Source organism: Malus domestica, chromosome 17 (genome assembly GCF_042453785.1).
Source record: "Malus domestica chromosome 17, GDT2T_hap1".
NCBI lineage: Eukaryota > Viridiplantae > Streptophyta > Magnoliopsida > Rosales > Rosaceae > Malus > Malus domestica.
In genome coordinates, this window is record NC_091677.1 from 23,112,712 (window position 1) to 23,249,876 (window position 137,165).

The following is a 137,165-nucleotide window of genomic DNA, read 5'->3' on the forward strand; positions in this document are numbered from 1 at the left end:
AGATGTTTATACAAGAAACAAACACCCAAAGTTGAAGGAAACAGTGATTTGGAAGAGGTAGACTCAAAACTTGATACGGGACATTCAAATATTTCTGTTCATTTGCATATCTTTCCAGGTTGTTAACTTTTCTCTTAGCAAGTTTAATATTCCAAACTTTGAAATCTTTTTCTTTAATCCTTCTTTCTTTTGAGTCCTTTTGTAGATTACATCATTTCAGGTTTTCCCCACCTCAAATTTACCAAACCTTCAATTCTTTGCCTTTTTTTTTTCTTTCTTTCCAAATTGGAATATTTTCAATTAATGTTGTCACACCAAAACTTGTTCCACAAGAAAGCTGAAACTACTTGAAAACAAAGGTGGAAATAAAGCAAACCAAAGCAAAGATGCCACTTTCTTGTGGGTTTTTCTGGTTTCTCTTTTTATTTGCTTTCCTTAATGGATGTCAAAAAGGACAATGCAGAGATAAAGCAGATAGAGAGATGGAGAGAGAGGAGATAGAGAGATCCCAAATGGGGATTTAAATATTTAGGATCATCACATCCTATCCGTTTATCATACATTGTGTGGTTAAAAATCATTATGAATTTTTTTATTTAAAATTAACACAAACAGTACCTAACAAAAGTTGGCCGCATAATGTACGATAAACAAATAGAATGTGAGGATCCGGAAGGATCCTCATCCTCCAAAAGGGATAAGGATCCTCTTTGTGGGGATCCGGGAATCAATCAATCGTGTCCGTTCATCGTACATTATGCGGCCAGTTTTCGTTAGGTACTATTTATATTCAATTTTTAATTAAAAAATTTAAATAATTTCTAACCGCACAATATACGATGAACGGACATGATTGATTGATCCTCCGGATTTCCACAAAGAGGATCTCAAGAGGATCCTATTTAGCCCAAAAGGAACCTCAGGACAATAAATTTGAATATTTTAATTGGTTTTTTAAGAATTATGTGATTGTTACAAACTATCTACCGTTCCAAACTACCAGATGTTGGAGGAGGAGCACAAAGAAGGACATGATGAAACAACATTATAATTTGATGATTTGAATTGCAGATGAAATTAATCATAACCCATATGCTACCAAAACTATAATTAAGGATGGTGATGGCTATGATGATGCTGGTCACTTTATTTTATTTTTATTTACAAATGAAAAAAAATATTGCATGGAGTTTTTTTTTTTTTTTTTTTTTTTTTTGAACAAGTGAAATTATCTATACTGAAGGGGTGTGTTAAGTCTCATAATGGGCGGGCTATAATAATGTGGTTTAAATTTATTTTTTGTAAAAATCAAATCTAAGACCTTTCACTTATAAATAAAGAAAAATATCATTGACTGTAATACTAAATGGCATGGAGCTTTGAATCTTATGTACAACCAAAGGTCAAAGGTATAGGTGTGTTGATGGAAGATTTGATGAGAAAGTAACAAAAAATTACAAGCTTGCATTGTGAATTGGATCAATGTTGTTGGATCGATGTTGTGCCGTCTGACAACAAGAAGGATCAAGGTTTCCCAGAAAAAGTAGGGAATCAGTGGACCACTAGACCAGCTACTTCAACCTGCATGTCACCTAATATTTTAAAATGCCTGACAAGATTTTAATTTTCACATATTATATTATTGGGTTTTTGAGATCAATTAGGTATTCGAATATATTTGACTGTATAGTCATTCATCAAATTAATAACGCGACAAGCATGTGTAACTCATTTATAAATTGATTTGGAAATCACATTTGCATCACATAAACTTGAACTAGTGATTATGGACTTTCGGCTTCTCTTTGATCAATATTGCGTATTCCAATATGACAAGCAATCATACTGTTTGGTGGGAATATAGCAAGTGAGGTTTCCGCATTGCATAAAAACAGGTTTCACATCAATATGATGAAGGATAATACGTTCAAATAGAGGGAAACATACATTTCAAATCTCAGGATGCAATGTGATAAAATTGAAACTTCATGAACCATTTAGAAAATCACCTCAAATGTGGAGAGAGGTAAAATGTAGTTAACTCAATCATAAACTCAAAATACTACTCGTAAAATTGATACATAAACAAAATAGTACTTTACCTTTAAAATTGTAGGTGTGGCCTAATTAACCACTCATTCTTCAAGAGAAGCCTATATGCAACTAGAACGCAAAGGTAGTAGTAATCTAAACCTTTTACATATTGTCATGTATTTTAGTTTGCTCACATAATATCGCGTGATCAGTTTGAAATGCTTCCATTTTAACGTGCCATTCTTTCCAAACAAAAAATTTCTTTGTAACCCTAATCCTTTTCTAACAGTACAATCCAATATTAAACTAGAGGGTGCAGGTCCCCAAGGTCCAGGTTACGTTGTTGCTTAGTAATTTGGGTTTTCCCTTAACTTCACTTTCCTTTTGTCCTCCAAAATTTATAGGGATAGAGGGAGGAGAAGCCTCTTCATTTTTTTTTATTTTTTTTTCTTCCTTTGTTTATTTCAATTTAAAAAAAAAACTAAAAGCAATTATCAGCTTCAAATAAACCCTTCTTTTATTTTCATATTAATATCAATAATTATTAGGTGTCCTATCAGAAAAGAAGGAGAAAATTAAAGCAAATGTTCCTCAACTTTAACTCAATTTAAGTAATAGTTCCTCAATTAAAAATTTGTAACCATTGATTCCTTACCTCATCAAACGTGCAGTTATGGTTCTTTTCGTCAACTCTGTAAGAAGCTACGTCAAAATGAGTCATGTTGGAAGGACAATTGCTACAATTGAGTTTATTTTATTTTATTTTGAGGGAATGCTAAAAGAGTTAAAGTTGATGGACCACTGCTCTAGTTGAGTTAAAGTTTATGGACCATTGCTACAATTTTTCTCATTTGATTTTCCATATTTGCTCATTCATTTAGCCTTGGGTGCGTGGCACGTGACTCATTTTGACGGAAGTTCTAATGGAGTTGACGAAAATGATCATAACTGCACGTTTTGATGAATTAAGGGACCAGTAGTCACATATTTTTAATTAGGAACCATTGTTCCAATTGAATTAAAGGACCATTTCTACAATTTTCTCAAAAAGAAAAGAGGTATTCATCAATTCCCACCCTGAACTTGTGATCATTGGCCAATTTCCCCCCTCAACTTTAATTTTGGCTAATTTCCCTCATCAACTCTCATAATTAGTCAATTTCCCCCCTCAACTTTAATTTGGCCAATTTCCCCCTCAACTCTCATAATTAGTCAATTTGCACCCTACTATTAATTTTTTTTAAATTTTCCATCTATTCTTTTTTTTTTTCTTTCAATCTTTCTAATAACTTCCAACAAAGTACTAAAATTAACATAAACTCACCTGCATAATATAGGGTAAAATGTACAAAAACATAATACAATTAGTATGTGATATGGGTTGATTGTAAGAAAAAGCTATGAATCGGGTTTAAAGCATGTAGAAGAAGAAATAATAATCCTAAATTCATGGATCAGACCTATTTTAATAAAATGGATTATTCTTAATAAGGAGTCGAAAATTATGAATTGACTAGCCATTTTTGCACTAAAGCTCGATTCTCCGCAATTTACTTGAACTTAGCTTTCACTTTTATAAAGAAAATTGTATTCACATACAAAAATGTACACATCAATCCTTTTCGTTATCAATTTTGTATAGTAAAAAATCAAATAAAATTACTCTATACTGATTTATTATGACTAATAATACTATTTATGATAAATTGTAAAATTCTAAATTTTAATCTATTTGTAATAGGATAAAGACATAGGAAAATGATTAACATACAACTTATTTAGTTTCTTACACACACTTGTTTAATTATGATCAAATTAAAAAATTAATAGTAGAGTGCAAATTGACTAATTATGAGAGTTGAGGGGGAAAATTGGCCAAATTAAAGTTGAGGGGGGAAATTGACTAATTATGAGAGTTAAGGGGGGAAATTGGCCAAAATTAAAGTTGAGGGGGGAAATTGGCCAATAGTCACAAGTTCAGGGGGGAAATTGATGAATACCTCAAAAGAAAATAATAATTGAGGTGCAAATGTTTATTAGAAAAATTAGTTTTAAGGACAAAGAATTGCGTGCCTCAACATGTGAGGCTCTTGTCTATTTCCTACAACATAGTAAGAGGATTAGGTATTTGACCCAGAGAAAGAAAATATATGGACAAATATCCATGCAGTGCAGATGCATATGAAGATGCAGATGCAGATGCAGCCGATGCAGCCGAGCTTAGTTTGAGTGGGCTTTTTTGGTAAATTACTAATAAATAATTCGAAAAGCTTGGAGCCAAATTCATTAATTGCATTCACTCCTTTCAACCTTTTAAATGACAAAAGGACACAAACAAAGAAAAATACTAGTAAATCCACAAAAGAAGTCACTCACACTCACACCAGGTACTTCCATCAGCATGTGCTGGTTGTTCGTGACCTATGACTGTATGTTTTGACCTTCCTTTCTTCCTTCCCGTTAAACTTTTTGTTAGCTCCCTCCTCCCCAGCTTCCTCTTGTCTTCTTACTATATGGCTTGGATAACCCTAAGCCAAAGCTCATTAGTCTTAGCTCTCATCTAACTAACTGATTAATCACATAGTTCGAGAGTCTCACAACATAATATATAAAGTAAAAAGCATTTATATAGTGATATTCTATATATTAATAATTTATATCTAGTTATAGAATAAATCGTAATAGCTTCAATTGGACCTAACTATTTATCACTTATTGAGTTTAATGCGTGACTCAATTATCCCATTTATTTTGATATCGTCACTAATACCAACACCACCATCAAAACTACCAATACCCACAATCACACCTTATTAGTGGGATATCAAAATAAACGGGCTAAATAGGTCACTAATTAAACTCGTTGTGTAATCATTTGTCATGTCTAACTTCTACATTGTAATAATTTATTAGCTTTTAAAGTTTCAGATTAAGAAACTTGTCTCCACATAGTACTAATTATCATTACGACCTTCAAGATGACTCTTTTACATAACTTCTTAACCACTATATGCAAGCCTTAGCTAGACTAGGTCTCTTATCTTTTTTCACTGTTTACATCTTGAAAATTGACATGCTAATGATGCTATTAGTGCAGTACTTTGTATTCATACAACTTTAATTATTATGAATAACAAGTATTTTTATAATAATAAAAATAGTTTGGTCCAAGTGTTTGTCTATCGAAAAATTCTTGTTGTAGTTTAAAAGATACAATAGTTGGGTGAAAGAAAATTATACATTGAAAGTTTCGCAAATCCGAAATAGGAAAAAGGTTTCATATGTACATCATACACTGCATAAGTAGAAATGTGAGAATGCCATGTCGGATGAGGAAAAGATCGTTGAGATATATATTAACATCGTCCTAAAGTTGTGTTAAAGGTTTCTTAATTAGCACAACTATCTAATTTATTAATTTCCATCAAATACGAATTTAACTAATTAATTATAAGGTAGAGAAGAAAGAGGGTTTTCATTAGTATATATATGATATTAAGAAAGGAATAGTCGTGCTGGTTGATGTTAATTGAATTGAATCCAAAACAACTTGCTGAGTAGTGAAGATTATGACCATTAGGTGCTAGTTACCGTAATAAATAAGACGATCATCTTTATAATATTTGAGAATCTTATAGGACAACCATTCAAGTTGAACCTTACAAAATAAAGACCCCACAAGGAAAGGTAAAATACCCTCTTCGAAATAAATAATAAGATCCCACAAGGACATGGGATCCCATTCTTTCAAGTTAAACCTTTTAAAAGCGTTGTTCCATATGTGAGTTAGGCTAGTTGCCTAAAGATAATGTGTCGATTCTTTACATGATTGCGTCCAAATTTGACTCATTCTTCTGGTTTATAGTAATTTAGAGTATCGCCCTTTAAAGTTTAAGGCTTCTCAATTTTTTATTATAACAAACTCTTCAGAATCTATAAAGTTTTATAGAAGATTGAATTGCACTTTTTCTTATTTTTAGTAAATAAAAATTGAATCTGCATTCTATTGTTAATCTCGTTCTACTGGATTGTTCTTGAGCTAAGCTTTTAAAACCCTAATGTTTTCAAAGTATTAACATGGAATTCTGATGCTAAAATGACATGGGTTTACTTATTAAAGGAAAGAGAGATTTAACATTTTGACACTTAAAATGAGAGAATCTTGTGTACGACGAACAGGCACATAAGCAACAAGTATACAGGAACCCTAAGATTGTATTTGGGAAAATTCTGAATAATTTCATTATTAATCAATTCAAGGTGTGCGGGTGTACATATATATATATATATATATACATATATATATATATACATATATGTATATATACATATATGTATGTATGTGGGAAGTGGGAGCTGCAAGCTTCACGTGTCTCAACTTTGTCATAGAACTTTGGCAAAGTTATCTGTGGTACCCATGAGCTACTGTTGCGTGTGGGAAGTGGGTGATTGAACAGTACGATTCATGTGCTTTCTACTTCGCCAGAAATCTTCGACAGAATGCCCATAATTTTCGCAAAGCTGAGTGTGCGTGTGACAGGTGCTGACAAGGCTGGAAAAGTAGGTGCCTCTTCGATTTCTGAAATCGGCCCTCGTGGTCTCTGAGCAGCCCAGCTTTTGAAAAAGCAAGCCTCTTCGATTTCTGAGATCGGCCTTTGTGGTCTTTGAGCAGCCCAGCTTTTGAGAAAGCAAACACCTCTTCGATTTCTGAGATCGACCCTCGTGGTCTCTGAGCAGCCCAGCTTTTGAGAAAGCAAACGCCTCTTCGATTTCTGAGCAGGCGCCTCTTCGATTTCTGAAGCTTCGTCGAGTGCAGATTTTTATAGGGGCTGACATTAAGTTCCAAAGCACACTTGATTATCCACCAGTAGAAGCTCCATTCTTGCACTTCTAAGATCTTGATTTGTCCGACCTCTTCTCTCTTCAACATCTTTGAAAATGTCTGGCCCCTCCGACCGTCGTTTTGACTTGAACCTTGTTGAAGAGGCAGCCCCGCCTTCTCCAGACAACATATGGCGCCCATCCTTCGTCTCCCCTACTGGTCCTCTTACCGTTGGGGATTCCGTGATGAAGAATGATATGACCGCTGCGGTAGTGGCCAGGAACCTTCTCACTCCCAAAGATAACAGACTACTTTCCAAACGGTCTGATGAGTTGTCTGTTAAGGATTCTCTGGCTCTCAGTGTTCAGTGTGCAGGTTCTGTGTCTAATATGGCCCAACGCCTATTTGCTCGAACCCGCCAAGTTGAATCATTGGCGGCTGAAGTGATGAGTCTCAAACAGGAGATTAGAGGGCTCAAGCATGAGAATAAACAGTTGCACCGGCTCGCACATGACTATGCTACAAACATGAAGAGGAAGCTTGACCAGATGAAGGAATCTGATGGTCAGGTTTTACTTGATCATCAGAGATTTGTGGGTTTGTTCCAAAGGCATTTATTGCCTTCGTCTTCTGGGGCTGTACCGCGTAATGAAGCTCCAAATGATCAATCTTTGATGCCTCCTCCTTCTAGGGTTTTGTCCAGTACTGAGGCTCCGAATGATCCCCCTCCGGTGCCTTCTCTTTCTGGGGCTCTACCGACTGCTGAGACTTCTCCTAAGCAACCTTTGTGAAGGCTCCCTCTTGTTTGTTTATTTTGACTCAAGTATATGTACATATTTGTAACTTATCGGGGATATCAATAAATAAGCTTTCCTTCATTTCAACGTATTGTGTTAAATACACCAAAGCCTTCTTCGCTAAGTTCTTTGAATTTTCTTTTGTTGAAGCTTGTATGTTGAAGCTTTGTGAGTGGAGCATATAGGTTGAGGTAGTGTTCCCTTAATTTCCCGAGTGAGGAAAACTTCTCGATTGGAGACTTGGAAAATCCAAGTCACTGAGTGGGATCGGCTATATGAATCTTAGAACGCCATTGTGTTCTGTCCTGTGTCATGTCCTCCGTTAGATCCAAGTACTCTAAGTCTTTTCTTAGGGTCTCTTCCAAAGTTTTCCTAGGTCTTCCTCTGCCCCTTCGGCCCTGAACCTCTGTCCCATAGTCGCATCTTCTAATCGGAGCGTCAGTAGGCCTTCTTTGCACATGTCCAAACCACCGTAACCGATTTTCTCTCATCTTTCCTTCAATTTCGGCTACTCCTACTTTACCCCGGATATCCTCATTCCTAATCTTATCCTTTCTCGTGCGCCCACACATCCAACGAAGCATCCTCATCTCCGCTACACCCATTTTGTGTACGTGTTGATGCTTCACCGCCCAACATTATGTGCCATACAGCATCGCCGGCCTTATTGCCGTCCTATAAAATTTTTCCTTGAGCTTCAGTGGCATACGGCGGTCACACAACACGCCGGATGCACTCTTCCACTTCATCCATCCAGCTTGTATTCTATGGTTGAGATCTCCATCTAATTCTCCGTTCTTTTGCAAGATAGATCCTAGGTAACGAAAACGGTCGCTCTTTGGTATTTCTTGATCTCCGATCCTCACCCCTAACTCGTTTTGGCCTCCATTTGCACTGAACTTGCACTCCATATATTCTGTCTTTGATCGGCTTAGGCGAAGACCTTTAGATTCCAACACTTCTCTCCAAAGGTTAAGCTTTGCATTCACCCCTTCCTGAGTTTCATCTATCAACACTATATCGTCTGCGAAAAGCATACACCAAGGAATATCACCTTGAATATGTCCTGTTAACTCATCCATTACCAACGCAAAAAGGTAAGGACTTAAGGATGAGCCTTGATGTAATCCTACAGTTATGGGAAAGCTTTCGGTTTGTCCTTCATGAGTTCTTACGGCAATCTTTGCTCCTTCATACATATCCTGTATAGCTTGGATATATGCTACTCGTACTCCTTTCTTCTCTAAAATCCTCCAAAGAATGTCTCTTGGGACCCTATCATACGCTTTTTCCAAATCTATAAAGACCATGTGTAAATCCTTTTTCCCATCTCTATATCTTTCCATCAATCTTCGTAAGAGATAGATTGCCTCCATGGTTGAGCGCCCTGGCATGAACCCGAATTGGTTGTCCGAAACCCGTGTCTCTTGCCTCAATCTATGCTCAATGACTCTCTCCCAGAGCTTCATTGTATGACTCATGAGCTTAATTCCCCTATAGTTCATGCAATTTTGTACATCGCCCTTATTCTTGTAGATAGGCACCAAAGTGCTCATTCGGCATCTTCTTCGTTTTCAAAATCCTATTGAAAAGGTCAGTGAGCCATGTTATACCTGTCTCTCCCAAAACTTTCCACACTTCGATTGGTATATCGTCTGGGCCTACTGCTTTTCTATGCTTCATCTTCTTCAAAGCTACACCCACTTCTTCCTTCCGGATTCTACGATAAAAAGAGTAGTTTCTACACTCTTCTGAGTTACTCAACTCCCCTAAAGAAGCACTCCTTTCATGTCCTTCATTGAAAAGATTATGAAAATAACCTTTCCATCTGTCTTTAACCGCGTTCTCTGTAGCAAGAACCTTTCCATCCTCATCCTTGATGCACCTCACTTGGTTTAGGTCCTTTGTCTTCTTTTCCCTTGCTCTAGCTAGTTTATAGATATCCAACTCTCCTTCTTTGGTATCTAGTCGCTTATACATATCGTCATAAGCCGCTAACTTAGTTTCTCTCACAACTTTCTTCGCCTCTTGCTTCGCTTTTCTATACCTTTCACCATTTTCATCGGTCCTATCCTTGTATAAGGCTTTACAACATTCCTTCTTAGCCTTCACCTTTGCTTGTACCTCCTCATTCCACCACCAAGATTCCTTTTGGTGTGGGGCAAAGCCCTTGGACTCTCCTAATACCTCTTTTGCTACTTTTCGGATACAACTAGCCATGGAATCCCACATTTGGCTAGCTTCCCCCTCTCTATCCCACACACACTGGGTGATTACTTTCTCTTTGAAAATGGCTTGTTTTTCTTCTTTTAGATTCCACCATCTAGTCCTTGGGCACTTCCAAGTCTTGTTCTTTTTTCTCACTCTTTTGATATGTACATCCATCACCAACAAGCGATGTTGATTAGTCACGCTCTCTCCTGGTATAACTTTGCAATCCTTACAAGTTATACGATCCCCTTTCCTCATTAGAAGAAAATCTATTTGTGTTTTTGACGACCCACTCTTGTAGGTGATCACATGTTCTTCTCTCTTCTTAAAGAAGGTGTTGGCTAAGAAGAGATCATATGCCATTGCAAAATCCAAGATAGCTTCCCCATCCTCGTTTCTCTCCCCAAAACCATGGCCACCATGAAAACCTCCATAGTTGCCTGTCTCCCTGCCCACGTGTCCATTTAAATCTCCTCCTATAAATAACTTCTCCGTCTGAGCAATTCCTTGCACCAAGTCTCCAAGGTCTTCCCAAAATTTCTCCTTCGAACTCGTATCCAACCCTACTTGAGGTGCGTACGCACTAATCACATTGATAAGTTCTTGTCCTATTACAATCTTGATTGCCATGATTCTATCTCCTACCCTCTTGACATCTACAACATCTTGTGTCAAGGTCTTGTCCACGATGATGCCAACACCGTTTCTCGTTCTATTTGTGCCCGAATACCATAGTTTAAACCCTGAGTTTTCTAGATCCTTTGCCTTACGACCAACCCACTTAGTTTCTTGTAGGCACATAATATTTATCCTTCTCCTCACCATAACTTCTACTACTTCCATAGATTTTCCCGTCAAGGTTCCTATATTCCACGTTCCTAAACGCATTTTGCTCTCTTGAACTCTACCCTTCTGTCCTAGCTTCTTCACCCTTCCCCGTCTAATAGGATCAAAGTACTTCTTTTGTGTGTCCCGTGTAAAGTTGATAGGAACATATGCTCCCAAACAACTTTGAGTGGAGTCGTTCGAAAAGAAGTTTCTATAGCCCCCTTGCTCATTTAACACTGTATCCGGGTGCCGATGGAGATACAGCGACCCTTGCTCACTTATCACTGTGCTCAGGCCACACAGCGCGCCACTTACGGGTGACGCCCTAGCTTTAGCGCGATTTCGTTCTGGATTCATTTTCATAAGGATTCGACGTGATCATGGAGTGCCGGCTGTCGACTACCTGACGCCCTCCCCCTCCTCCTTTATCCGGGCTTGGGACCGGCAATGTAAGATAAACTTACACGGCGGAGTTCAAGTTAAACTATATTTAGGGAAAATATGAATAATTTTATTATTCTCCAATTAGAGAGAGATATATATAGGAATTAAATGAGTTACTTTACAAGTATTTCATTGATGTGGGACAAAAAAACTATTTACAACTTAACTAATATATACATCTCGCAACATCATATTTGTGTGAATGGGTGGAATCACCTTACTGATGATACAGACGAACACTAAAATTTCTCCTAAAAAACAAGAAATGAGAATAACAAACTCCACATAGCATCTATCACTTCCATACTTCCTTTTTGGGTATTATTATGCTTAAAAGGACAAAAGATGAGTAGTTATTCAAGGAAAAATGTTTGAGCAAAGAGACCTAAAAGGAGGAGAAATATGAATCCCAAAACCACAATCATTCAACATATTTACATTACTTCTTTTATCAATATTATTTAGAGCTAGTGGGATCCAATCTAAAACCCTGTGATGATTCATTCCTAATTGCTTTGTTGTGCCATCAAAGAGGAAGGGGGTTGTTTTGTCATTTTTGCGTCATGGAGGGAAAATATAAACACATCTATCTATATACATTACATACATGTGTAAACCCTAATCCTAAGTAACAAATTAATTTAATTAGTAGTGTATGAGCCAGCCACCAAAGCCTAGCCAATAAGCTGGCTAGCCATTAGGCTGTAAAATTTGGAATAAGGAGGAAAACAGAAAATTCCGTTGAGGCGTTAGATATATATTCAACTGCTTCCTTGTCAAGTTAGTTGAGGTCAATTCTCTCACATTCCATTTACAGAAGAATATCTAACAGTCAACCCCTACCAGCCCTCTCTCTCTCTCTCTCATCAAATCGAACCCTCCATTCCAACAGCAAAAAATAGAAAGGAGCAACTCTTTCAGTTCATTTTGTTTTATATCCTTAATCAACTACATCCGCCCACCTCTTTGTGCAGAGCTAGCTAGGTAGAGCCACCATTGTCATCCCATAAAACAATCCCATTGGCCACTCTCTCCTTAATAATACCAAGAACATGCACTAAGCTTGCCATGGGCGTCGACATGTCTAACAATCCACCAACTTCTCGGACCAAGGACTTCTTTGCTTCCCCAGCCCTCTCCCTCTCCCTCGTATGTACTTCTTCACCAACCCTCATCCATTTCATTTCAACTAGTTAACCTTTTTAATCTTAGCTTTATCACTAGTAAAGATAAATCCTCTTTTGGGTTGTGCTTAATAATGTTTTTTGTATTTGGGTTTTGAAGGCTGGGATTTTTCGTGATGCTGGGGCGGCCGCAAGCAGGGAGGTGGAGGAAGGAGATGAGGGCAGCGGTGGAGGCGGAAGTGCAGCTGTAGGGAGTGTCCGCCGGAGAGAAGACACGACGGAGATTAGCAGCGAGAACTCGGGCCCTGGGAGGTCGAGATCAGAAGATGAATTTGACGGAGAAGGAGAGCATGACGAAGATGATGTTGATGGAGACAACAAGAACAAGAAGAAGAAGAGGAAAAAGTACCATAGGCACACCACCGAGCAAATCCGAGAAATGGAAGCGTAACTACACATTCCCTCTCTTAATTTTTTAACCCCTAGTTCAAGCGAAATTTAAGACGGTTTAATGTGTTATGACTAGGAACAGATATGGCCTAGTCACATCTTCATTGGAACACTTGAACCAATGAGTCGTTCCTGCAAAATGAAAATAATTTTCGCACATCTCCTCTTCTTGTGCACATTTCTGTTTGTTGATTCGTTTAATTCTGTGACAAAAGAAATACCAATTTTTCTGTGTGAAATACCATGTTTTAATGGAAGTTGGATTATCAATTCAGAAAAAAAATAAAAAGGGAAGTTGGATTAGTTAGGATTTTGGAATTTGAACAAAGCACATGCTTTTGTAATTGGTCGGTTTAATCTCTTTTAACTTGCATGCAGCTTTTTTGAAAAAAAGATTACTTTACCATGTACGATGTAAAGGTTCAAAGAGAGTTGGTGATATAAATTTGCTCATCACAAAAGAAAACATACAAACATTGAAAAGTCTTTTGGCTCTTTGTTTTACATACAATTTAAAAATATTGATTAGTTTCCCAATTGCAGTGATTTAATTTTAAAAATACTAATCTAATTTTGAATGTTTTAATGTTTTCGTTCTTTAACCAGATTGTGTTAATCAATTGAGAATGTTACTAATCTGCAGGTTGTTCAAAGAATCACCACATCCTGATGAGAAGCAGAGGCAGCAACTGAGCAAGCAATTAGGCCTTGCTCCAAGGCAGGTCAAGTTTTGGTTTCAGAATCGTCGAACCCAAATCAAGGTACTCGATTTAATTAATCTTCTGATAATTGTGATCGCTTTCACACCAGCTGTTGGATTATTGGTAATGAAAAATTGGATACTTATGGGTTTATTTTACACAGGCTATACAGGAACGCCACGAAAACTCTCTGTTGAAAGGTGAAATGGAGAAACTCCGCGATGAAAGTAAGGCAATGAGGGAGCAGATAAACAAAGCATGCTGCCCCAACTGTGGCACTGCAACCACTAGCCGGGATGCCACCCTCACGACCGAGGAGCAACAACTGCGAATCGAAAATGCCAGACTCAAATCCGAGGTCAGAAGTTAGAACTATTTCTTCAACGACATGAAGCCCCAAAAAAATGATCGATCAAATATTATTTGTCACATACTTTGGACTAATGAACTATGTTTCAATACATGTCTGTAGGTCGAAAAACTCAGAGCAGCTCTTGTAAAATACCCTCCCGGGACATCCTCTCCTTCCTGCTCCGCTGGTCAAGACCAGGAGAATAGAAGCTCTTTGGACTTCTACACTGGAATCTTCGGTCTTGAGGAGTCGAGGATTATGGAGATAGTGAATCAAGCAATGGAGGAGCTTCAGAAGATGGCTACTGCAGGCGAACCACTCTGGGTTCGGAGTGTGGAGACTGGCCGTGAAATACTTAATTACGATGAGTACATCAAAGAGTTCAACATTGAAGTTCCTGGGAATGGGCGGCCAAAGAGATCCATCGAGGCCTCCAGAGAGACTGGGTTGGTGTTTGTTGACCTTCCGCGACTAGTTCAAAGTTTCATGGATGTGGTACGCACTAGCACCTTTCAAGAAGCTGCAATATACAAGTCTTATTGCTTTTTTCTTGCAAGAATTGTAAGCTAACCGCCTCTGGTATTATGTTGTCTGCAGAATCAATGGAAGGAAATGTTTCCATGCATGATCTCGAAGGCGGCAACTGTTGATGTTATTAACAATGGTGAAGGAGACGACAGAAATGGTGCAGTACAATTGGTAAGCTGCAAAATTTCCTTTTCAACGTGAATACGCAGATCAACATGTCTGCAGCATGGATCAGAATATTCTGCAGATGTTTGATTTCATTTAAGAAAACTCAAAGTCGAGTTTGGTTGCAGATGTTTGCAGAGCTGCAAATGCTTACGCCCTTGGTTCCCACTAGAGAAGTGTACTTCGTTCGATGTTGCAAGCAATTGAGTCCTGAACAATGGGCTATTGTTGATGTTTCGATTGACAAAGTCGAAGATAACATAGATGCATCCTTGGTGAAATGCAGGAAGCGTCCCTCTGGATGCATCATCGAGGACAAAACAAATGGCCACTGCAAGGTACGCAAACGTGTTTCCAAATTTGATCGCATACTTAATTATAATCTTATGAATAGAACACAACATCAAATCCCTCTCCTTTCATGAGATTTCAAACACCTAGACACCCCGAGTGTGAAAATTTGGATATCAAAATTTTACATGAGCGGTGAGAACTGATCTGAGTATTGCTTTTGACAATTGACTTTGGCCATGGAATGGAAAACAACACGAAAATGAAAACCAAAACACAGGTGAAAACAGTAGAATCATGCATAGATTTGTAACGGTGCAAACCAGGTTATAATGATCTAATGACGGTCTGCAGGTGATCTGGGTGGAACACCTAGAATGCCAGAGGAGCACAATACAGACCATGTACCGAACCATTGTCAACAGCGGTCTAGCATTTGGAGCAAGACATTGGGTAGCAACACTGCAACTGCAATGCGAACGGCTTGTTTTCTTCATGGCAACCAATGTTCCCATGAAGGATTCAGCTGGTATGTCCAAGTTAAACAGACTTAAAAATGCATCTAGTTACAATGACTAAATGAGGGTAATAGTCGAAATTAAATGCTTGGAATTGATTACTGGAAATTAGGTGTGGCCACCCTTGCTGGGAGAAAAAGCATTCTAAAATTGGCACAAAGAATGACAGCCAGCTTTTGTCGTGCAATCGGAGCATCAAGCTACCATACCTGGACCAAGATCTCAAGCAAAACAGGGGACGACATAAGGATTGCCTCCAGAAAGAACTCGAACGACCCAGGAGAGCCTCTCGGTGTGATTTTGTGTGCTGTTTCTTCAGTATGGCTGCCTGTCTCTCCTTATCTGCTCTTCGATTTCTTAAGAGACGAGACTCGCAGGAATGAGGTTAGTAAATGTGAAACAACTCTACTAATCTGTAATTAATCATGTTAATAGCCCAACAAAAATGTTAATTAAATTTCTTGTTCCCTAATTGCTAGTGGGACATTATGCTAAACGGAGGACCAGCTCAAACAATTGCAAACCTATCCAAGGGACAAGATCGTGGCAATGCTGTTACAATCCAAGTGGGTTCTCCTTCTTGATACACAAGTTAACGACCCTCGTATTGTTAACCCGAAATCTTTATAATTTATGCTAACATATATTTGGCATTCCAATCTTTTAGAGCATGAAATCAAAAGAGAACAGCATGTGGATACTGCAAGATACCTGCATAAACTCTTACGAGTCGATGGTGGTCTATGCTCCAGTGGATATCCCAGGAATGCAGTCGGTGATGACTGGATGCGATGCAAGCAATATAGCCATATTGCCTTCAGGGTTCTCGATTCTTCCTGATGGACTGGAGTCGAGGCCGATGGTCCTCACATCCAGCCAAGAAGACAGGAGCAGTGAAGGAGGAACTCTGCTGACAGCAGCATTTCAAGTCTTGACAAATTCCTCCCCCACAGCCAACAAGCTAACAATGGAGTCTGTGGAGTCTGTCAACACTCTAATATCATGTACTTTGAGAAATATTAAAACAAGCTTGCAGTGTGAGGATGGCTGATCAGAGTAACTTAATTAATTAGGTTTAGGCATAGTTAAGTTAAAAAATTAAGGTTTTAATATATTTTTATTTCTTCGTTTTTTTTTTTTTTTTAGTTACCAGTGGTTTTAGAAGATGAGTCATTTGTGAGTTTGTTTATTCGTTTTGGTTGGAATGGAGGACTTGGGACTTAAGGAAAAAGTCTCTAAACAAGTATATTGGCAAGATTTGATTTATAATCTTTATAATTTTACAAGTTTCCTTGTAAATAACAATTTATCAATGCCAAAATTTGGTTAATTTAATTGCTATTTGCATTCTTGCCATCTGAAACGGCTCAGTTTCTTAGTATTTGAGCGATATTCTACTCTAGCCTAAGCTATGGAGAGGCGGATTCAAACTTGAGTACAAATGGGAAGGTGCATTGCCATGGCCTGAAAAGTGAAACAAAATTGGTCATCCAAATTTAACTAGAAGGCCTTTTCACCTCAAGAAAAACACTGCCGGCACAGAATGATTACCAACAAACTGGCCACCTACAACATGACACTGTCACGGAAGATGTAACAGTCCTCACAAAGATGAGAGACTGGAGATACTTTTCTTACTGCTATGAATTTAGCACAAATCTGCACTTGTTCAGCTTAACAAAATCAATATTCGGCTCTATAGCATGTACATTATCCTTGGTTTTTATGGTTATCATATCTTTAGCAGTAGTGGCGACTGGAAGAGTAACTCATTCAAAACTCAAATGTAACAGAAGCAGAACAACTGCAGGCAAAAGCACTTGCTCCCATGAGCATTCTAACTTTACAACTTTCCCCAAAAGCATATATCACTAAAAATCCATCTTGTTAAACACAAGAGTTCTAAACCTACAAAAGTACCAATTTTTCACATTAACCAGCAAGCACGCAATATTCTTTCATATTTTCCAGTGAATTGTAAACCCAGAAATCGTCACATTTTGTCATTCTTTTATTTACATTCATCCCATTTGTTATTCAACTGTACTCTAGTATCTATTAATCCAAATTCATTCAAGAAGCACTCGTCGAATCATCGACAAAATATGGAAATTCAAAAAAAATCCACACAATGCAGTCATCAAAATCCCCATAACCACAATCCCCAACACCAACATTTGAAAATCCAATGAAATTAAATGATAAGGCACATCATCAAAAACCCAGTGAGATTGAGGTTTCATTAATTTCAGCCAAAGAAAGCTCAAGATTTCATTAATTTTCAACCAATAACACTAAATTCAAAACATTCTCATTAAAACAGCCCAACTCACTAATGCACAATCAAAACAACAACATAGACTAAACCTGCAGAGACTCCAAGGGAATCCCGAGCTCATTCGGCGCATCGCCTTCACCGGACTTGCTCTTCGATTTCTTGGCAGGAACCGGCACAGCAAGAAAAGTCTTGGTCTTGCTAATGGGTCTGCATTTTTCAAGCTGGACAACGTCCCCAACCTGGAACTGGTTATCCGGGTCGTGGGCCTGGTACTTCTTCTTCTTCCTGACCCGCCTCTTGTACTTGGGGTGCGGGGCGAGGCGGGTGACTTCGACGGCGACGGTCTTGTCGCTGGTGGCGCAGACGACGCGGCCTTGGAGGTACTTCAGGGCTCTGATGGGCGGGAGGAAAGTGAGGCGTTGTGGGGTGGGGAAGGCGAGGGAGGAAGTGGGTTTGGAAAGGGGGGAGAAGGGGGTGGAGGAGCCATGGAGGAAAGGGGTGGAGAGCTTGGGAGAGGGGTGGAGGAGTGAAGCTGTGAGTGACATTTTTGCTTTGGTTTGACGTTTGAGTTTGGAGATTTGGGTATAAAGGGAATGATGGAGGATAAGGGATATGAGATGAGGTTTCTCTGTACCCTATCCTTTGGGTTGGGATTTTTGGAGTTTTGGCTCTCTATTGAAAATTTTCTTTGGAAAAAACTCCAAAATGGTGTTTGGACACATAATTTACCATATGACATTATATGTTTTTTTTTTTAACAAACGATATTATTTACACTAAAGATAATAAAGTTGGGCTAACCTTCACAATGAACTAGCAATAATATAGTTCAAATTTGTTTTTGGCGAGAATCGAATCTAAAACCTCTCACTTACAAGTGAAGATGAATATCACTAGACTGTAATACTAAGTGACATCATATTCATATTTTGGATAAACAAATTATTGGTCAACGAAGAGTTCGTATTTAATTGAGATTTTTTTTTAATAGAGTTATAAATTATGAAGTTTGATGGAATTTTAATGCAAATTTCATAGATTTTATGTGAACTTTGAGTGAATTCTCTTAACATCTCATGAAAAAGGATTAGAATTGTTAAAGTCATGATTGAATACTCGTAAAACTTTTATAGACTCATTCATAAGCATGGATCAATCAATATATATTGGGATAATGCTTGATGTTACATGTTATCTATCTTAGCTTTCTGGTCACTTGACTTTAGATTCCTTATTATGGTAATTGAAATTGTGTTGTGAATTCACCTTCTAGTATTAATTCTCGATTATACAACATTTTTTACTCTTAAAACCTAACTACCAATTACATATTATTTACTTTACATGCTAATCTTGTGAATTGTTATTAGCACCCCAAAAAATCATTATAATATTTCTCTCTCCCTTATGACCTTTATGGAGTGGCAATAACACCTTCCTCATATTAACTGGATAATAATTACTAATTTTAGTAAAATTCTAAGTTGGTTTGATAACCATCTAGTATTTTCATTTTTGTGTTAGAGATAAAGGAGAAACACATGAGAAGGGAGTTACATAGAAGAGTAAAGGAACGATAGTAGGAGAGATGTAAAAGAAATGTATAAGAAAAGTTCCACAAAACGAAAAGTAAAACTAGATATCACTAACGAAATGATGGCATGAGACTTTAGTAATCAAGAGACATTTTATAGTGAGGATGTCCTTTGAAACAAAAAGGAAAGTAAAACATAACTTTGTGTCAAAATCGTTTAGTTTTTTAGGTTCGAGAAATTTCAATATTGAGCCATTTTATGAAACAAAAGGGACAGTAAGACATGCCACCAGTTGGCTAAACAAGTAATTGTCAAGCCCTTGGCTCATACATATTTTCGTTTCAAACTTTTTTTTTTTTTGTCAAACAAGATTACTTCCATTAAAAATTAGTATAAGACCAAAGAAAACTAAAAAAGTCAGCTAAACAACATTAGAAAAAAATAAAAGGCCCAAGATACAACAGGAGGCCAACACAAACTTAGACCCAAAGGTAGAAAAAACAAACAACAAAAAAACTAATCTCAAACAGCATAAACCAAATCAACACCGTCATCACATCCTCATAGGATGCCAAACTCCGAACCGAAAAAGTAGACACCATATCCAAATCTCCTTCACGACCCCCTGCAAATATATACAAACAAAGTACCTTATAGATAGAAAGTAAGGCTAAGGATGTATATAAAATACCTATACTGTGGCCGAGGCTGCAAAACACTTGGCCTTGATGAGGATCAGACTCGGTTAGGGGAGGGAAAGTGAGGGAGGGAATTAGATCTGATATCCAATTTCGGATTGAAGCCCACATATCCAAGCACAGGATGGGGTGGGGACAAAATATCACGGCTAAGGAGGGAGGAAGGAAAAGTAAATAATAGAAAGCAGTAAATACAGGCGAAATGCCATGCCCCGATCCCAACATACGTCTAAGATCGACAAGTGACGTCACCACATCCCTGTTTATCTATCATGTCTCGCCTCCGAGACAAGACCAAATCACAATCAATGATTCAACCACGCAATCATTTTCTTTTATTTCATGAATGCATTTAACCTTTGCTTTAGACTGTCTATGTACCTTAAATAAGGATCAAGCCATTCGTAGTTCACCCTTTGTTAAACTTTGAACTTTTCGCAATACACTTCCTAGTAGAAAACATAGAGTATCACACTACATAACAACCATATACCTACTAAGATTTGTTATTTTGTTAATCACATACAACACATGGTTTCCAACACTATTCCACAGTCATGTCAATTAATCAATTCCATGAATCAAAGATGCACAACATTAACTTTTAACTACGCTAATCAATCATCAAGATCACATATCATTTCACAAAATTTGATAAAAGAATTCTACATAATTCCCTACCTAGATTCCAAGTAATAACATAGTAAATTTAATTTACAATCACAATTTCTATTGTGAGCAATTTCTATTCACTCGAATTTAGGATTCCGAACTAAACTTTATGGCAATAATCAAGGGCGAGATTCCAAACCACTCAACGAAATCCAACTAAAATATGGTTGCCTATCGAAATGTACCTAGTACACCTAATCATCATAACCCTAAGTAGACAGTGATAACCCATTGCAGATATACCAAGCATGATCACCCCTACAATGCATATGGTGCCCCATTGCGGATAAACCAAGCAGAACCATAGGCATAATCTAATCATGCAGGCAGTGATCACCCATCGCAAATATACCAAACATGATCACCCCTGAAATACGTATGGTCCCCTATCACTGATATATCAAGCATGATCACTCCTAGAATGCGTATGGTCCTCATTGCAGATAAACCAAGTAAAACCATAGACATAGTCTAATAACGTAAACAGTGATCACCTATCGTAGATATACCAAGCATGATCACCCTTAACATATGTATAATCCCCCATCGCAGATATACCAAGCAGGACTGTACCCTATAGCTCTAGGTAGTGATCACTCATCGCAGATATACCAAGCATGATCACTCTTAGAATGTGTATGGTCCCCCATTACAGATATACCAAACAGAACCATAAACATAGTCTAATCGTGTAGGCAGTGACCACCCATCGCGGATATACCAATCATGATCACCCCTGAAATATGTATGGTCCTTATCGTGGATATACTGAGCAGGACCATCCATATACCACTGCTACATGGTGCAGTTAGATCAACATACAACCTACTTACCCCTATCTCAACCTCTATGATCACAACGTAAGCACCTGCACTATCAACTTCTCACGACCACTAATTATCTTTTCATACTAGCATATAACTTCTAATAAGATTCTAGGCTCGCATTTCTATATTAGCAATTTGTACACTTCATTTATATTATCTAGAAATTCAATAAACAAGTATAACACAATAAGGTGCCACTTGTACGTAAATCGAGATACACGTCTACCGAGAAAGACACGTCATTGTGATGAACCCTTTAAGCTTCATGAAATCTCAACAACACTCTAAGATAAATAACACGCTGAAATAACTCGGGGCTCGTTGACTAAAGAGTCAACCGTCGATCAAGGTCAATGGTAGGGTCCACAACCCTGGTAATCCAATATAGAAGATCCACCTATCAAATTTCTAATCCGTAAGTTCCTAAAGTTCTTAAATATTATGTACCATAACATACTAGAGTTTGGTGACGATTTAACGGTAGGATCTTTATTCGTTAAAATGGTCAAGTGGTCTTCCTTAATGGAACTAGGTTCAAATGACAGAATTTCACTAACCGGGTGTCAAATATGGAACCGGGGTATCAAATGTAGCCTAGAAGGATCAAGTGGTTCTTCAGGTCATGCACCGCTGCGAGTTTCTAGAAAATTCACCTAACTCTAAAAATTACCAAATTTTAATGAATTGTAGAGCATAACAAGGGGAAGAACTTTCATACCTGGGCCGAAGTCCCATTTGACGGGGAAATACCTGAAATTGCCTTCAATCCGTTGGAAACCCTAGAAATGGTGAGCTTCGATTCGTCAAATCCACAACTCAACCACACCCATGCTTGTTTGGGGTTTGCTCCTGGATTCAAGGGAAGATTTTGGTGGTGGTAAGCGTTGGAATACCTTTCAGAAATGACGGATCGCCGTTGTGTACCCCACAAAGCCCTCGGCTTCAATTATCATGAAATGAGACCAATTTGTATCAGATTTTTTACGAAAATGGAAGATGGAAGGTTAAGGAGTTGTCCCCAGGTGTTTTTTCACTATGAAACGCTAGAGTTGGCGTTGGAATCCATGGTTGCAGTTAGGTCGGGTCAAGTAGGAAACGGGTCAAGGAGGTGGATCCGGTTTCCCTCATCTTCCTCTTCTCTGATTTCCCTCATTTCTCCTCCCCCTGATTGGTCACCTTCTCCCCTTTTTCTCTCCCATGTCTCTCATTTTCCTCCTCTCTCCCGCCGCCATCTAGCAGCTTCCAATCTTTCCTCTTTTTTTTAAACGCTGCTAATTTCTTCGTTTCAACTCCAATTCACGAACGGTTTTCACCTACGCGCTCGTAAGATCGAGCTTTGTCTAAGGTCTATGAATTTTTAACGATTACTAACCAAAATTCAAAAATCGTAATTAGTTTAATTAAAATCTAAATTTAATAAAACTCATATAAATTCCCGAAAATAGTTTAAAAATCTCGCTAATATGAGATAAACTCAGGGATAATTGAGATCAAACTCAGAGAAAACTAAGATCAAACTCAGAGGAGAACCAAAATAAAAGAAGAAGAAAGAAGATTTGAAAGAGGGAAGGAAGAGAGGGTGGGATACTGTGAGGGTGAAGGGGTAGAGGAGATGAGAGGGGATGAAAAGAGAGAAGGACAACGGAGGCAAGGAGAAGGAAAAGAGGGAGGGAGTAGTGGAGCTGTTGTCGACCACGAGCAAGAACAAGGGGCGATGGCTAAAACTCATGTCTAGGGTTGAGTTTCTGCAGCAGCACAGAGAGAATTTAGGGAGTCTTTTAGACTAATTTTAAATTTTATCTATAACATAATTTTTCGTTTCAGTCAATGATTTGAATTTAAAGATAAAATTGTACAAACACCATATGAACGAATAGCTAAAAAATCCCCGATTTGATTTTTTAAATTTTTTAATTTTTTAAGTAAACATACGATTTGATCATCATTAAACTGTTATGAAATAGCCTTGCAAATATAACCACAATTTTATCATTCTTATTTACTTCACAAAAAGAAAGTCATAGATCATAACTAATAAAATATGCAGTTGAGTTGTGAATATGATCCAACAAGGATAGGCTTATCCAGCTTCAACTCCAGGTGGCAGCCTGTAAGTGTAGTTCATATCCTCTAAACAAAACCCATCTCGCCACGTGTCATGCTAAGATCCATGCAAAATATCAAAAACCCAATCACGCTGAGTTCCTCACGCCCCTTAACGAACCGAGAAACAGAAGAACAGAAAAAGAAAAGTTAGCAAGTCCAGATACTGAAAGAGTAGCAGCAGAACAGTATTATTGTAAGGCCATGGCATCTCTGGCAACCCTAGCAGCCGTTCAACCGGCCACCATTAACGGCCTCGGCGGAAGCTCCCTCACCGGAACAAAGCTCGTTGTGAAGCCCACTCGCCAGAGCATCAGAACGAAAAACATCAGGTACTACAACATAAATATTTAAAAATAGCAAATGCTTGTTGTTTCTTGTTCTTTATGCATTGTGATGGGTGTGTTGAGTAATATTACTGGTGTGGTCTGCGGTGGTTTAGGAGTGGTGCTGTGGTGGCCAAGTACGGAGACAAGAGCGTCTACTTTGACCTTGAGGATCTGGGCAACACCACCGGGAAGTGGGACTTGTACGGTTCAGATGCGCCCTCACCTTACAACCCTCTTCAGGTTCTGTGACTAACTTAGAATTTGTTTCATGTGTTCATCAATTAAAAAAAATGCAAAAAAAAACACAAAATGCTTTCATTGAGAGTTGAACTCAAGACCTCCCGCTTACTAAACGGGTGCTCTAACCAACTGAGCTATGAAAGCTGTTGTTGAAAAATCACAGATATTACATTACTTATGACACTGTAGACAAATGTTGTTCTACAAGTTCCCTCCATGGTTAATAAATTAGTCATTAATTAATATCTAGTTTGCTCATCTGATTTAATCTTGCTAATGATGGCTTTGTAATAATAATCTCGCATTAGCTTTTCACGGAGAATTTTGTATCGATGTTACTTGAACTTAAGATCTTTTTTCGTTTTTAATCAGTTATTTAAAACGTGTCAGTTTGCATTCACCGTCAAATTTTCACATTTAATGTTCATTTACTCTATTTGAATAGATGAAAATAACCCTCAATTTAACAAATGTGATGATAGCGGACAAATTGACACTTTTTAAACGATTAGGTGTTTGATACCGAATTAAAAATTCAAAAGCCAAGTCCAGAGGCACTCAAGTTCATGAGGCATTGCTAAAACTTTTCCTACATTCTATACTGATTAAGGGATATTTTACTTCTTGAACTTTATCCAAGCATTGTTTGAGTTAATTAAGTTGTTGAATCTGACTGCAGAGCAAGTTCTTTGAGACATTTGCTGCTCCATTCACCAAGAGAGGCTTACTCCTCAAGTTCTTGATATTGGGAGGAGCTTCCACCATTGCCTACCTTAGTGCCACTGCCTCCGACGACATTCTACCAATCAAGAAGGGCCCACAACTTCCACCCAAGTTGGGCCCACGTGGCAAGATCTAAATTTTATTTGGGATTTAATCCTCATTTTCTCAAGCTTTTCATCATGTGTGTGTAATTGTTTCTCTATTTTGTACTTGTAAAGCACCTGTAATGCAGAATTAAAGCCCCTAAGTTTGGCAATATGTCAAAGGTATTTTTTCTGGTGCAATTTGGGAACTGCCATTCATGTTTTAATATATTATTGTTTGGCCGTAAGATTTCAACTGAGTACCTCTTTCAACAAAGTGGATACGGATGGACGTTTGTCCTCGTGCTTTTGGTTAAGTTTGAAATCTTCATATCATGACGAAAATCGGTGAAAAAATATTGCAGACGGTATGAAGAATCTGGAGTACAAATAGGGGAGGAATAAAATTAAGATATGTCTAAGAGAAGTCATCAAAATTATAGTTTTCAGTCGGTCTACAAACCCTCATTTGTTTTCCTCCTCCTTCTTCCCTATGTACACGAAGGGAAGGAATAGAATGAGCATCACACAACTCCAAGGATGCCAATGAGTGCTGTGAAATTTACATTTGAAGTCTCAGGCTTTCTTGCTCCTTTACATTTCTGTATCTGTCTCGTTTAGTTCCTCATTTTTTCGCTCTTTCTTCTCCGATTTTCCCCTGTTGACACTGCTAGTGGCGTGCCGTTGGACTTCTCAATCCACCTAAGTTCTCTAGATAGGAAATCTTCTTGTTGGTCACTATGTTTGCAATCTTCTGTATATGTGGATGCTTAACCTCACAATAGTCTTCATCCGCAGCATCCAGGTCCTTTTTTGGCTCGGTCTCAGATTGATCTGCGCCCCAACCCATGAAATCCGACAATGTCATTGAACAGGGTGTCTCCCCACCGGCATTTTCTTCTTTAGAAGACCTATCCGGAGAAGTTGCAATTGTAGTGTCTTCTAAATAGGGCCGTTTACAGGCTACATGTGATGGATTCTGAGTAGCAAAATCAGCATAAAGTACATCTTCGATCCGCGACAAAACTGTGAAGGCCAAGCTTTCTAGTATTCTTGAATAGCTCTCCAGAATAGCCTGTCCAACATCCTGTAAAACCAAAGAACAAGCATATGCATAAGTTCATAAACACGATCAAATACTTTATAAGTGATTTACTTTTTTCTGCAGTATTTTTTGTGTGAAAATGTGCACTAGCACTCAAAATCAAGGGATAAATTATGTTCTTACCGCGTTGTATTCGATTTTACTAACGTCGAGTGACGATTGAGGGATTCCAGGGAACCTCTGCTTGAGGAGAAGTAAGATTGTCTCTGCTCTCTCTTCAAAAAGTTCTCTTTTCTCCAAGCTCACTGCAGAGCCCCAACCCGATTTCCCATCTTTTTGGTTCATCTTTCGCTTCCATATCACCATGGAAGCCTCCATTTTGTTCTTGAGGTCTAGAATTTTGTGCTCTGATGATAAGTCCATGCTGCAAAGAAATTGGTCAGGATCAAAGAATTCAACTGTAATGCTTCGGTAGATTGTGTCACCAAGACTTGCCCTCCCATTCTGCAAAAAATCGACAAACCAAACCCAACATCAGAACGCGGTTATAGAACTCATCAGGCCACATGTAATGTAAGGAGGCAAAGAGGATAGTTCCCTCTTTCTTTACCTTGGGGAGGGATTCAATGTAGTTTTCGGGGATCTCCATTTCTGTTAAAACTTGAGCATTGATGGCCATAGCTGCTTTAAGCACTTGGTTGACGCAATCCTTTTGATATTGTATGAACTTTCGTGCGGCGTCTGATAAACCATTTGGTGGAACTTTAGGAGTAGGTAGCCACCATTTGTCATCTTTTCTCTTTGCAGATCCTTTCTCTTTCTCATCAGCATCTTTGGATACATAATAGAACTCTTGTTTTTCTTGGAAGTTATCTAGACAATCCTGCATAATCCATTAGGAGTTTTGTTAGAGAAAAATAATCCATTAAATCCGAGTTTTCTTAAAAAAAATGTTAACAAGACTTACGATAAGCATTGCGTCGAGCTTACGCAAGGCAGGGATGTTCATGTGAAGATCTGTTCGTTGCCGGGTCACCATTATCTGTTAGATCAAAACATACAAATTCTTAACAGAAGGTGAAATGCGAGTGCAAATGCGTACGTGACAAGGAACAAAAGAGGAGATTGTACCTCCATGTTAGTTCCATCCTTGCCCTTCTGTTGTGAAGCAACAAATTCAACTATGTAATCACTGACACACAAGAACCAATCTATTTCTTTTCTCCACCTCTTTTTCCTCTCGGTGGACATGGGTTCTAGGCGAGTTTGTTCCCCAAAAACAGAAGCTGCATTGCGTTCGGAAAGGAATGGTGAACGAAATGCAATCCAGAAATAATAAAAAAATAAAAAAAATCTGCTAGCCTTTGCACTAATACAAACCATATTGATTGTATACATACCGGCAAGATTTGTAATAGCATTCGACAATGCCAACGCTGACGAAACACCCTTACCTCCACCGGACATATCTTCACCCAGAAGCAATTTCGCGAACCTCTCCTTCATCTGTTCCATATCTGAATCAAACCCAACAAGAGATAAATAATTCATAACTCAAAAAAAAAAAAAAAAAAAAATGTATACATTACAAGTTATATATGGCAGACAAATCATCACCTGTTTGCTGTTGCTTTTCCCTCGCTTCTCTAGCGGCAGCTTCCTCTTTGCTCAACTGCGATTTAGAGCCTTGAGCTCCATTACTACTTCTCGATGAAGCCTTCTTATCATCGTCCTGAAATTCTAACACGGTAGCACTCTCGATGCTCAAGCTCTTTGTATGCCTTCCGGTATTCTCATGCATTCCCTTGAAATGATACAATCTAGACTTGTAATCCTCTTCTTCTTCTTCGAGCGCCCGGACCATTCTCAGCTTTTTGAGGAAGATTTTTATAGAATGAACGACGGAGAACAAGGCATGACTGCTGTTCAACCTATTGGGAGGAGGGAGAGGAGGGCGAGAGGGATCTATTTTGTCGGTTACGCGATTTCGTGCGGGAGAGGGAAGAGAGCTTCCAAATCCAAAAGACTTAAGAAACAAGACTTGTTCTTGTTGTTTTTTTGTTGCTGTTCTTGTTGTTTCTTCTTCTTCTTCCTTTTTCTGATGAAATGGTAAGTTTTGACAAAAATGTGGAGGGGAATGATTGGGAAGATTTGATGGGTTGGTTAATTTTGTTTTCTTTTTTTGATATTTTTCAGTTGGGTTGGAGGAACGTGGGGTGCATGTTTTGAGAAATTAGCATGCAAACACAAATGTTTTTTGATAATTTTTTTAACTTCTAGTTTTTGTTTTGTTAATGTTGTTGTTTTGGGGAGGTTTTGGTTTTTGGCTTTTTTGAGGAATGAATGAACTGGATGGTTGAGGTTTTGATGGTGGGGGTCACAGAGCAGCTAAAATCCCGGGAAAGACACAGGTGCTTTTCTAATTTACCACCTCTCTCTCTCCTGGGCCGGATGAGATTGGACCTTAAGAATAAGATTGAATTAGCAGAAACTTATAACTCATGTATAAGGATAGAAACTTATAACTCATGTATAAGGATACGTTAAATAACCCGGTCTATTAAGGATTCATAACCCATCATGTCAAGTCATGTCCATCTCACATTTTGACACAACAAACAACGAACTGGACTCAAATTTATTTTAATTGATCACAATCTATCTCAACCAGCGCACCAAAACAGGCCTATTGGATGGTTTCGGTGGGTCAATAGCAGCCCCAGCTCCTCTCCTAGAATATTCAATTTCATTATACGTAGATGAGAGAGAGAGAGAGTGTAGTTCCAACAACTTCTTCTCTACTCCAACAACTTCTTTATAAGAACTTGATTATCGGTTTTTATGCTAATCATGACGGTTGTCCAACAGTATTTCTCTCTACTTTGTAACTTACAAAAAGTATTATCTGTTCGTGAATCGTGATTAGTATTTGACGGTGTTGTTTGCTCACGATGCAACACATTCAGACCTTGGAGCATTACAATAGAAGTGGATTGCAAATTTTGATTCCCATCAAAATTGATCAACAATTTCCTAATTTTTCATAGTGAGTCCCAAAATATCGAACAAAATTCATATAAAAATTAAAAAGAATAATGTAATTTGTTTTTCGATGAAACAGTGGAAAAATTCCAATTCCAATTCCAATTCCAAACTTTGTGTTTATTTGTGCATGTTGATTTTCCTTGAAATTATTTAATACAAACACCAAAAATAAACAGTGGTGTGCAGAAATTACTTCCGATTCATAACAAGTCTTGAGCCACTTGATCATGCTTAACATACCATTCAATACTTAATCAAACTTAATATCCAATTATCTATACAAAAACCTGTAATTATCTCAATGGAGCACAAATAATAAAATGGAAGTCAAGAACAACATAGAAGCACAAACAATAATCCAACATAGTAATCCAACATAGAAGGGAAACAGTCCTTTACATGGAAGGAGGCATATTAAACACCAAAAGCACCTTTTAACAACATACAGTAATACAGATAAAGGGTCTCAAACCCATACTCACCACTAGCAATTTGCTTATTTCAATTGACAGCTCCAGATTCTGATCCCAGCGAAAGAAAGCTAGCAATATCGTGAACACCGTAACCCTAGTAGTCGAACGGCCATCCTGAATACCCCATCTCGTTATTATGTTCCCGCATAGTTGATGGGCTACTTTCAGTTGTTGGGTTATGACTAGTGCTTGAGCTAGAGCTGGAACTAGATGAGCGAAACGGCCACAGAGATGAGAAAAGGTTTCGCCTCCCTTGGTTTTCTCTACCACTCTCCCTTGCACTGGTATTACTACCAAAACTACTGCTTCTACTTCGACTATTTGAGCTACGACTGCTTCCCACTCCTTGCGGACCTTGTGGAGGCAGTTCTTGGCGGCAAACAGGGCATGAGTTGTGTTGGACTAGCCATGGTACGATACAATCAGTGTGGTACAGATGGTCACAAGGCATTTGCTTTGCTTCAGATCCCAGCTCGAATTTGTCCTTGCAAACAGGACAGTGCGCATCAGAACGGAGATGCCTATTTGTGATCTTAACAGTAGGCATTGCATCAATTGAACCTCTGGAGGCTGGGGCAGGGCCTCGCCGGTCATTAGCTGAAAGCTGCTCAAATAGTTCTTCTAAGCCAGGACCTACAAAATAATCCCCAACATTACCCCGTGTCACACCTATTCCAGGCGACCCATTGAAAAAAGCTTCAAAAGTACCGTTTCCAGAAAGTCGAAAAGGAATTTGGCCACCAAAAATCAATAGAGGAGCAAACGCCGGGTTACGCTCTGGAACTAAATCTGGTCTTCCCCTAATGCTATCATTACGCCTTCTGTCTGTCAATTGGTGCAGCGCTGAGAAAGCTTCCATGATCCCAAACCTCCTGTCAGGATCATCATCATTGTCCAGTCCAAAGAAATCCATTGGGCTGATATGAACCATATCATCAAGTTCTTGAACAAATCCTCCATCGCAGCCTGGGCAAACTGCATCTCGCCCTCTCAGCCGAACTGGCTGCCTGCAATTGTAACACCAGTGGGTGTTTCGGCCACTTGACATCTCTCCTCTTCCAAAAACTTATGAGTACATACAACAAGTCTTGCCCCCGAATGCCTCAATATTTAATCATCATCTGAGCACAGTGACACACAGAGATCGCAAATTAAGGTCAAGCCACCTATTTCAAATTCAAAATCATTAAGATACAGTCTGGACCCAAACAAGTTCGAATTTGGCAGTTCGCATAAAGAAATTGAAACTGCGATCCATACTACATACACAGGAATTTATAAAAAAAAAAAAAAAAAAAAAAAAAAAAAAATCAGATTGCAAAGATATTTATTAGAATCTTTATGTAAAGTGCTTTCGTAAATCCAATGTATTTCTGAAACCAATAAATAAAATCCAATTTATTTCCTAAACAATTACAATTACCCAATTCAGATACTCCAAAATCCAATTCGATTCGAATTGCATCCATCTATTTCAGGTTGATCATTGGTTGAGTAATTCACTAATTAAAATACCAAAAAGATAAACAAATTAATAACCAAGATCAGAAATAATCAGCTCAACAAATATTCTCACTCAGATAATAATCCTTTTGTAAAACAAAATAAATATATTTGGATAATTCATTTTTTCAATCCAATTTATTCCCTAAATGCTCCAAATCAACCAATTCAAATACTCAAAAAACGAATTCCAGTCGAATCCAATCCATCCATTTCAGGATGATCATTGGTTAAATCTAAATAATCAGTAATTCCATATTAAAAATACTAAAATAGTTAACGAAATTATATCCAAGATCAGGCTTTAATAAGCTAAAAAAATTAAAATTAAAATTAAAAAAAAAAAATAAATAACTAGCCTCATTTGCAGCAGGAAATTCAGCACTTAAACAACAAAAACAACACTGCGACTTCAGATTCATACAAATAAATAAATATATATATATATATATATATATTTGTATAATTATATAGTGTAAAGGCAAACCCTAACCTTGAGAAGGCGAAGGCGAAGGCGAAGGCGAAGCTATACTGAAATTTCTGAGATGTATCCACATCGATGATGCGACAAAATAAATGAGTGTGAGAGACCCCGCTTCCTTATCTCTCCTCCCCCTCTCGTTGTCTAGTATCCTCCTTTAGATGGGCCTTTTGTTAAATCAGATCCGTTATTTTGATCCAACGGCTGGAAATGAGCGCCTGTAGTTACTCAACTTTATTAGAGCTTTTCGTGCTTTTCTAACCTTATGTCAAATTACTTTGACAAAACTGAAAAAATCATATGTCAGGTATTACAGTATAATAATATTACTCTTCACTTGTAATAAAAGATCTTAGGATAGATTATCGTCAAAGACGAATTTGAACCATAATATTACCAATTCATTGTGAGGCTAAACTCATCTGCTCACTCTTAATGTAGATAATATCGATTATTAAAAAAAAAAAACAATGGTTGAACCAAATTGCTTGCATATATTTACAAGAAAATAAAACACTGCTCAAATATTGCTTGGTTTAGTCGGATGGAATGGTTGAGCTCATTTTACCCCAGCCATATATTTTGCAGGATGATTTTGATAATCCTTTCAACTTTCAAATCAGTCTTAATTTTAAGCGTATTTCAAACTATGTACGAGAATCGGAAGCATTAAATACTCCTCACATGAAGTACAAATTGTTGAATAGAGTTGTCTTTGTATAACACGTCTCATGTAGGGGTGTGTTGTTAGGATATCGGACCACATGATTTGTGAGATAACTCTCCTACTAAAGAATCTCTCGTAAAATTAGTTGAAATAGTGAATTCTACGGCTTGGATCAATAGCACTATGTGCATACAATTGCCTTAGCTACAAAGAAATATTCTGAAAACTTTATGCTAGATGGAGGAAAGTAAAAATCTCAAAAATGGTGGGTGCGATAATGTAATTTAAATTTTATTATGTTCGACTTTGTAAATTGACTTTTATCATGTCTCATTTTGCAATTTGCCTCCATCCAACCAAACATCATCATCTTACGTGTCCTCCTGCTGACCACCAAGGAGTCAGAGGTGCCATCCACTTACCACTATCGCTCAGACTAGTCACTATACAACCAGTTCAACAAATCCCAACCTCTCCAACCATTTTGATATGTGGGGTACCCACAAAATGTTAGCCTTATAAGGTTATATAATTAAAACACAAACGAATGAGTGATTGACCTGATGTTGGAGAGTTGACTTTTTGTAATTAGTTTAGTTACCTATTTGAGTCATTGTAATCAGATTGTAATTAGGTTATTTGATGTTTCTTTCCTTGTAAATCACTCTTGTACATTATATATTTTACTCTTGGTGAGAAGAATGATATTAGGAAATTAACCCCAAAATAAGTCATAATTAGCATGGTATCAGAGCAGAGATACTAGGATTTCTGCTTTGCCCGTTCCCTCAAGCAAACTCGTCCCTCCCATGGAGAACCTACCACCACTCCACGGTGGAAACAACCTAATTCTAACTGATTCTACTCCTACACTAAACACTACAACCCTAAACACTACCACCCTAACCTTCCCTACCATGAATCCTACCCTACCTATATCGCAAGTTGTTGCACAGAATGTCCATCATGATTCGTCTACTGCTTCGATTGGCATCAAACTCAATGGTGCCAACTATGGAGTTTGGTCTTAGATTGTTGAGATGTTTGTTGCTGGAAAAGACAAGTTGGGCTACTTGTTTGGGAGTAATCCCCAACCACCTATCGACGATTCGGCCTTCACCAAATGGCATACAGAGAATGCTATTGTGAAGGGTTGGCTCATCAACTCTATGGAACCCAATTTGATTGGGTACTTTCTTCGACTACTGACGGCAAAAGGAAGTGTGGGACGCGGTTGCTCGCACGTATTATGATGGCTCTGATATATCTCAAGTCTATGATCTTACCTGTAAGGCTTTTCACATGAGGCAAGATGGACGACTGGTGGAGACATACTATAGTGATCTTCAATCTTTGTGGCAAGAGATTGATTATCGTCGACCTAATCCGATGAAGTGCGGTACCGATATTGAAATTTGAATAAAATTGTTCAAATGGATCGTGTGTACACTTTGCTTGCAGGATTGGATGAGATGTTTGATAAAATTCGTAGTGATATTCTACGAATTGAGCCCCTTCGTTCCGTTGAACAAACTTTTGCCTATGTTCGCTGGGAGGGAATGCGACAAGCTGTGATGAATACCGGAGGACAACTGCCAAGTGGGGCAGCCATGATGGCTCGGCCTGCCACACGAGCCGTAACTCCACCTCGTCCCCGCGCCCCTGATAAGTCACATGCACCGAGCCCAAGACTGCAACCCCAAGTTACTGCCTCGAGCCCAGCACATGGCAGGCTCTTTGCTGCTGAGACGACCTCACGGCCCACCACGGGTCCCCGTCTTCCTCATCTTAAACCACCCATCTTGGCTGGTGGTTGTACTTACTGCGGTAGTAAGAAGCATAGTCGTGATAATTGCTTCCAATTGCATGGCTATCCTGACTGGTAAGAACCATTGAAGCTTCAGAAACAACGGGAACGAGACGAGCAAGCCAATCTCGCCACCTCCATGTCCCAATTATCTTTGATATCTCAAGATGATCCTCCTCTAGTTTTGAGTTCTTCCGACATGTCTTCGAAGTCATGGGGTAACTATGGTTATGTTTTTAATATGAATAGTGATGCTACTCCATTCGGATGGATCATTGACTCCGGTGCCATATACCATATGACTTATGATCCCACTGATTTAGCTTGTGATACTGTTCCATTTCGACGTAATATTACTAATGCTAATGGAGTTACCTCACTGGTAACTGGCGCTGGCACCACGCACCTCATACCCACTCTCTCTTTGCCTCATACATTACTTGTACCTTCACTAGAGCATAAATTGATGTCTCCTGGCGAAGCTACTGAACAATTGAACTGTCGTGTGCTAATGTATCCAAAGTTTTGTCTTATACAGGATATTCTCACAAATGAGATAATTGGTTGTAGTACTAAGAGGGGGGATCTTTATTTTGTGGATGATGTCAGTACATGACAGGTCAATCTTGGCCAATGAGCCGTTGATCACAAGAGGCATCAGTTATGGTTATGGCATCACCGTTTGGGTCATCCATCTTTCAGTTATTTGCAGCATATGTTTCCGAATTTATTTGTTGGTTGTTCAATTTCAAACTTTAAATGCGACACTTACATACTCGCCAAGAGTCACTATGTTTCTTATCCGCTGAATTCTAATAAAAGTGTTATTCCTTTTGGTCTTGTTCATTCGGATGTTTGGGGACCATCTTCGATTACTACTTCATTTGGTATTCCATGGTTTGTAACGTTCATAAATGATTGCACACGGATGACATGGTTATATATTCTTAAGCATAAAAGTGATCAACGACTCCTTGTACGGGGTGGCTAAGCGCAAAAATCGTTATCTCTTAGAAACGGCTTGCTCACTCTTGATTGGGGCGTCTGTTCCCTGCTTTTCTTGGGATGTTGCTCTTCAGACCGCCACTTATCTTATCAACCGTCTGCCATCCAAAGTACTGGATTTTCTTACTCTCTTACAAGTCCTTACTACCTTCATGCATCTACAGTTGGTTTTGGTACTTCCACCTCGGGTTTTTGGATGTGTTGCATTTGTTCATCTTCATAAAAATCAACGGACGAAACTTGAACTGTGTGCTCTCTGTTGTATTTTTTTGGGATACGGACTCCATCAGAAAGGGTACCGTTGTTACCACCCTCATTCGCGTTGAATGTATGTTACAATGGATGTCAATTTTTCCAAGTCTGAGATGTATTACCCTTCGGATTCTTCCAATCCTCATCCTCAGGGGGAGACACGACATAACGAGAAGGATTGGACCATGGGTGATACTGTTGATCTTCTGCTGCCATTAGCCGAGCCTATAACGGTTACACTGCCAGCCCAACCAACAACAGCTATAGTGCTGCCCATAGAATCAATGGCAGGCACGGCAATGCCGTCTTCACCCACGGCACCAGTGCTGCCACTTGTCAACTTTGAGACTTCTACTGATACTACTCCCCCATCGTCTCCAACTATAGTACCACCAAATGACCATACTCCTGAGAATATTCTTGAGGTAAGCTTTACTATCCTTGTTGATGATACTGTTGTTCCGAATTATCAATTACCTTTCAGGCACAACTGGGGAAAGCCACCCAATCGATATTCACTAGACACAACAAAAGGCTCTAAATACCCCATTGCCAACTATGTGTCATCACATAGGTTATCAGAACCTGGCAAAATTTTTGTACAACAAATATCCAATGATAGCACACCAAGTTCATTAAATGAGGCACTATCTGAGGATCGATGGACCAAGGCAATGGAGGAAGAAATGGCTGCACTCCAGAAAAATCAAACGTGGGATTTAGTTCCACTTCCCCGAGGAAAGAAGAGAGTTGGGTGTCGGTGGGTGTACACCATCAAGTACAAAGCTGATGGGTCTGTTGAATGATACAAAGCACGATTGGTGGCCAAGGGATACACTCAGACATATGGTGTTGATTATATAGAGACATTTTCCTCGGTAGCAAAGATTAATAAGGTAAGAGTATTGCTTTCATTGGCAGCCAACTTAGATTGGCCATTACAGCAATTTAATGTGAAAAAATGCTTTCTTACATGGTAATCTTAAAGAAGAAGTGTATATGGATATTCCACCTGGTTATGCATCGATTTTACAACCTGAAGTAGTGTGCAAGTTGAATAAAGCATTGTATGGGTTGAAAAAATCACCTCGAGCATGGTTTGGTAAGTTTCGGAAGGCTATGAGGAAATATGGGTTCAGGCAGAGCAATTATGATCATACATTTTTCTTGAAACGTCGCATGGGGAAATTGACGGCACTTATCATCTATGTGGACGATATGATTGTTACGGTGACGACAAAGAGGAAATCTTAAGGCTCAAAGATTACCTAGCAACTGAGTTCGAGATGAATGATCTTGGTGGTTTGAAATATTTCTTGGGGATAAAAGTAGCTCGATCTAAACAGGGTATATTTCTGTCTCAAAGAAAATATGTTCTAAACTTATTAGCTGAAACCGAAATGCTTGATTGTAAATCGGCTGACAGCCCTATAGTCCAAAATCACCATCTTGCCATGCACCTTAATCAAGTTCCCACTAACAAAGATCGTTATCAAAGGTTAGTTGGGAGGTTAATTTATTTATCTCACACCAGGCCTGATACATACGCAGTAAGTGTTGTTAGTCAATTTATGCATTCTCCGAGTGAGGCACATATGGGTATGGTTGAACGCATCCTACGATACCTGAAGTCCTCACCGGGTAGAGGCATCATGTTTTCCAAGAATGATCATTGCCGAATAGAGGGTTACATTGATGCAGATTGGGCAGGTAACATTACTGATTGTCAGTCCATATCTGGTTACTTTACATTTGTGGGAGGCAACTTAGTGAATTGGCAGAGTAAGAAACAGAAAGTGGTTGCTTTATCAAGTGCAGAGGCGGAATACAGGGGTATGGCAAAATGAGTATGTGAACTATTATGGCTTCAGAGGTTACTTGGTGAACTCGGATATCCTTCAAATTCAGCCTTGAATATATTTTGTGATAATAAAACAACTATCGATATCTCACAAAACCCAATTCAACATGATAGCACAAAAGACGTGGAAGTTGACAGACACTTCATTATGGAAACGTTGGATGAGAATATTATTCAATTCCCGTTCGTACAGTCAGAGGATCAATTGGCGGATATCTTAACTAAAGCTGTTGCAAGTCAAACGTTTGACAACTCTCTTATCAAGTTGGGCATGAACGACATTTATGCACCAACTTGAGGGGGAGTATTGGAAAGTTGACTTTTTGTAATTAGTTTAGTTACCTATTTGAGTCCTTGTAATCAGATTGTAATTAGGTTATTTGATGTTTCTTTCCTTGTAAATCACTCTTGTACATTATATATTTTCCTCCTTGATGAGAAGAATGATATCAGGAAATTAAACCCCAAAATAAGTCCTAATTAGCACCTGATTCCAACGGCGGCCATGGAAGTCGAACATGAAAAGAAGGGCACGGCAACACCAATATCTTTTATAAACACCTAGCCGGATACAACTACTCTATGTGAAGCATTATGTTGTGTGTTCTAAGGCTTATAGGGACCGGTGCTTTTATATAGGTTAAAAGCTAGGGTTTCCATCCATAAAGGAAACCTAAACTTACTTTCTTAGCCTCCAAGTCAAGTATCATAGTCATCTTCAATTAAGGATTTCATCAATTATATTTCCAATATAAGACACCTTATATAGGATTGATATCTTTAAGAAATCAAATCACAATCAACATTATTCTATAATATTACATTCCTATTACATGTAGTAGACCACTTAAAGGTTGATTTATATTGGATAAATCCAACACAAAACCCACAACCAATCCGACCCCATTTCTCCAAATCCATCAATGGAGTCCATTGGCGTGCTGATACCAGTCCCAATGTCCCCGTACTTAGAGAAAGAGCTTGAGTGGCACTTCAACCTCCTTAAGCTATGGACCGCCCTGAAAAATCAGAGTTCCTGAAAGACCTCTCCAGTGCCATCTGAGCCGTTATCGGCAATGCAGGGGAACGGAAAAGACACCGGGCTCGTCGAGTCGTTGCTGAAGTTGGAGATCGTCGCCACCTTTAGTGTCGAAATGGAAAAGGTTGATTTAAAAACGTGTAAGGAAAAGGGTATTCGAGTCACCAACACGCCTGACATTTTAACCGGTGACATGGTGGACTTTACGATCTGTGAGCTTGATCGGTATGTGATGAGTAGGGGTGGAAGAAGAACTAGTAGTAGTTGCTGCATCTAGGTGCGACGAGGCATCACTTCGGGTGTTGTGTAATGTTTGTTTCTTGTTATTCTTTGTGTATGCATATTTTGGGGGGGGGGGGTTTGAGCCTTAGTTCTTGCAAAAGATCAGAATTTATAAAAAAATCTGGTGCTAAATTACATATTCAATTTAATCTCTTAAAGCGTACTTTTATTAAAATTTATATTTTGTTTTTGTTTTTTTAATGTGTATTTTTATTTAATTTCTCCACATTAAAATTTTAATTTTATTAATATGCACATATTAGTTTCTTTCAATTATAAATGAACCTATATGAGAAAATATTAAAAGAAATTAATGACACATAAATACTTACATACATAAGTGTACAAAAATGACTATACTGAATGTTTGTACCAACATATATTATAATGAACCTAAATGTACATACTAAAATATATTATATTGAATTAATGTACTTAAATGTCAGTATCGAAATATACATACTGAAATGTATTATATTGAATTAATGTACCAAAATATACGTAACGAAATGTATGTACTGAAATGTATTATATTGAATTAATATATCTATGTATTTGTATCAATGGATACACCGAAATATATCAAATGAATTAATGTACCTAAAAGAAGATTATACAAATTGAACATTTCCTATATTAAATAAAAAAAAATTAGCTTACCTAAATGTAGACATCAAAATATATTATGATGAATGAAATGTAATTAATACATTAAAAATAAATAAATAAAACATCAAAATATAATTAATAAATGAGATGATTAAATGTATCAGGGACTAAAATAAAATTTTAATCTTACACAATGTTACAGTCTAAAACTCATCTTTTTAAGGATTATAATGAAATTTTCTATATCTTTTTCCTTTTTGTTCATAGGTTGTGCTTGCATTTAGTTCATTGGTTGGAAAATGCCGACTTATTTGCTACTTTGTTTTGTGGTATGTGGATACATTTGAAAAATTGGTTTGGAAAGGCATAGTCTAATGTTTTTTTCATTTTATGCGTTCCAACCTCAAACTCTGTTTAATATGCTGATAATTTGTCGTCTTAAATTTCGCATATTGAACTAATATAATTTGTTTTGAATTTCCAATCCAACACTACTGCATTGTAAAATTGGTTTGCAAAGAAATGATGTGTTTATTCATGTGCATTCAACATTATTTGCGCTTTCAATTAAAAAGAATGCAATATATTTTCAATGGTAACCAACGTTGTCTTTTCAAATAATCATGGCAGGATATTAGTTTGAAACATTGATATTTTTATGTTCTTTGATTGCCTTTACATATCTCTTCTATTTAAATACTTGATACCTGAACATTTTAAAGTTGGAGATAAAAAAGTTTAAAGAGTTGGCCAAGGTGGTCGAGGAATTAAGGAGGGAAGTGAAGGCAAAATCTTTGGAGGACAAGACTAAGGAGAGAAGAAGAAGAAAAAGATGAGGGAAAAGAAGAAGAAGGGTGATGAACAAGGTGGTGTGGAAGAAAGGGAGGAACAAGTGGATGGTGAGGATGGGAATGAGAATAATAAAAAGGAAGTCAAAGGGGAAGAACCTAAGGGATCGAGAGGGAAGGAGATTATAAGAGCTATGTGGGGAAGAGGGTTTGAAGGTGGTTCAAGAAATTGTTGATTGAAATAGCCCTTTAGATGTTGATGATAAGGTGGTTATATTCAACCTGAGGGCAAGCATTTGGGAAGCAAAATTAAGGTTACACAAGGGCGACGACTAAGTTTGTGGGAACCAAAGAGGGGCAAAAGAAGAAGAGGAAATTTGTAGATAATACAGTTGTGCTCTTTGACATGACTAGGTGCCTACATGTTGGTGAGCCCTAAATGGATGTTGTGCAGATAGATGACATAATTAAATGCGTAGACAGAAAGTGCATGCTGGATTTTATGGAATATTTCTATCAATTCAAGATGTTGAAGGAGAATGACAAGGAGTAAGTTACTCTTTAAAGTTTGGTTTTTATTTATGCATGAAAGTTTTTTAGTAATTGAATACAATGATGAGCGTTAATGTTTTTTTACTATATTGTTAGTCTAGTTGTCCAGTTGAACATTAAGACAGAATGAGACACTAGTTTTTGGAGACGGTTCATTCAGCTGGAAGACTGGCTATCAACAAATATAAGTGACTAAACTGTATTGTCATGGAGTGTTGGATTGTGTTGACATTGCAATGTTGTGAATGTCTAAATTAAATTTCTTTATGGCAGCACATCCATTTGCAAATGTTTCTCCTGGGGAAGCATCAACACGAGCTTTGCATCGTACGGCCAATGTCGACCACCAACTGTAGAAAGTATGCTCAGAAAGCCACTTATTTGATGTAATAGCTTTTGGAATACTTATATGGTAAACTCTTATTTGTTTAATGAAAGGGCAAAACTTATTGTTAATCATTATTTATTGTATCATGTGTTTAAGTAATAGTGGAATCCATTAAATGCTTTCGATCTAAGAGAGAACTGATCTAACTAAGTTATATTAACGAGACCTTTCTCTTATGTTCATTCCTAAAACGTTCATAGTCATAGGATTGCCAATGTGGCATTGACCATTAGCTAAGATTAGTATGTGTTTTGTTGACTCAAGTTATCTAGTGTTGGACACTAAGATATACACATAGGTGCTCGAAAGGGTAATCGAGTACACTAAACAAGAATCAAAAGAGAGTTCTAATATACAAGTCATGTAAGAAATCACAAGTTGCAATATGAAAAGTAGTCATTTGACCTAAGGCATCAGAGTTGTCTAATGGTTAGGTTCTTAATCTTTGACTATGTCAAATGCATTACATTGAGAGTGTCCACGTCATTGTCTAGTCATGTAGACATGTGCATGCACAACAAGGGATCTTTAACCTTCTTTGGTGGAAGGAGAATAATTTGAGATTTGATTCAGGAATCTTTGGCCAAAGCATATGGATATGACTTAGGAAGACTGTTTAAATCATATTCAATAGAATAATATAGAGCAGTATAATATTGGATGGATATGAGACATGAAACACACTATTAGTTAAACAATGTGATTAAGAGTATTATATTAGAGAAGGATTGTATTGCACTGCAGTTGTAACTGGATAGGTTCTCCAACCACTTCTACTTATCTTGGGTAGCCATGACATACTCCTAGGTGTCACTTATGGTTTGTGGAAGTCCTGAAGATTAGCAAACATTAATCTTCATCAAAGGGAGAATTGGAATGTGGTTTCACTTCATAATCAATAGTTAAGAGTAACAATCGCTCACTGCCTCTTCAATTGGAAGCTAATGGATCGTATACTGAGTATGATGAACATGAAGAAATATAAATGAGATAGATAAGCAATTAAATAGTTTAATTGAGAATGGTCAAGATTAATTAATTAGTTAATTAATTATATGAAAGGTTTGTATTGGGCTTTTAAGTTAGTTTCGAGTTTTGGCCCAAAGAGTTTTGACACGCCCGACCCTGATATCCTCCAAACACCACAGTAGACATGTGCTAGTTGACACCCGAGGGTGACAAAGCCATTTTAACATGCATGAAAGTTATGAAGAAAGAACGAACATAAATAACACATGTAAATTTAACTATAATGAATATGCAAATGTGGGAACGTGTTCAAATCATACAACTAATCAAGAATAATGTAGAAGGAATATTATAAAAAGGTACGAACAAAGGAATGGGTCCTACACCGAAAGGACCCGAAGATACCAATGCGGGAGTGCCTTGACGCCAGGGTTGCACACCTCGATTCTAAGTCCTGAAGGGGGCGCAAAACAAAGCATGAGTGGACCAAGTTTATATATAAGTAATACTAAAACAATTACTCTTCAAACATACTAACCCCCAGGTATATATTATAATTAGTAGGTTTTCCGAAAACCTTAGCATGCCATAAAACCTTCATAAAACATATATCGTATATAGTGTGCTTAATAGTGGTATCACAATCACCCGAAGGCCCTACATCGCCTGCCCGAAGGCATATATAAATCTTCTGCCTGAAGGCTCTACATCGTTCGCCCGAAGGCATATATAAATCTTCCGCTCGAAGGCATATATAAATGAATATCCACTAAGTAAGCATAGAAACTTATAAACATAATCTTCCCAAAATATATCTCATCAGAGCTCAATAGCTCAAACATCATATCATAAATCATAAATATCTCAGTAACGTAAATTCGATAAAGCATGATATTTCATAAAGCGTAAATCCGATAACTCATTAAATGTTTCATAAAATGTAGTCATAAAATCATGCTTTTCATGTATGCATTTATAGTAATTAAATCATGTGGAAGGGGTCCACTCACAGATACTCCGTCGTCGAAGAGCCGTTCGAACAAGGGAGGACGAAATCGCCACTAATAAACGCACCTAAGCACATAAACGGACCAATTAGTAAAAACCCTACTAAAATGATTGAATTTAGAAAAAACGGAGCGCTAATTTGGAATCAGGGTGTCGAAATACCCTAAGAGGAGTCCCGGGCAAATTTTGTAAAAGTCAACACAAGGAATATTCCCAAACAGAATATTCCCTAACAGAATATTCCCTGATGGAATATTCCCTAACAGAATATTCTCTAAATGAATATTCACTAACGGAATATTCCATCCGGATTCGGGTCGGGTCAACCCGATTTCAGGCCATGGATTGGTTGGTTTCTGGGCAAGGGTTCTAGAGCTCTGTTCGAGCTCATTTCTTCACCATTTTCGATGTTCTAGCTATGGAAATGGAGCTTGGAATAAGGATAAAAGGTTGATACCAATTTGGAGCTGTTGTTGTTTGTTTGAGTGGGTCCAGAGAGAGTTGTAGAGAAGGGGGACTCGGGAAAGCTAAGGGAAAAGAGAGAAAAGTAAATGGGAAAGATGGGAGAGATGAGAGAGAGCTAAGGGAAGAGTCACGAGGAGAGGGAAGAAAGAGAGAGGGCCGGGAGACCAAAACAAAGCGAACATGTGGGCCCCTAGTTGCTCACAAACAAGGTCTACTAAAGACAAAAAAAAAATATAAATATCTCCCAAACGTGAAATTACAAAATTGTCGTTAACGTTGCATGTTTCGTAAAATTTGGGATGGGTTGTTACAATCTATCCCTGTTAAGAAAATTTTATCCCCGAAATTTGAAATAACTTGCTATAGGTAAATACTCCAAGATAGGAAGAAGAATATATATAAAGAAGATATCAAATCAGAGCGATTGCATAAAAGAGAATGCCACTTCATCGCGATTGGGTTGCAATGATTCATCTTTCATGCCTCCATGCTCATACTTTTTTCCCCAACATATAATAGTAGTATCATAACTATATTAAAAATATAAAGTCAAAAATATATAATAACGTAAGATCAAAACATATGTATGCATAGTAAGATAATGTTAAGATAGATATTTATTAACATAGAAGCCAAAATTTTGTACTAAAAATTAAAACCGAAAATGAAAATGGGTCTCGCCCAAGCATTCGTAACGTCACGTACTTCGAAAATAGGCGTGTATGTCTTTAGGTCGAGCCCAAATAATAATTAAATTTGAAATAACTTGCTATACGTAAATACTCGAAGATAGGAAGAAGAATATATATAAAGAAGAAATCAAGTCAGAGCGATTGCATAAAAGAGAATGCCACTCCGTCGTGATTGGGTTGCAGCGATTCATCTTTCATGCCTCCATCTTCATACTTTTTTCCCCAACAATATAATAGTAGTATCATAACTATATTAAAAATATAAAGTCAAAAATATATAATAACATAAGTTCAAAACATATGTATGCATAGTAAGATAATGTCATGATAGATATGTATTAACATAGAAGCCGAAAGCTTGTACTAAAAATTAAAACCGAAAATCAAAATGGTCTCGCCCAAGCATTCGTAACGTCACGTACTCCAAAAATAGGTGTGTATGTCTTTAGGTCGAGCCCAAACAATAATTAATTAGTAACTACTACCGTAGAAGGGCCTACTTCCCCACTTGCTTAACGAACTCAACAAATAACCCATCGATATTACAGTATGCAACCCACAATATTGACAACTCAATGTTGTCTCGATAAACAAGTAGTAACTTCCCAAGGGTGCAAAATTACCATTTAGTCAAACTCTAAGGCGACATCATCTGAAGCACACAGTTTCCCTCATCGTAATTTCAATCCTCCAAATACCAGTTCACCATACTCTTCTATCTAACAAGTGTTGCCTGTAGGATCTCTCATACTATGTTGCAAATAGTGCCATACCCAAACCAAAATCGCATCGGTGGGTGTGGGACTACTTTGTGTCGATTCTCACATCTATGAAGTAAATTCTTCCAATTACCACCACCTTTAGTACCCCTTTGAGGTCTGGAATAAAGCCCAATCAGTGGTTGGGGCGTCGGAGTTGATTTGAAGACGAATTAAGAACCACCCACATTTAGGGTTTCGACGAAGTTTTACAAAATTGGGGCTTTTCCCGGACAAATTAGACTTGGCCACAGGTATAAAACTTACTCTACTCATTGAGATCTTCAATTCTGTAATTTTTGAGAATTTTTAGAAATAGTTGAATTTTTCGGCGAGAAAGGGCGGCCGACCGCCACCCGCGGCGGTTGGTGCGGCAGCACGTGGCTTGAGGGTCACCAATGCTATTTTTAAGCTATATGTGATGTCTTGAATTCAGTTTTGAGAAGTGAATGATGTAGATTGATCGTTAGAGCCAAAATTCTCTAAGATACATTAATAGGCCATTATATGAATCGACGATCCGACCGTTGGATCGTCATCAAACTTTGATAGATTATTATTCATAATATTTGAGGAATATAGGAACTTATGTATTGGGAATCCGACGTATGGATCTCCTCGAATTAGATTTGTAAGTTCGTAAAATAAAATGTGAACCGCCACTTGGTTTTGACAATTGGCGGAGATCCGACAGTTGGATCGTTCTGAAACTTTAGTATGTTGTTCTAGAAGCATAATTTGTATCCTTGGAAGTTACGGATCAGAGATCTGATTTGTAGATCTTTTGGACCGAATTGCGTAGACTTATGTGCGATGTAAGTCATGTATTATATCAACGAGAATTCTAAGATATGGTTTGATAATTGGCCACAGGCACCGATCGTTTGTGATGCCTCGATGTTCATGCTAGGAAGTTGTAGCGCGAACTCTAGGTGAGTGGATCTTTCCTTGCTCATCATATATTTCATGATTGATAACTCTATAAATGCTTTTAAATAAACTAAGAGATTTATGCCATGACATATATATAATTATATGTTATAAAATACTATTAGATGGTTGAGTTAGATTTCATCGTGATCTATCCATATGCGTATCACTATAAATGATTAATGTGAACTACGAATGACTTGATCCCTGTTTAGGATACGAAGGCAGTCTAACGAGACGTTAGATGCAGCCATATAAGAAATGAAATTAAATAATCAAGACCATAGCCTTGTTTAAGGAACTGAGCAATGTGTGTGGGCTTTTAGTTTTCAATATATATTTATATAGTTGATATTTTTCTCAAAAATATGTTTAAATGAGATTATGCCTTGAATGCCATGCCTATAAGTTTATAATTCGTATATGAATTGGTATATGATGCACTATATATAATTGTGTTACTGTGAGCGTAGGACGTTCAGGTAAGTTCAGGTAAGTTTAAGTAAATTCAAGTAAGTATATGGTATTAGCCATGATTGATGAGATATGAATATGTCGTATAGGTCACTAGAGGTGACTCCGACTATTATATGCTAGCCATAACTGATGAGATATGTGTTGAGATATGAATATGTCGTATAGGTCACTAGAGGTGACTCCGACTATTATATGCTAGCCATAACTGATGAGATATGTGATGAGATATCAATATGTCATTTAGGTCACTAGGGGTGACTTTGACTATTATATGCTAGCCATAACTGATGAGATATGAATATGTCGTATAGGTCACTAGAGATGACTCCGACTATTATATGCTAGCCATAACTGATGAGATATGTGATGAGATATCAATATGTCGTAGGTCACTAGAGGTGACTCTGACTATTATATTCTTGCCATAATCGATGAGATATGTGAGGAGATATCAATATGTTGTTTAGGTCACTAGAAGTGACTCCGACTTACATGCTAGTATATATAATGAATATATGTGATGAGCTAACATATGTGGTGAATACATGATGAGCTAGTAGACGTGATGAATATACGATAAGTTAACATATGATTAAATATGTGAAGCATGACTTGAATCAATGTATGTATATAAAGGTGTATATTTTTATATTCTAAGTATGGAAATTATACAGGTGTCGTAGCGAGGGGTTATAGCAATTTATATGATTTCTATTAAAATTTTAATTACTGGGCCACTCACCTTTGTCTTGCCTTCACCCCCCAGGTCTTCTTAGCTGAGCTTTCTTATTGTTAAGGAATCAAGGTGATTCTTAGTATTGAACATTATTCGAGGGTACGATTCTTAATTCATTCTTCTGTACTTGCTTATGTTCTAACATCATGTGTGAAGTGGGTTCATTCCCGCTCACCAGTGCACTCTGGTATTTAGGCACTCTTAGATTTAAATTTATTCACAATATTTCCACATCATCACACTTTATGGCTTCGTCACCTTACAGGTGTCGGCCAGCACAGCTCAATTTGGAATCCTAGTGGACAATCCGGGTTGGGGTGTGTCAGTTTAGTATCAGAGCATAAGTTGGGCAGTATTGTATTCATCACACGCGTGATGCGAGCATTTATGGTTTTGTGTCTAATGTCTGAATCTTGCCATCTCGTCGAATACGAAAAAATATGTTAACTTTTCCTCAATTTTGGGCAGTTTTGTGGTCTGTACGACATTTTAGAAAATCATTTTGGCGTTTGTTCTTAGAATTAAAACTAAGTTATTCCTTGTGGAAGAAATGTGTAGATTTGAGGCAAGTTGATGGCTTAAGTTAATGTATTGATAACCGTGTATCACCGGAGATTTTACCAACCAATTCCATCATCGTTCTTCCGTTATTAGAATTGATCCTTTTGAGATTGGAAAGTTTAGCTAGTTGTAATTTCTTGGTAGTATTGTTAGGATATCGCCTAATAGAATTCTCGTGAAGTCTACCTTGTTAAAACTCTGGAAATGTCTCATGTGGCGATGTAGTGTTAAAGTGGTAATACTCGGCGGAAGAACATTTTGGGAAATTACTTTCGGTCCCTGGTAGTGTAATACTTTTGTGATGTTGTCATTCGATCATCAAGAACCTTGTTAGCTCATTCTTAAATTTAACCTCGTTACTTTTGGCCTAAGATAACAACGGAGTTGTTTAGTCTTTCGGATAGGGACAAATTTTCCAAGAGGACCACTTAGACATGGAAATTGTACATTTAGTTCAGATATCTAGTACTCTAGATTTCATGAACTTGTTTTGACCCTCAAATTCTTGAGTATTCTTTTAACCTCCTCAACATGGTTTCTTACTCGGTTAATGAGGAATTCATGATAGATTGACTTGGCGGATGCTTAAGCCGCTTTCATATCGATACTAGCATGAACCATTGAAATATAATCTTATTATGAGTTTACCAGACTTACCGAAAAGAATCCTAAACAAATTTGAGTTGTGGGAATGCGAACCCCGAAACACTTTTAGTAGCCGAATTGGTGCACCTTGGGATAGTATGGTATCGTGGTCGAGTTATGAGTCAGACAATTTATGCATATTCGTACAGGAGGAACAAAATGATATTTTGGTATCCTCAGGAACCTCTCACTAGTTGTTGAGATGACGATAAGTTATCGGTGTTACGGGCTGCAGGTTTAAATGTCAATGGTCAAATTGTTAGATTCACTAAACAAGTGGGCAAGACCGCTCATTTTTTTTTTTGACAACATTTGCGAGTTAGCTATGGTTTGAACTCATTAGTGGAATTCGTGACATGACGAATGTTTGGCGAGGTCCATTTTCGTTTTGAGCTTTGAATTGTGTCGTGCAAATATTTCTTACTACATTGTTTTATTTATACGAGTAACGCTCTGGAGTAATTTTTAACCTATTATGAATGGTGATGTAATCATGGTGTTGACAATGATAAGTGTAGTTAGAAAAATAAAATGTTTGGCAAATGATAATTGTGGTTAGAAATTGGTATTCATTAAAGTCATTACAACTTATTGAACGAAATTATGGAATGAGATCTTGAGTTCATTGTGTATAAACGCTTTCTCGTGAGTTTTGCACTTGATGAGGATAATTGACGAGAAAAGTTTACGATTATAAGATTGATTGATTTGGTTGGCCATCAATGAGTTATGGCGTGAAATTCTAGTATTTTGTTAGCCACAATAATCACGGCTTGAAATTTGATATTTGATTGCGCCAATATCATTATGGCCATAATTTCTAATACTCGTGTTGCTAAAAGTGATGGGAAGCGGCATTACCAATAATTATGATGTAAATTTTCCAAATACCATGAATGGGATTTTATCGAGTAAGAATGGAATTATAAACTAAGGTTATGATTTGGTTATTATAATTTAAAATCGTGGGAAGACCACAACGTTTTCTCCATTTATTATTGGTGGATATGAATAAAGATTATGAAATGAAATTTTTAGTTCGTTTAAACATAAACAAACTTTCAGTTGTGTGAGACGTGAAATTCTATGATTATGAAAAGAATTTATGTAGAAATGGTATAATTATTAATATGTTGTTTTAGTTGCCATGGGTCATGAGTAGTCATTGTTGGAAATTGATATTGCGAACAACTGGTGACGAGCATATATTCTTTTGGTTATGGGATTGGTAAGAATTAATTCCATTGACAATTAAGGTTAAAAAATGTGAATTCCTCTTCCTTGGTTGGCGAAATGTCAATAATACTCTAGAAGTGTGGCTCACTAATTTATTTGAACCATGGTTGCATCTTGAAACAATTTAAAGAGGAAGGAAGATAGTATGAGCTTGGAAACATGAAAGAGGAATAATTACATTCCGACCGTGACATAATATTTTTCTCCGTGGCACAAACGTTCTAACTTGATTTCTGCTTTATGTATATATGTCTTGTACTCCTATCTTCGAGTGTGGTAAAACCATGATTCTAAATTTCAAGGACGAAATTCTTTAAGGTGGGTAGATTATGACAACCCGTCCCAGATTTTATTAATTTATAAATTTTAAAATATGAAATTACGAAAACGCCCTAGAGGCGAAGGTTTTGACTTTCATTGACCAACATGTTATGAGGCGTATTAGATATTCTTTTAGCGTATTCCTGAAGTACTTGAGAATACTGACGCGTAGGCGCAAACAGAAGCGAATTTGGAGTAATGGTATTACCATTTATTATTTTATATTTTCTTAAGTACTACTATATTATGGAAGAGTTTGTATTGGGGAGGAAATGAGAGGAAGAATCGGGGGAAAAGAAGAGGAAAAGAACGAAGAAAATGAATGGATGCTGCCAATCGGGAAGAGGACAGAAGTGAAGGGCCAACCAAAGAAGAGAGCAAGGAGGGGAAATGAGGGAGAGGAGATGCGCCGGATCTCCTTGACCCGTTTCACCCCATCGGACCCGTGCGACCCGGCGGTTTTCCACCAAATTTTCCGTCAATTTCCCTGCAAGTTATGTTGGAATATCACCTGGAAAATGTTTCACAACCTTCCCTCAACCCATTACAACCCAAAATTTATAGAATGTAGCTAGGAAATTATCAAAATCGCACCGGTGGGTGCGGGACTACTTTGTGTTGATTCTCCCATCTGTGAAGTAAATTCTTCCAATTACCACCACCTTTAGTACCCCCTTGAGGTCTGGAATAAAGCCCAATCAGTGGTTGGGGTGTCAGAGTTGATTTGAAGGCGAATCAAGAACCACCCACATTTAGGGTTCCGACGAAATGTTACAAAATTGGGGCTTTTCCTGGCCAAATTGGATTTGGCCACAGGTATAAAACTTACTCTTCTCATTGAGATCTTCAATTATGTAATTGTTGAGAATTTTTAGAAATAGTTGAATTTTCCAGTGAGCCGGGGCGACCGACCGCTACCCGCGGCGGTTGGTGCAGCGGCAAGTGGCCTGAGGGTCGCCAATGCTATTTTTAGGCTATATGTGATGTCTTGAATTCAGTTTTGAGAAGTGAATGACATAGATTGATCGTTAGAGCCAAAATTCTTTAAGATACATTAATAGGCCATCATATGAATCGACGATCCGACCGTTGGATCATCATCAAACTTTGATAGATTATTATTCATAATATTTTAGGAATATAGGAACTTACGGCTTGAGAATCCGACGTATGGATCTCCTCGAATTAGATTTGTAAGTTCGTAAAATAAAATGTGAACCGCCACTTGGTTTTGACAATTGGCGGAGATCCGACCGTTGGATAGTTCTGAAACTTTAGTATGTTGTTCTAGAAGCATAATGTGGATCCTTGGAAGTTACAGATCAAAAGTCTAATTTGTAGATATTTTAGACCAAATTGCATAGACTTATGTGCGATGTAAGTCATGTATTATATCAACGAGAATTCTGAGATATGGTCTGATAATTGGCCATAGGCGCTGATCGTTTGTGATGCCTCGATGTTCATGCTAGGAAGTTGTAGCGCAGACTCCAGGTTAGTGAATCTTTCCTTGCTCATCATATATTTCATGATTGATAACTCTATAAATGCTTTTAAATAAACTAAGAGATTTATGCCATGACATATATATAATTATATGTTATAAAATACTATTAGATGGTTGAGTTAGATTTCATCGTGATCTATCCATATGCGTATCACTATAAATGATTAATGTGAACTACGAATGGTTTGATCCCTGTTTAAGGTACGTAGGCAGTTTAACGAGACGTTAGATGCAGCCATATAAGAAATGAAATTAAATAATCAAGACCATAGCCTTATTTAAGGAACTGAGCAATGTGTGTGGGCTTTTAGTTTTCAGTATATATTTATATACTTGATATTTTTCCCAGAAATATGTTTAAATGAGATTATGCCTTGAATGCCATGCATATAAGTTTATAATTCGTATATGAATTGGTATATGATGCACTATATATAATTGTGTTACTGTGAGTGCTCTGAAGTGCAAAAGTGAGCATAGGACATTCAGGTAAGTTCTGGTAAGTTTAAGTAAATTCAAGTAAGTATATGGTATTAGCCATGATTGATGAGATATGAATATGACGTATAGGTCACTAGAGGTGACTCCGACTATTATATGCTAGCCATAACTGATGAGATATATGATGAGATATGAATATGTCGTATAGGTCACTAGAGGTGACTCCAACTATTATATGCTAGCCATAACTGATGAGATATGAATATGTCGTATAGGTCACTAGGGGTGACTCCGACTATTATATGCTAGCCATAATTGATGAGATATGTGATGAGATATGAATATGTCGTATAGGTCACTAGAGATGACTTTGACTATTATATGCTAGCCATAACCGATGAGATATGTGAGGAGATATCAATAAGTCGTATAGGTCACTAGAAGTGACTCCGACTTACATGCTAGTATATATAATGAATATATGTGATGAGCTAACATATGTGGTGAATACATGATGAGCTAGTAGACGTGATGAATATGCGATAAGTTATCATATGATTAAATATGTGAAGCATGGCTTGAATCAATGTATGTATATAAAGATGTATATTTTTATATTATAAGTATGGAAATTATACAGGTGTCGTATCAATGGGTTATAGCAATTTATATGATTTCTATTAAAATTTTAATTACTGGGCAACTCACCTTTGTCTTGCCTTCACCCCCCAGTTCTTCTTAGTTGAGCTTTCTTATCGTTGAGGAATCGTGGCTATTCTTAGTATTGAACGTTATTCGAGGGTACAATTCTTAATTCCTTCTTCTGTAATTGCTTATTCTCTAACATCACGTATGAAGTGGGTTCATTCCCGCTCACCAGTGCACTCTGGTAGTTAGGCACTCTTAGGTTTAAATTTATTCACAATATTTCCACCTCATCACACTTTATGGCTTCGTCACCTTCCAGGTGTCGGCCAGCACAACTCAATTTGTAGTCCTAGTGGACATTCCGGGTCAGGTGTGTCAAGAAATTTTTGGTGATTTTTTTGGGCAGCAATCTTCCCACTCAATCCCTCTTTAATATTGGATGCTATTTTAAACGCACCTAATACTACTAATAGGGGCAATTAATATTTCTACCTCTAAAAACTCATTAATAAATGCGATTCTTTAAATTTGCCCCTAATAATTCATTTTCTTGTAATGAGTTGATGAGTCTATGTATAAATGACGACATATTAAGCAAGTAAAGAGTGCATGAATAATGGCATGAAGACACACCACACTGCTAAATGGCAGAATTCAAAAATGCTTTTAAAAGAATATTTTGAAATCAATCATTAATAAAATAAAAATAAAAATACAAGTTAATCATATAAAAACATTTATAGTGCATGCAACTATTGGCATGCAATTCTAGATGCAATTAATTCTTGTTTTTAATGTTGATATGTAATTTTAGGTTCAAATTGAATAACCGACTCATTAAATTGAGAATTTTGAAATGCAATTGAAATAAGTTGACTTAACTAGTGGAAGCCAGCTTGATTTCTCACCCCAGTTCACCAACCAAATAAACAAATATTAATGAGGATAACATTTAATTTTCTCATATGTTATAGTTAGCTTTTTAGTTGGGCTTAAATTGTACATACTTTTTTAGTTTAAGTACTGAGTTGAGTTTATGTGTCTTTATGTAGAAATGACAACACATCAAGCTAGTACAAGGTGCATGAGTAATGGCATGAAGACACACCACACTACTAAATGATAGAATCCTAAATACCAAAAATGCTTTTGAAACAAATTTTGAAATCAATCATTAGTAAAAAAAATAAAAATACAATTAAATCTTTCTTTTCATGTTGATATGCAATTTTAGGTTTAAATTCAAGAACTTACTCATTAAATTGAGAATTTTGAAATGCAATTGAAGTAAGTTGACTTTAACGAGTGGAATCCAGTTTGTTTTCTCACCCCAATTCACCAACCAAACAAGAAATCTTTATGTTGTTCCTCGGATACAATTTGATCATTCCACGGCCAAATCTCAATTTGTAGAAAGCCTTTGATGGCTTTATCATATGTCATAACTATCTTTTTATTTAGGCTTAAGTTGTAAATACTTTTCTAATTTAAGATAACACATGAAGCAAGCAGAGATTGCATGAATACTAGCATGAAGACATACCATACACTACAAAATGGTAGAAATACTGGCATGTATATGCTTTTCTAGTGTAAGACTTTAGTTAAGTTGATATGTCTCTATTTAGAAATGACTACTCATGAAGTAAATAGAAATTGCATGAATGATGACATGAAGACATACTACACAACATAATGGTAGAATTGTAAATACCAAAATACTTTTAAAAATATATTTTAGAATCAATCATTAGTAAAAAAATAATACAAGTTAATCTTGAAAAAAAAAACAATTAAAGCGCATGCAACTGTTAAGATTCAATTTTAAATAGAATTAAAATTTTCTTTTTATGTTCATTGAATTTTTAGTTTAAATTCAAGAACTTACGCATTAAATTGAAAATTTGGAGATGAAATTGATAAAAGAGTTGACTTTAGCGAATTGGAGTCAGCTTGGTTTCACACTCTAATTCACTAGCCAAACAAGAAATATTTATAGGGATGACTGTTAATTTTCTCATATGTCATATTTTTAGTTAGGCTTAAGTTGTAAATACATTTCTAATTAAGAATTGAGTGAGTTGATGTCTCTATATATAAATGATGACACATGAAGTATATATCGCATAAATAATGGCAAAACGACACACTACACTACAAAATGACATAAATCGTAAATTAAAAAAAAATATTTTGAAAAGATAGCTTGAAATCAATCATTAGTAAAAAAATAAAAATAAATGTTAATCATGAAAAAGTATTTGTAATGCACGCAACTATTGAGATACAATTTTAGCTACAATTAAATCTTGATTTTCATGTTGATATGTAATTTTAGACTCAAATTCAATAATTTAGTCATCAAATTGAGAATTTGAAAACGAAATTGAAAGAAGCTGATGAGTTGAAACCAGCTTGGTTTCCTACCTCAATTTACCAAACAAACAAAAAATATTTATAAAGATAGTTGTTAATTTCCTCATATGTCATAGCTATATTTTTAGTTGGGCTTAAGTTGAACATGCTTTTCTAGTGTAAGGATTGAGTAAAGTTCATGAGTTTCTATATAGAAATGATCACATATGAAACAAATAAAGATTGCATGAATGATGGTATGAAGACACACTACACTACAAAAAATGGTAGAAGCGTAAATATATAAATGTTTTTAAAAAGATATTTTGAAATCAATTATTAGTAAAAAATAAAAACTAGTTTTGAAAAAATATTTATAGTGCACGCAACTATTGAGATGCAATTTACAATGCAATTAAATCTTGATTTTCATGTTGAAGTGCAATTTTAGGTTTAAATTAAGTAACATACTCATTAAATTGAGAATTTGGAGATGCAATTGAAAGAAGTTGACTTTAACGAGTTGAAGCCAGCTTAATTTCTCATCCAATTCACCAACCAAATAGAAAATAATTATATGGATAGTTGTTAATTTCTTCATATGTCATAACTTTCTTTTTAGTTGGGCTTAAATTGTGCATACATTTCTAGTGTAAGGATTGAGATGAGTTCATGGGTCTCTGTATAGAAATAACTACACATGAAGCATGTAGAGATTTCATGAATGATGGTATGAAGACACACACACACACACACACACACACACTATAATTGTAGAGAGTAATGCTAGAGATACCACATTTAAAAACCAAATTTATAAATCAAGTGATGTGTTACCTATAAAAAAACAAGTACGTTAATCGACACTTAGTTAATAATCCAATCACCTACAACCACATCATTTGGTATTTACGATTCTATTATTGGGTAATGCTAAAATAAAAATGGGTGGTATTTATGTTAACCGACACTTAGTTTCTCCACATGACGTCTTCGCAAATGTGGGATTTGGATAAAGTAATGCCACAAAATTGAACTTTAGAATTTAGGTTTCTTGTGAGGTTGTGGACTACCACCTTGTCAACTCCAGGCCAAACTTGAGTCTCAATCCACCTAAAATCGAGCACTCACACCCTTCACTAGTTCCCTCTCGCTGCCTCTTGTTCCCTGCAAGTATAACCCTCAACTCACAACACTCTCTCTGTGTGTCAGAAACACACTCAGTGAACAAAAAAAATGTATGAATAACACTAGGTTATAAAGACCAGGTTCTACGCGTGAGCTCATTAGCTCGCAACCATTTGATAACCGTCTGCATGCAAGCTGCAAACCTGAGAAACGCCTAAATGTATAAACTTACATCTCTATCTAACATAATACACATACATGTATTTTGGCACTTATACTTTATCTCCTTTTTTATTATGTTGCTTATCTTTTATTTACATCTACGACTTTCCTTTTCTTTTGAGAAAAGATATTTTAACCTAATCTAAGCCAACTTGGCTAGATCTAGAGTTACTTTAAACAATGTCATTTTAAGTTTGAGAGTTTAAAATGTATTGGTGTTAGGATACCATTCTAGGTGGCACAATAGGATGGTGACTGGTGTACAAGAGATTGTATTAGTTAGCTGGATTAGATATAATTGGCTATATAGCGGTGAGTTGTAAGAGAATAGGCAGTTATGAAATGATATGAATTCTGTTAGTGTTCTCTCTGTGTAATCAAGGAAGACGTAGAGCTAGATCTTAACATTGCTATTGAGCCAATAGTTCCGATCTCTTAATCCTTCATTGTTGCATGTCGTGAAGCTTCGCGTAAATCCATGGAGTCAAGAGTATCCAGCCTGGAAGAAAAGTTTGAGGCATTCCAAAAGTCTCAAGAAGAATTCTGATCAAATCAGCCAGAATTTCGATCACTTCAGATGAATTTCAAAGCGACCCATGAATTGATATTGCTACAGTTGCAATCATTCTCGGCACGATTGAATGAAGGATCCTTGGGAGAGTCGTCCGAGGCCACACGCACCGATCCCCAGTGTTAGGAAAGGTTGAATCTTGACCCAAATCATCAAGAAATTAGGCAAAACTTCAGTCACCTTCCTCGTCCTCCATTCTTGAAGATGGATTTTCCAAGATTCAACGGAACATATGATCTAATGGAGTGGGTTTACAAGGCGGATCACTACTTCGATTTCTTTAATATCGAAGAGTCCAAGAAAGTGAAAATGGCATCCTTTCATTTAGAAGGAGATGCACTTCAATGGTTTCAATGGGCAAGATGCTTGGAAAACTATCCACACTAGAATGATTTCGTAAGGGTTTTCTGCCAAGAATTTAGTCCTTCCGAGTTGGATAATTCCGCAGAGTTTGGTCAATTTGAAACAGACAGGAACTCTGCATGATTATGTGATGGAATTCCAAAGATTATCCAATCAAACAAGGGATATCAATCCCGCACTTCTCAAATCGTGCTTTGTAGGAGGTCTCAAACGGAAGCTACGACATGATGTCAAGATTTTGAGACCCGGAGATGTGCTTGAAGCTTCTGCCTTTGCTCAACAATTGGATTCGGGTGGTTCCCATAATTTTGTGGATTTTGGGTTAGTGAAGAGAGTGAAGGGAAGATTAGATACAAAGCATACTTTCAATGTTAAAATAACGGATGGGGGCAAGGTGTCTACTCAGGGAACATTATCTCAAGTTCTTATTAAGACTCAAGATTTTGAGTGCATAATAGATTTATATGCCATTCCTTTAGGAAGGTGTGATGTAATGTTGGGAGTTCAGTGGCTTTGGACCTTGGAGCCAATCTTGTGGGATTTTGAGAAACTATATATGAAGTTCACAAAAGGGTCATCAACTTACTGCATTACTAGTCCAAAATCACTTTTGGAACAATTAGAGAAGGTCTTAGCCTTACAAATGTCCAAAATGGTGCGGCAAGAAACGACAATGGGGGCTATTTTGTGTCATATTGAGTTGATAGATATGTCTATCCACCATATGGAACCTGCACCACAAGAGCAACACGGAGACCACCTTTCTACAGTTCAACAACAACAACTACATCAGTTATTAGAAGAAAATAAAATAATTTTCGGCACTCCGACTACATTGCCTCCTCATAGATTTCAAGATCATCGAATTCCATTGTTGGAGGGTAGTAAGCCTCCTAACAGTTGGCCATATAGGTATGGTCCAGTACAAAAATCAGAAATTGAGAAATGTGTGAAGGAATTATTGCAATCTGGTTTCATTAGAACCAGTAATAGTCCTTATTCTTCTCCAGTGATCTTGGTAAGGAAAAAAGAGGGAACTTAGCGCATGTGCATGGATTACAGAGGCCTCAAAGACATTACCATTAAAGATAAGTTTCCCATTCCTCTCATTGATGAGTTACTTAATGAACTGCTTGGTGCACAATTTTTTTCAAAGTTGGACTTGAGAGCTGGTTATTAGCATATTCGTATGCATTATCACGGTGTAGATAAGACAACATTTAGGACTCATGATGGCCATTATGAGTTTTTAGTTATGCCATTTGGTTTGACTAATGCACCAGCTACATTTCAGTGTCTTATGAATGAGATATTTCGGCCATACTTACGGAAATTCACCCTGGTTTTGTTCGATGATATCTTAGTCTATAGCTCTTCCTGGAGTTCTCATTTACAACATTTGAAGATGGTATTTGATATATTAAGGGAGTGTAGCTTATATGTGAAGAAATCAAAGTGTGCTTTTGGGAAATCTCAAGTGGAATATCTCGAACATTTCGTGTCAAAACATGGGGTTGCTACAAATCCAAGTAAGCTGGAAACAATTGCCAATTGGCCAATTCCAACATCCATATTGAGAGGATTCTTAAGCTTAACAGGTTACTATAGGAAATTCATTCCACAGTTTGGCAAAATCATTAGTCCATTAACAGCCTTGACAAAGAAAGATAGTTTTAATTGGACCACAGAAGCAACTCAAGCATTTGAGACTTTGAAAGAGGCAATGTTGTCCCTTCAAGTGCTTGCTCTACCTGATTTCAGCAAGCCTTTTATTATAGAAACTGATGCTTCGGGCACAGGCATTGGTGCAGTGCTTCAACAAACCAATAGGCTTATTGCTTTTACTAGTAAGGCCTTGTGTCCTCATAATCAGGTTTTGTCAACCTATGAGAGAGAAATGCTAGCTATATTACATGCAGTACATAAGTGGCAATCTTATTTGGTGGGAAACCATTTTATCATACAAACAGATCATCACAGCTTAAAATACTTCCTTCAAGGCCAAGCTAACACTCCGTTTCAGCAAAAATAGGTCACTAAGTTGCTGGGATTTGACTATGAGATCCAATTTAAGCAAGGCAAAGATAATCAGGCTGCTGATGCCTTGTCTCGATCTCCTCTCAACACTACTTCATCATCACTGCAGACATTTGAAAAAGTTCAATTAGCTGCCATCTCTTATCCCTACTCTAGTTGGATGGATGACCTTAGGAGACACCTTGAGAATGATCATTGGATTAATTCAAAAAGACAGTCGGTGCTTGATACGGAGGATAGTTCACCATCAATTGCCAATCTCAAGTTTCGATATGATAATGAGTTTCTTAAATATAAAGGCCGGATTGTGGTTAGCCCTACTAGTGAATGGAGGGAGAAAATCTTCAATGAGCACCATTCGACTCCTATTGCAGGCCATGAGGGATTCTTGAAGACTTACATACGAGTGTCTAGATCATTTTATTGGGAAGGGATGAAAAATAACATTAAAGAACGAGTGGCAGCTTGTGTAGTTTGTCAAAGGAACAAATATGAGACATTAGCTCCTCCAGGCCTATTACAACCCTTACCAATACCAACCATGGTGTGGGTCGATATTTCTATGGATTTCATTGTGGGATTACCTCTTTGTAAAGGTAAGTCTGTGATTTGGGTAGTGGTAGACAGATTGTCCTAATATGCACACTTTGTGGCATTATCACACCTATATTATGTTGCAGGAGTAGCTCAGTTATTCATTGATCATGTTTTTAAGTTGCATGGTATGTCGTAATCAATAGTGAGTGACAGGGATCCAATTTTCATGAGTAAATTTTGGAAAGTTTCTTCACTCTTCAAGGGTTTGCATTATGTTTCAATTCAAGGTACCATCCACAGACTGATGGCCAAACAGAAGTCCTTAATAGGTGTTTGGAAACCTATCTGCTACACTTTTGCAGCTTGCAACCTAAGAAATGGGCAAATTGGCATCCTTGGGCTAAATATAGCTATAACACTAGCTATCACAGTTCTACTAAAATGACTCTATATGAAGTGTTATATGGCCAGCCTCCTCTAATTGTTCCTGCATAAAAAGCGGTACAACAAGAGTTGATTCCTTAGACTAAGCTTTACAAGAAATGAATAGAATGTTAGCCCTTCTTAAAACAAATTTGGAAGCAGCTCAGTACAGGTTGCGAGTTCAAGCAAATAAACATAGGACTAAGAGAGTGTTAGAAGAAGGGGATTGGGTATATTTGCGACTGATACCATATTAGCTTAAGTCCTTGGCTTCACACTCATTCCACAAACTGCAACCCAGGTTTTATGGTCCCTTTCAAATTCTGTCTAAAGTTGGTGCAATAGCTTACAAGTTGAAATTACCTGAAACCTCGAAATTGCACATTGTGTTCCATGTATCTTGTTTGAAGAAGCATTTGGGGTCACAAGTGCAAACCACAGCTCCTTTACCTGTGATTACAGAAAGTGGAATATTGCAAGATGTCCCTGTTGCAATTTTGGAAAGAAGAATGATTAAAACAGGCAATGTTGCTGCCACAGAAGTTTTAGTTCAATGGCATCTACAGAAGTTTTAGTTCAATGGCAAAACCATTGTTGTGAAGATGCTACATAGGAACTGTACCATGAATTGAAGCTTAAGTTTCTAGAACTTGTCAATCTTTGAAGATCAAGTTCTTGTTTTGTTTGCCGTTGTAATGCTCAATTGTTTTTCTGTGTTTTCCATGTGTATGTTGGGTTTTAAGGGGGGTATTGTTAGGATACCATTCTAGGTGGCACAATAGGGTGGTGACAGGTGTACAAGAGATTGTATTAGTTAGCTGGATTAGATAGAATTGGCTATATAGTGGTGAGTTGTAAGAGAAGAGGCGGTTATGAAATGATATGAATTATGTTAGTGTTCTCTCTGTGTAATCAAGGAAGACGTAGAGCTAGATCTTAACAATTGAATTTAGGATTTAGGATTTAGTATTTAGAATGCATGTTGAAGTTGAACAAGTAACTAAATGAAAGCTCAAAGTGATATAATTTGAACACAAGCACATAAAATATAGTAGAGAAAATTATATGTATGTATATTATATTTTTTTAATACAAACGATATTATAATTTTAAATTTGTTGTGACATATGTTCTTATCAATATGTGATTGTGTAAATCCTAAGTAGAGATAAAGTAGGAATCCTTTGGGATCTAGAAGATCTTCCCTAATATACTTTGTATTACTTGGAAAGCAAGTTTCTCTCCTCCTAATTACTATAAATAAAGGCACAAGGACTGGGGAATTAACACACAATTCCTCAAGTCTATTCTCCAATCTCTCTTCTTCTCTTTTCCGCACATCTCTGTAAAATATAGGCCACAACACGTTATCAGCACGCTCTTCACGTTGTGCTTTGAAGAATTTAAAGAGAATTTATTCGTCTAGAATCAGGGGAGTATTACGTTTCAATTAGTTTTAATTGATTAAATCTTGATTTTATTGAATTCATATATTGTTATTGATTCAATTTATTTTTCTTCTTATGTTGAACGTGATACAAGCTTGAAGATGAAAGCCGAAATTGAAGTAATAATTTTTCTGCATCAAACCAGTTCATTCATATAATCACGCAATCAGGTTCTTCCAAAACAACGGCTTTTAACTCGATATTTTTGAAGCCCTGATAGCATGAACATTCACCATGATGCATGACCCAACTTTACGTTTAACGTATTTTAGATTCTACATAAATTGTGTATGCCTCATAACCAAAATTGCTGCAATTATGTGAATTTGATATTTTCCATGAATTGAATCTTACATATGTACATGCATTGAAACTATTATTTGCATATGCATCAACGTAAATATGTGATTCATTGAAATATATATTGAATTTCATATGCATATAATTGAATTAAATTATATTAGAATTTTTCAAGAAACCTAGGGTTTCTTCCCCGTGACCCCGACATCACTGGGCTCACGCGAGCCCACAATAGGATGCGAAGCACCGGAGCAAAACCCTTGCTCCAATCTGAAAGATGCCTTTGGCATCAAACCATAACCCACGGTGCCACCCGAAGTCGGCCACGGCTTCACCACCGTTATTACTAGGTACTCACACCTGCAGTTGTGATTGGGACATAGCCATCGTCGAAGACGATGGGTTTTTTTTCAGAAAGCTCGATGAACACCGCCGGGTTCTTTGAACCCCGATGGTTCTCGGATCCCCCGACGTCGAAACCAAAGGTCGCCGTCTACAACTACGATTCCCAGTTGAACCCACATGCTTCGCCATGCCTTAAACCCCCGAGGATAGTCGCTCGAAGCGACGCCGGCATCCCCCCGGTTCGATTCTGACACCCAGCGCCGCTGGGGTGTCTTGGATCCCAAAACCCGAGCCCTAGTGGGCTCCTGTCCCTCGGCCTGCATCAGCGCCTTTAGGCCTGCTGCTGTTTTGAGATGTCATGGCCCAACCCGTGCAAAAAAAAAAAAAACAAATTTTGTTTGTTTCTGGGCTCGCTTGCAGCGGCCCAGCCCGAAAAAAGGGATTTTTTTTTTCTTTTGGGCGTGCTTGATGCAGCCCTTTGTGTGAAAAAAAAAATTTTTAGGGGGTCTGCCTGTAGCAGCCCAACCCCATGCTGTCCCCGTGGGCCTGCAGTCCCACCCGAGACACCCTAGCCCCATTTTGGGCCTAGGTCACACGACACCCATTCGTTTACGCCACCCCGTGGACTTCATTTTTTTGTTGGGCCCCACATTTTATCTACCTAATTATTTTTAGGCCCAATGGGTTTTATATTTTTTTCACCCACATTTTAATTTGGCCCGAAGTCCAAATAAATTAATTCAATTATAATTATAAACCTGAAGTTATATCTTTGTATATCCTTGTTGTATATTTGCTTGCATATATATTTGTGTTTGTCTGCAGGTATTATGAACTTAAAAGTTCATACTTCCGAACCCGAAGTTTCGGAAAAGTGCCATACGAACCTGAAGTTTCTTAATGCGCAACACTCATGTTGAGACCCGAAGTTCTCCATGCTTAAATCCGTTTAAACCAAACCATGTCTTAGAACCTGAATGTTCTAAATTTGTTGTTTATGGCAATTTTATTTCCTAAAACACCACTCACATTCTTGTTTCCTCCATTCAGCGTATTGTTGAACCGTAACAAGTTCGATTTCACTGACTTGGAAGTTTCGAATAGTAAACTACTTTATGTGGATACATGACGTGAATAAGCATCCGCCATGATCCTTATTCGAAGAATTATGCCTGAAGCATATCCAATGGAAGTACCTCCCTGCTGAGGACTCCATGACTCTTCAAATCCGTTATGGACTGTTTCAAATCATGCAAAGATGAATTTTTGCCTGAAGCAAAACATGATTGAAACTGTTACGTCCATAAATAGGTACAATTCTCGTAGTCCATTTGTGAAGACTCATTTTGCTCCACCTAATACATTTGGCAGAGCGAAATTTGGCATGGACGGCCTATTGGCCGAACCCCATTGTTTTTTTTTTGTTTCTTTTGTGAATAATTTATTTTGTTCTCGGATTTAAGATTAGTGTTTGGATGTCACCATTATTCTCGAATAAAAGAGTTAATTAACGAAGATTACCAAATGTGACTACAATTAACTCATGCTTAGGTATGTTTTGTGGGGAAGTTAACTGTCTGGTTCTATGCTAACTTCATACCTAATCATCCCCTGACAACCTTTCAGGCTTATCCAACCTGATTGTGGGGCATGGCACTGCCCTATATTGTCCAATGGTATTAACTTTACCATAAAGGGAAGCCTTATACTCACTTCGTTGGAAGAACGCCCTTTTGAGCTTTAAGGATATTCGAGAGTATTATTACCATATCGAAACCAATGTAGAAAATGGAGTAAAAATTCCTTGGCATATCACCATTTTTGCACTTCCTACGAATATAGTTAAATGCATATTCTAGAGAAGATGGAACGTTTAACGAATGGATTACATCCATTCAGCCCCATTATATGGCCGGCCAGAAGCCCGCGATTCCTAAGGAATTTTCGCTATGGATGTACGTTTGGGATATCTAGGATGATTCGTGATGCGCCGTTTTGGGCATCCTTTTACCAGAAGTAAAGAAATCATACCTGGACACGTATTATACCTTAGCACTCTCCATCTTTTTACAAAGGATTCAAATGGGACATTTGTGGATAGATTCAACCACCCTACGGACCATTTAAATATTCTATAGTATTGGTTTATGCTTCTACACGTTTGTCACACGTGTGGTTGTTGTCCAAAAGTTGCATTCTCCACATTGGTAGCTCAGATTAACAAGCTCAGGGCTTACCACCCTGATTATCTGATCAACTTTATTTGATTGGATAAGTTGGAGAATTTACATCGACATTTACATTGAACACTTTAAATCTCGATGGATATTGCATGTCGGTTGGGTTTTTTGAAGTTGAACATCCAGTCCCATGTTCATACCCAGAATGACCTAGCAGAAGTATTCATTAAACGCCTTCAAATGATTGCGTGGTCGACTGGTCATACGTACCACAGTTCCCGACCTCTGCTTGGGGCCATGCAATATTGCAAGCAACCATGTTGGTCCGTCTGAGGCCCGTCACGACCCAACCTTATAAAGCGCGTGTCAGTTGGTTACCAGATACGAACCCGACATATTGCATCTGCGCGTCTTTGGTTGTGCGGTCTATGTGCCATTTGCGCCGCCCTTACGTACACGAGAACAAAAGGGTCCTCAGGGAAGGATGGAAATCTATGTCGATTATGATTCTTCTTCTAATAATTGTTACTAAATAACCTTTGACAGGCGATCTCTTTACCGCTCATTTTGCGGATTGTCACTTTTATGAGCCAGTCTTCCCGTCGTTAAGGGGAGATAAGAACGTCACCATTCCTAAAGAACGACGTGAATTATCGTGGACGTCCCCACTATGTCTCATATCGATCCCAATCTAGATCGTCAGAGTTTAACCAGACACTTCCTCTGATCTAGAAAAAGTGACGAGATCACATATACCAGCTGCAAATGTGCCTGCAAAGATATGTACCAAATGTACTTCGGACCTTTGTCCTGAAAGTAGGAAAACCACAATTGTGGCCGACCCTCGTACATTGGCGGCTAGCCAATCAATCTATCTTATGCCAGAAGCATGGTAGATAACTCGGTTCAAGGATTCACCTCCCCAAAAGAGGAGGAACGTGGCACGAATGAATCCGCCCCTTGATCTCTGTCTCAGACCTTTTCATCTCATTAGATTAAATCCGGATTACTCCCGAGACCTGAAGTTCTTGGTCCAGTATACTAGTTTGGATGAGATATGAAATTGGAATGAGATTATCATAAATGATGTTTCATTTATATGGTACTGACATAAATGAAAAGCGACGATAACGAACCGCGTTCCATTGATTAATATCAACGTAGAACTAATTGGTCAACTAAAAGAATGAATCTATGACGAATGAGATGAATGAAATAGTGCAATATGGCACCTTGTGGCGCAAGGTTTCTCTCATACGCCATTTGATTGATTGTAGCATTACAAACGTGGTTGTAGTATCTATGGGATCGTGATATGAACCTACATGGAGTTTCCAAAGGACTTACATGTACTGATTCAAATAGTTCTAGACCACTAGAACATCCTCTTGATTCCCAAGAAGCCTTCACTTTACGGATGCAGAACTATCTGGGCGGATGTGGTATACCCGTCTAAGTGAATATTTGATCAGTTAGGGATATATGCCCCTGCGTGTATAAAATCCAAAATTGCTAGAGTTGAGCAAATTAACTCGCATGTCGGACTATAAGGTGAATGATCTTGGGAGAACTTGACATTACCTCGACCTGAAGTTTCGAGCTAGTTTTGATGGTATTCTGGTCCACCACTCAAACTAGACCCAGAAGGTGTTACGTATGAGTATATCCCGATCATCTGTATGCTAGATGCAAATGAGACCTTTAACGGAGGGTATGGAGCATAAGGTTCCATATTGGAACGTGAGGCAGCCATATCTAAGTACCATTGGCGTTTGTTGTACTTAACTCAAATGCACTAGATCAGACATCTTATGTGCTGATAATCTTTTGGCATAAAGCAGCACTGCGCCTAAACACGCAGCCACCAAATTTGGTGTTAAAGACGTTTTTTTCCGTTACTACGGATTTAGGCTTATTCCCTATACATCTCAGAATAGATCACACCCCTTGATCTTCTGAATGATGCCTACCTTGTGGGATTCGCTAAATCAGACCGTCTATCTGATCACACAAGGTACGTTCCCGCATGGTTATGTCTTTACCATTAAGGAACACCATAATATCTTGGAGGTTAACTAGATAGACCTTTTGTTGCGAAACCTTTGAATCGTTCCAAGACTTACTATGTCTCATCACATGAGAGATATGGTCGAGAATTCTTGTTGAGCATATTCAAAATCCCTGCGTTTTTCATCCATCGTTGAGTCCCAACAACGATCCATGAATACAACGTTGTATGTATCGGCCAGATCATGATACATCCAACAAGTCAACACCAAGCATATTATGTCTACATCCGCATGAGCATCAGAAGATTGAAGTCAAGCAATCCAATCCCAGATAACCTTGCTAACATCTACACGGAGTCACTACCGAAGTCTACATTTTAGAAGCTTGTCCAAGGAATTGGTATGCGTAACTTTCTCATTTGCGATGCTTGTAGTTTCATTTGGAAGTTTTGTCAAACTCAGGGGGAGTATCTAGAAGTATACTCACTTGATCTTAATGTACTCTTTTTCCCTACGATTAGGAGCATTTTTCCCACTGGGTTTTTGCTACCTAACTAGGTTTTAACGAGGCACCCATCCTGGGCTGATCATACCCTTGTGAGCTCTTCTACTTGCGTCCAGAAGACGTATAGTTTTGACTTAATGCAACTTCTCACTTTTCTCCTTAGCCTATGAGTTTTTCTCCCACCTTGGATTTTGCCATAGCAAAGTTTTGTGAGTTTTACCACTCCTGCATTCTTCCGTTTGTTTTGAGACTCGCATTCGCTACTTGTGCCGACTAAACGAGACAATTTCATCCACTACTTCTACATTTGCCTGAAGATCTGATGCGCCATCTACTTGAGTATTTGCACACTCAAATGGGAGTGTTGTGACATATGTTCTTATCAATATGTGATTGTGTAAATCCTAAGTAGAGATAAAGTAGGAATCCTTTGGGATCTAGAAGATCTTCCCTAATATACTTTATATTACTTGGAAAGCAAGTTTATCTCATCCTAATTACTATAAATAAAGGCACAATGACTGGTGAATTAACACACAATTCCTCAAGTCTATTATCCAATCTCTCTTCTTCTCTTTGCCGCACATCTCTGTAAAATATAGGCCACAACAAAATTCTATTATCCAATCTCTCTTCTTCTCTTTGCCGCACATCTCTGTAAAATATAGGCCACAACAAAATTGTATTATTAAAGAGAGGAGCAATAATGTCAAGGCAGAATATATTAGGGGGGAGAGGAATCTAATTTTAAATGCATAATAATTTAATAAATTATGCTAATTCCAAACTACCAAAAACAAAACAACATATTTTAAGTTTCTTTTATTTTTGACTTCTAGCACCGTCCGTTTGGTCACAAACTTGCACGGTTCGTTTTCTTTTATTTTTATCCCTATTTGCCATTTTGTCATTGAATTAACCAATCGTCGTCGTTTCGCCTGACCTTCATTTCTCTTGCCATTGGCAGTCATGCTTGTTCACCACAGAAATAACATGCCACCCATGGCTACAACCAATGTCTAAAATATCAATATTATCCTGATATTTCTATCGAAATTTTCGTGTTTTTGAATTACCTATATTTTCGATATCATCGATATTTTAGACCTTGATAGGAACTCTATGTGGTACTAAGTCACTCATGTATCTTACCATGCAATGTATAAAGTGTAAAATATTGTACTAATTCATTATATATAAATGATTATGGTGTATTTAAACTTGTTTCATTAATTACTACATATTTTCTACACTCACAATGTTTGCTAGCTCGCTATATAATTAACTTAAATCATTTAAATCCATCATGCAATGCATTTACTTCTAATTTTTTGTGATAAACTAATAGATAATTGACTAAATAAACATCCTGCAAAGTTTCAATAAAAATTTCAAAGTTTTTCTTACAATTTCCGTAATTTTTATTTAATTTTTATCAATATCGATAATATTTCTATATTTTCATCAAAATTTTTGTGTTTTTTTACGCTCGATATTTCCGATATATATTTTAGACCTTGGCTACCGCCCATCGCCTGACCTTCACATATCCCAACGTCTCCAATCCTTTTGGAGACGACACAAACCCCGGAACCAAACAAACCCCATTTCTCCGAATCCCACAACAATGGAGTCCATCGCCGTCCTCATGCCGATCCCAATGTCCTCCTACTTGGAGCAGGAGCTCGAAAAGCGCTTCAACCTCCTCAAGCTCTGGACCGTCCCCAATAAAACCCAGTTCATCAAGGACCACTCCGCGTCCATCCGTGCCATCGTCGGCAACGCCTCCGCGGGAGCCGACGCCGAGCTCATCGCCGCTCTGCCTAAGCTGGAGATTGTTTCCAGTTTCAGCGTTGGGATCGATAAGGTCGATTTGAAGACGTGTAAGGAAAAGGGTATTCGGGTCACCAACACCCCCGACGTTTTGACCGACGACGTGGCGGACCTTGCTATTGGGCTGACGTTGGCGGTGCTGAGACGGCTGTGTGAGAGTGATCGGTATGTGAGGAGTGGGCAGTGGAAGGAGGGCGACTACAAGTTGACCACCAAGGTTTGGTTTTTTTTTTTGCTTAATTTGCATTGGATATTATTATTTTCACCTAATTGCTATTGGGTTTTGTTTGAATTTCTTATTTATATTGGTATGAATGGATATTGATTATGCTGCTTGTGATTTGAGTATGAGTTGATGCGTAATTTTTGAAGTGCGTTTATGGTAAAATTTTCTTAACTGTTACTGTGTTGTTATTTACCATGTTGGAGGAAAAGAATGAGCAAAATGATACTTATATTGAATGGTTGAATTGGTGATTCGTGGTAAAGGTTGTTGTTAAAGGCCTGGATCGATGTTCTTTGTTCAATTTCGTCTACAAAGGCATGGACTAGTTCTTAAGAAATTTTGGAGTCAGTCAAAGGACATTTCTCAATGATAAGTGTCTTCAATCGTGGTTGTGTTCATCGAAAGCAACAACTCGGTTGCTGTGATGTATTTATGATGGCATCAACCCAGAAAATCGAAAGGGGGTGAGATGGCAGTCGGTGTTGGTCGTTTGTCCCTCTTGTTTGATTAAGTAGGTTCTTCTGTAAATGCACCGAGGCGTCCTTCTGGTGTTTTTAATTGTTTTTTTCTTAATATTGTCTGTACTGCTCGCATATGCGCCTGAAATTCGAATTTATCAATACTGTGCCAGAAAATTGGTTTGTGAAGAAATAGCATGTTCATTCTGCATTGTTTGTCTATCTAATAAAAGAGAATGCATAATATTTTCACCGGTTGCAAAATTCTTTAACCAACATAAGATACTTTTCAAGGAGTTTAGGCACTTTACAGTAGCTGCTTATGTGCTATGTATGAAACGAAGATTCACAAGTCAACATGTGTGTTATAGGGCAGTTTGAGTGTAATAATTTTGCAACATGTTCGTGTGATACATTGATATTTTTCGGTTCTTTACCTCCTTTGATTATTTGATATTAGAACTTTTAAAAGTTGATGAAGTTTGTATGAAATGTGAGGTTCCTGAATTCATAGGAGAACTAGCTTTTTTTCTCTTTTTCTTTCCCTGTTTTTCGTCCTGAAGTAGAGTTAAATGTCTGTCTAAAACCTTTATTTATGGATTTAATTTTTATCCATATAGCACCTCTGTTCCCCCTCTTTTGTAATAGTTTCCCTTTCATTTTCAGTTCACTGGGAAAACTGTTGGCATCATTGGTCTCGGAAGAATTGGCAAGGCAGTTGCAAAGAGAGCCGAGGCTTTTAGCTGCCCAATTGCTTACTTTTCCAGGACAGAAAAGCCAGATTTGAAGTTCAAATACTACCCAAGTGTTGTGGAGTTGGCCGCCAACTGTGATGTTCTAGTTGTTGCGTGCCCCTTAACTGAAGAGACCCGCCACATTATCAATCGCGAAGTCATTAATGCTTTGGGGCCAAAGGGTGTTCTCATCAACGTTGGGAGAGGCCCTCATGTTGACGAACCTGAGCTGGTATCTGCTCTGGTAGAAGGCCGGTTAGGTGGGGCAGGGCTTGACGTTTATGAGAAGGAACCAGAAGTACCTGAAGAGCTGTTTGCGCTCGAGAATGTGGTCCTCTTGCCTCATGTCGGAAGTGGCACGGTAGAAACTCGCAGTACCATGGCAGACCTTGTGATTGGGAATCTTGAGGCTCACTTCTTGAAGAAACCATTGTTGACACCAGTGGTCTAATAGCTTTTAGCATCTGGACATGGTGACCATTGGATGTATAGCTTGATGATCTACTGCCACAAATGCCTACAATAATTGTTTGTCAATCTGAAACAAGATCGTTGATTCTAGAATTGAGGAAATGAGACTACTTGTTGAAACAGTTGATTGATGCTATTCCTCGTTAATTGTTGAAGTGGAAATCACTACATTTTTATTGGAAATCCTTGGCTTCTTGTTATTTTTAATTTCATTTTTATGCTGAATGTACTCATAAACTTCTTCTGTTTTAAGCTTTTAAAGGATCTTATAATTTTACTATAACGATATATTTGTACCCTTTTTGGCCGGTTGTGGGCGAGGAGGGATTCAAATCCCCAACACCGTGGTTCGTAGCCACATGCTGTAATCCTCTGAGGAACCGGCCCCACCCCGCCTCCATGGATGAGAAATTTTGGTTAAACTATACGAAGGGCAATAAAAACTAATCTGGTTTTTAACTCATTACCAATTGAAGTCAAACCTTTGACATCACACTTGTAAGCGGAAGAATACCATTATACTGTAATTTATGAAATCACAAGAGTCACATGTGTCTTTCATTCTATTAGGCTATGTAAGTGGTCAGTCATATTTAGGTACTGAGTGGTGAGTGCCCAAGTATTATCCATAAATAAAGAGTTTTCATCACAACTAGTCCTCGGGTTACAAAACTCATAAAATTTGGGTCGATCAATGTCATCCTTCATATAATGCTTAGGAAAAAGCTAGAAACCTTTAGCCAAAGATGATCTATATACCAACTCCTCGGGCCTATCGTTTTCCTCAGTATTCTAGTTATAAATCACTCAGTATTCAGTATCATATCCTATCTCGAACTCGAAACTATACCATTCAGTATATATTTCTATAATTCATCTTTAGCGGCGTTATCCTTGGCTTTCAAATGTTTGTTGATAGTTGTAGCCACGTCCTTCAAGCTCGATTTTGTAGAAAGTTTGATCTGCACAGTGAAAACAATTTCTTGCGTAAGATGGTTACAGAGCACAGATGAATCATAACAGAAGATTATTTGTTGTAATGACTAATTACCGGATTGCCTTTATCGTTGGCTGTGTACAGCAAGAGTGTTGGATAGTCGCTTACCTGCAGTAACAAGCAACCAAACAAATAAATAAATGAATAACAAACAATAATAACTGAGATAGCATCTCATCAACTGAAATTTTCAAGGGCAGAGATGGTTTTCGTTGATAATGTTTCTGGGTTGTTAAATTGGTTGCGATTCACAACCTCTTCTTTCATTTATGATGTATCGGGCCATTTTCAGAGGATCGCATCAAGGATTGAAGTGTGTGATTCGTCAAGCTATTTGAAACAAAAAACACAACCAGCAGATCTTCAAAGTGTTCCTGCAGAGCTTTAACGTAAATGCTCTAGCTTATCCCATGTCCAAGGTCATGGATTACATGAAAGCTAGGTTTTCATCCCAATATCATGAAACAAAATTATGATGCCGAAAATAACACTCACTTGCAGTTTTGGATGTTCATTTGCAGACGCATCTATTCTTGCGAAGAGTAGATTATCCACACTTTTAAAGTGCTTAGCCAACTTCTCTACATGCTTGGCAGTGGTCTCACAGGTGATGCACCATGGTGTGTATACCTGTTCCATAGCAAGGATGGTATTTTTTATACGCATGATCAAAATAATCACTCCATATAAAAATTCTAAAACCACGATAACTTGCTATACAACTAGAAACTTAAATAGTAGTTTTACCTTGAATATCGAACGCAACACAACAACTTATAGGCCGGTTTTAGTACTAATAATGTAATTATTTTATATATTTACATGTAGATACATGTCATTTCTTCTTCATTTATTGATTTCATATGTTTTGGAAAATTGATGAACTGAATAAACGACTTTCAACTTAAATTTTCACTACGTTTTTTCATGCAGTTGCTATTACTATTGATTTAATAGTGTGATTTTCATATGAAGTGCAATGTGGGTTTGCAATTGAGGTTTCTAGATTCATGACTAGTTCAATATTTAGTTTGAGTTATCTTTTCTAGATTCTTTAATTTTGAATGTTCCATTCTTTTGTTTGAGTTGTTGAAAAACAGAAGTGAAAAATTACAGCAAAGAGTCTGTTATGGATTCAATTGGAACTAAATGTGCTAATTTGTGGTTAACAGACTGTCACCCTTTTGTTAGTTTGTTCTTTCTTGTTAGTTAGTTCATTTTGTGTGCATGTCTATATAAATTGACGTCCTATTCCTGCATAAGATAGGCTTGAACCTCAAAGTTGGTTCATAAACAAAGAAAATCCTTCACTTAATTAAATTTTATTTTGAGAGAGAGAGAGAGAGAGAGAGAGAGAGAGAGAGAACTTTAGACGAAGAGAGGTGATGGAGTGTTCCGAGTTTTTAATTGCTTGTTTAATATTTACGTCACAGATTGTTGTGAATGCCGCTGACTTGGAGAAATTGCATCACAATGCATCAAATCCAAACCCAGAAGAATTGGCAGTCAAGAGGGTTGACTTCCCTACTGATTTTGTGTTTGGGGTCTCTACTGCTGCTGCTCAAATAGAAGGATCTGCGAAAAATTCTGGGAAAGGATCAAGTGTTTGGGACAACTTTGTTGAGAAATTCCCAGAGAGAATTTCTGACCACTCAAACATGTTCACTGCCATCGACTCGTATAATCGATACAAGGAAGATGTGAAGCTTATAAAGAACCTTGGTGTCGATTCTTACAGATTTTCCATCCCCTGGACGAGGATTCTTCCTAATGGAACATTAAGTGGTGGAATAAACCAAGAAGCTATTGACCATTACAACAACCTAATTGACGAGTTAATCAAGAATGGCATCAACCCCTATGTGACCATTTTGCATTTTGACTCGCCCCAAACCTTGCAAGACAAGTATGGCGGCCCTTTGAACCGTTCCTTTGTGAACGATTTTAAGGATTATAGCGCAATATGTTTCAAAACATTTGGAGATAGGGTCAAAAACTGGATTACAATCAACGAGCCATTTATCGTTTCCAAGATAGGGTATGAACTTGGATTTGCTGCACCAGGAAGATGTTCTTTGAGTACAAAATTCGTATGTACATCTGGTAATTCGTCTACTGAGCCTTACTTTGTGAGCCACAACCTTCTCCTTGCCCATGCTACTGTTGTTAAGCTATACAAAGAGAAGTTCCAAGCAAACCAAGGAGGACAAATTGGAATCAGTCTTGTAGGACAATATGTTGAGCCTTATTCAGATTCGGAAGAAGACAGAGCTGCAGCAAAGAGAGTTCTGGACTTCAATCTGGGATGGTATGTGGAGCCATTAGTCTATGGAGATTATCCAAAGAGTATGCGAGATTTGGTCAGGGATAGACTACCTAGTTTTACCAAGGAAGAGAAGAATTTGGTCAAGGGATCCTTTGACTTTATTGGCATCAATTATTATACCTCAATATATGCTAAAAACTCCCCACCAAGTCCACAGAAACCAATCTGCTATTCTACTGATTCTTTAGCTGAATTACCCAAAAAAAATAAACATCGAGAGCCTATTGGCCCTAAGGCTGAAGGAAGTAGTTTCATTTCCATTTATCCAAAAGGTCTGCAGAAACTGATGGACTTCATGAAGGAAAACTATCAAAGTCCTAAAATCTACATTACTGAAAATGGAATTGACGAGGCAAAGGATGATAGTCGCAGACTTGATGAGGCACTCAAGGATCCACATCGAGTTAAAAATACTCTTCGGCATTTGTACTGGCTCAACAAGGCAATCAAGAATGGTGTGAATGTGAAAGGATATTTCTATTGGGCGCTGTTTGATGACTTTGAATGGGTTGATGGCTATACCACAAGGTTTGGGCTTTATTACATTGATTACAAAGACAATCTCAAGCGCATTCCCAAGGATTCTGCTAAGTGGCTCCCTAAATTCCTCAAGGGTGAAGTTTAAAAATACAACGCTCAAGCTAAGGCATAAGCTGTACATGGTATATCAACCCCAAGTTCTTGAGGGCAAGATTTCTACAAACATGACGTATAAAAGAAAGAGTAGTACGCACACTTATATATGTAAATATTTATATACAATGTACTATTTTGAGGGGTAGAGGAAGACCTAGGAAGACTTGGAAAGAGACACTAAAAAAAGACTTGAACTACTTGGATCTAATGGAAGACATGGCACAAAACCGAGCGCAGTGGCGTTCTAGGATTCATATAGCCGACCCCACTTATTGGGATAAGGTTTTCTTCTTGTTGTTGTTGTACTATTTTGAAAGGCTTGGTTTATGGAGCATGTCTTAGAACTCTTAGTACCTACTTGATGACTTTTACAGCTCTTTGAGTAGTAGTTTCTTATCAGTTTCCTGCCATGCCAAATTTTTTCATTAACATACACACATGCGATGCCATTTTATTTCTTATATGTATTATGAACATTGTACATGCTCATATAGAAGGCACATCAAAGAATACAAGCATGGTACAGCTCATTTGCTTTTTTGTATAAGCAAGACAACATAAACTTTATTTTGTTTTCAAACTTCAGGAACTTCAACTTGGATGTGATCATGCGAGCAGAATTAAAATAGATGTAGGAGAGAAAGACACACATACCTCTAGTACCACATTCTTGTGACTATTTAAAACCAAGTCATCAAATGTCTTTCCTACAATGCTCTGGACGGTTACATTCTTCTGCAATTTTAATGTGAGCTGATTTAGAACTACATTTAATGTGATAGAACTATAACATTACAGGAAGTGCTTTCATATTTACTACTTAAAAGCTATGTTGAAATTAGCACACCGCAGTACAGTTTTGGTTGGTTCACCAGCTAACAAAAAAATTAGGCTTAAGGATTTTGTAACACAGGGAATCAAAACAAGCAACTATTGTCTTAAGTTATAGAAGAAAAAAAACTAAGATATGATTCCATGATTAATTGATCCAAAAATCTTTTTAAGGGGGGAAATGACTCACGTTATCAGGTATTGGTTGCGATTTGAAGTGCGGAGATACAGTACCATGTAATAGGCCTGAGCAGAACTCCTACAAAATCCAATTCAGAAATTTTAGTAGTCTAGGTAGATATTCTTGATAAGGAAATTTCAAAACATGAGAAATTATTACTTCAAGATTGCTTGGCGTTGGATCTGATTCTAATAGATATTTAGAGTTCCCTCTAATATCAAAAGCAGTGACCTGTGCAGAACAAAGATAAAACCTGATTAGTTATAGCCTTAGCAAAAGATTCCTTGATAGAAAGAATTCACGGTCAACGTGTAGTTCACGAGTGGGAAACTGACCACAGCACTGTTTGATTCTTCAAGCCCATATACTGTTAAGTAAGGCTTAGCAAGATTTTCATCTGTAATGTCTATATATATGAACAGTATCTGGATCAAGAGAATGAAAAAGGGAAAACATTAGTAGATTTAACCAATTCACCCAATAGCTTCAACATATAGTCCATTTGAGTACCTTTGACTTGAACTGTCTAGCAACATCTTGAAGGGGCTCAAGAAGTTTCTTGAAGTCATCCGCGTCTGCAAAAACATGAACCTGCGCAAGAATAAAAGCGAGTCATTAAATGGTAGAACTTATTACCATGCAAATTCCAATTCTTTATATATGACTCAAGCTTAAGAAATTCTTAAGGGGTAATGTAATTCCGGAAATATTATCTGATATCTGAGTTGCATTAAATGGCAGCAGAATCAGAAACCTGAAGTTGAATAGGACTGGAGTACACTTTTGCAGAATTTGCTTCAGTAAGTCTGTTAACTAATGGAAACTTGTTATAGTCCAGAAACTGCAATATTTCATCCACTCTAAAGGTCCCTTCTGCAAACCCAAACATTTATGAATAACTATGTTAGTAATTCTTACTGAGTGGAAATTTTTTTGTGGAATGTAACCAATGACAGTCACATTCAAATATGCAAGTTGGCACTCAAACATAAGTCTCCTTATTGGTTTGCAGATCTTAACTTTGATTTAACTGAGAGAGATCAATGAAATTTATACACTCACCAAGTTGCACAAGCAAGCAAGAAAACAACAAATTTCATCACCTTCAGTAAAAAATTAAGCAACTCACCATATGCAGTGTATCTTTCTGGCTCACTTTTCACAATTCCAAGGAAACCATTAGTTGGTTTTACATTTTGAAAGAGAACATTAGCAACCTCAATGTTGCTTACTTCTACGAACTGGATGGCACTGTCAGCTGCCGCTGCTTTTACAAATTCTTTGTGCTCGGGCCCCTGAATAGTTTTATAACAAACAGAATAAGCCCAAAATACCCATAATGTACAAACAAATATATAATCAAAGCACGGTCTAATTCTAACTCCAGATTTTCAGTATTTCCCAGGTCTAGCATTTTAAGAAAAATTTGAAAACAACAAATACGCACGTACCTCAAAATTTTCAAACACGCCAAGAACAAATATGTCGGACTTCTTGAGAAATTCTGCTGCCTCTGTCACCGAGCTTATCCTAATAACAGGTTCACCGGTTTTCTTCCTCGCCCATGTCACTATTTCTTCCCTGAATCAAAATTGGCCCCCATAAACACATTAATGGAAATGCACAACTCAAATTTTCCCCCAGAATCACTGGTATTCCACATTCTATAAAAATTTACTTAAATTAAGTGGAATAAAACAACTTGATTATACAAATTATGGCAATGACAAAAGACGGAACAATAACAAGCATATAAGCATACAGATAACATAAATGACAAAACACAATCTGAATTATAACTTATAAGTAACTGACCAAATATATGATGCACATAGCTAATCCAAATGAAATTAACATAAAATATTTCCAATTAAACAGGTTGACAAAGTTTAAGAGCCACTCACGCAGAAAATCCACCAGTGTACGCTTGGGAGGTGCCATTGACAAACAGAAGCAGAGTAGGGAACCCTTTGATCTCGAGAGACGACGCGGTTTTCGCGTGCCGCTCGGCATCAAGCTTGGCCATCAAAAGAGGGCTCCCCAATTCCTTCAGCGCAGTGGCAGCCTCAGCAAACTGAGGCATCAGCTCAGCACTCCTTGAACACCAGGGAGCGTACCCGAGAACCAGAACATACTCATTGTTCTCAATCACCCTCTTTGTATTGTCATGATTAAGCTCCAGAACAATCCTCTGTGCTTTGGATAAAAGCTCGGCCTCCGAGGACCTTGTGGTGGGCCCACCGTCTTGGTCTTCTTCTTGTTCTACTTGTTCGTCCAATGCCAGGAGCTCTTCCAGTTCGCCGTCTTCGGTTTCGTCGGCGGCGGGGTTTTGGGGTTCGGAGGATTTGATGGGGGTTGGGAAATGGAATAGGAGGAGGAGGGTGAGGGTGAAGAGGATGAATCTGGAGGTGGGTTTTGGTCTGGACATGTTTTTGGGGGATTTTGCAGAGGGAAGTGGGGTTCTTGTGGATCTTGAGTGAGTGAGATCTATGGAGTGAAAAGACAGGGTCTTCCGTGAGAACTGGGAAGGTTTTACAGAGGACTGAAAGAAGGGAGTGAGAGAATTTGGGCTTTATTGATACTATTTGCCTTTCACTGCCTGGATTGGCGGCAATAACTCATAAAAATGACAGAAACGTGGGCTTTCTATTACCGAGTAATAGTTGAACTTTATGTAAACTACGGAGTTATGTCTTGTGTCTAAAATTGTTATTTACTAATGTTGTTCCTTCATTTTTAGAATCATGTATGAATATGATCATTGTCTGTGGCACTCTAGCATACATTGAATTATAGCAGTCCATCTTTTCGAGGGTCAAGAAGACTCACAATGGTATTTCAACCTCCCTAACTACTACTGTGCGATTCACTAACCCCAAAAATCTAATCCAGAGCATCCCGCGTAAAATACGGAATTTTGTTTGGAATTTTGTTCACTTTGCATTTTTAGGATCATCCATAAATATATGCGTTCTCGTGGTAAACTAAGAACGAAGAGGTATAAAATTGAAATTAGTGGTGTAAGTAAAGGTTGGAAAAATTTCCCGAAAATCTCGAGCCCAACCAAAAAAATCCTAATCCCAAACCGAAATTCTCAAAATTTTCAAGATGCTATCAGAACTAATCCTGAAATTTTTGTACGGGATTCGAGATTGTCTCCTCAATATTTCGGGAATCCCATACTAAACTGAAAATATATATTATTAATTTATTTTATATATATATAGGAAAAGGATCCTTGCCTAATCCTTTTCTTAGGGATCCTAGGGATCTCGCGATCGTGATCGTTCATCGTACATCGTGCGGTCAAAAATCATTTTAAAATTTAATATTAAATATAAATAGTACCTAATGAAAACTGACTGCACAATGTACGATAAACAGTTACGATCGCGGGATCCCCATGATCCCTAATAATATATATATATATATATATATATATATATATATATATATATATATATATTTATACATATATATTATATATGTTATTTTTTTAATTATAGTTAGAGTTAATTTCAACCATTGGATTGTTTCAAATTGATATGTGTCATCAATTCATTGTTAAGGTTCTCCAGCTTTCTCTCTCCTTCATTCGTTCATAACTTTTATTTCAATTGAAGCCAACCTCCCTCCCTCAGCCACTGAGCCCTCTCCTTTCTGTCTCGAATTTGGAGCTTAACTCCAGCCAATCACCAACCCACCACCGCACCATACTATTACTACCATGTCCGACTGTGGAGCTTTCCTTCACCACACAGAGCCACCGCTCTCTCTCTGTCTGTCTTTGTCTCTTTCTATCTTTCTCTTTCTTTCTCTATCTCGCGATTCTTTCACAAGATTCTCTCGCACGCAATTCTCTTTATCAGACACTCAAACTCTGATAGTCTTCTTCATCCAGTGCATTGTGCATCGATTCTCCCCCAAACAAGGTAAATTTTGGAATTAATTTAGGGTTTGAAATTTAATTTATGGTTTGAATTCTAGATTAGGGTTTGTGAAATTTATGTTTTGGATTGGATGTTCATGATTCCAGCCCTAATTTAATTTCTATATTTATGTTTACCATTAGGTTAGGGTTTATGAATTTTTTTTTTTCGTTTTAGGAGTTTGACTATGATTTGTTATGTTTTGTTTTTGTTAGGCAGCTTAAAGTCTTTTAAAAATTTCAGTTGGTGACTATACTTTCTGGTTGTTCTAGAATTTTCCAATGTTAAATTGAAGTAAATGTAGAGATGTGAATAATTTTCTTGCCCATAGGTTCTTGATAGGTATATATGTTGTACAGACAAACCTGCATTTGGTAATGCACTGCTCCTCTCAAATGTGTTGTGTTTCTCCATTGTTGTTTACTTCCATTCCACATAGAAGTCACAATTAACTTGTGTTGTCCTCTCTTTAGGAGCACCGTGGTTGAAGTATGTGCTTTAATTTACACATATTTGTAGGTTACTCTTTTTGCCAAAACTCAGAAACTTCATCACACAATGGAATGCAGCAGCAACAATAGGAATTATAAAAGTGTATATTTTAAGTCTTGTTTTCTCCATAATTTTTTGCTTCTTTATATATACTTTTCAACTTTCTAATTTGTCTCTAATGCTTTAATACTTCATACATACCAATCAACAACAATAAGCATGGTAAGAGAGCAACCACAACCATCAACAAGATCAAGGGGCGAAAGGTGAACAATCTTCATGAACTTTAAGCTTTTGGTTTGTAACTTGATTTATTTTGAAACTTTGGCTTGTAACGAATTTTTTTGCTTTTGGGTTTGTTACTTAACTTAATTTATTTTTGTTGCATGCATGTGGAATGTTGAATTTAAATAGTTTGATAGTAGAATATATTTGAAGAACAATTCATAATTTCATATTTCAATTAGGGCTATAAATCTATGATTGCACAGATTCATATGTATGAAGTAAATGCTCAAAATAGATTGCATTGGTGGCTCAAAATAGATTGCACAAATCCACATATGAAATATTTGTATGTGACACACCCCAATCCCGATATTCCCCGAATACCAGGATAGGCACGTGTTGGGCGACACCCGAGGGTGACAAAAGCCATTTATTGAGTGCAAAAGCTGAAAATAAGGGATAGATAAGACTTATAAATATAAAAGAATATTGAATATGCATTTAAGAAACATGTTTAGAGTATACAACTAACTAGAACACTAAAAGAAACAATATAAAATTGAATGAAATAAAGGATGGATCCTACACCAAGAGGACTCGAAGATGTCGATGCAGAAGTGCCTTGACATCGGGATTGTATGCCTTGATTCTAAGTCCTGAAGGGGGTATAAAACAAACATGAGTAGGCCAAGTTGATATATATATAATAAAACAGTTATCAACATACTAACCCCAGGTTTTATGAAAACACATATCATGATAAAAATAGATTTTTCGAAACCTAGCATGTCATGCAATATCTCAAATCATAACTCATATATATCATAATCACTAGTGAATGTCCAATATCCCTCTAGGCCCCATGCCAGCTCCCTGTCTCTGTGCCAATTGCCAGAGGAAAATCACCCCCAGACCCAGTGCCAGCTCCCCGTCCCTATGCTAATAGCTAGAGGAAAACCATCTTCAAGCCTTATGCCAACACTGTAACCATTGCCCAGGACAGAATCTATCCCTCGTTCTGTAGCGGAATTGGGACCACTAGGTAAGTACAAAACCATTAAACATACATTCATTTGAAAAAAAAACTTCATGGTATAAAGTCATCCATCATCTATACTATAAAGAGGTGTTCTAAACATGTTCTAAATAGTATATCGTCATCCATCATATATTCTATAAAGAACAAGGGTTATAGGAAAAATAGTAATAATTCAAGCTAGCCTCAGTAAGCATGTTATCTCATAAAACGTTTCACAAAACGTAATCATTAAATCATGCTTTTTATGTATACATTCCTACTATTAAAACATGCATTTTTAGAAGGGATCCACTCACAGATACTTAGCCGCCGAAGAGCCAGCCAAAAGCCTTTGTCCAAAGGGTTTAGGGTTTAAAGTGCACGGGCCTAAGGCCCTAAAGGGAAATGGCCAAAAGACCTTTAAATTAACGAAATAATTAGAAACAAAAATAAATAAAAATGGTTAGGTTAGGCTGCCCAAGGTTTTAGGCTTGGCAGGAATGACCCGAATGGCTTGGGTTTGGTGGGTCGCTGGACCTCAAGAAGAAGAAAGTCGAAATTCGGCCGGAAATTAGACAAACTTTAAATATTCATAACTTTGTCAATACTCAACGAAATCGAGTGATTCAAAAATAAAAATCATAGTTCTTAATGAGACAAAGAGAATGGCATAACATCTAACTCGCAGTGGTTTGGTCGGAAAACGTCTCGAAAGCCACTGAGGTCGCCGGAAACTAGGTAAGATTCCAATAGATATAACTTCTTCAATACTCCATGAAATTGGGTGAAACAAAAAGGAAAGTTGTAGTACTCAACGAGACTAAGAGATTGGTACCTTGCAAGACAAATAAATTGCCTCGAAAGGGGCCGTGTTTGGGGGAAAACTTGGGAAGTTTTTCCCCCGTGAGGTTCTTATGTCCAAACATTGATAAAACTTCTTAAAACCACTTCCAAACATACACTAAGACAAGATCTACAACTTTTGGCCTAGGTTCAAGGCTTACCTTCGCCGGTGGAGGAGGAAACTTGTCGGAGAACTTTGGTGAACAATGTAGGCCAAGAGAAAGGGAGGGATTCAGGGTGTTCTCTTTCGATTCTAAGCTCACTAGAGTGATAATAGAGATATTGATGTTGTTGTGGTGTTGGGTGCATGGGTGTGGTGCTCGGGGAGAAGGAGAGAGTGTAGAGAGATAGAGCACGGGTAGAGAGAAGAGAGTGAGGGAGAACAGAGAACTGCGAGCGAAGAGAAAGGTGGGAGATCGGGGACAGATATCAGGGGGTGGGCCCCTTGGCTCACCAATTAAGACCCAAAAACTATTTTTTTAAATAAAACGGGGGTGGGGTGTAACAATATGTATGACATATTGGTATTTATGAAATTGGGCTGACAATTTCAATCTAAAAGGCTAAATTTTAGCCCAAAAGCCCAATATGTTAAGTTTTAGCCCAATAGCCCAAAATCAAAATTTAATCCCTATTTATCATGAAATACCGAATATATTTCGGGATTTCTGAAATTTTGGTTTGGGATTGGTCTTCAAATTTCTATCCCGAAAAATTTTGGTTTGGAATTCAGGATACTAGTTTCAATTCGGTATCCCTTACTAAATCAACCATAAGTCTGACCATGTCAAAGTCGGTTTGGAACCATTGAGGTTCATTGCCAAAATATGAATGGTAGAGCGGACCATATTGGTTGTGGTTGGGGTAGATGTAATTATGCCTAACATGTCTAGAGATAATGATTTAGTATTAATAAAATACAAACTAAGATATCACTTAGTACTATGATCTAGTGGTATTACTTTTCACATATAAGTAAGAAATCTTACATTTGATTCTCGACCAATTCAAACCAAATTATTATGTCTAGTCCAATGTAGATAATATCATTGTATTCATGTATTCAACAAAAATACATTGTAAGATATACTTAACTGTATAATACAATACTACGTGTAAGATTGACTCTTACATTGATGTGAGAAATAGAGATGTGAGGACTAATGATTTTTCTTTAATTTGTTATAATTAAGTTTAGCATATCACGATTGTTTAAATGGAAAACTAACGAAAAGCCCCTTAAAAGTTTTCTTTTAATCATTAGGACAAAAGTTTTCAAAAATACTGAGGTTACCCTTTAAACATCTATACAAAATTGGCCTAGCATGTAATAGAGTTTACGTGGTCTTCACCATAGAATACATCTAAAAGAAGAAAAAGGAGGATTGACACTTTCAAAAAACATTTGAATGAAAAAGTTAAGGTGGCAAACATTGCAGCAGCCAAGACAACATGGATTCACAGGACCTTCATTGAAGCAAAGAAAAGACAGCCAACTTTCAGAAACAGTGCTGACAGATTTCAGAAACAGTGTGCTATCACTATTCAAAAAGTTATAAATAAATGAAGTTAATTTGTTGTTTAGGAATTAGGTTTTGTATATAAGGGAGCTTTTCTCCCATGCAGATGACACGAAAACACAGCAGAGAAACACCATACTCACACCATCCTTCAATCTTCATATACTCAAGCATCCAAAACCTTCGTAGCATCCGTTGTAAACACTTCTCTTTGTAAACATTCTATATATCAATAAAAGTTCAAGTGTACATATTCAAGCAATCTCCAAGTCTTAAGTAAGTTTTCTTTTCTCTCATTAGCGTGTTTGTTTAATTAAACTTCTAGTAGAAAATAGGGAAATACTATTGTAGTTATATTATTAACCTGTTAAACCGACTATCATACTTTGTTCGAGCACTCTGTTATAGTTGAATGTTTGCCATACAAATAACTGGACATTAACCAGGGTATCTCTGAATTCTTCATACCTCTGAGTTCAGCTGTTAAGGCCTTATACCTGCATTGTGAGTGGCTGTCATGCTGAAACATGTCGAGTTCCATAAGCGTGGTTTTATGCCTAGTTGTTATAATGGTCATCCGACCATTTAACTGAGCCTGCTGTGCGAATTTGGTATCAAAGCCATGTTGAGTATTTTAATAGTATAATTGTAATTAAAGTACCTTGAGAACGAAAGTCATTAACACAACTGATATCACACTTGTTTATTTTGTATGAACAACAAATATTATTGTCCTTGTAGACCTTGTCAGCCACAACCATCGGTATTTAATGTCCCAGACACCCAACTATAAATAGCATAAAGAGAAGATTAGCATATATATCCAAAAGAATTAGTAGTACTTTGAAGAAACATAAGTTTTATCTTGGTTATCTTGAACATCCCTCATTTGTTAGTAAATATAATAACACAGAAGTGCAACACAAAGTTTTAGAAGCAAAAAGAGCAACATATCAAGTTTTAAATACCTTGAGAGAAGAAAGAGAGTTTCTAAGAAATGAGTTAGCAATAACTCTAGAGAAAGGTAGACTGTAGTTTATGATAGATTATCTTAATTTAGAAATTAGTGAACCTCAAAAAAAGAAAAATAATCTTAGACCAAAATAGTTTAGTTTGTTATTTTCCATTGAGAAAGCATAATCATATTTTGCATAGTGAAGAAAATCTACAAGCCAATAGTATTGTAGATTTTATTATTAGTCAAGCAGAAAATATAAAATTAGAAAAATAATAAGCATAGTCATTTGTTAAACCAGTTGTTAGAGGACTTTCAAAAAAATTCCATAAAAATAATTCGATAAAATTTAGACAATATTACATCTCACTTAGAAGATAATAATAAAAATATTCAAAAGTTTCCTAGCAAAAGAGAGATAAAAGAGCTTATTGACCTCATAGATAGTAAGCCTAAACAAGTATACCTCATATCATTAGAAATAGTTGAGCAATTAAGATTAGAAGTTCAAAAAATACAATTAGTGCAAAAAGAGTCGAGTGAACAAGTCGATAAGCTAGATAATAAAATAGATAAATTATTAGTTTAAAGACCAATTCTAGTACTAGCAGAAAATATATCCAAGCGTTGAAATAAATTAGTAAGTTAGATAAAGAACCAGTAGGTTTAACAGATTTTTCAGCACAAGTAGCCAGTAGTAATATTTCCGTTAGGCAAAATAATTTAATTATTCAATTAGTTTTAAGTTTGGCTGAAAATTAGATCAAGTTGAAGAACAAATAGTAGAAATAAACCAAGTTTTACATAATGCATCTTCATCACTTCCATCATCTTTGTTAGATAAATTAGAAAATTTAACTTTAAGTGCAAATAATAATATTAGAAGACCTAAGCTAAATCCTTTTGATAATAGAAAATGGAACTCTTTAGGAAAAAAGAGGAAAAGAAGTAGTTAGAGCTGAAGATATTTATTCAAATGAGGAAGAAACACAAGAATTTATTCGAAGAGATTTTGAGAGAACACAGAAAAATAAATATAATTTGTATCAATTAGGTTTATATAAAAACAAAAGCAGAATTGTAAGTAGCATCAATCAACATGAAGTTAGCTGTATCAATAAAGAAATTACACTTAATTTAATTAGTAAAGAAAATTACTCATTTGAGAAAATCATATTTTAGTCAAATTCATATATGAACAATATTAATTAGAATAGTAAGATTAACTAGAGCACAAGTAGGCACAAAAGCATTAGTATAAATATATGATGATAGATGGGATAATCACCAACAAGCAGCAATAGCAACAACTGAAGTAGATTTAAGTTCAAATTTAGCAATAATAGGTTGTATTTCTAATTATGTTATAACAATTAATGAATTTAGTAAATATATTAAAGTGAGCATAAGAACAAAAAATTATAATATAAAAGAAGAATATAAAAATTTATGTATTAGCTTAATGTATATCAGTAAAGTGTCTGATAAATATAATTATAAGTTTAATTTAGAATTTCAAAATTTAATTCAAACATTTGGTAGTAAACATGTAGATACGATAGAAGCAAAACCCGTAGATAATAGCTTTTTAGAAGGAACTCAATGAACATTACCTAATTTACAAGTAGCAAAAAATAGATAACCAGATAAAGTACAAATATTTGAAATTAGTACAGGTCAAGCAACAATTAGGTTTAGTAATTACAAGCAACTAGAAAAAATAGAAAATGATAAAAGTGAAAGTGAAATTAGATTTAGTAATATATTAAATTTAGATAATGTAGATCCACAAGATTGGGAAAGAATGATTAAGAGATGGGAAAAAGGTTGCGTACATGCAACATTAACGTTAGATTTTGGTAATTCACAAAATATGTTAGATTACTTTGAGCATACTTTAAATGGTTTAGTTTTTTATTATTTTCAGTTATGGAAAGTTCAAAATCTAGAACAGTATCAGGCAGCTAAAACACATTTTAATATTGTTGGTTTTGTTAATTTTATTAAATAAGAATTTTTAGATCATAATATGTTAGATGGCAGAAGCAAGCAAGAACAAATAAGAGCAATTAGAAATTTACAACAATTACAAATTTGTGATTTACAATATGTAGCTGAGTATACCACATATTTCTTTAAATATTTAGGAAGAACAGGTAGAATTAGTGATATTAATTTATTAGATACTTATATGACAAAAATAAAAGGACCAATAGGAGAAAAGATTTGGAAGCAAAAAGAGCAACATAAAGTTTTAGAAGCAAAAAGAGCAACAGATCAAGTTTTAAATACCTTAAGAGAAGAAAGAGAGTTTCTAAGAAACCAATTAGCAGTAACTCTAGAGAAAGGTAGACTGTAGTTTATGATAGATTATCTTAGTTTAGAGGTTAGTGAACCTCAAAAAAGAAAAATAACCTTAGACCAAAATAGTTTGGTTTATTATTTTTCATTAAGAAAGCATAATCATATTTTGCATAGTGAAAAAAATCCACACGTCAATAGTATTGTAAATTTTATTATTAGTCAAGCAGAAAATATAAAATTAAAAAATAATAAGCATAATCATTTGTTAAACCAATTGTTAGAGTACTTTCAGAAAAATTCCATAAAAATAATTAGACAAAATTTAGACTATATTACATCTCAGTTAGAAGATAATCATAAAAATATTCAAAGGTTTCATAGAAATAGAGAGATAAAAGAGCTTATTGACCTTATAGATAGTAAGCCTAAGCAAGTAGAACTCAGATCATTAGAAATAGTTGAGCAATTAAGATTAGCAGTTCAAAAAATACAATTACTGCAAAAAGAGTTGAGTGAACAAGTAGATAAGTTGCATAATATAGAACTAGCAGAAAATATATCTAAGCTTTGAAAGAAATTAGTAAGTTAGATAAAGAACCAGTAGGTTTAACAGATTTTTCAACACAAGTAGCCAGTAGTAATATTCTCATAAGGAAAAATAATTTAATTATTCAATTAGTTTTAAGTTTGGCTGAAAAATTAGATCAAGTTGAAGAACAAATAGCAGAAATAAACCAAGTTTTAAATAACGCATCTTCATCACTTCCACCATCTTTGTTAGATAAATTAGAAAATTTAACTTTAAGTGCAAATAATAATATTAGAAGACCTAAGCTAAATCTTTTTTATAATAGAAAATGTAACTCTTTAGGATAAAAGGAAAAGAAGTAGTTAGAGCTGAAGATATTTATCCAACTGAGAAAGAAACACAAAAATTTATTCGAAAAGGTTTTGAGAGAACACAGAAAAATAAATATAATTTGTATCAATTAGGTTTATTTGAAAACAGAAGCAGAATTGTAAGTAGCATCAGTCAACATGAAGTTAGTTGTATCAATAAAGAAGTTACACTTAATTTAATTAATAAAGAAGTAGTTACTCATGTGAGAAAATCACATTTTAGTCAGATTCATATAGGAACAATATTAATTGGAATAACAAGATTAACCAAACGACAAGTAGGCACAAAAGCATTAGTATAGATATATGATGATAGATGAGAAAATCACCCATAAGTAGCAATAGCAACAATTGAATTAGATTTAAGTTTAAATTTAGCAGTCATATGTTGTATTTCTAATTATGTTATAACAATTAATGAATTTAGTAAATATATTAAAGTGAGCATAAGAACAAAAAATTATAATATAAAAGGAGAATATAAAAATTTATGTATTAGCTTAATTTATATTGGTAAAGTGTCTAATAAATATAATCATAAGATTAATTTAGAATTTCAAAATTTAGTTCAAACATTTTGTAGTAAACAAGTAAATATGATAGAAGCAAAACCCATAGTTAATAGCTTTTTAGAAGGAACTCAGTGATCATTATCTAATTTACAAGTAGCAAATAATAGACTACCAAATAAAGTACAAATATTTGAAACTAGTACATGTCAAGCAACAATTAGGTTTAGTAATTACAAGCAACTAGAAAAAATAGAAAATGATGAAAGTGAAATTGAAAATAAGAGTATACATGACACACCCTGTCCCGAAGGAGGGCATTCTGGCCGTCACGTGAGAGTGACGTAACCATTTACACAATTCGGAAGCTTTAAAGATACAATTACGAATATGTAACACCCGAGGGTGAGTCCTACTTTTGTGAATTCTATCAGAACACCGTTGAATTCCTCGTGGCCACCAAAGCTCTGCTATCTTGAACCTGGAGGGGCGCAAAACAAAGTTGAATGGGTCAGTAAAACAAAGCTTTTCGAAAATCATTTCATTTAAAACATTTTTAACCCCTCGCTGTAAATCCTGTATACTTTCCCAGAAAATAACATAATATGCATATAATCTTCATATATCTCAAATCACAATTCTTTATCAAAACCCAGAAAATATGCCATGCCATAAATGTTAATAACAAATTAAGAATGCATCAATATAACAGGTGACATAATGAATCAACCGGAGACCCTGCAGTTGATCATGTACGGTTAATTCCATAGTTCAATATCCAAACCAATTGGAGTCACCACGGTGACCTGTACGGCACTACTCTACACATAAGTCGGAACTACCTGAAGTAGTCTGTACGACAAGAATGGTGTAATAATAGGCTCTAGTGCTTCCCTCATCAATCATCTGTGCACATAATCTAAGGTTACCTACCAGTCGGAACCACCTCTAGTGATCTGTACGACTAGCATGTCGGAACCCTCTCATGGTCTGTACGACATGCACCTACTTGGATCCAAGGTGAGCGTGTGGTGCAGGGTGAATAATATAAGCACTAACACCAGGGTGCAGGTTATGAGCTCTCAACACAATTCACATCATCAATGATTCACATGAATAACATAAAACTCACCTGATACTCACTTGTGCGTCCACAACACCAATTCACATATATATGCATCAATTACTAATTCATATAATTCATAATATGCATGCATGGCCTTTTAAAAACATACTTTCATTTAAATTCAATTTCTGGGAAATTCAGTAGTATATAGGTAATAACAGAAAATAACTGCCCACTCACCTGGAGTTCGCCCTACAACTCCTTAGCACAACACATCAAGGCGTCATGACAATCGGCACCTAGAACAATCATTAAATCAAACCTTAGAAATCATATCGATAGAATATACAACTTATATAAAACACGTCACTACGCAGTTCGATCCGGAAGATCTGCAACTCGGATTTCTAATCTATAACTTCCAAAGGTCCACAATATATCTCTAGAACAACATCCTAAAATTTCCTTACCATCCAACGGTTGGATCTCCGTCAATTGTCAAAACCAAGTGACGGTTAACATTCTATTTTATGAACTTACAACTCCAATTCCGGAAGATCCGTAAATCAGATTCCCAATCTGTAAGTTCCTATAATCCTCAAATATTACATATTACAACGTATCAAAGTTTGGTGATGATCCGACGGTTGGATCGTCGATTCACCTTTTGGCTTAACCATGAATCGTAACGAGCTTAAGTTCAATTACTCAATTTACATCAATCAATTATCAAAACTGAATCTAGAACCTTAAACACATGCTAAGAATGACATTGGCGGGCCATTGGTCACGCGCCGCTGCACGGGCCACCCCGGCTCGCCGAAAAATCTAACTATTTCAAAAAATTACCAAAATTTGCAGATTTGAAGATCTCAACGAGTAGAGTAAACTTTTACCTAAGGCCAAGGCCAATTTGGCCTGGAAGAGCTCCAATTTTTCCAAAACCGTGAAGAACCCTAGAATTGGGTGTTTTCAATTCGACCTTCAAATCAACTTCGCCGTCCCAACCAATGCTTGGGCTTTGTTCCAGGTCCTAAGGGAATGCTAATTGTGTTAGTAATTGAAAGAAAACATTTCAAGATTTGAAGAATTTGAACAAGAAAGTCGTGGCACCCACAGGTGCGTTCTTCACCAAACCACCATCAAATTTCATGATTTTTGGGGTAAAACATGAAGAGGGAAGGCCTAGGTGTTGATTGGGAGTGATACCTTGATCCAATTCGTCGGAAAATTGAACGAGAACGGCAAGAAACTGTCGGTTTGAAGGCATGGGTCGCACGGGTCAAGGATGACCAGTTTCCTCCTTTTCCCCTGTTCATCACTCTCCCTCATTTCCCTCATTTCTTCTCCCTCTGATTGGTCCTCCACTTTCTCTTCTTTCTGGTTGGCCCAACTCCTCCCTCTCTCCTGTTCCGATTGGGCAGCTTTGCCCTTCTCTCATCCTTTCTGTTTCTCTTTTTCTTTTCTTTTCCCCGATGCCTTCCTCTTTCTTTCTTTTCTTCTTCTTTTTCTTCACATACACACACACAAAAACCTTTCAACATCTTTTTATTTTTATTTTTATTTCCCTTACATCCAAGCCATCCATTTCAGATTTCCTTTATTCTGGGCCATCCAAATTTTAATAATAAAATTCATAAAATGCCCAAACTTCAAACTTTAAAATCTTTTTCGTTATAACTCCAAATAACGAACCGTCTGCGCCCACGCTTCCGTAGCGACGATTACTACGAGGATATGTCAAGAAAACAAATCTTAGATGTCACGACACAACGAGTAACCTCGAATAATGCGCGTGCCTCAAAGGGCATTTTTGTAAAATCCTTTATTAAAACTTTAAAAACTCTTAAAATCAGGGACGGGCTATCACAATACATATAGCTTTTGATAATTTAGATATTAATTTAGTTGAGAAATTTTTTGATCATATTGTAGATAAGTTTATAGAAGATATTGATCATTTAGATGAAGAAGAGTACTTAGAAAAATATAAGACATATGATTTAGGACTACACAAAATTTCAAATGAAGAGATGAAAATTTTAATTTTAGAAATATGAGTAAAACATATTTTATGATCAAAAGAATATAATAATTTATTAGAATTGAAAGAAGAAAGTAGCACCTCATGAGTAGAAAATCCAGGACACGCAAGTAGAATTGATCAACAATTTTTTAGACCAACAAATGAACAATATAATGAAAAAGTAAAAGTATATTACATAGAAGAAAGTATGATAAAACCACCTAGAAAAAATAGGATTCTATATTTGAGAGGGTTAGAACAAATTAATATAGCTGGTAATATATTAAATTTAGATAATGTAGATCCACAAGATTGGGAAAGAACGATTGAGAGATGGGAAAAAGGTTGCGTACATGCAGCATTAATGTTAGATTTTTGTAATTCACAAAAATATGATAGATTACTTTGAGCATACTTTAGATGGTTTAGTTTTTTATTATTTTCAGTCATGGAAATTTGAAAATTCAGAACAGCATCAGGCAGCTAAAACACATTTTAATATTGATGGTTTTGTTACTTTGATTAAACAAGAATTTTTAGATTGTAATATGTTAGATGGCAGAAGCGAGCAAGAACAAATCAGAGCAATTAGAAATTTTAAACAATTACAAATTTGTGATTTACAGTGTATAGCTGAGTATACCACATATTTTTTTAAATATTTAGGAAGAACATGTAGAATTAATGATATTAATTTATTAGATACTTATATGATAAAAATAAAAGGACCAATAGAAGAAAAGATTTGGAATGAATGACAAAAACATCCAAAGAAAAATGATATTGCAATAGAGCCTAGAATTCAACATATATATGATATACTTAGACAAGAGTGTAGTCAAATAAAAGCTAAGAGACAGATTAGGAAGCAATTTTATATGAGTTGTAAAAATATAGATTTACCACAACAGTATAGTTGTCATAAGAAAAATAAGCATAAGAAAATATACAAAAAGAAATATAAATCAAATAAACCATACAAACAACATAATAATTTCAGCATACGACCTTCAAGAACATATATAGGAAGAGAAAATATATTTCAAAACAATTTAGGAAAAGAAGTGGTAAACCTTGGATTAGAAAATATAAAGCACCAAAAGATAAGAGTAGTTGTAAATGTTATTCATGTGGAGAAATTGGACACATTAGACCTAAATGTCCAAAATTAGGAAAACAGTCGAGAGAAAATGTACACTTGATGAAGTTGTTTAAGTTAGAGGAAGATGAGGATATACAATCAATATTTAGCTTAGATGATTTAAGTGATAACGAGAATATTTATAGTATAGAAAATATAAATATGATAAATTCAAACTCGGAATATTCAAGTAGCACAAATAGTTATTTAGAAGAGCATGTGTGTGCATTCATAGAAGAACAACATAAAGAAGAATATAAATACATTAATTTAGGTTGGCCAGAAAAATGTCATAAGTGTAGTAAATTAGTTACAAATAAATACTATAATACATATTCAATATTATGTGAAAGGTGTTATAGTAATAGGTTATTAAAAGTTAATTCAGCAGAATCACAAGAAAATACTGCAATATTAGGAAATACTATTTATAGTATGGAAAGGTCAAAAAATAGTTATTTAATTACCATAGATTGTGAAATAGAATTAGCAAAAGAACATAAAATACAAACAACTATAATAGATATAAGAAGCACAAAGAGTGTCATAAGAGAAGAATTAGTACCAGAAAAATATAAACAAAAATTAGTAAAACCAATAAGAATAGCACAATTTGATGAGAGACCAGTTTACTTAACACATTGTATTAATAATGAATCTATTAAAGTAGAAAAACAACAATTTAATTTACCATTAACATTTGTTTCACCAGTAGGATTAAATCCATTCATTTTAGGTTTAAACATTTTGAAAAGCTTACAAGGTTTTTTATTTATGAATCCTAACATAACTTTTTTCAAAATAGGCATTACAATAACTGATCAAAGTAATACTGTAGAAGCATACAAAAGCATACGTATAGAAGAATCTAGTAGTCAAGATAGTTATTATTTGGAAAACTCAAAAGAAAATGATGAGCATAATAACATAGAAGAGTTTGATGAAGAAATATTTAAACATGAATATCAGATTTTAGAAGAAGGAAACTGTATAGAAATATTACAGTTAAATAAACCAAGGAGTTTAGAAGAATTATTACAATTAGCAAAACAAACGAGAATTATAGTAAAAGACCCACAATTACATTGGAGTAAAAATAAAATATTAGCAAAATTAGATATAATTAATCCAGATTTAACCATTAAGACAACCGATATGCCTTGCAGTTTATTAGATAAACATGAATTTGAGCAACAAATTAAAGAGTTGTTAAACTTAAAAGTAATTAGACCTTCTAAGTCTGGACATAGATCAACAACATTTATTGTGAGAAAACATTCAGAATTAAGGAGAGGTAAGGCTAGAATAATTTATAACTACAAGAGATTAAATGATAATACATATGAAGATAGTTATAGGTTACCAAATAAAGATGAGCTTATAAATAAAATTGAAGAGAGTAAATATTTTAGCAAATTTGATTGTAAATTAGGATTTTGGCAAATACGATAAGCAAAAGAATCAATTGAGTGGACAACTTTTAGTTGTCCAGAAGCACATTTTGAGTGGTTTGTCATGCCATTTGTACTTAAAAATGCTTCATCCATCTTTCAAAGAAAGATGGATCAAATTTTCAAGAAATATGATCATTTTTGTAGTGTTTATGTAGATGATATTTTAGTACATAGTAAAAATAGAAATGAACATAAGACGCACTTAGAGATAGTTTTACAAGAATTGATCAATAATGGAATTGTGATTAGCAAAAATAAAATAGCAGTAGAAAAGCAAGATAAAGAATTTTTAGGAATGTATATTAAGTCAGGTACAATATAATTATAAGATCATACAGCTAAAAAGGTCTTAAAATTTCCAGATAAGTTAGAAGATAAGAAGTAATTACAAGCATTTTTAGGATTGTTAAATTATGCAATAAATTTCATCCCTGATTTAGGAAGAAAAATAGCAGTATTACATAGTAAAACTAGCAAAACAGGACAAAAGTATTTTAATAGTGAAGATATCAAATTAGTTCAAAATATAAAAGAAGAAATTACTAAACTTAAGTTATTAACATTACCATTAGATGATAGTTATAAAGTAGTCGAAACAGATGTTTCATCATTAGGATGGGCATATATATTATACCAGAAAAAGCATAAGGAGTCACCAAAGTCTAACGAACAAGTACGTAAATATTCATTAGGAAAATTTAATGATGTACAGTCAAGATTACCATTAACATATTTAGAAATTTTAGGAATAATTAACTCACTTGAAGTATTTTCTTTATTTTTACACAATAAAGTATTTACGATTAGAACAGATTGTCAAAATATAGTTTCTCATTATAACAAGACACATGCTAATAAACATGCAGCCCGAAGATGGGTTAATTTTGTTGATTCAATTATGGAAAATGGTTTAAAACCAATTTATGAACATATAAAAGGTAATGACAATACATTAGCCGATATCTTATCAAGATTAATTTGTTGAATAAGAATGACATATCGTGGACCATAATCCTCAAATAGCACAAGACCACAAGGCAAAAGAAAACATTTTAATAGCATAATGATGCACCATGGACCTTCACCATTCAATGTATTTCAAAATAGCATAAGCAGACCAACATCACCACCAGTACCTACTTTCAACTTTAATAGCAATATTGTTGAAGAAATCAGAAATCCAACCCTGAGATATAGGCCATGAGTACTAGGACTTTCTGATAGGCAACAAGTTCTCTTAGATATTTTTTGGAATATCCAAATCAAACAGCCAAGCATGAGGTTAGGTCATGAAAAACTAATTAGAGCCTTAGAACAAGAGTTTGATAGTTTTAATTTTAATTTTCATCAAAGCCAGCAGCATAGTCCTTCTGTTGAGCACAACCTTTAAGTCATCTCTAAGGACCATGAGTCATTACTTAGTAAGTTTACCAAAATGAACTAAGAACTCCAATATCTTATAATGCAGCAGAAAACAAGTGACACCTTGAAAAGAGAATTGAAAATAGGTTTGGAAACTGATCAGCATAAGAATAAAAGAAAGCATGTTATTGAACTCATTACAAGAGGCTAGTGAGCCCATAGAAAAGTTAAGATTGAGCTCTTAGAAAAAGACACCAAAATGAAACATCATCAAAATAATGAGCAACATCAGCATCTGAGTGACAAAGAAAAACAAGAAAGATATGAAAGTTTTCTTAGGAATATTTCATTAGACTTAATAATAGATGATATCCTATTAGAAAAAATTTCAAAAGAAAAATTAAGGATAATGCCACCAGATATGCAAAATGAGATCCTGAACAGAGCTTCACAGTCCATGAAAGAGTTACAATTACAATTATAATGTGCTTTGTATCAGTCCATCTTTGATCTAAAACCGGGGATGGATATTATTACAAAGATGTATCCACCATGTCTTTGTGATAACACAGAGAATTGTATTTGTAAACCAAAGGTTAGCGTAGCTGTGACTAGGATTAACATAAGATATTCTAGATCATGGCATTTTAGTTATGAGCATCACAAAAAACATAATGTGGTAGAAGTTACCCTTGCCTTACTATTAGAGTTTGTCTATTTTGATAAAATATTCATTAACCGTATTTCCCAACTAAAATCATTTCCTAAAAAACTTATAAAAGTAGCAGAAAATTATCTAGAAAAATGGAAAGAAATTTGCATAAGTTTTATTAGTAGCCATTTAGATTGGTATGTGCATATGCATAAAGAGAAAGTTAGGCACATAGCCATGATTAATGAAGAGTCATTTAGACTATCTCATATCTCTCTACACAGGTGGACTCCTTCATACAAAAGTATTCTAAAATTTCGAGGGATCCAAATGTTTGTCTTAGATGAGTTTGAAGATTTTAGGTATGATATGGTATTAGTAGCAGAAGAAGAAGAAATGTATTTTTACAACAAGTCAAAAACCTGTCATTAGCCATACTAGAAGCCTCAAAATTTAAAGGAGAAACAGAAGATATGTATTACAAGGTGAAAAAGATAGAGAAAGAGATGCAGAGCTAGTAGAAGGCGATGAAGATATGCTAATTTGCTGCCAGCTCCTCATGCAGCTCTTCTTCTGTCAAATTGTTCCAGTATTGTTCATTGCCTTCTACTAGCTTTGCATCTCTTTCTCTATCTTCTTTTACCTTGTAATACATATCTTCTATTTCTCCTTTAGAATTTTGAGGCTTCCAGTATGGCTGATGACGGGTTTTTAACTTGCTGTAAATATGCATTTCTTCTTCTTCTGCTACTAATACCATATCATACCTAAAATCTTTAAACTCATCTAAGACAAACATTTGGATTCTTCGAAATTTTAGAATACTTTTGTATGAAGAAGTCCACCTATGTGGAGAGATAAGGGGATAATTTAAAGGACTCTTCATTAATCATGGCTATGTGCCTAGCTTTTTCTTTATGCATAAGTATATACCAATCTAGAGTGCTACTAATAAAACTTATGCAAATTTCTTTCCACTTTTCTAAATAATCTTTTGCTACTTTTATAAGTTTTTCAGGAAATGATTCTAGTTGGGAAATACAGTTAATGAATATTTTATCAAGATAGCCAAACTCTAATAGTAAGGCAGGAGTAACTTCTACCACATTATGTTTTTTCTGATGCTGAAAACTAAAATGCAATGGTTTAAAATCTCTCATGTTAATCCTATCCACAGTTACGCTAACTTCTGGTTTACAAATACAATTCTCTGTACTATCACAAAGACATGGTGGATACATCTTTGTAATAATATCCATCACCGGTTCTAGATCAAAGATGGACTAATACAAAGCACATTGTAATTGTAATTGTAATTCTTTCATGGCCACTGATGCTCTGCTCAGGATTTCATTTTGCATATCTGGTGGCATTATCCTTAATTTTACTTTTGAAATTTCTTCTAATAGGATATCATTTATTATTAAGTCTAAAGATATTTTCCTAAGAAAACTTATATATCTTTCTTGTTTTTCTTTGTCATCAAGATGCTGATGCTGCTCATTATTTTGATGCTGTTCAATTTCGGTGTTTACTTCTAAGAGTTCAATCTTAATCTCTTTTATGGGCTCACTGGCCTCTTGTTCTATAGGTTCAATAACCTCTTTTTCTTTATTCTTATGCTTATCAATTTCCAAACCTATTTTCAATTCTTTCCAAATCTATTTTCAATTCTCTTTTCAGGGTGTCACTTGCCTTCTGCTGCATTCTAAGAGATTGGAGTTCTTGATTCATTTTGGTAAACTTACTAAGAATGAATATGATGTTGGCTTTGATGGAAATTAAAATTAAAACTATCAAACTCTTGTTTTAAGGCTCTAATTAGTTTTTCATGACCTAACCTCATGTTTGGTTGTTTGATTTAGATATTCCAAAAATTATCTAAGAGGACATACTGCCTGTCAAAAAGTCCTGATACTCTTGGCATATATCTCAGGGTTGGATTTCTGATTCCTTCAACAATATTGCCATTAAAATTGAAGGTAGGTATTGGTGATGATGCTAGTTTGCTTATGCTATTTTGAAATCCATTGAATGATGGAGGTTCATGGTACATCATTATGCTATTGAAATGTGCTCTTCTGTCTTGTGATCTTGATATTCTCTTCATGTTCAACAAATTAATCTTGATAAAATATCAGCTAATGTATTGTCATTACCTTTTATATGTTCAAAAATTTGTTTAAAACCATTACCTATAATTGAATCAACAAAACTAACCCATCTTTGGGCTGCCTGTTTATTAGCATGTATCTTGTTATAATGAGAAACTATATTTTGACAACATGTTCTAATCGTAAATACTTCATTATGTAAAAATAAAGAAAATGCCTTAAGTGAGTTAATTATTCCTAAAATTTCTAAATATGTTGATGGTAATCTTGACTGTACATCACTAAATTTTCCTGATGAATATCTACAAACTTGTTCGTCAGACTTTGGTGACTCCTTATGATTTTTCTGGTATAATATACCTGCCTATCCTAATGATGAAATATATGTTTCGACTACTTTATAACTATCATCTAATGGTAATGTTAATGGCTTAATTTTAGTAATTTCTTCTTTTATATTTTTAACTAATTTAATATCTTCACTATTAAAATACTTTTGTCCTGTTTTGCTAGTTTTACTATGTAATACTGCTATTTTTCTTCCCAAATCAGGGATGAAATTTATTGCATAATTTAACAATCCTAGAAGCTTGTAACTACTTCTTATCTTCTAACTTATTTGGAAATTCTAAGATCTTTTTAGCTATATGATCTTGTAATTGTATTTTACCTGTCTAAATATACATTCTTAAAAATTTTATATCTTGCTTTTCTAATGCTATTTTATTTTTGTTAATCACAATTCCAATTATTGATAAATTCTTGTAAAATCTTGATTTACAATCAAATTTGCTAAAATATTTGCTATCAAATTTGCCAAAATCTTGATTAACAATCAAATTTGCTAAAATATTTACTCTCTTCAATTTTATTTATAAGCTCATCTTTATTTGGTAACTTATAACTATCTTCATATATATTATCATTTAATCTCTTGTAATTATAAACTATTCTAGCCTTACCTCTCTTTAATTATGAATGTTTTCTAACAATACATGTTGTTGATCTATGTCTAGACTTAGAATGTCTAATTACTTTTAAATTTAACAACTCTTTAATTTGTTGCTCAAACTCTTATTTATCTAATAAACTACAAGGCATATCGGTTGTCTTAATTGTTAAATCTGGATTAATTATAACTAATTTTGCTAGTACTTTATTTTTATTCCAATGTAATTGTGGGTCATCCCCGATAATTCTAGTTTGTTTTGCTAATTATAATAATTCTTCTCAATTCCTTGATTTATTTAACTGTAATATTTCTATACGGTTTCATCTTCAAAAATTGGATATTCATGTTCAAATATTTCTTCATCAAACTTTTCTATGTTATTATGCTCATCATTTTCTTTTGAGTTTTCCGAATAATAACTATCTTGACTACTAGATTCTTCTATACTTATGCTTTTGTATGCTTTTACAGTATTACTTTGATCAGTATTGTAATGTCTCTTTTGAAAAATGTTATGTTAGGATTCATAAATAAAAAACCTTGTAAGCTTTTCAAAATGTTTAAACTTAAAATAAATGGATATGATCCTATTGGTGAAACAAATGTTAATGGTAAATTAAATTGTTGTTTTTCTACTTTAATAGACTCATTATTAATACAACGTGTTAAGTAAATTGGTCTCTCATCAAATTGTGTTATTCTTATTGGGTTTGCTAATTTTTGTCTATATTTTTCTGGTACTAACTCTTCTCTTATAACACTCTTTGTGCTTTCTGTATCTATCATAGCTGTTGTTTGTATTTTGTGTTCTTTTGCTAATTCTATTTCACAATTTATGGTAATTAAAGAACTATTTTTTGACTTTTCCATTTTATAAACAGTATTTCCTAATATTTCAGTACTTTCTTGTGATTATGCTAAATTAACTTATAATAACCTATTACTATAACACTTTTAACATAATATTGAATATGTATTATAGTATTTATTTGTAACTAATTTACTACACTTATGACATTTTTCTGGCCAACCTAAATTAATGTATTTATATTCTTCTTCATGTTGTTCTTCTATGAATGCACACAGATGCTCTTCTAAATCACTATTTGTGCTACTTGAATCTTCCGAGTCTGAATCTATTATATTTATACTTTCTATACTATAAATACTCTCATTATCACTTAAATCATCTAAGCTATATATTGACTGTATATCCTCATATTCCTCTAACTTAAACAACTCTATCAAATGTACATTTTCTCTCGACTGTTTTCCTAATTTTGGACATTTAGGTTTAATGTGTCCAGTTTTTTCACATGAATAACATTTACAACTACTCTTATCTTTTGGTGCATTATATTTTCTAATCCAAGGTTTACCACTTCTTTTCCTAAATTGTTTTGGAATATATTTTCTCTTCCTATATGTTCTTGAAGGTCTTATGTTGAAATTATTTTGTTGTTTGTATAATTTATATAACTTATAGTTCTTTTTGTATATTATCTTATGCTTATTTTTCTTAGGACAACCATACTGTTGTGATAAATCTATATTTTTACAGCTCATATAAAATTGCTTCATAATCTGTCTCTTAGCTTTTATTTGACTACACTCTTGTCCAAGTATATAATACATGTTGAATTCTAGGTCCTATTGCAATATCATTTTTCTTTGGATGTTTTTTTCATTCATTCCAAATCTTTTCTCCAATTGGTCTTTTTATTTTTGTCATATAAATATCTAATAAATTAATATCACTAATTCTACCTATTCTTCCTAAATATTTAAATAAATATGTGGTATACTCAGCTATATACTGTAAATCACAAATTTGTAATTGATCTAAATTTCTAATTGCTCTAATTTTTTCTTTATCTTTTTTGCCATCTAACATATTATTATCTAAAAATTTTTGTTTAATCAAAGTAACAAAACCATCAATATTAAAATATGTTTTAGCTGCCTGATGCTGTTCTGGATTTTCAAATTTCCATGACTGAAAATAATAAAAAACTAAACCATCTAAAGTATGCTCAAAGTAATCTAACATATTTTGTGAATTACTAAAATCTAACATTAATGCTGCATGTACGCAACATTTTTCCCATCTCTCAATCGTTCTTTCCCAATCTTGTGGATCTACATTATCTAAATTTAATATATTACCAGCTATATTAATTTGTTCTAACCCTCTCAAATATGGAATCCTTTTTTTTTCTAGGTGGTTTTATCATACTTTCTTCTATGTAATCTACTTTTGCTTTTTCATTATATTATTCATTTGTTGGTCTAAAAAATTGTTGATCAATTCTACTTGCGTGTCCTGAATTTTCTACTCCTGAGGTGCTACTTTCTTCTGTTGGACTACATTATTCTTTCAATTTTAATAAATTATTATATTTTTTTGATCCTAAAATATGTTTTACTCATATTTCTAAAATTAAAATTTTAATCTCTTCATCTGAAATTTTGTGTAGTCCTAAATCATATGTCTTATATTTTTCTAAGTACTCTTCTTCATCTAAATGATCAATATCTTCTATAAGCTTATCTACAATATGATCAAAAAATTTCTCAACTAAATTAATATCTAAATTATCAAAAGCTATATGTATACTCTCATTTTCAATTTCACTTTCATCATTTTCTATTTTTTCTAGTTGCTTATAATTACTAAACCTAATTGTTGCTTGACATGTACTAGTGTCAAATATTTGTACTTTATTTGGTTGTCTATTTCTTGCTACTTGTAAATTAGGTAATGTTCACTGAGTTCCTTCTAAAAAGCTATTATCTACGGGTTTTGCTTCTATCATATTTACATGTTTACTACAAAATGTTTGAACTAACATTTGAAATTCTAAATTAATCTTATGATTATATTTATTAGACACTTTACCAATATAAATTAAGCTAATACATAAATTTTTATATTCTCCTTTCATATTATAATTTTTTGTTCCTATGCTCACTTTAATATATTTACTAAATTCATTAATTGTTATAACATAATTAGAAATACAACCTATGACTGCTAAATTTGAATTTAAATCTAATTCAGCTGTTACTATTGCTACTTGTGGGTGATTATCTCATCCATCATCATATATGTATACTAATGCTTTTGTGCCTACTTGTGCTCTGGTTAATCCTGTTATTCCAATTAATATTGTTCCTATATGAATCTGACTAAAATGTGATTTTCTCAAATGAGTAACTGCTTCTTTACTAATTAAATTAAGTGTAACTTCTTTATCGATACAACTAACTTTATGTTGACTGATGCTACTTACAATTCAGCTTCTGCTTTCAAATAAACCTAATTGATACAAATTATATTTATTTTTCTGTGTTCTCTCAAAACCTTTTCGAATAAATTCTTGTGTTTCTTCCTCATTTGGATAAATATCTTCAGCTCTAACTACTTATTTTCCTTTTATCCTAAAGAGTTCCATTTTCTATTATCAAAAGGATTTAGCTTAGGTCTTCTAATATTATTATTTGTACTTAAAGTTAATTTTTCTAATTTATCTAACAAAGATGGTGGAAGTGATAAAGATGCGTTATGTAAAACTTGGTTTATTTCTACTATTTGTTCTTCAACTTGATCTAATTTTTCAGCCAAACTTAAAACTAATTGAATAATTAAATTATTTTTCCTTATGGGTATATTACTACTGGCTACTTGTGTTGAAAAATCTGTTAAACCTACTAGTTCTTTATCTAACTTACTAATTTCTTTCAAAACTTAGATATATTTTTTGCTAGTTCTATATTATGCAACTTATCTACTTGTTCACTTAACTCTTTTAGTAGTAATTGTATTTTTTGAACTTCTAATCTTAATTGCTCAACTATTTCTAATGATATGAGTTCTACTTTCTTAGGCTTACTATCTATGAGGTCAATAAGCTCTTTTATCTCTCTTTTGCTATGAAACCTTTGAATATTTTTATTATTATCTTCTAACTGAGATGTAATATAGTCTAAATTTTGTCTAATTATTTTTATGGATTTTTTCTGAAAGTGCTCTAACAACTGGTTTAACAAATGATTATGCTTACTATTTTCTAATTTTATATTTTCTGCTTGACTAATAATAAAATTTACAATACTATTGGCTTGTGGAATTTCTTCACTATGCAAAATATGATTATGCTTTCTCAATGGAAAATAACAAACTAAACTATTTTGGTCTAAGGTTATTTTTCTTTTTTGAGGTTCACTAATTTCTAAACTAAGATAATCTATCATAAATTACAGTCTACCTTTCTTTAGAGTTACTGCTAACTGGTTTCTTAGAAACTGTCTTTCTTCTCTTAAGGTATTTAAAACTTGATTTGTTGCTCTTTTTGCGTCTAAAACTTTATGTTGCACTTCTGTGTTATTATATTTACTAACAAATGAGAGATGTTCAAGATAACCAAGATAAAACTTCTGCTTCTTCAAAGCACTACTAATTCTTTTGGATATATATGCTAATATTCTCTTTATGCTATTTATAGTTGGGTGTTTGAGACAATAAATACATGGTGGTTGTGGTTGACAAGGTCTACAAGGACAATAATGTCTGTTGTTCATACAAAATAAACAAATGTGATATCAGTTATGTTAATGACTTCTGTCCTCAATGTACTTTACTATTATAACTATACTATTAAAATGCTAAACATGGCTCTGATACCAGATTCGCACAGCAGGCCTGGTTAAATAGTCGGATGACCATTATAACAACTAGATATAAAACCTTGCATATAGAACTCGACATGGTTTAGCATGACGACTAATTACAATGCAGGTATAAGGCCTTAATAGATGAACTCAGAGGTACCCTGGTTAATGTCCAATTATTTGTATGGCAATCATTCAACTATAACAGAGTTCTCGAACAAAGTATGATTGTCAGTTTAACAGGTTAATAATATAACTACAATATTATTTTCCTATTTTGGACTAGAAGTTTAATTAAACAAACACACTAAAGAAAGAGAAGAAAACTTACTTAAGACTTGGAGATTGCTTGAATATGTACACTTGAACTTTTATTAATATATAGAATGTTTACAAAGAGAAGTGTTTATAAAGGATGCTATGAAGGTTTTGGAAGCTTGAATATATGAAGATTGAAGGATGGTGTGAGTATGGTGTTTCTCTGCTGTGTTTTCGTGTCCTCTGCATGGGAGAAAATGCTCCCTTATATACAAAACCTAATTCCTAAATAACAAAATAGCTTTTCATTATTTACAACTTTTTGAATAGTGACAACACACTGTTTCTGAAATCTGTCATCACTGTTTCTAAAAGTTGGCTGTCTTTTCTTTGCTTCAATGAAGGTCATGTGAATCCATGTTGTCTTGATTGTTGCAATGTTTGTCACCTTAACTTTTTCATTCAAATGTTTTTTGAAAGTGTCAGTCCTCCTTTTTCTTCTTTTGGATGTATCCTTTGGTGAAGACCACGTGAACTCCACTACATGCTTGGCCCATTTTGTATAGATGTTTAAAGGGTAACCTTGGTATTTTTGAAAACTTTTGTCCTGATGATTAAAAGAAAACTTTTCAGTGGCTTTTGGTTAGTTTTCCATATATACAATTGACAGTGATTTTTGTTTTTTGGTTAAATCAGATGGATCGAAAATCTCATATATCAACTAAGCATAGCTTTTTGGATTAACCCTCAAAGAAGAAAATTGATTACTCTAAAAACTCTATGGAAACAAGCGCTGCAAAGAGGAGGAGCCTTGCAGTTGCAGTCCGATCAAAAGGGAGGAGTTCCAGCAGGAAGCGAAGGCTTGCAAAGCAAGAAAAGAAACGCACTGATGACTAGCTACGTAGTAGTATCGACAGAATCACTAGTCTTCCGGATGATATATTGTACTACATATTCTCCTTTTTAGTGATCGGATCCATTGCTCAAACGAGTGCTTTATCTGGAAGATCGAGTTGTATATCGGATTCCTTTCCTATCCTCGACTTCTTTCACGAAAGTCGTTCATCAAAATGCCGAAAAGTAGATTTTTTTAAGCGGGGTCTCCCCTCACTTCTCACTTTGTCTCTGATTTGGGTACATTTCTGGGACGATGGTTTTGTTGAGAGTTTACTATGTGGTTGTTCTTTGTTGCCTTCACTTTTAGATACTGTAAAGGAAGCACTCATCTCAAAATTAGGTTTCCGGACATGAAAGATGTACAAATTCATGGAATGGAACTAAGCAGCTTGGACATTTCCGGAATGAGGCTGGTGAGTTTGGAAGTTGCTTCTTCGTTCAGAGAGAGAACAATGGAAGTTGTGTCACCATTTTCTCCCCCAATCTGAACATTTTTGTATCGAGGCTCTAATTTAAATACCGAAAAAATTTCAATCCAGAGTTTACCTACTCTGAAAACATCTCAGTTGGATTTGTTCTTCACTGTGAAGAATAAGATTAGTGCAATTAATTTTTTTTGCGGATCATTGCATGTTCAAACCCTTTGCAATAAGCCTTAGCTATCTCCCGATTTTATCATCCATTCGTTTTGATGGCGGTCTACTGTACTCGTTTATGGAACTTGAGACCTTGCAAATTCATATTGGTTGTTTGAATAAACCTGTTACCCCAGGTATAGCATGCGAATTCAAGAGCGCTCCTATAATCCATACTCTTAGTACTTAAGTAGCTAGCAGCACCCTCGGAGAAAGAGAAGGTACATGGCACAACATTCTGCTGAACAATGTTGGTTGCACTGAAGAGCAATACTGGGAAAGTCAAGTGCAGAATTTGAGCGACTTCCTCTGTCACTTAAGGGTGAACATTCATTATTTGATTGATGAGAGTGTGATTAAGTTTGCAAGGTTTTTGGTTAAACATGGAAGAGGCTTGATTCTTTACTTCGATGAACACAATGTCGACAATAATTGGGAGGATAATGTCTGTTTACTAGAGGGATTCTCCCGGTCATCTACTGATGTCAAAATCTCAGTTGCTTCATCTCATACTAGGATTAAGCGTGTAGAGATAGTCAAGGATCTACAACTAAAAAAATCAGTATGTAGTCCCCTGGTAACTTGTTCGCTTTGTGGTACAACAAAAGGTCAGCGGACATATGATATCAGCATAGAAAAGGATAGGAGAAAGCTTTGAAACTCCTAAAAGGTATAAACTCATAACATTGTGCTGCACGTCAAAAACTCCATCGTCTTTATAAACATACATACGATATGCATCACATAATTTCAAACCAAGCTATTTATATTTATTTCACAGAAGATCATAACTAAATCAGTGACATGAATTTAACAAAAACAAAATAAAAAACGAATTACAGGAATTCTTAAAGTAAAAGAATTACTCAGGCCAAAAAATAAACTTGGTATTTTAATTTCTTGAGAAAGGATTTCATATGCAGAATGAACAACTCAACTCGGATTGCAGTCCCTGGCCAAAAAGTACACTCAAATTGCAGTAAATTCTGCACTGGATTTTCACAAGCATTCACAGAAGGATATCATCAGTCATAAGTGCATGAGCTCTTTTTGAACTTGATGGGCTTGGTGACAGTGGGATCCAAAATCAAAGGGCATGAGATTCGCTTTCGATGCTTTGTTTTCACTAGCTTCCCTACAACATACGCTCGAGACCAGATTTCAAAGTTTAAGGTCAATGGAATCGGAATCAATGCACCAGTTTTTGTGTATATCAAACTTGATCCAGCTCCATATAGAGGAACCTTAGTACCATGCAAGTTCACTGATGTCGTTCGGAGGCTCTTTCTAGGCTGATAATATTTCTTCAACTGCAAAGACAAAGTTCAGAAAATTTAACACTTATCAAGCGGTTCCAAACAGTATCCTACATACATATTATGTTGCCAGCCTACGAATCAAGACCGAACTTTCCTAGTTCGGTAATGTAATGTCCTAGTCCAGTTAGGATTTTGGTTCCTGTGTTTTGACCTGAAATTAATTTCGGTACCCTGGAACTTGCCAATAGCACTCGAATTGTAAACAAGGAAAAACTTAGACACAGCTATGAAAAATTAAATCTTGAGGCACCAAAGCGTGAGAACAAAGAAACCAAAATAGTTAAATTTACCCTTATCCTACATACATTTCAAAAATTTGCTTAGAGATAAAAATGGTAGTCATAGTAGAGAATCCAACCTGACCAATTGCTACTGCAATCTCCGAATAAAGGAGACCGATAGGTGAGGAGGTAACATGAATGCCAAAGATTGAAGCAGAGTTGCGCACACTCAATCTTAATGAACCATTCACTGTCACCATCTTTGATGGAACTCCACTGAAGTCCGAGCCCTCACCAATGTAGAAGTTACTGATTTCCAAGCTCTGCAAGAATCGTAAGTGCTCCGTTAGACCGAAACAATTTCATCCTATTAGCAACTGCATAATTCCCATTTTCCACTACATTTCTTGAATTGAAGAACCCCCACACCCTTTTCAGTATTTCCAAATTAAATCATCACACTAATAAGTTAGACAAAATTCAGCATCAAATTTTTAGCTTACCTTAACTACTACTTCTGCTTTGTAAGGCCTGCTTGCGCCCCATATGATCAAGCAGAAGACAGTGAACAACAACACAAAGCTAAGTAGAGCAATCAAGACCTGCACTCGCCGCGAAAGCGAATTATCTTTGAACTCATCATAAGCCCCGTCCTCCATAATCACCTTGCACTCCGGCCACCCCTTGTCATTCCTCTGCTTACTACCGCCTTTCCTACCTGAAGAGGACCTGAAAATCCCCGAGAATTTGCTCGCGGAGGAGTTCCTCGAGTGGCGGCCGAAGGAGGGGTGTGAGGGTGACTCCATGGGGCTGTTGTTGTAGATTGGAGTGGCGTGCATTGACGAGGACTTGTCCCCATCGTGCGAGTCCCTTGAAGGGCTCTGCACATAGTACACAGGTGCCTTTGGGGACCTTGACGGTGATGATGCAGCTAAGCTTGTGATATCAGACTCAGATTTTGTTGAATGCATCATTGCCTAATCAGTAATAACAATGCAGGATTTGAATTACAAACTTACGAGTCAAAGCGTTCTGCCAAAAACTTCCTCCACAAATTTGGAAATTACCCAAGTGAAACACAGAATTTGAGTGGAAATTTACCAAAGACTGAAACTTGTAGCAAATTCTTGGGTACCCAGAAAGGGTTTTGATAGATATGAACTGGTTTCTATGCTAGAGTGAGGAACTGAACAAATTGACCACTAGAATTCAGTTCTAGAGAGAGAAAAGAGGAACAGAAAGAAAAATCCTTTCAGAAAATTTCACCAAAAAACTAGTTAAACAGATGAGATGCTGATAAAATTTCAAAAGCTGCCACAAATCAGTGTGCTTCTCTGTGTGTACGTAAGGAATGCAGAGAGAGTAAGTGAAGCTTTTATTGAGGACCAATGAGAAGCAGTGCCCCCAATTGATATGCAGGGCCAATGATTTTGTACCACACCTTGTTTTTTTGCCAAACTAGTTGTAAATTGACCAAAAAAAGTGTCGGCAGTACACATACTATTATTATTACTCTATATTATTTACATATAATTGTGTAATTATTTAATCTTAATTGTAAATATTATAATATTATATGTTGGCATGCGATAACGATGCTCCTCAACCTAATAACATTTTTTGTTTGATGGGTTTTTTGTATTTTACAAACTACCTAATTTTGATTTGGAGCCTAGTGTTTGTGTTTATTTGTTTTTATTCATTTTGTCAGTGTAGGAGAATTGGGTTGAGATTCTATTAGTCTAATTTTTGTAATCCCTGTGAACTTTGTAACTCTTGAGCCCCAAGTCAAAGAGTTGTATATATATGCACCTTGTGATAACAATAGTACTACACAATTTACATAATTCTACGTGGTATCAATGAGTTAAGGTTTTTTTTTTCATGGTAGTGAAACCCTAGCCCGCTTCTTCCCAAACTTTCATGTCGTTCCTCCTCTCCCTTCCTGAGTTAAGGTTTAATGGATGGACGTTTTTGAAGTTTAAAAGAGGCTAGGAATGTGCTACGAATCTGGAGAAATTAAATCTAGACTTGGAAGATAAGGAATCAATTAAAAAGAAGGAACCTTATCCAAACCAACCTTATCTTATCCAGTCCTGTTTTATCTCAACATTATCCAAACTAACCTTATCTTATCCTTATCTTATCCTACCTTATTTCCAGCTGCAAAGGGGATTCCTTTTCATATTAAACCACTTGTTATCTGGTTCTAGAAGCCCTAAGAGTGTGCCAAACCACCCTATCATTTTCCCCCTAGGAATCTGCCGTACATAGTCCTTTTCCTTCATGGAGTGGGTTGTGCCGTGCCTATCCTTCTCCTCTACAACTTTGTGTCGTGCCCTAGCCCTATAAATACACACCCTTGCCGCAGAATTTAGAGGGAGAGCTTTAGAGAGAAATTCAGAGAAAAAAAATATAAAGAGTGTCACAGCTTTGCAAGGAAGGAAAGAGAAGAAGAGCTTTGTGCTGTGACCTGCCATCCAAGGCTATTGGAATGCTGGAGCATTTCTGGGTTCTTTCTATCCTTAGTTTTAGTTCAATGTTTGTTTTAATTTGGTTTTCAGTTAAGATAGACATGTGGAACTAATTTCGTTTTAGCTAGAGGTGAATTCAAAGCCATGAACATATGTGTGATATGAATTGATTACATCCAGTTATTGTTTCGTAAATCGTGAATGCAATTTGCTTATTTGTGTGAGTGATAACTTATTCTTGTATGTTGATCAAGGAGGCCTACTTAGTTTGCATGCAGGGATTTGATGCTAGAATATAAGGGAATCTCACATAATCGTTATGAACTTATATTTACAAGTAGTGGAGGTTGCTGGTCACAATCGAGTTAAGTAAATTCCTTGTAGGAGTATCATGCAGTTCATAGTTACGAATGTCATGTCAATGCTTATGATTTTCACAGAACTTAATGATCTTTGATATGTATCTCTATTATGCAGTTCATGTAGGGAACTTGATAAGAATAATTCGGTTGCGTCGCTGAGTCCAATTCAATGAATTTAGGAAAATCTGATGGTTAATTTGTGCAGTTCATGGTTAACTTGGGGCATTGTCATTCATGGTTTATAGGAAGAATAACTAGAAATCGATTTGTATGCATATGTGTCATGTGTGGAGAAGAACCCTCTAGCTAGCCTTTCACCCCTTTAATTCACCCAATTTCGTACCATTTAGTTTGTTTATGCAAGTTTGTTTGTTTAAATCTTAAATTCGTCAAAACAACCCCCCATTTAGTATTTTGAGTCTTTTTAGTTTAATTTTCGTCCAAACTTCCCTTTAGTTCCTGTTTCGAGTCAATTTAACTTAGTTTGTGTGTTTTGAATCAGTTTAGTTTATTTTGAGTAGTTTAAGTTTAGTTTTCTGTTTTTTTAGTCTAGTTTAGTGATTTATAGTTTAATTTGGGTAGATTAGCAGCCCTCCTAATCCCCGGCCTAGAACGATCCCTACTTACACATACTACAACTATCAAAAAGAGGTTTTAAGTTTGTGTGCTATTTTATATCACATCAATCTCTAGCCCTAACATCACTCACTTTCTGAAGTAGACCGATTCCAATTATATCATATGGCTCAGTCAAATGAAGCTCTTACTTCTTGGGCACAATCTTTTTTGCTATGTTGATGGTTTTGCTAAGGCCACTGCCGATACCATTCCTACGATTGCTGACAAACTCGAGAAGCCTAATCTGGTGTTTGTTACTTGGTTTCAAGCCGATCAACTAGTTGTGAGTTACCTAGCCTCCACTCTTTTAAAGCCTATTTTGTCTCTTACCATCGACAAACATCCTCCAAGCTTTATGGGACTGCCTTTATGAGCACTTTTCTCAAGCTTCTCTTGCCAACGCCGCCAATCTCCGATTTCAGCTACTTGATCTCACCAAAGAGACTCGTTCTATCTCCAATTATCTTCAACATGCTAAGTCAATTGTTGATTCTCTTGCCGTTATTAACCAACCTATCTCTAATTTTGATTTAGTTACCTCTATGATCAAAGGTCTTGGGAGTGAATATTCTATGTTTGTGATAGCTGTTCTTAATTTTCCTCCTATTTTGGAGTTGTTGGATCTTCGCTCGTGGTTCTTCTCCTTTGAAGCTTAAAATCAACCTAACAAAGTGGCCATGCCCTCCTTGCCGTGGCAGCACATGCTCCTGCCAGGCTTAGGCCCAGTTGCAAGTCTAGTTCCAGGTAAAATCTTGCCACAATATGAGCAGTAACCTTAGTCTGTTGCTTACCAAGCCCATTACCCAGATCACCCCGTATGCTTGGACACAAGATTCTAAAAAATGATAGGCGCTAGTCAGACAGAGGGCAATGGCCTAGGCGGACTAGACGGATTTAAAAAAAAATTATATATTATATAAATAAGTGTCTATTTACAGTTAAAAGGCGCTTTCTACTCCTTCGGCTAACACGAGTGCTCCATTCTCCTTGAATATATCTTTCATCATATTTTGAGTCTTCCTTGCTCTTCCGATGCTAGAACTAAATAGGCTATGCTTGGCGAGATCTCAGTTATTGGGCAAAGAATATCTCCAACTATTATTTTTTTTTCATTAACAACTAGGTCAAGGGTTCAGTTACAATAAACTATGGCACCTAAAAATGTTACCTCATCAGGGGTTGAAACTATGACAATGAAATTCCAATAAGTGAGAGCATCGACATGTGATTAAAGTTCCTCCCCAGCTATGCAGCACGAACCTGTATTTGGTATTTGACCAAGAGGTGGAATTAGAGTTGTTATTCAATGGTGCAACTTGCATTTTTGACATAAGTAAAGGACCGGTCTCTACCAGTTCTCGTACGTATCTGCCTGCCTTGGTGGTACAGGGTGGTCTGAGCCATAAGCTCTAAGGGGAAGAAGGGTGAGGTTAATAAATGTTCCAGCTAGGAATCTCTGTGGTGAAGATGTTTTCAAACTAGCGGCCTAATATAAGTTTATTATTTTAATTAAGTTTATCATTCAACATACAACATATAAATTTATAAAATATAAGAATTTTTCCTTTAGTATCTTAGTGATTTGATTGTGTAAGATAAAAAAAATTGAGTGATTACTTACAAAATATTTTTTATGAATTTATATAATAATTTTTTTTTAAATAATAGTGTTAAAAACGTAGAATTTTTTGATGAGTGGTGATGGAGATATATGAAAAGACACCTGGACTTATGGAGGCACCACACCTACCACTTCCTAATTTTTTTAATTATTTTTTATCAAAAGTACCACTTCCTAATTGAGAAGCCTTTATTAAGATGATAGGTGGTGGAGCCTCATTGGATAATGACGTTTAATTTTAAAATAGTTATTGCCCCATTTTCATTTAGTTAATGCATAATGACGTATGAATGTCTAAAATAATTTTGTTTCTGATTGTAAATATTATGTTCTTTTTATAGTTCATACTTTTAGTCAATTTTGTCACACCAATGATATTATTCTCCGTGTCTCACATTCTCACACTCTTGAACAAAAATGATTAGCGGAACGTAAACATCGCCATATCTCCACTGACAATAGGGTTCTTATCACAACAGCTAATGCCTCGTTTTCTCTTTGGGTTAAGGCCATACTAATGGCCATATTTTTTTATTAATCTTCTCCCATCCTATGTCCTAGGTTGGTCTAGTCCATATTTTTGTCTCTTTGATCGTCATCCTGATTTGTCCTCCCTCCGTATGCTTGGTTGTGCATGCTACCCTTACCTAGGTCCCTGTACTTAGAACAAATTGGGATCTCATTCCAAGGAAAGTGTTTTTGTAAGGTATAGCTTAAAATACAAAGGTTACAGGTGACTTGACTTGAAGACCAACTGAGTTTATATTTCCTACATGTGAAATTTGATGAGGACACTTTTTCATATGCCACTGCTGCCACTTCTGCATGTGCCTCTCCTAATCGCTGGGTTCCTCCCTTTTTGGAGACCAAGTCTACTGTGGCTACACCAGCATTGACCCAACCTGTGCAGCTTATTGCTACTCCTGATCTGCCTGCGTCTACGCCTCCATCACCACGCCCTGGTTGGTCGCCTTCTCCTTACCCGCTAGCCTACCAGCACCTGAGCTCGTTCCATCACTTATTCAGCCGCAACATCCTATGCAAACTCAGTCCCACACAGGTCATTCGCAGCACAAATTTTTTACAGATGGGACTGTACAGTACTCGTTGCCTGCTGTTCTTATGACATCTATCACCGCCCTTGTTGAGCCAACGTGCTTTACAAAATCCCATCGTCTTCCTGAATGGCATGTAACTATTACAGAGGAGTTAAATGCCTTACTGAAGAATGGTAACAGTTTCTTGTTTCACTTTATCCCTCACAAAATATGGTTGGTCACAAATGCGTTTTTAGAATTAAGCATTATATTGATGACTCTATTGAAAGGTAAAAAGCTCGTCTCGTTGCTAAGTGCTTTCATCATCATGGTTTTGCTTATCACGAGAGGTTCAGTCCTTCCACTATTCGGTTGGTTCTTGGTCTTGCAGTCACTCATGGTCGGTCTATTTGACAACTTGATGTAAAAAATGTATCTATGAATGGTTACTTACAGGAGGAAGTTTTTATGACACAACCACCAGTCTTTGTCGACCTGAGCGTTTGAACCATATGTGCAAATTACACGAAGCCTTATATGAACTCAAGAAGGTTCCTTATGCTTGGTGTCAACGTTTTAGCATCCTTATTATTCGTCATGGTTTTGTGCAAAGGCAAGTTAACCCCTCTCTCTTCATTTTTTTCATTATGTAACTGCACACTTATCTTGTTACTATATGTGGATGATATTGTGTTGACTGTAATGATCTTTCTCCTATTCAACGGTTTATGTCTCTTTTGAGACGTGAATTTGAAATTAAGGATTTAAGCCCTCTTTATTCCTTCCTAAGCATTGAAGTTCAGCCCATTTCCAATGATCTTCATTGCTCTCACACTAAGTATGCTCTTGATTTACTTAAACGCACGAATATGCTTGACTGTTAGCCTTGCATTACTCATATTGCTTCACGTATTTAGTTGTCTAATTAGGATGGTACCTTGTTTGCGGGTCCTACTAAATTTTGGCATCTCTTAGGGTTTTTATAGTATCTCATTTTAGACGTTCGGACATTGCGTAGGCTATTGTATTGCTTAGCTTATGTCTTGTCCGACAAACACACACCTTATTGTTGCCAAACGCATCTTACAATACATCAAAGGCTCCATTGATCATGTTATTGTGTTCCATTGCTCATCTGGCCCACCCTTGCTTCGAGGTTATCTGATGATGATTGAGTTGGTTGTTTGAATACCCGTCTTTCCACTTCTGGGTACCTTATCTTTCATGGGCCTAATCTTATTTTTTGAAGTTCCACCAAACAACCTAATGTTCTAGTGCCAAGTCGGAGTACCATGCCCTTACACATGCGTGTGCTGAATCTATTTGGTTGTCTTATGTACTTCGTGAGCTTCGGTTTCTTGCTCCTCCTCCTACTGTTCTCTTTTGTGATAATTTAAGTAGGACATATATGGCTACCAAACGAGTATTTCATGTTTGCACTAGTCACATTTAACTTGACTATCATTTTGTGAGTGAACATGTCAAGCTCGGCTCCCACAAGGTTCAATTTGTTCCCTCGATCGATCAAGCTGCGGATCTCCTCACAAAACGACTTTCGAAGCCTTGCTTTCTTTTACTTCGGTCCAAACTTGTCTTTCAAAGCTAGACAAGTTTCGAGGAGGGAGGGGGGGGGGGATGTTAGTTTAGGAGAATTCGGTTAGGATTCTATTGGGTTAGGTTTTATTATCCATATGAATTTTGTATTTCTTGAGCCCAAGTCAAAGACTTGTATATACCTTGTGATAACAATACCACTACACATTTTACATAATTCTACACATTTCTTCTTTTGTTGTTTAACTTTTCTTTTTGTTCGTGGAGGTACTTTCTAACACTTGTATCTGCAGTGCTAGTGCTTTTTTCTACTCCAACAAGATGATCAAAAGGAAGAAAACAGTTCACCTTACATTTAAAGTTAATGTGATTGCGCTTTTTTATTCTTCAACATAATAATTAAATGGAAGAAAACAATTCACTTGTACAATTAACGTTAATATGATTGTGCTTTTTTCTTCTTCAACAAGATGATTAAATGGAGGAAAACAATTCACTTGTACGTTTAAAGTTAATGTGGTTGTGCTTTTTTCTTCTCCAACATGATAATCAAATGGAAGAAAACAATTCATTTATACATTCGACGGTAATGTCTCTTCTGAGATAAATGTTTTAGATTACTACACAAGCTAGTACTTTACATGTCATAATACATTTGAAGGGACACATAAGAATATATTTTCTCTTCATTTGTATTAAAAACGTGGAGACATGCTTGTGTACCGAGTACTTGAAAAGATCTCTCATTTTCTGGTGTACCTAAAATTTACTTACAACATATCGATTATGTTCTAACTAAGAGGCAGGGCCGGCCCAGGCCCAGTGTAGGCAGGGCGACCGTCCAGGGCCCTAAAAAATTAGGGGCACCAAAATTATTAGGGTGGTATATTTATATATGTTTTTATAAGAGTATAAATTTATAAAGTTTGGTTCAAATACATAGAAATTAAACTAGAAGTGGTGGTTTGTCATTTGAAAATAATGAGGAGGTCTTGGGTTCGAAACACCCCATGTGTGCTTATTTACTTTCCATTTTTCAATTATTTTTGTTGTTTAAAATTAACAAGAGGTCCTAAGTTCGAAATGCTATGTGCATGTTTATTTTTTTCAATTTTTACAAATTTTTGTTTGGTTGTTAATTTATTTTTAGTTACTATCTAGTAGCTATGTAGGTTGTTATTTTTAAATATTCGTTTTAATTTAAGTCTAATCTTCAACAAAAAATAATATGTAGACCAAATTTGCAAATTATATGATGTGTCATCAAAATGTTTAATTTAGTGCCCATTCATTAATAAGACATATCAATTAAAGACTTAAAAACATCATTATTGTTTAGTCTCATATTGACAAGGTTATTAAATAAGAAAAAAACATCTCACGATTTATTCAAAAACACATTCAAAGTTCAGATGAAAAACAAAACTCATCATCTATCTACTTGTAAGCCCGAAGTTTTTTTGTTTCCCTCTCTCAATACAAAATAAATTAGTCTTTCAATGTTTCTAAATTATTGAGTTTGAAGTGTTTTTCTCAGTATAATTTTTTCAATGTCTTATGTGTGAAAATAAAAAATTTTCTTACATGAAGTTAGGGCACTTTTTTTTACGTCGCTCGGGGCCTCAAAAATTTCTGGACCGGCACTGCTAAGAGGAAGATGCTCCAAGCTAGTGAATCGCTTAACTGTGATCATGAATAGGATGAAATTTCTCATAGTTTCTTCGAGCTTAGAAATGATGGATAACTTTCTGGGCCATGCAAACTAAAAAAAAATAAAAAGAGGTAGATGACTTTATGGGCCACACAAAGTAAAAAAACAAAAGAGGACGAAAAATAAAAAGAGAAAGAACCACGCAATGACCCAAATAGAAACACTTTGGCACGTGGGTTAAGTGCTACGGGTGAGTGGCAATGAAGAAGTGGAAAGTCAGTAGGTAATTTTCACTGGTTAGTAGAAGCAAAGAATATGAAAGGGAAGTGATTTCAAATTTCAAAATAATTTTAAATATCATTCTTATTAGGAGTATTATAACGATATGCATCTCGATATGTAGTAGATATAGTTGAATATCAGAGTGCGCAACGAATAAGGATACAAAATAATAAGAATTTTATTAAACAAACGAGAATGCCGAAACGGTTACAAAACCCTAAGAGGCTACATTGTGACTAACTTGATATTCTATGAGCTACAAAGCATCATATATATAGAGAAATAACCTAACCCTAATAAGCAAGAAAATGAACCCTAATACTAACGGGCTAAGCCCAAATTCAAACAATAAAATAATCCTAAATTCCAACACCCCCGTCAAACTCATGGTGGTACATGACAAGAGTTTGCCAACAAGCAGATGCGGATGCAAGCTCCGTTAGGCAGACAAGACAAGACAAGCTCCGTTAGGCGGACATGACAAGACAAGCTCCGTTAGGCGGACACGACAAGGCAAGCAATTCAAGCGAACAAACGAACAATCCATTCGGACAACAGATGTGCCAGGTTTCTGGTTGATGCGAGTGCAGTGGCGATGAGATTCTGTTACCGCAGTGGTTCAGTGGGTTCAAGACTAAAGCGGAGTACAGGGTCGAGCAGCAGCGGATGCAGGCAATAGGCGGGGGAGAAGGATGACCAAGGAAGCTGCAAGCCGTTGAGGAGGATAAAGGACCAAGATCAGATGGATTGATGGTGGTGCGACAGGCGAGCAGATGGGATTTGGGTTTGGTACGATGCGGGGACGGCGACTATGGATCGCTGGGTCGATATGGCGGTGTGGGATGGATTTGGGTCTAGGCTTCATAAAACACGGTGCATGTGCATGTAAGTATGGGTCAATGGTGATAGGATACAGTCAGACAGCATCGGGTTGGGTTCAAATCTGGTTGCGATTGTCAGGTCGTGGTTCAGGCGGACGGAAGATTCATCGCATCAAGAAAACAAAACCCTAATACTAACAGGCTAAGCCCAAATTCAAACACTAAAATAATCCTAAATTCCAATAGATATTGTTGATATAATCTCATATATTGATAGATACTAATCTCAACTAGTCTTGACACAAATTAATATATATATATATATATATATATATATATATATATATTATTTGTTGTAAGCCTATTTAACTGAGCTATCTAAAGGATTAGAGAGAAAGAGGGGGCTGGTTCATCTCGATATCTACTAGGATTTACATAATCACATTCCTATTCTAAATATGACTGCAACACTTCCCATTGAGTGTGTAAATACTCAAACAAACGATCGCATCAGATCTTCAACATATAAGGTAGAATAGTTGATGAAGTCATTGGCACAACGGGTGAACGCAAGTCTCAAATTGAAGAAAGTATGCATTGGTAGTAAAACTCACAAAACCTTGATATGGTAAAACCCAAGGCATAGGGAAAAACCCATAGACTAAGGAGACAAGTGAGAAGTATGCATAATGTCTAAAACAAACTTTAAACAGGATGAAAGTAGTGAACTCAATGGAGTATGATCATCCCAGGATGGGTGCCTCATCAAAACCTCGTTAGGTAGCAAAAAACCAGTGGGAAAAATGCTCATAATCGTAGGAAAAAGAGTACATTAAGATAAAGTGAGTATGCTTCTGGATACTCCCCTTAAGTTAGACATAACTTCCAAATAAGATAACTATAAGCAATTCAATTCAGATAATTTACGCATACCGATTCCTTGGACGAGCTTCTGAAAAGTATACTTGGACAATGACTTGGTGAAGAGATCGACCAGGTTGTCCTAGGAACGGATTTGCTTGACTTCAATGTTCTAATGCTGTTGTTGTTGGTGAGAGTAAAAGAACTTCGACGCTATGTGCTTGGTGTTGTCTCCCTTGATGTATCATTTCTTTAACTGCTCGATACATGATGCATCGTCTTCAAAGATCGTCGTAGGAAGGTCAACAATGAAAGCAAAACCACTAGTGCTTTGAATATGTTCCATAACTGCTCTCAGCCAAAAGCACTTATACGATGCTTCATGCAGGGCGAGAATCTTAGCATGGTTCGAAGAAGTCATAACTAGCGTTTTCTTGGTAGACCTCTAAGATATAGTGGTGTCTATAACGGTAAAAACATAGCCTATTTGAGAACGTGCCCTATGTGGGTTAGACAGATATCCAGCATTTGCATAACCAACAAGGTTAGAATCAATTCAAGAACCATATGGGGCGGCAACACTCGAAGATTCATGGGTATAGAACAAGCCCAAATCCATCGTACCCTTGAGGTAGCGGAAAATGTCTTTAACTCCATTCCAGTGCCTACGTGTGGGCGCATTATTGTATCTAGACAATATATTAACAGCGAAAGAGATGTTGGGTCTAGTGCATTGAGCCAAGTACAATAAAGCCCCAATTGCGCTTAGGTATGGAACTTCGGATTCCAAAATCTCTTCCTCATCCTTATTTGGATGAAAGGGATCTCGTTTAGCATCTAGAGTCCGAACGACCACAGGTGTACTTGAAGGCTTCACTTTATCCTCATTAAAACGTCGTATCACATTTTGGGTGTAGTTCAATTGATGTACTAGGATTCCATCTGAACAATGCTCGATCTTTAGGCTGAGACAGTATCGAGTTTTTCCAAGATCTTTCATCTCAAATTCTGATTTCAAGTGAGCAGCAATTTCCTCAAACTCTATGGGAGTTCCAATAATGTTCATGTCGTCGACATAAACTGCAACGATTACAAATCTAGAATGTGATTTCTTTACAAACACACATGGACATAATTCGTTGTTCACATAACCTTGACTTGTCAAATATTCACTCAAACGGTTATACCACATCCGCCCAGATTGTTTCAATTCGTAGAGTGACCTCCTTAACCTAATTAAGAGAGTGTTCCATGGTCTAGAACTATTTGAACCAGTCAATGGAAGTTTTTCTGGAACTTTCATGTATATTTCTGTATCTAGATCCCTATAGAGATACGTGATTACCACGTCTATAAGCTGCATATTCAGTTTTTCAGAAACTACCAAACTGATTAGGTAGCGGAGCATTATAACGTCTATTACGAGGAATATGTCTCCTCGTAATCAATCCCAAGGTGTTGAGAGAAACCTTGCGCTATGAGGCGTGCTTTGTATTGCACTATTTCATTCTTCTCATTACGCTTTCTCACGAAAACCCACTTATAGCTAACAGGCTTCACGTGTGATGATGTGGGAACAATAGGTCCAAACACTTTACGTTTCATAAGTGAATCGAGTTCAACCTGGATTGCTTATTTCCAGTTTGACCAATCTATTTTACGTTGGCATTCATCAACAGAACATGGTTCAATGTTATCGCTAAGCATAATGTCAGTAGCTACTGTGTATGTAAATGCATCATTAACGATCATCTCATTCCGATTCCAAACCTCATCCAATACTGTGTAGTGGACCGAAATATCATGATTCTAGGGAGGTTGGTTTGTTTCGTCTAAAACATCACCGTAATCTAGAATAACCTCATGTGTTGGAACGGATGAGTGAACGATGGTCGGATTCAAATTAGGGTCACTAGTTGGTGCCAATTTCCTCTTTTAGGGTTGTGAATCATTTAAACCAAGGGGTCTACTAGGCTTTAGGGTCGGAGCAGATAATTGGCTAGCCGCCAATGTACCGGGCCTTGTGGAAGGTGTGACCTCCCCACCTTCGAGGATGGTCTAGCCTTCCCAGCCGGGATTGTGACGTACACAGGGTTGATGCATCAACCAACACCATAAAATATCTAAATGGTCCGCAGGTTGGTTGGATAGGTCCACAAATATCCCCTTGAATCATCTAAAGAAACTTAGGGGGGTTGTGAATAATCTTTGTAATCGAGGGTTGAGTATTCAACTTCCCTAAAGAACACGCTTTGCATGGCAGGAATCCAACATAGGGAGGTAACTGATGCCCACGAGATGTTTTGAGGATACGGCGCATCATGTCACATCCAAGATGTCCCAAACGGTCATGCCAAAGCAACAATGTGCTCTGGAACTCAGGTCTAAGGTCGGCCACATGGTGGGCTTCTATGCCGCGAATGGTTGTTATGTACAACTCACTAGAGAGACGTTCCAACTTCTCGTGAATACGCTTCTCGCTATATTCGTACGAAGTGATACAAAGAAATTCAGAACCATTATCTTCACTGGTTTTAACATGATATTGATTATCTCGAATATCTCTAAAACTCAACAACGTTCTTCCGGAATATGGAGAATAAAGTGCATCTTTAATGGTTAAGACTGTACCATTGGACAACATGATATTGGCCTTTCCGACTGTGGGCCCGTGTAGGGGCTTGACGCCTATTGCCATGACCACGACGATTCTTTCGTCGTTTGTGGCTGCTAGAATTGGTCGCATGCGCTTTAAGCACGGCATTCAAGCCAATCTGTCGAGCTTGATAATTCTTAATAAAAAATTGGTTATGCTTTTCAACGAGAAGTAGTACAGAGATCAAATCTGAAAATTTGGTGAATTTATGTGCCCTATATTGATGCTGTAGGACAATATTTGTGGCATAAAAAGTCGAATCAGTCTTCTCCAGGAGATTTGATTTGGTTAGTTCCACTTTACAGAACTTCAATAGTGATCAGATTTTACAAACTTCAGAGTTGTATTCATTCACGGACTTAAAGTCTTGGAAGAAAAGATGTTGCCAGTCGTGTCTTGCTTAAGGCAAGTATATGTCTTTCTAGTGATCGAAACAGTTGGCCAGAGTAAAACAGAGGGTGCGTGAGTCATCCTCAGTGAGGTACTCGGTCTACAGAGCATCATGGATGTGTCTTCAAATGAAGATCATTGCAGTAGCTTTCTGAGCTTCGTCGACATGTTTGTCATCAATAGGTGCCTTAATGGCGTCTCTAATACCCTTTGCAGTAAGATGGAACTTCATGTCTTGAACCCACTTCAGGTAGTTTCTTCAAGATACTTCCAGAGCAGTGAAATTGAGCTTGTTCAAGTTCGACATGTCCCTAAAACGGAGGGTACAACAAAAACGTGATTAGTCATATGATGATTCGTAGACATATATCGTAGAACATTCGGATTCTATATACATGTATTGGTTTAATTTATGCATGAAAACTATAGGTTTCATGTGGTAAGTTTTGAATGAAAACTTCAAGTTTCAAAGGCACTAAATATGAAACTACAAGGTCTATTTAGTTTTATGAATGATTAGTTCATAAAGGAGAGGTTCCTGCAAGAAACACACAATGCAATATGCTGATTTAAGTGTAATGGATTTGAGTTTCTTCGGGAACTCAAGTGTGAGAGCTTCCTTACTACGAAAGTATGTCAATTCAAAGTATAAAAATAAATTATTGAATCGTTAATGTCTAAAAAGTGATATTCAAGTCAATAATTTTGAATTCATTATCAGATTAATAGACTGCATGTCACTTTTAATTAATTCAATATATCGGGACCAAACAGGGTCGATTGTGGAAGCAAAATAATGCTGAAAATTAGCATTGGGTCAAAAAAGCATAGCCCAAAACAGGTTTGGGCTAGGGTACCGAAAGTAGGGCAAAGCCCTAGGGGTTAATGGGCTCGGGTTTGGCTGCAAAAGCAATATATATGTGGCTACAGGCCACGGGCCGAAACATGTGAACCTAGCAACAATAACTGATGGCTTTGGGCCGAATGGGGGGGCACGGGTTAGGCCCAGCGGAACCCGTGCTCCATGGCAAGGCATACTGGCAAAAATGCCCAACCTTTATTCACATTCAAGAAAACACTCCCAACAAGATTGTTTGCTCAAAAATCGAAGAGGCACCGCTCTTCGAATCTCGAGAGCTAGACTCCCAACAGGATTACTTGCTCAAAAATCAAAGAAGCACCGCCCTCTGAATCTCGACAGCCAGACTCCTAACATGATTACTTTCTCAAAAATTGAAGAGGCACCGTTCTCCGAATCTCAAGAGCGAGACTCCCAACAGGATTACTTTCTCAAAAATCAAAGATGCACCGCTCTTCAAATCTCAAAAGCCAGACTCCCAACATAATTGCTTTCTAAAAAATCGAAGATGCACCATTCTCCAAATCTCGAGAGCCAGATCCCGATAAGATTGCTTGTTCGAAAACCGAAAAGGTACCGTTTTCAGAACTTCGAGAGCCAGATTTCCTTGGATAAAGCTTGTCTGCAATCTTCACACGCAACATCAACTTTTCAGATACCACAAACCATTTTTTCAAAGAGCTCTGACAAAGTTAAAAACGTGAAGCTTGCAGCTCCCACTACATTGCTACGACCAAGAAGGGTAAAGGAATAGCATTACTACTTGTTGTTAAGGAGACTCCTATATATGTTGACCTCTATCTTCCACAAACAGGCAAACTTGCAAAAATGCTCAACTATTCCTCATATCTAAGAGGGCACTCCTAATGAAGCTTCTCGAAATACTCAGCATTCTTCCCTCCCAATAATACCTATGCAAACCAGCCACACCAAAGTAAGAGTATCTCATATCATCAGAGTCAAAAGCAAGAGCATCCCATATCATGTTTTTTCCCTATCTTTTCCTTTGCCCTTGTTCTTACCTGTAAGACAAGGAGAAAGAGAGCAATCAGTCAGCACTTTAAATCAAGCTTTCAGTCAGGAACTGACTGCCTGAAACCCCTTGCCTGATTACTTACCTGGCATTGCTCTCGAGTACTCATCTTCAACATCTTATGCTTCCAGGAAAGATACCATATCTGCCTGAGGAACATATAGGGCAAGTGAGAAGGATACAAGGAAGTATGTGGAGACAAGCGCAACAAAACATGTGTCGATTCATCTATTACTTCGTCAACAACAAAAGTATCCCATATCATCAAGGTTGAATGCACTCTTGATTTGATGGACTTATTTTGTCCCTCAAATTCTTGAGTCGACTTTATACTTTGGAGGAAACCAGAAAACCCTCCAGCCCAGTTCAAGAATAAGCCTGTAGAAAGTTACTTATTCAAAAGCAAAGTATCTTATATCATCTCTTCTCATTTTTCTTCTCTTTATCATTCATGCTGCCTGCAAGATAGGGAGAATAAGAACAATCAGTCTGAACTCGAAATCAAACTTCTAATCTAGAACTGATTGTTGGGAGCTCTGATTGCTTACCTTGTCTGTCACCTCTTTAGGCAGATCTCCTAGCTTGGCGACTTGGGGGACTCCTATTACATGGTTTGTATCGTGATTGACCAAGCTTGAAACTACAAGTAAGCTTCAAGTGAAATTGATACATTACCTTGTGCATATCCACCGGTTAAAGATACCACCCCTGGATGGAGGAAAAGTACTTCCATAGAAGATGCCACATCTACCTATAAGACAAGTGAAAACGATACCACACTTCGGTACTTAGAAGTTTCGTGATTACTCAGCGGCTTGGATCTTGCAAGTCCCCAACCGAGGAGCTTCCCTCACTCGGGAACTTAGGGGAGCACTGTTTGTACCATACTTGACCAATCCCGAAACTTCTTAGCACCGGTCAACGTTATACCGTCAAGGACCCAGAAGAGTTTTCCTCTAACTAAGAGGCCAATCACAGCGCGACATGTGTCGACATCAGAAACCAATCATAGCTCGACACGTGTCAACATCAGAAGCCAATCACAACACGACACGTGTCAACATCAGAAGCCAATCACAACACGACACGTGTCAATGTCAAAACAAAGCTAGAAACTCTCTTCTATAAAAGGAGATCATTCTCCCACAATATTTCCTAATGTCATTTGTACTAAATCATTCACTAGTACTCACTAAAGGAGAGCTTGAACCTATGTACTTGTGTAAACCCTTCACAATTAATGAGAACTCCTCTACTCCGTGGACGTAGCCAATCTGGGTGAACCACGTACATCTTGTGTTTGCTTCCTTGTCCCTATCCATTTACATACTTATCCACACTAGTGACCGGAGTAATCTAGCGAAGGTCATAAACTTAACACTTTTTGTTGTACCAAAGTCCTCATTGATTTTATGTATCAACAAACTCTATTATCTCTTTTTCTAATTATATTTTTTCGATCAAAATAATTTTTTTGTCCTACAAGCATTAATATTATCTCATTTTCCAAATAATTCGTTTATTGATTTTTTTTCTTTTTCCAAATGGTTGGTGATCCAACATAAAAAGCACTCTGTAATTTTTTCATATTTTTTTGTCAAACTATTTTTCTTTGCTTTTTTTTTTTTTAACTTATAGTTGTTGACAAACTATTATTAGGTACAACATATTATGTGTATATTATCATTAGGTACGTTTGAATTTGTTATAAATATTGATTGGTACGTTTATTGGCACCTATATCAAAACTAGACCTGGCATTCATGTCGTGTTTTCCGTGTTCGTGTCGTTTTCGTGTCATACCCGATATGTTAACAGATTGTGTTGTATAACATCCGTTAAAATAAACGGGTAAAATGACCCGACCCAAAATCGACCCGATAATATTAACAGGTAATATGACGTGGCGCGTTACCCGTTAAGGAAAATATATTTTAAACCAATAAATAATCAAATGAAAAACAAAATACTAAATAAATATATACATATCATATTATTACATTCAAAACATAAAAACGCATTTGTCTTTCAAGTATTAAATATTTCCATGCCCAAAATAAGAGCATAATAATAATAAATAAAAAAAAAACATTAGAACATTACAAAATATCAAATGTTCAAAAGATTTGCAAAATTAAGGGAGTTCTGTTTCAAGGTTTGGAACCTTGCACATTTTCTTACAATCAAACTCTTCAATTTTCATCAATCACCATAGGAAATGGTATTGGAACTTTGGTTTGATATATTGTTTTCAAGAGTTATATTGATGATATTTTCAATGAGTATTTCTACATTAACACTCTCTTATCATTTATCCTATGTCTATTGTTTAAATAAAGTCTTTAATAGTTTTTTAATTAATGTAGAAGTGTGAAAAATATAGAAAAAATATATAAACGCTTGTAATGACAAGCTTTACAACTTTCGTGAAGGGCTTAACTTTGAAATGTGCCACTATAATCATATAAATCATAGATCAAAATTTAACCGTCAATTGTTGTTTACATTTATGCGTCATTTTTCTCACCAAATTTTGTTTTTTCATATATATATATATTTTTTTTTTAAAACATGATCTATTAGAGGATGCAGGAAGATGAATGGTTCGGATCGTTGATATTATTTTCAAAGTTTTATCATTAGTGAAAATATTGCTTGGTGTTTATAAAGCCTCTACAAACTATATAACATCGACTCATATTTCAATTAACTGTAAATATTAGTACGTGATATCAAAGATCTGAACTGTTCATCTTCCTACATCCCTCATAAAGAATAAAGCCTAAACAACAATCGACGGTTAAATACAAATTTAAAGGTTTATGGATTATAGTGTTGGATTTCAAAGATGACAGCTTCGCGAAAGTTGTAAAGCTTGTCACTTCGAGTGATTGTGTGTGTGTGTATATATATATTACATTTCTTACACTTCTACAATAATTATTATTAATTTTATTACTTTTACACTCAAATAAAAAACACCATTCATGATGATTTGGAGGGTTTTAAAAATTTAAACGATAATGTAACTGTAACCATTGTCCACTCGTGGAGGAATGATGAAACACGAGTGTTTATATATTCTTTCACATTTTTCATACTTGTAGGGATGTCTTATTGCCTATACTAATACTATACTAGTTGATTTTAATTTTGGATAACAACATGTTAAGTAAAATTTAACTTGTTAATGATAATAAGAAACTCTCATAATAAAAATAAATAAATGAATAAAACTTAATCTTTTTAACTTATATAGAATAATAATACAAGTATATATATATATATATATATATTTAATATAGAATATACCAATAAATACAATATGGTTATTGTATTTTATAATAATTTTTTTAGTAATTAAACTTTAAAATTATAATTTATTTTTCTTAACGAGTCGAAATAGGTTACCCGCATGTTACTCGCGTGTATACCCGTTAAGAACTCACCCAATAATGACCAAATTAGTTATTGTGTGGACACGAAATCCGTTATTTTCTTGTCGTTTTCGTGTCGTGTAAGAAACTACCGGGTCTACTCAAAACCTCCCGTAAAGTAAATTCTAGGGTTTGCTAAAAGAACATCTATCGATTTTCCTTGTTATATCCCGCTGTGTCGATAATCAAGTAACGGAAAACAAAAAATGATAAGCAATTTAGGTTGGTCATCAAGCCCATTAGGTGGGCAAATAGATATTCAGCCCATTACTACCAAACAAGCCCAATAGTGAACTGTAAGGAAAAGGTCCAGCAAGCATCGAGCCCAACTATGCAAAAAAGGAAAAAGAAGAAAAAAAGAGCGGAGGAAGCCTTCTCTTATCAGAGCCAGGTTTCGATCCTGGGACCTGTGGGTTATGGGCCCACCACGCTTCCGCTGCGCCACTCTGATTCATTGGTAACTACTCAACTCCAAGATACTTATTCGTATCGAAGGTAAGTGACTGTTTATTTATCAATATAATGTTTCATCTTTAACTTGTTAAAATTCGACATATTCAAAAGGTAGAGCTATTCATACCATTTTTGTCACTCACACCTCTCTCAATTTTCAGCTATTAAATTGAATGATTGAAGACAATTAATAGACGAAACTTAACAAAAGTGTGTGAGAAGTAAAAAATATGTTATTTACACTACCCTATTTAAATCCACCTTGTAATTTTATCATAATCCATATGAAATCCCATAGAGGTACACCTTTTGGAAACATGCTCCATAAACAAAACAAAAAACAAGATTTTCTTCCTGTCAAGTCACCTCAAAATCCACATGACACAAATTTAGCAAATTAACAATTAGGGTTATGGAGTTATATTTGAAACTAAGTTATAGAAAAAAAATATTATAAATTAAGTTTAGTAAGGAATAAATGGAATAGAGTTGTTCCTATGAGAATGTTTTTGAAGGTCTTAGTTCTCTAGAGCACTATATATGAGAAATCAGAAATTGTTCATGATCGAAATGAATACAATTGAGCGATTGTGGGGTTATTATTGTCTTGGTTTACACAAATGTTAATAGTTTAAGACATCGTGCTCACATATCATCAGTTAAGTAAATCCGATAGTAATTCACTAAATAAAGTTCAAAGTCCAAAAGTTACCTATTCCGATGAGATATCTTTCTATGATGTCTCTCTCTCATTTGCATGAGTCAATTTTCATTATTAATATAATCTTACATATAGTCCACTAAATAATAGAGTATCTCATTGAGTTCATAGCAGAATTTTCAACACAATTGTGGTTTATAGAAGCCTTGTAATTTGGAGTGTAACTATTAAAAGAGCATGATCATTGTACCCTAGGAGACAAGCATCGATCAACCTAAACACCGTAAGGGGCGCAAACTTATTTTAAAGACAGAATATTGAACATTTGCTCGATGAGTTTAAGGTGTTTCTAACTCAATTCTCATGTGCATTAGTGTTTTACCGTCATGAGTATGCATTAAAATTGGTTTTAGTTGCATGAACTTTTTTTCCCTTTTTATTACAAGAGGTATTATCATTTTAGTTTATATCAAACTGAAGAGAGAGTTGGAACCCCATACCCAATAGGTTAAAAAAAAGTGTTGACCACAAAGCCAATCGTACCAATTGTTCTTTTCAAAGGAAATACAATTGGGCCTAAGAAAATTTATTATTTTAGAGAGATTATTATTATATGAAAGCGACCATTTACTATAGTAGTAAAAATATATTGAGCATTTGTAAGACGGCATGCATTCAAATTTCGTCGGCTAATCTAACATCTAATTTAATAGAATCTATCATTTGACCCAAAAAAAGGAGAGGTTCTTGTTGGAAAATATTAGTATTTAGGTTTATTTTAGTATTTGGATTTTGCTTGTTAGTTTAGGATTTGGGCCTAGTCTATCCGAGTTAGGGTTTCTTAAGTTTAGTTCTCTATAAATATAGTTTGTAATTTAGTATGAGAAACAAGTTAATCATGATGTAGCCTCTTGGAGTTTTTGTACCGTTTCGGCATTCTCGTTTGTTTAATAATATTCTATTTTGTAATCTTGTTCGTTGCGCATTCTTATATTCAACTGTTATTATTATATTGAAAGTAAATAATTTATTAATTATGTTTTGTTCGTTTATTATTTTTTAACAAAGATACATATATTACTTCAAACTTTGATGATAATTCTAGAAGACCAAGTTATTTTCAAAATTGAATGCCCTAGAAGATGGTGTTTCAAAATGATAGAGTAATGGAATCTCCAACAGATGAAGAGATGGAGCGGTGATGAATACGCCGACCAAAGATGATAATGATCCAGATAATAGTTGTGCTCTACCAACTATATTTTTAAAAGAGGTCTTTCAAATGTGGTGCATGCATTGCAAAAAATAGAATTTTTTGTCAAAGAATTCCAAAGTATTCCAGTGTGTTGTTTATTTATAGAATGTTATTGAGGTTTGATGGAGTTTAGTTAACTCATCAAGATGACATGTCATTTTTTGATTGACGAACATTTGATTTACGTGCAAGTGGCATATGACCTTGCTCCACAAAGCTCGACTCGTACCATTGATTTAATAACTCGTAATAGGTGATGAGTTTGACAACGGGGGTTAGGTTGCAGATGGCCACACAAGGTGAGCCCTGAGAATTTGGGGGCCCTAGGCGAGCCTTCGAAGTGGGGCCCTAAACTTCTCTGATCTCTGGTTCTTTGTATATTGATTTGTATAAAAAAGAATTTGCTAAATACATAAAAAAGTTTTATTTTCACATCAAATATCATTAAAAATTAATATCAAAAGAAGATAAATATACAAACGTTATTTAAACATTACACGATTCACGTTTTAAGACACAAATGTACTAAATGTTTGCAATCAAGAGTCTAAGATTGAAAGTGAAGAACAATAAACCTTGATTGACGAGTATAATAAATTCAACGCCAATTGTTTCTCTTGTGTTTTTTGTTTCTTCTAAAATCAACATCACACTAACGAATTGAATATTAAAATAATCCATTGAATAAAAAGTTATTGAAAAGAAAAATATAAATTCAAAATTTTGATTACCTTAAAATACAATCTTTAAGACCATATGATGAATTATGGTGCATAGACGCCACCTAAAACCACCACCATATCCACCCCACTACCCCATACCGCCATCCCCACTACCTAAAGCCGCCATCGTGAGCCAACACCACGCCACCACCTAAAACCACCCCCATACCCCACCATACACCACCCCACCCACCACCATTGTATCCACCCACACCCACCGTGTCTACCTCATTACCCCAGAGTTTATTTTCAAAGAACAAGCTTACTAAGTACACATTACAAGGCACAAAACATTAAAAAAAAAAAATATTTGTGAATAGGAAATTGCCTTTACCATTGCAGGCATGCACAATGCGATTTATGTCCGAGTTTACATAATTTTATGCGCTATTAGGTAAAAAAAATATTGTGAAAAACACTCTTGTATGACTAACCATGGTCACAACTAGTTCTTATACAACCAAAGTAATAAGCTTTGGGAGCAACATTAGGTAACGTTCTATCACAAACATGAAGGTCGTTAAATTGAAAGCCAGTACTAGTAATAGCATCCGTTAGGAAGTTTGCTTCTCTATAAACGTGCGCCCTGGAGACGAAATCAAAGGAGGCAGCTAAGCCGTTGATGTCTTCAATGATAAACTTCAAAAGCTAAGGTACATTGCAAGAACGTAAGATTGAATCAATCACAAGCTTAGAGTTTCCCTCCACACTGATTTTCTTGAAGCCTCTACTTCTTGCCATCCAAAGTACATCCCTTAAAGCAGACATTCAGCAACAACTATTGAATTTCCCCCTAAGTATCTAGCACCAGCAATAATTGAGTCTCCATCCTCATTCCTGATTATGAAGCCAGCCGCTGCTTTAGAGTTTACCACAGATCCATCAAAGTTTATTTTTCGGAAGCCACTACAAGGGGGATTCCATCTAGTATGACGACGCGTCTTACTAGTGATCTTACACTTACCATTTGCAATTAAGAAGTCTTTACCCACATTCATAGCAAGCATAACAACTCTATTGGGAACCGCCTTAACATTTTGAAACACTACTTGATTTCTTTCCTTCCAAATTTTCCAGCAAATAAGGAGGGCAATACTTAATTTTGATAAGTTTTCATTATCATTTGAAATCAAGAGAAGACAACCAATTGAATCCTGAAGCAGTAGTCCATACTTGCCTAGTAAAAGCACAACCAATAAACAGGTGATCCTACTTTTCTATAACTACATTACACATGGGGCAAACATCACAGATAGAGTTAACTTATTTATGCAGTCTATATCTAGTTTGTAACCTATCCAAAATCAAAAGCCAACTAAAAATTGTAATCTCATGAGGAACATTAAACTTCCACATTCTATTTAGCTAACTCCATTTTTAAGTTATTTGTTGTTACATTATTTTGAATTCAAGTCGCAGGTTTGATAGTAAATCGACTTGGCATTCCTGCTCCAACAGATAGAATCATTTATACTAAACACTAATAACAGAGTACGGCAAATTTTATTAGCAATATAAATATTGACAAAATTTAGCATAAGAGATTTATGTGAGCAGTTATTGAAATAAAATGACAAACTTTTAGGTTCCAATCTATATTGTTTAATTGATCTTCCTGTATGAGATGGAAAAGTGGAAAAGGAAAATTTCAGTTATGGGTCTAGAACGACATGTTGTGACCCTTTCCCACATTCTATTTCATGCCTTTTTCAATAATTTCCCTTGTATTACGAATCCCCTTCCAAACGGTAGAATGGTTTTGTATCACCTTTGCTTCCAAAAAAATTTCCTGTCTCAAATACTTTTGTTTTGCTATTTGAAACCACCAATTTTGATGTACAGTAAGAACTTTCCACCCAAGTTTTGCAAGACAATCGTTAATGAAATGATAACTTCTCCTAATTCCTAGTTCCGCAACACATTTTGGTTGGCACACTTTTTTTTTTTTTTTTTTGGGTGAACTGGAAATCGCAGTACCAGGGTAAAGATGCTAAAAAAACTTACAAATGAAGCCTTCAGATCAGAGAGGCAAGCCAATACTAGCTAAAAAGTAAAGCCGGGCAGTGCAAGGGGTACAATTTGAAAGGACGCTGCCATTGGAAATATTGGTGATATGGATGTTACTTCTCCTACAACAAATCACATAAACTAAATATTAGAAAATATTATGTCACATCGAATTAATAAAATAGATAAAACTAATATATTAACAACAAAATACTTATCTTTATAGTCAGAGAACGCTTTTTGTCGATCCTTGATTAGAACAAGATTTTAGGTTGAGGTGTGTAGTCACTATCCTTAAGAGTAGATTTCGCCCCACTAAGACAATGTCTCGATGTAGCAAGTTATGACGCCCTACTCTTCAGGATACAACAACATATGATCCTTGTAAGCGTACACTTACAATACTTGGATTGAATAAACAACTCGATTCTTTCCTTTGACATATAAGAGGTGGAAATTATAATTGCATTTGAAATAATACAAGAGATTAGAAGAGGAGAGGATGATAGGATTGTTTTTAACTAGGTGGGGTTTGTCCGTTGAAGGAAAGAAAAAACTTTAAAACGAGGTCATTTAACAAATAGGCTATACAGGAAGGCCATTTAACAAGGTCTAGAACGTTGGCCATTATAGCCACAACGACTATAAATTAGTTAATGCTTCAGTTTTTAGCTTTACAAATAAAAAACTGAAGTAAAGACTTTAAAACGAATTGAATAATATTAAAGTTACTATCGAAGAGTTGTATTTTGAAATACCCAATTAAAATTCCAACAGTTGCAACCAATGCTAAAGCGTCACCCCTTACACTATCATTACAAAAGAAGGAGGGCAGGGAAAACCGTCATTGTTAAGCACATGAACAAGGAAAGATGGGGGCCGATTGACCCAAGTGAAGTCACACATCTCCTGACTTTGTTGCGACGTTAGATGGTCCGCCACCATGTTGGCTAATCTTGGGATCCAAGACCAGCGATAATCTTGAAAGGACTCTCCAAATTTCTTGCTTTTGATCAAAGCAGGAAAGGTCTCCCAACTTCCATTTGCTAGTACATCCCTCTGACAAGAGATAGACTCCAACGAATCGGACTCTATAATCACCGAATTAAAACCCAAAAAGATGCCCAGTTCGCATCCCCGGAGAATAGCCAAAGCCTCTGCTACTGCCACACTAGAAGCATAGAGGCTATACCTTCGGGGCATAGTTACAGGGCATAGCTTATTATCCTTACCGCACATAAACATTATGTTTTTCTTATCAATAACCTTAATAATGGCATCAGGGCATTTAAAACAAGTCATCATATGATTAGGTGTGCCACAATTTATATATTTGCTGGATCTTAAAAATTTTAAGAAATATTATTATTTTATGCATTTGATAAGATTATTAGACCTACTCTAATCCTTAGAGTAAAACTCAAGATTTGGCATCTCAAACCATCCCAACATGCTCCAACCCTTGGGATAAAAATGAGTTTTAACCCAAAACACAAATTTTGGGGTCAATTCCATAGATTAAAGTGGACACGCCCAACTTTTCCCAAGACACACAAACTTCAATCGCCCAACGCATTGCATGGCGAGGTGCTGACATGGGATGGGTCCCACACACGTGGGCGTGTTGGCCACTCATATGAGCCCAACAACTCTTTATTTCTTCCAATGATTGTGGTTAACTGGACCGTGAACCAACGGTCCATATTCAAATTTATTTAATTCATTTATTTATTTATAAATTCATTGAATCCAATGACTATGATCTAATATTATTAAATTTAATGGTAGAAAATACACCTAACAGCTCAAAATTAAATCTAATGGTTGAAATAATTATAAAAAATATTTAAACCAAAATTTACACAATTTATAAGATCCCATATCGACCAATGAAGAGGGGGTGATGTGCCTTATATATACATGGTCCCCTCCCTATAACACGAGGCCTTTTGGAAACTTACTAGCTTTGGGTTCCATCGGAACTCCAAAGTTAAGTGAGTTTGGGCAAGAGTAGTCCTAAGATGGATGACCCCCTTGGGAGGTTCTAGTGCCTAAACCCAAAAACAAAACCGTGAGGGAATGGTAAACCCAGAGCGGACAATATTATGCTACGGCGGAGTCGAGACTGGGATGTGACAATTTGGTATTAGAATTGGAGCAAGGAATGTTCGATTTTGATATAATGAGGGAGGACCTCAACCAGTACACTCAAAATAGGATGAAATTCTTCTGTGATCAAAACGAAAATATGCGAAAGAATGCAGTAAGGAATATCTTTCAAGGTGATATCCATCTCATGCCTATATTCCAAGTTCACCATCTCATGCCTATACCCCAAGTTAAGGCGCAAGTCAAGCAAATGATGATGATGAATATTATTATGATTACTAATTGTTGTATTAATTTTTTGAATTTGTTATTGGCACTCCAAAAATCTCATTTTGCACTCCAAACTTTCTATAATTAAAAAGAAAACTATAATTGTGAGGAGTGTAGAGTGAGATTTTAGGAGTGCTAATAATAGTTCCTTAATTTTTTTTCCGTAGTTTATTAATTATCGTTTGTATTAATTTTATTTTGTTTATTAATTATCATGGTGTCGGCTTAATTATTTTTCAATATTTATCGGAATCTAAATATTTTTTAGATTAAAATGTTCATAAAATTAAATTAGGATAGTCTACATAATTTTTTTTAAGTTAGTTTAAAAAGAAAAATAACCTAAATTTATCCTTTAATAATCTTGAACTAAAAATTTAACCCAAAAACGTTGGAGCAGAAAAACTGTTTCTGAGTTAAAACCTAAATTTTATGAATTAAAAATTTTAGGTTTTAACTCAAGAATTGGAGAGGGTATTATTTTATTGAACTAACCTGAGTAAAAAAGCAAAAACTTTTATTGTGGTAACCCGTTCCTAATTTTAAGTTTTATAAATTTTAAATTAGCGATTTTATGAAATGCCCCTTGAGGCAAAGATTTTGACCTTCGTTGACCAACGGTTAGAGAGATGTGGAACTTATTTTTTTGGCATATCCTTATAGTACTCGTCACTAAGAACGTATAAGCGAAAGCCGTTTGCGAGTCTGAATTATAACGGTATAGTTACAGACGTTTGGAATTAGTTATTTAAAGTTTAGTTATAAATTAATTCAAACTCCCACCATGTGGGAGTGGTAACCAATCAGTTTTAAGGGAAGAAAGGAGTGACCAATCAGAAAATTTAGAAAAGAAGTCAACCAATTAGGAGAGGAGAGAGAAATTGATTTCCTTCTCTCTTTTCTAGAAAGTATAATGTGCTTCCAGATTGAGTTACGTAGGGTTGTGGACCCTACCGTTGATCTTTGACCGACGGTTGACTTTTGGTCAATGGATCTCAAATCATTCTAGAACGTCCTTGGGATGTGTTTTATGTAAATTACGTGTTTTATTGATAAGAGTTCTGAGACGTGATTGAATATTTGTTCTAAGTGATGATCGTTCATGACGTCTCGATATTCGTGCTAGGGAGTAGTAGCGCAGACCTTAGATGAGTGGGTCTTTTTCTTTTTATCGTATATATATATATATATATATATATATATATATATATATATATATATATATATATATATAACTGATAGTTCCACAAACGCTTTTAAATTGATTTATGCATTTTATGCCATGTTATATATATATATATATTCTAAAATACTATGATATGGTTGAGTTTTAATTGCATCATGGCATATCCATATTCATATTACATATATATAATTGTTGTGAATGCTTTGAAGTGCTAAGGTGAACGCGAGATGTGCAGGTAAGTTTAGATGAGTTTATGGTGTTATCTGAAATGATTGAGTTATGACATGACTATATTTGCGTTTTATGCAACTCAAACACCGCCGTACATGTTGCAATAATAGGAAACTCCGACACTGTCGTACAGGTTGCATTAATAACTCCGACTCGTGTGTTATCATAGATTGATGAGCACTTGATTTTTTTTATGTTGCTGCCGATATGTAGTGATTTGGAATATTCATGGATTTACTGTTGATTTACATTTGATTTCATACTTACACATAGTATGATTTCCTGGAAACTATACAGGTATTACAGCGAGGGATTATAACGTTTAGAAGGTCTTTATTAAAGCGTTGTTTTCAGGCCCACACACTCTTGTTTTTTTTATCCTTCCAGGTTCTAGTAGCAGAGTTTTCGTATCGACGAGGATTCGTGGCAAATCTTGGTATTGGAGATTACGTTCGATGGGATGATTTTCAATCCACTCTACTGTACTTTACTTATGCTATGACGTCATGTGTGAAATGAGTTCATTTCCGCTCACAGTGCACTCTCGTATTTAGGCACTTTTAGGTTTAAATTTATTCACATATTCCACATCACAATACCTTATGGCTTCATCACCTGCCAGGTGTTGGCCAGCACAACTTGATTCAAAGTCCTAGTGGACAATCTGGGTCGAGATGTGTCATTTATTATGTAAGCAAGTTATTATTTTATGAGAAAATTATATACATGGTTCCTTAACTTTAACCCAATTGGACCAATGATCCCTTAAACTAAAAATCCATGACCATTGTCCCTTATCTTATCAAAACGTGCAACTATGGTCATTTTCAGCAATTCTATCAGAATTTTGTCAAAATAACTCATATTGGAAGGTGGAACAATATCGATGCGGCGGAGGGACGAGGAGAGATGGGAGGAAGGATGAATATAGGGATGAAACTGTTAAGATAAAAATATTAATTAAAAATTAAAAGATAAATGCTAAAATGATGTTTAAAGCATTATAATAATCAAATATTGATAATAAATGAAAATTTTAATCAAATCAAGTAAGAGGACACATGGCACTCTTAAAGGTGTATGATGAGCATAAACCACAGTTAATATAGATGAGCAAAAAGGCATCCTATTATATTAAGCATGTTGTAGAAATTAGTGGGTGAATGCCCACTCAAAGGAATGAAGACCTTAGAATAGTGAATTAGTAGTGGAGGTATGATATTGTCAAAAGAAACAATGATTCTCTCATTTGTATATCACGGGAGTTGCTCTATAAATAGAGCACTCCGTGTGCTATTGAGATGTACACTACGAAAACACTGCGAAAGAAATCAAGAGAAATAATATCAGTATCCTTCCCTCTCTTTATCTGCCATCCCTTTTTGTGTTATAGCTACTAAAACTATAGTGTGATATTTTACACCTGCTTTGCTCTTGTCCTTAGAAAGGTTATCTCTCTAACTTTTGCCTATTTATAACACGTTATCAGCACGACTCTCTAACCTTAAATAGTTTCCATCTACATTCATCAAAAGAAAAAAAATGTTTCCTCTAAGGATTTTACTGTTCATCTTATTCCTCTTCCTCAACTGTTGGACATACCTTCGCGAAGAACTGTTTGCACCATACCTGCTTTTAATTCTCAACCTGACAGTTACATAAATCTTTGATTTCTTATTTGGTGTAGCTATTGATTATTAACCCAGTGCTTATTTATATTTTACTGCAATCCAAGATGGTGCGGTATAATCGCCTATCTTGAACTGCAAATTTAATCTTACTGCAATCCAAGATGGTGCGGTATCATTGCCTATCTTGGACTGTAGATCTAATTTTATTGCAAATTTTAGGTGGAGCGGTATAATCGCCCACCCTGCTCTGTGTATTTAAATTTTCCTATTGTTTAAGTGGTGCGGAATAATCGCTCATCTTATGATTGTTTCGATCAGAATGGTGCAGTACAATCACCCTTCTCATTAATCATGAAAATCTCAAGCCTGAAGATTAAAATGAAAAATTTGTAAAAACCAAAAATTCTAACACTATATTTCCCCAAGAATACATATTATTGCAAGTTCTTACACATCTC

The 137,165-nt window shown here is 36.0% G+C and overlaps 9 protein-coding genes, 1 long non-coding RNA gene and 2 other non-coding genes across 21 annotated transcripts; 5 read left to right on the forward strand and 7 right to left on the reverse strand.

Moving 5' to 3' along the window:
• The first annotated feature begins 12,088 nt into the window (after nt 1–12,088).
• Nucleotides 12,089–16,600, forward strand: HD6 (homeobox-leucine zipper protein GLABRA 2-like). The gene is given in 11 exon segments (NM_001293998.1): nt 12,089–12,285; nt 12,421–12,707; nt 13,354–13,471; nt 13,575–13,769; nt 13,884–14,258; nt 14,361–14,462; nt 14,585–14,794; nt 15,102–15,276; nt 15,378–15,649; nt 15,745–15,831; nt 15,933–16,600. Coding segments are annotated over 11 exon segments (2,286 nt in total). The 5' UTR covers nt 12,089–12,204; the 3' UTR covers nt 16,317–16,600.
• A 902-nt stretch (nt 16,601–17,502) lies between these two features.
• Nucleotides 17,503–18,240, reverse strand: LOC103405452 (small ribosomal subunit protein uS17c). The gene has a single exon (XM_008344454.2). The coding sequence runs from the start codon at nt 18,086–18,088 to the stop codon at nt 17,627–17,629; it is 462 nt and encodes a 153-aa protein (XP_008342676.1). The 5' UTR covers nt 18,089–18,240; the 3' UTR covers nt 17,503–17,626.
• Nucleotides 18,241–22,836: 4,596 nt separating this feature from the next.
• LOC103405453 (photosystem I reaction center subunit VI-2, chloroplastic-like) lies at nt 22,837–25,001 on the forward strand. The gene is made up of 3 exons (XM_008344455.2): nt 22,837–23,710; nt 23,821–23,947; nt 24,627–25,001. Exons 1-3 carry the CDS (start codon nt 23,583–23,585, stop codon nt 24,804–24,806), a joined length of 435 nt encoding a protein of 144 aa, XP_008342677.1. The 5' UTR covers nt 22,837–23,582; the 3' UTR covers nt 24,807–25,001.
• On the reverse strand, nt 24,018–24,091 carry TRNAT-AGU (transfer RNA threonine (anticodon AGU)). The gene has a single exon. It is a non-coding gene; the product is annotated as a tRNA-Thr (tRNA).
• A 59-nt stretch (nt 25,002–25,060) lies between the features above and the next one.
• Nucleotides 25,061–28,184, reverse strand: LOC103405454 (rop guanine nucleotide exchange factor 12). The gene is made up of 7 exons (XM_008344457.4): nt 27,416–28,184; nt 27,199–27,315; nt 26,930–27,084; nt 26,766–26,840; nt 26,409–26,681; nt 25,982–26,302; nt 25,061–25,840 (listed from the first exon to the last, which is right to left on the reverse strand). Exons 1-7 carry the CDS (start codon nt 27,660–27,662, stop codon nt 25,424–25,426), a joined length of 1,605 nt encoding a protein of 534 aa, XP_008342679.1. The 5' UTR covers nt 27,663–28,184; the 3' UTR covers nt 25,061–25,423.
• A 1,013-nt stretch (nt 28,185–29,197) lies between these two features.
• Nucleotides 29,198–31,447, reverse strand: LOC103405455 (probable E3 ubiquitin-protein ligase RHC1A). Of its 10 annotated transcripts, none has more exons than XM_008344460.4 (3): nt 31,313–31,447; nt 30,025–30,437; nt 29,198–29,949 (listed from the first exon to the last, which is right to left on the reverse strand). In XM_008344460.4, exons 2-3 carry the CDS (start codon nt 30,362–30,364, stop codon nt 29,411–29,413), a joined length of 879 nt encoding a protein of 292 aa, XP_008342682.1. In that variant the 5' UTR covers nt 30,365–30,437; nt 31,313–31,447; the 3' UTR covers nt 29,198–29,410. The 10 variants fall into 10 exon arrangements, with proteins under 10 accessions (XP_008342682.1, XP_070672845.1, XP_070672846.1 ...); XM_070816744.1 differs by having other exon boundaries at nt 30,025–30,482; nt 31,313–31,445; XM_070816745.1 differs by having other exon boundaries at nt 31,307–31,392.
• Nucleotides 31,448–36,317: 4,870 nt separating this feature from the next.
• Nucleotides 36,318–36,878, forward strand: LOC139193419 (uncharacterized mitochondrial protein AtMg00810-like). The gene has a single exon (XM_070816429.1). The coding sequence runs from the start codon at nt 36,318–36,320 to the stop codon at nt 36,876–36,878; it is 561 nt and encodes a 186-aa protein (XP_070672530.1).
• A 30,960-nt stretch (nt 36,879–67,838) lies between these two features.
• Nucleotides 67,839–70,272, forward strand: LOC103405457 (glyoxylate/hydroxypyruvate/pyruvate reductase 2KGR). The gene is made up of 2 exons (XM_008344462.4): nt 67,839–68,417; nt 69,551–70,272. Exons 1-2 carry the CDS (start codon nt 67,995–67,997, stop codon nt 70,067–70,069), a joined length of 942 nt encoding a protein of 313 aa, XP_008342684.3. The 5' UTR covers nt 67,839–67,994; the 3' UTR covers nt 70,070–70,272.
• Nucleotides 70,273–70,697: 425 nt separating this feature from the next.
• LOC103405456 (protein disulfide isomerase-like 1-6) lies at nt 70,698–77,703 on the reverse strand. The gene is made up of 12 exons (XM_008344461.4): nt 76,965–77,703; nt 76,512–76,641; nt 76,190–76,355; nt 75,815–75,933; nt 75,571–75,651; nt 75,396–75,485; nt 75,220–75,291; nt 75,070–75,138; nt 74,703–74,783; nt 71,582–71,716; nt 71,141–71,194; nt 70,698–71,051 (listed from the first exon to the last, which is right to left on the reverse strand). The coding sequence occupies exons 1-12, from the start codon at nt 77,486–77,488 to the stop codon at nt 70,956–70,958; spliced, it is 1,617 nt and encodes a 538-aa protein (XP_008342683.1). The 5' UTR covers nt 77,489–77,703; the 3' UTR covers nt 70,698–70,955.
• A 995-nt stretch (nt 77,704–78,698) lies between these two features.
• Nucleotides 78,699–83,352, forward strand: LOC139193558 (uncharacterized). The gene is made up of 2 exons (XR_011577773.1): nt 78,699–78,992; nt 79,700–83,352. It is a non-coding gene; the product is annotated as an uncharacterized lncRNA (long non-coding RNA).
• A 22,382-nt stretch (nt 83,353–105,734) lies between these two features.
• Nucleotides 105,735–107,965, reverse strand: LOC103405458 (uncharacterized). Its single transcript, XM_008344463.4, has 3 exons — nt 107,030–107,965; nt 106,664–106,849; nt 105,735–106,296 (listed from the first exon to the last, which is right to left on the reverse strand). The coding sequence occupies exons 1-3, from the start codon at nt 107,498–107,500 to the stop codon at nt 106,012–106,014; spliced, it is 942 nt and encodes a 313-aa protein (XP_008342685.3). The 5' UTR covers nt 107,501–107,965; the 3' UTR covers nt 105,735–106,011.
• Nucleotides 107,966–126,561: 18,596 nt separating this feature from the next.
• On the reverse strand, nt 126,562–126,633 carry TRNAM-CAU (transfer RNA methionine (anticodon CAU)). The gene has a single exon. It is a non-coding gene; the product is annotated as a tRNA-Met (tRNA).
• Nucleotides 126,634–137,165: the final 10,532 nt, after the last annotated feature.

Bases quoted from the DNA above. Each gene is read 5' to 3' on its own strand.
- LOC103405452 (XM_008344454.2), bottom strand. From the start codon at position 18,088: ATGTCACTCACAGCTTCACTCCTCCACCCCTCTCCCAAGCTCTCCACC.
- LOC103405453 (XM_008344455.2), top strand. From the start codon at position 23,583: ATGGCATCTCTGGCAACCCTAGCAGCCGTTCAACCGGCCACCATTAAC. The intron at 23,711-23,820 runs GTACTACAACAT...GCGGTGGTTTAG, and splicing joins ATCAGAACGAAAAACATCAG to GAGTGGTGCTGTGGTGGCCA. The intron at 23,948-24,626 runs GTTCTGTGACTA...ATCTGACTGCAG, and splicing joins CACCTTACAACCCTCTTCAG to AGCAAGTTCTTTGAGACATT.
- LOC103405454 (XM_008344457.4), bottom strand. From the start codon at position 27,662: ATGGTCCGGGCGCTCGAAGAAGAAGAAGAGGATTACAAGTCTAGATTG. The intron at 27,085-27,198 runs GTATGTATACAA...AACGCAATGCAG, and splicing joins TGCTATTACAAATCTTGCCG to CTTCTGTTTTTGGGGAACAA. The intron at 26,841-26,929 runs GTACAATCTCCT...TTGATCTAACAG, and splicing joins AGGATGGAACTAACATGGAG to ATAATGGTGACCCGGCAACG.
- LOC103405455 (XM_008344458.4), bottom strand. From the start codon at position 30,364: ATGTCAAGTGGCCGAAACACCCACTGGTGTTACAATTGCAGGCAGCCA.
- LOC139193419 (XM_070816429.1), top strand. From the start codon at position 36,318: ATGAATGATCTTGGTGGTTTGAAATATTTCTTGGGGATAAAAGTAGCT.
- LOC103405457 (XM_008344462.4), top strand. From the start codon at position 67,995: ATGGAGTCCATCGCCGTCCTCATGCCGATCCCAATGTCCTCCTACTTG. The intron at 68,418-69,550 runs GTTTGGTTTTTT...TTTCATTTTCAG, and splicing joins ACTACAAGTTGACCACCAAG to TTCACTGGGAAAACTGTTGG.
- LOC103405456 (XM_008344461.4), bottom strand. From the start codon at position 77,488: ATGTCCAGACCAAAACCCACCTCCAGATTCATCCTCTTCACCCTCACC. The intron at 75,292-75,395 runs GTCAGTTTCCCA...TGTTCTGCACAG, and splicing joins AAGAATCAAACAGTGCTGTG to GTCACTGCTTTTGATATTAG. The intron at 71,195-71,581 runs GTGAGTGTTATT...TTGTTACTGCAG, and splicing joins ATGAACATCCAAAACTGCAA to GTAAGCGACTATCCAACACT.
- LOC103405458 (XM_008344463.4), bottom strand. From the start codon at position 107,500: ATGATGCATTCAACAAAATCTGAGTCTGATATCACAAGCTTAGCTGCA. The intron at 106,850-107,029 runs GTAAGCTAAAAA...CGATTCTTGCAG, and splicing joins AAGCAGAAGTAGTAGTTAAG to AGCTTGGAAATCAGTAACTT. The intron at 106,297-106,663 runs GTTGGATTCTCT...TTGTCTTTGCAG, and splicing joins TTGCAGTAGCAATTGGTCAG to TTGAAGAAATATTATCAGCC.